Genomic DNA, 126416 nt, shown 5'->3' with positions numbered 1-126416 from the left:
ACTTCCAAATTTTAGCAATATGTTAACTTGCAAAGCAGCTATTAAAACACAACAAAGGATGCAACTTCAAATGCAAAATTCCTCAATGGCTTCCAACATGGCTTTCTTGTTAGCACCTGCCTGATTGGGTTTTATTTGGGGGAAGGGCCAAGGAGGCTGCCTAAAATTAAGCCCCCTTCCATGTTTACACCACCAATGAATCACAGAGCAGCACATTTTCTCAGCCCAAATCAAATTGCTTCTCCAGGCTGAGTGGGGCATGGAAAGACTTCACATGCACAATCTTGTCGGTGCAGCTTTGGAATTGTGAGAAACCGTGTTGGTTTTAAACAGAACTGAGTTTCTAGTTCTCATTGTGGCCAAGAAAAGCCAGGGAGCAGACGGTTTATTTTGGTTATACGTTGAAACTTGAGGAGGCAATGCTCAGCATGCAACTTGTTCTTTCAAGTCTCTTCCAACCTGGGCTGTTTCCACACTACTCACCTTCATCTGGAACGCTGTGGAACATCACAAAAAAACCACAGAAGATAGCGTCTTCTCATGTGAGTTTTGTGTGACATGACGCTACCTTCCACGGTTTTTTTGCGGCGTTCCACAGCATTCCGGATGAAGGTGAGTAGTGTGGAAACAGCCCTGGTTTGTTTGTTTGTTTAAATGAAATTAGTAACAGATGACAAGCTTCTTTCTTAAAGCAACATCTTTAGCCGGAGTGCTGAGCCCGTTAAAACACACTTAGGCTGGGCAGAGCAGCCAGTAAGCTTAACAGGACTTGACTTGTACCAAAGAACGTGCCCCAGAATGATCTTTCACTGCTTTCACTCACACTGAATTAATGCACTTTTGATGCACTTTGCAACTGTATTTTACAGTGTGAAATGGGAAAATCCACTTGCAAACGATCACTAAAGCGGATTGAAAGTGTGTTATTCAGTGTATGTAAACTAAACCATGCATGCCTCAGGACTTAAACTGATGCAGCAAGCGTTCCCTGGGAAATAAAATAGATTTTAATATTGTTGCTTGGGGCATTTTTTCATGAAAGGGTGGGCCGTCCACCTTGTGTCCTGAGATGCTCAGGGGAAAGGCAGGCATGTAGATATTTTAAATCAACATTTTGCAAACAAAAGCTATGTCCCGCAGCCCAAAGGTATATTTTATAACTTTCCCCAGAGCGACCTCTTGGCGTCCCCCAGTGCTCCCAATGTAGATGCTGGAGGAGGCAGTAATAGGAAAACAGGAGGGCTGTTATCAGTCACCAAAAAGAAAGAAGACACAGTAAAATGGTGATGGCGCAGTGGGAAACAGAAAACACTGTATACTGAAAAAAGCCCCTATGAATGATGCACATAGTTTCATCAGGGGGTTTCTAAATATATTTTGAGATCCCCTAATAAAGATATGTGCGAAATGTGTAGGGGGCTTTTTTAGTATATAAATTAATATATCTTCATTCTCAACCCGGCCAAATCTGAGGATACTTAGATCCGGAGACGAGCCATGAATGCACAAGACAGATTGTGCTACAAAACCTGAAAAACACCCAGGTTTGTAGGAAAATCTGAAATCTTTCTATATACACACCCAGACTCATATATCACACACACAGAGGGGTTAAAAATCTCCACAATGAGAAAAGGAGTGCCTCTAGCTTTAAGAAACGGATGCCCTCAGTGGCCATAGTTAAGCAACTGTAACAGTATTGCCAGCCTTGAAGCCTTGGTTTCTTGTCAGTAAAGGCAGGGGGAGTGGCCCTTTCCAGGGCTGTTTTGTCCTTTGGGTGAAGACTCATTGGGGCCAGACCCGGCAGCAACTACTGGGCGACTTTTACCACCCAACTTGCGCGACTCACCCAGACCAAGCTGCTTGTTACTGTTTTAACAGCAGCCACCCCATGAAAGGTAGTATTGTATAGTGGTTAGAATTTCAGCCCGTGGCCTCAAATCCCCATTCCTGAGTGCCAGGACATCTCCAGTGGACCACTGGCCTCTCTATTTGGGCTGGGCCAGCCGGTGACAGGTCTGAGCCCAGCCCCCCTCCCCAAGCCCCATGCAAGGCAGGGGAGGTGGCTCCCGGCCCATCTGAGGTGAGGAGGGGGGAGAAGATGCCTGGCCCACTTGAACCCTGTGTAAGAAAAGGGAGTGGCAAATGTGCCCAGCTTGGCCTGAGCCCCACAAAAGGAGAGGGAGGCAACACCTGGTTCATCCAAGCCCCCACCTCGGTGAGGTAAGAGGCACCTGGCCAATTGGTTAGGCAAACTGCTTCTCCCTCCCTCCTTTAGGGGACGGCGGCTGGGGGGTGGCTTTTCCAGGCTTTTTCACTCCCCATCTGCCCCTTTTCACAGGGTGGTTCTGAGGATAAAATGGAGGGAAGGGGAATTATGTGAATTGCTAATTATGGAGAGAGGTGGGTATAAATGAAGTAAATAATAAATGTTGTTGTAGATGGTGGGGGGAGATAAAAGGTGGGTGAGTGTTAATGGAGAAAGGAAGCAGAGAAGGGTGGTATGGGTTGCCAGGAGGAGGGGAAAAGGAAATAGTTTGGGGAAGGTGATAGAGGGGGAAACGATGTGCCCCTCACAAGTCCCCGCATGTCCCCCTCCGGTGCAACTGTGCCCAGATTGGTGACTGGCACCATGCAACTGGGTCATCGTTTTCCCGGGTAGAAGCTGCCAGTGGTAGGGAAGGAGGGGAAACTGAAAATGGGGAAGGGGACAGGAAAGCAAAATTATATACCCAATTAATTGTTTATTGAAATTGACTGTACTGATTCACACCGGGTAATCCGCCTCGAGTCTCAGCGAGAAAGGTGGCCTATAAATAATGTAAATTTTAAAAAATAAGAGAGGCTGTGGGGGTTTTCAGGGAAGGGAAAGAAGAAATAGTGCGAGAAGGAAAAATGATATTTCTTCCCCCCCTCCCCCAAAGTCCTTGCAGGTTCCCACTTGCAATTTTCGGCTTCCGGCCATCAGCATTTTGCCTGACTTTCTTTCTCTTGCTGGGGAAGCAGGGCCTCCCCTCCTGGCTGCAGGATCTAGGAAAGTTGAATGTGGCATGTCATGACCCACCAAGTGGGCTGATCTGAGGCACTGGTGCCCCGGCACTTACACATGGTATTTGTTCAGAATCGGGCCACGCTGGAAGATCTTGGGAGCTGATTATTGCCTGCCTGACACGGGGAATCAAACCCGGCTCTCCAGATTACAGTCCTGCCGCTCTTAACCACTACACCGAGCTCCCCATGAATCTCAACCAGATTTACCAGACTGGAAGTGATAAGTCAGGGCTGGATCTCCTGCCGAGCCACCTAAGTGACTGCTTTGGGCGCGCCGGGAGGCGCCCCGCTGGCTCCCAGCCATCAGCAGTGCGGGAGGTCACTGGTATCCCTTTGGAACTGGCTGACGGCTGCGTGGGGCCAGGAGGCGGTGGCGCTCGCCTATGCTGAGGGAAACAAAAAAGCGCCTTTGATGTCCTGGTTTCCTCATCAAGGAACCCCTGTGAGGTTTCTGAGGGGAGGGGCCCTGGCTGTAGAGCATTCACTGGCGTTCAGAAGGCGCCAGGTTCGATTCCTGGCATCTCCAGTTAAAAGGAGACCCCGGAAAGTGGCTGCCTGTCAGAGTAGACAATACCTTTCTTGATAAACTCCGGGTCTGCCTCATGTGTGAACTCCTGAACCCAGTCAGGAAGCCACAGTGTGGGCAGAAGGGTTTGAGTCCAGTGGCACCTTAGAGGTCTACTGTTCTACTACAGACCAACATGACTTCTCACCTAAAACTATCCTCACGACAGGCGGATGCTTCCCTGGTTGAAACCAAATGTCCTGGTAACACAGCGTAGGCCTCCTCGGGGTATCGAGGCCCACAACGCTGCCGCCGTTGGCCCTTCTCCCTTGCCAACACCTCAGATCAGCTGCTGGGGCCACCCTCCCTCCCAGTTCTCGGGGGAAACCACTTCCTCCCCGTGAGAACGAAATCTGCTGCTTGTTTAAGAAAAACAACAGAGAAAGAATCCTTAGAATGTTATTTACTAGGTACAGGAATCTCAAGAGATGCTGAAGGCCGGTCACGACTGGTTTGGAGGGTGGGGGCTCACGTGCTTTTCGCTTTAGTTTCCTGTGGAAGTTGAAAAAAGAAAGAAAGGGAAATTAAACGTCAAAATGCTCTGCTCAGGTGAAAACACAGCCTGCGCAGGCGTTTTCATTATTTAGCCCGGCACCAGAGAACAGGTTTGAGAAGAGATGTGCCCAGGGAAAGACTTTGGGGGGGGGGGTTGTGCTCTCTTTAACCCCCTGCCCCCATGGGACTGTGGGTCAAACAGGTTTTGCGGTAGCTTAAAGCAATACCGAAACCTGAACACCTTGTTTGAGCAGAAGGGAGGAGGGAAAGAGTGGACGCACGGAGACCAACCATCCTTGTGCCAGGAAATCTTTAAATCAATTATTTCCAGTCTTGCTTTAAGAAGGAAAAAAAACCCTAACTCGTACTCTGTCCATTTTTATTTTTATTCCAGCATTAAGATTTCATCAGATATGACTAAGCAGGCTCCGATCCATAGAAGTTTATGCTAAAAGTGCTGCAGGATTCCTGTTGAGCATGTACCAGGTTCGACCCAAAGAACTAATCTTTCAAGCTGTCCACAGCCTGGGACTCCACCCTCAAATGTTTGCCTCTCTCCTTACAAGCATCCCAGCGCACCGCCTGCTATTGAGAGCTAATCAGCAATTACTCCTCTCACCATGGTTGTAACAAATGTTTGGGGGAGTGGAACAAACTTTCTGGGCCGAACTCACAAAAGCAAGATAGCTTTTGTGCAACCAATGGAGGCAAATTTTAGCCCTGTCCACTGCAACTCTTCAGCCACCTCTCCAATTGGGGAGGGGGGGACAGCAGCCCACCAGGCTGCGGCTTTGACTAGAGGGCTAATGTTTATCAAATACTGTTAAAGAACGGAAAGACTCCATGCTCTGGACCACTGCAGTTTAGTACTTGCAGTGTCAGACCAGGATCTGAGAGCACCAGGTTCAAATCCCCACTCTGCCAAAAAGCTTGCTGCGTGACTGTCAGCCAGTCACAGATTCTTTGACTGACCTACCTCACAGGGTTGTTGTAAAGATAACAATGAAGTACTATATATATGTATGCAGCTGTACAAATGAAATATATATAATGTATAATTTTCTCACTCTCGCTACCTTTTAAAGCTTGGCGTGTTTGTAGAGTTCATGTCCTTCTGATCAAGCTATCCTGGTTTCTCCACGAGTTTTCACGTTGACCTTGCAGCGTGCTTTTAAGCATTTAACTACTGCCTGGATCTGCTTTGATCAGACGTAGCACTCGAGAATAAGATCAGGGAGGGCACAAACTCCTTCCTCGATAAACCAAACCAGCAGGCTGCTTAAAGCCTCTTTCCCAGCGTGTAATGGGCTGCTTCCAGCCACACCCAGATTGCAGTGACGTGCATTCGATGCAGAACGCAAATACATACGATAAAACCGCTGGTGATAAATTAGCAGAGCGCGCGGAACAGCCGCCTCAACAGGACGATTGTTTTCCGCGGTGAGAAAGCCACCCGCCGTCATGATTCAATCCATAGTTCTGCAGTATTAAATTAAATTTGCTAATGACGTTCAGAGAAACGGCTCTGCCGAGATGCATCGAGCGCCCTCCGGGCCTGCAAAGGGTTACAGTCTGTCCTGACTAACCAGCTTCAGCCACCCTTTCCCAGCCAAGCCTACCTACAAGGTTGTTGTGCGCATCAAATGGAGAAAGGCAAACGGCGTATGCTGCTCTGATATCCTCGGGTATTTTAATATTTGGGGGTGGAGGGGGGGCACTGTTTTCCATCACATGCATACCAATCTGACTGCAGGATGATGCATTCAGAGGAAATCTGCAGGGCAGGAGAAGGGGTTCTTGGAAACACCAACTGGTGCTCATTCTCCCAGCCAAAAGGATTCCTCTCGTCTGCACGGAGTGAGGTTTATAATAACATTATAAAGCAATTTCTCTGAGGTTGAGTCCTGATTTCTCGTGGGCTGAGGAGAGTGGACAAATTTATGGAGGATGGGGCTATCGATGGCTACTGGTCCAGATGGCTATATACTCCCTCCAGTACCAGAGACCTCTTTGTATCAGTTGCTGGCGGGCATGGATGGGAGAATGCGGTCGCAGTCCCCCTGCCTGTGGGCTTTCTAGCGGCAGCTGGCCAGCCGCTGGGTGTGCGGCATGCTGGACTGGAAGGGCTTTTGCTCCCACGCAGCACGGCTCTTCTTATATTTTCCAGGCTTTAAGCTCCAGCCCCCGTTTCTCTGTCTGCTGAATGCAAGATTCAAACAGGCAAACAGATGAAGGAAGGCATGGCTTTTTGCCTCCCTCATGACGTAAAATGCATTCGGGACAGAAGTCAGTGAGCCTTTGGCTCTCGGAATCCGTTTAGAGGAGTTTTACCCGACCCGTCCTTATTTTAGCCTCACAACACTCCTGTAAGGTAGGCTGAGAGAGGGTCAGCAAAGATCATGTTAGGGGCAGGATAGGAACCTGGATCCCCCAGTCTGACACTTTAACCCTGGAGATTCGGGGGTGGCGCCTGGGGAGAGGCCTCGGTTGGCAAAATGCCATCAATCCCACTCTCTGGAGCTGCCATTTCCTCCGAGGAACTGATCTCAGTTGTAACTCTGGGAGACTTCCAGGCCCCAGCAGGAGGTTGGCATCCCCCCTGACCACCCCTCCGGCCCTCAGTCCCCTCCCACTGGCCTCGCCTCCCCACCTTGCGCCTCCGAGGAAACGCCTCCTTGAGGCTCAGCCACAGGTTCTTGAGCTTGGCGTGCAGCCGGGCCCAGAAGTCCTTCCTCTTCTGGTGCTGGTCGTGCTCGATGTCGCGCAGGGCGCAGATGTGCTCTTCCTCCTCACAGGTCACTTGCAGCTGGTCGCACTGGTGCTCCTTGCAGTGGCAGGTCTTGTAGCTGCACACCACCCGCTGGAACCGCAGGACGTCGTATTGGGCTGGGTCTAGGACGACGCCCGGCACAGAATAGCTGATGTCCCTCACCCGTGACATGCTCCCCTGCGCGCAGTTGCAGTGCCACAGGCTCCACTCCTGCCACTGGTAGTGGGTGTCGCCCACAATCAGGATGCTCGGCTTGCCGGAGACCAGCGTGCTGCTCTCTTCCGTGGCAGCCTGGACCGTGGCCGCCAGGGACACCCCTTCAGGGGTCACCACCGCAACAGTGCTTTGAACCGCTGCAGTGCCACCAGCGGTGTAGCCTGCGTCCACCGTGGCAGTGGCGGCCGCCGGGACCAGGGCGAGGAGGTGTGGCGGGGCCGCAAACATGGTCTCCTCCTCCTCCGCCTCCAGGCTGAGGTCCTGAGACAGGAAGGCGGGCCTCAGCAGGAGCACCAGAGTGAGGAAGCTGCCCCCTGGCGCCATGTAGAGGGAACCGCGCCTCCAAGGAGAAAGGCTTAGAGGCAGACGCAGGGGGGCAGCGGCGAAACTCCCGACCCTACCGGATGGGGGTGGGTGGAGAGAGGGCGGGGCGACCGGCAGGAGTTTGGAGGCGGGGCTTCGCTAGGCAACCGGCTCGGAACGTCGGGAGAACAAAGCCTTGGAACGCGGGCCAGGCGGAGGCGCTTTTGCGCGACCCGGGGCTCTGCAGGAGCGCAGCTGGGCGTTCACACGTGCGTTTGGAGTCGTGGGAACCTGCGCGCACGATGCTGCCGCGGCGGTTCCGGCCTCAAAGCTTGCAAGCGGGAACGGGGAGGCGTCCAGGCTGTGCCAGGAGGGCTCCCTCTTCTCCGCACACGCGGCTCCCCAGCCCTTTTGCAGGCTGTAGAGGGTTCGGAGCGACGCGCGTTCATCAGGGAGCTCCGACACGCGTCTCCGGACGTGAGTTCTGCTGGCTTTTGCAAAGAAAAGCCTTCGTCTTATTTAAAAAGGAAGCCGCCGGCACTTTTGCACCAGGCTCGGGGACGGGACGGAGGCTGACGGCGCAACTCGAAGTCTCTATATGATGCCCGCGCCGGAGGGGGTCTCTCTGTGCTTCCCACTGACAGTTAAGCGATCTGGGCCGGCGGGCCTTTTGTGCGTGCACGAGAGCTGCGGCTGCTGAGAGAAGAGAAAGAAGTATTTCTCATTCCGCAATTCGGGTTCCCCGTCTCCAGGTGGTGGCTGGAGATCTCCCGGAATTACAACTGAGGGTGGTTAGGAGGGTGGATTCTGCGGCATTATACCCTGCCGTGGCCCCTCCCCTCCCCAAACCCCGCCCTCTCCAGCCTCCACCCCCCACATCTCCAGGAAATTCTCGATGTGAACGTGGTACCACTAGGTTGCCAAGAGATCCCGCCCGCCCCCCTCCGCAGAGTTACTGTGCCCTCGGTAGCTGATTGACAGCCAGGCAGAAATGACACCGGCCGAGCCTTTCTCGGTTCCATGTTGCCCTTTTTTCTGACCTGCAGAGAAAAGTAAGGCAGCTGCAGTTTTGCAAGAAGCTGGTCTCTGCAGCTTAGGTTTTGCAAAGCTGAACTCTAGGACTGAGCCTGTAGAGGGGCCAAGTGGATTTTGCCTGGCCTCTAACTTTTTTGCTACATTCTTCGAGGAGAAAGAACTGCAGTTGGGGCCAACCAAACTCTCCTCACAGCCTCCACCCAATTTTGCAGATCTTGGTTTTCATTTTTACTTCCAAAAATCATGTAAAACAAAAGAGCCAACCCAATAATTCCTCACCCATTTCGTTTGCTGTAAGAGCTGCCAGTTACTGTACCATGAGAAATAAATATTAATAATAACAACAACAACATTCGATTTATATACCGCCCTTCAGGACAACTTAATGCTCACTCAGAGCAGTTTACAAAGTATGTCATTATTATCCCCACAACAACAATCATCCTGTGAGGTGGGTGGGGCTGAGAGGGCTCTGAGAGAGCTGTGACTGGCCCAAGGTCACCCAGCTGGCTTCAAGTGGAGGAGTGGGGAATCAAACCCTGCTCTCCAGATTAGAGTCCCGCGCTCTTAACCACTACACCAAACTGGCTGAAGGCAACTGTTATGCTGTAGAGAGCTGTGAATGTGGTGATATTCACTTATCGTATTGGATAGTTATTTTAACCCGGTCCCTTTAAGGAGAGACCTTTGTTTGAGTTTCACTTTTGGTGTTCCATGGAGATACTTTCAGGTGAATAGCCACGCGGTTCTGCAGTAGAACAGCAAGATTTGAGTGCAGCGGCACCTTAAAAACCAACACAATTTCCAAGATAGGAGCTTTCGAGAATCGAAGCTCCCTTTTTCTGTTAGCTCCTTTTGTCAGAAGGGAACTTATATTCTGGAAATCTTGCCGGTCTTTAAGGTGTTCCTGGACTCACATCTTGCACTTTTGGCTTTGTGTGTATTGTTGTTATTGGCTGTGTCTGGTTATAACCAACCGGGGCTCAGGCCAAGCCCTGTTTTTGTTGCAATAAAGTTTTGAACTGTTTTGATTCCGGGTGCTGTGGAACTGTGACAAAAAACGTGAGCCCAAAGCGTTTCCTCACAGAGGAGGCTGCCTGTGCCTCTCTGAATGATGTGCTGTTCTGGGCTTCTAGCCTTCCAATCAGTGGGCAACTGTGTAACTTCTCTGCATCAGAGGCGTTATATTCAATCACTCCCAGACTCTAGACACATTTATTCACTATCAGAGGAGGCTTGCCTGTTGTCTCTCTTCATGAGTTACAGCTCTGGGCTGGCTTCTTTCAGGAAGGAGGCGCAGTAGTGAGTGAACATACTAAAAAAAGGTATAAGGTTGCAGTACGAACTGCAAGTTCAAATTTCCCCGGCTGCATTCGGTCTCTTATCCTAAAAGGGATGCATAGAATTGGGCTGAGAGTGGCAAAGGCCTCTTATGAACTGGAACCCATAGTTGTGAGTTCAAATCCCACCATGGCTTGAATGCTTATTCCCTAGGAAAGCTCTCTTAGGACAGAGGGTAGCCTCGCAGGAAAGTTTTCTCAGCCCTAAAGATCGCTCAGCCCAGTTCGAATCCTTTATGGCACAGGTTGGATTCTGCAGATCCGTTCTGCTAATTGCCAGTCAGGAGGAGGTGGTTGCTGATGAAGAAATGGTTCTGTGGGATCTAATCCATGGAAAAACTGCTTTGGTGTCTCTAGAACAGCCCTTCGGGAGAGTTTCAAAGCAGCAAGACTAATCAGGTGAGGAAGATACATTGGCTGCCTGGTTTCAGGTCACCATGCATCAGAATAGAGCAGCAACTCACATAGGGATGCAACAGGCATCCTCCTCAGATACCAGATCATTCTTCTGAATCAGGCAGGATTTAAATGACCACAGATTTACTTATTCCTCTGGAGGGAGAGTCTGAGCCATCCAGCCAAGGAAAGATTCTCATTAAAAAAGAAACTTAGCGCTTGTTCAGGAACACTGTGTCCTTGTCTCTTTTTAAAAGAAACTTTATTGGAGGGAGAAGGTACTTTGCACATGTTCAGAGACACTGTGTCCAAAGTTCCAGGATTTTTGCAAAAGCCAGAAAAGTAGCATCCCTTCATTGTTCAGTGTCTGCAGCCACAAAAACAGCTCTCAGAAGCCAGAAGTCTCACAAGGTGGACATCTAAGAAGTCAAAGTTGTGGAGACGATGATTTCCAAGCAAAAGAAGTTGATTTGCATAGATGGTGGGTGGAAGGCAAGAACAGTAAGGCAAGAACAATCACTTTTCATCATTTATTTTAATTTCATGCAATGACAAAACATGTTTGGTAACACTTTAAAGTTTATACAACAATAAATAAACCCGAAGGAAGTGCCTGTTGCACCCCTGTTTTCCTGTACTCCCTGGAAGACATTTCACAGGCTGACCTCTATAGACTCCGTTTCCTTGTGAAAAGGGAGCATTGGAGAGTTATGGCTTTTAAAAAATATATCTGTTCCTATTTCAGCTTCTACCCATCACAGCTCATGCAAGGAGGCACCTGTTAATTTGGGAAATGCCCACAGGTTGCCCATGTCTTCGTGCTGCACAACAAAACAGCATTCCCACGAGACACAACCTTGCAAGAATTTGTGAAAGGAATTCTGGCTGTCCTGGGAGCAGGTGAAGAGCGAGAGAATTCTTGGAAGCCACTTGTAATCCGTCCGCGCCCTGCCCAGCTTCTCTTTCCCAGAGGCAGCTGCAGCTGTTCAGAAGAAGGGGACAGGTCATTTGGCAAAAGACAGTAAAGGCAGGATTGCCAAATGGTCTGAGAAAAAACTCCCAGTCCCTTTAAAAGAGGCTTAATAGTATGTTATTTACCCCTGTGCCATAAAAAGCTTCAATTGCACACGCCCTGCCTCGATGAAAAGGGCAGGGCATTTTTCTCCAGGCCTGTTGGCAACCGTAAACAAAGGAGGCGTTTTCTAATTTATTACATTTTCATCAAGCTCCTCCAAGGATTCAGGGCTGCATATCTTCTCTCTCCCAGTTTACCCTCACAACAGCCCTGTGAGGTCGTTTTAGGTGGGTAGCCGTGTTGGTCTACCGTAGGACAGCAGGATTTGAGCCCAGAAGCACCTTAGAGGCCCACAAGATTTTCAAGGTGTAAGCTTTCGAGAGTCGCAGCTCTCTTCTTCAGACACATGTAGGAATAGAGATCCTTGAGCCTTTTGGCTGGGATAAAAAGCCTCAGGGATCTCCCTTCTCCGGTCCAGTAGCATCTTAAAGACCAACTAGATGTCCAGGGCATGAGCTTTCGAGAGTCTGACTTTCAAAAGCTTCAGCCCTGAAAACCTTGTGGGTCTCTAAGGTGCCGCTGGACTCAAACCCTCCTGTGGGGTAGGTTAGTCACCCAAGTCACCCAGAGAGTTTTTGGCAAGGGGGGATATGACATTGGGTCTTTCCGGGCCTAGCCTAACACTTTAACCAATACACCACGCTGCCTCTCGATATGAATGTCAACAGAACCTCCATGCAATTTTTTTAAAAACCCTACAGGAAAGAAGTTATTTTTTAAAAGACGAAGACATATTGAACCTAATAGATCTTGGAGAAGGAGCTGAGAAACCTTGCCTGGGCCCACAGGACTTTTGTTCTGTGGCATCTTACAGACCAACAAGATTTGAGAGTCAGAGCTAGAGCTGTGTAAGCTGAAAACTTACACTCTGAAAATCTTGTTGGTTTGTTAAGGCGTCACAAAAATCCTGCTGTTCTGCTGTGACCGGCCGCCCGAGGCTGAGAACTGCTATGCCCTACCCTTTTCCAATCAGCCAAACTCACACTGCAAGTTCTGCAGTTCTGAGGTCATGGATCCGTTTTGTGCCAGAACCTTCCCGGATGATACCCATCTAGCCCAGGGACATCTCCAACAGGAGTCAGACGGATGCCTCTAGCAATCGCCGTTGCTCATCCTCTGATCACCCTCCCCGGTGGCATTCACAGGTAGACTGCTCTTAAACAAGGAGGTTCAGTTTAACTACTGAAGGTGAGAGGTCATTCCTATACTTCACAGCTGGTGTCACCCAATGCTGACTTTGTATCCTACCATCCTTTTTCTGTGGGACTCACAGATTTCAAGAAGAGAGTTTTCCAGACGCTTCTCCAGTCTTGATTTGCATGCAAGGCAACCCCAAATTCTGGTGCCAAAGATGAGGAATCTGAGTAGCGCCTCCCCTCCCGCTGATTAAAAAAGTGTTCCTGTGCGGGTTCCCTTTGCAGTAAGCCACCAAGTCTCTTAAATCAAGAGTTTTCGGCTAAACATTAGGAAGAACTTCCTGACAGAGCGGCCCCTCAGTGGAACAGGCTTCCTCGGGAGGTGGTGGGCTTTCCTTCTTTGGAGGTTTGTAAGCAGAGGCTAGACGGCCCTTTGACAGCAATGCTGATTCTGTGAACCTGGGCAGAGCATGAGGGGGAGGTCAAGAAGGGTTACATCAGTGCTTAATTCTTGAGGCCCCTTCTTACATGCTCAGGGTAATGCCGATCGACACTTTGGGGGCAGGAAGCAATTTTCCCCAGGCCAGTTTGGCTAGATACCCTGACAGTGTTTTGCCATCTTCTGGGCATGGAGCAGGGGTCACGGGCTGGGGGAGGGAGGTGGTTGTGAATTTCCTGCGTTGTGCAGGGGGTTGGACTAGATGACCCTGGAGGGCCCTTCCAACCCTAGGATTCTGTGATTCTAAGTCCTTGCTTTACTCCAGTTCATTGCAGTGGAGCTGGTATGGGGAGGAGATCTCTGTGGATTGTGCCGTCCAGACAGCTCTGTCTGTCTTGCAGTCTGGACCCACAGTTTGCCGGCCCTCCCAGCTGAATGGTAAGGGCAGAAATGAGTAATCCCAGCCAGTGTAAAGTTCAAGAGGAAAAGTTGCCACCCTTTTCATCCTCAGATTCTTGGGGAGGGATCAAAGCCAGCTCTCCCCAGGGCTGAGTCCCTGCGTTTGCTGCCTTCGCTTTCTCTGCCTTCACTTGCCTTCTCTTTCCCTTCCTCACTTACCTCCTGTTTGCCTTTGACTGCAGGTCTCGGAGCCTAAACTGTGTCTGCCTCATTCTTCTGGAGGTAAATGTTTAATATCATTCTTTCATTGGCATATTATAACATTTATTTCCCAACCAGTCAGCCCAGAACTGCTTCCTTGGCAGTTAAGAATGCCATAAACTACTCCTCTACACACACACTTTAAGTTAAAGTTACAAAAAATTCAACAACATCAAACCAGCTCAATAAAACAACATCAGCAGCTTTCTGGCCTACCCCAAACCCTCCTCAATAGTAGTACTTTACAGTGTCTCCCTGAAAGTTCTGAGGCTGGCTTCCTTGACTAGAGAATTCGGCAGAAATGGAGCCACCACGGAGAAGGCCGTGATCTTCATTGCCAACCGCTTCCTCCCAGTTGGCTGCACTTAGCAGAGCTGCCTCCAAAGAAAGCATAAAGATGCATGCCTCTGAACGCGTGCAGAGGGCTCCCCTGTCAGTCTCCAGGTTACCTCTCCCTCTCCCAAACACCTCTCCTTTTCAAAGCTGGATGCTGCGTACAGTCTTTCAGCCTGAGTCGCTTTCATTTTTTAAAAAAGCAAGTCTTTAAGCAGGCAGCTCTCCGCCTTTTCCAAGAAGATCTTTATCCGAAAGGATAGGTAGCGTGCATGAGCCTTTTAAAATCCATTTTAAAAAAACAAACAAGAGATTGACATCACATAAAACATTCATTGATTTACGAGAAAATGCAGCCGGCATCATCCGTTATTAGCTCCAGAAGTGTTCCTGGATCGATCCAGTCTGCCAGAGAGAGAGAGGGGAAGGGAGAAATGGAAAGATGCTGCATTAAAGACTGCAGTTAGGAAAATAGGGGAGGGGGACACAATCTCCCACCCACCCACCCACCCACCCCACGTTTCTTGCCCAGCACGGGGAGCTGCGTCACCCTTGGAGGGGTTTCCCAATTTGCTGCCCCACTCCCAGGCAGATGTTTCTGCTACTTAAGAGGTCAGACCGGCCCTGCCTTCTCGGGGCCTGGAGGGAGCAGAAGCCGGTGGAACTCACTGGCGGATGCACTCGGGGATATGCGCCTGTTCCAAGGGGATGAGCTGGGCCAGTTCTCCCAGGCTGTTCACGAATTGCACCTTCCGGCTGAACTTGGAACTGGAAAAGCAGAAGGTGGCAGAGAGAGAAGAGCACAGTCACTCCTTAATCACAGGGCACTGCTGCAGACGGGATATAATTGCACCCCTTTCCTCCTGCCCCCCCTGGAGGTAGTTGGGGTGGAAATGAAGTAAATAATAAATAAATACCTGATGAAGGGCCTGAACAACGCCATCAATGCTTTGACATACCAGGTGGAATGCACGAGAATCAAAGACTTCAAGTTCTTCCGGAGCCTGCAACAGAGGCCAAAGGGATATACACGGCGCTGTTAATCTGCGGAACTCCCAGCCACAAGATTTTTGCGAGTGAGGAAAGAGGGATTCAGATGGAGACCTCCAGGTTATTTGCACACACAATTGTAGCAACTGTGTGGCAGCATGCATGTTTAAGAAGCAGTAATGAAATGAATTTGTAAAAGATTGGATTTTTTTTTAACATTAAAGTTTTTGGAATGATAGGTTGTTTTAATATAAAACTTTAATGAATTTCCTCTTCCTTACGTAATTTATTCCAATAACAACATGTGTTAGATTCCCCCCTGCCCCATCTCCTATGGCAGAAAAAGACCATATAATCCAACCCAAACTGGAGTCCTTTTCTTATTTATTTATTTACTTAAATTTATAGTCCGCCCTCCCCAACCAAGTGGGCTCAGGGTGGATCACAACAATTTAAAACACACTACACCGTTCATCGGCAGTAGCCATTAAAAATATAAATAATACATACCATTCATTTAAAACATATATTACCACTGTATAAATACAGCCATAACAATAGAAACATAGAAGCACGTTATACATTCACCTGTCACCGTCTGTAGAGCAGATTACAGCAATCATATAAAAATGTGAGATGTCTTTGGGCGGGGGGGCACAAAATCTCACCCCCCACTAGGGGGGAGGGGCACCACCCAGCATCACCCATATGCCCGGCGGAACAGCTCCGTCTTGTTTCTTGGGGTCCAGAGCCCTCCCCCTGAAAAATCATGGGTAATGGCCCCCAAAGGACAGCTTCAGAGAAACACTGCCTCCTGCTGGCCACTTCTGACCATACAAAGGTTCAGCAGGTGACATGATACACATTTGGAATGGCTTCTTTTTGGCAGGGGGAGAATCATAGAATCATAGGATTGGAAGGGTCCTCCGGGGTCATCTAGTCCAACCCCCTGCACAATGCAGGAAATTCACAACTACCTCCCCTCTTTGCACACCCCCAGTGACCCCTGCTCCATGCCCAGAAGATGGCAAAATACCGCCAGGATCCCTAGCCAAACAGGCCTGGGGGAAATTATTTCTTGACCCCAAAGGGGCAATTGACATTGGCATTACCCAGGGCGGGTAAGAAGGGGCCACGAGAACTAAGCACTGATGTAGCCCTTCCTGGCCTCCCTCTCTGGATCTGCCTGGGTTCACGGAGTGTGTGTGTACGTGGCTATTTTGGTTCTGGAGCAATGCTTTCAGAGGAAAGAAAATACAAGAGGGGCAGAACCAGTAGCTTTTCTCAGACACCTCCCACTTGCTCCAGTAGCTGGGAAAGGCATTTTAGATGGAGTTTTGGGTTCAGCGCCAAGCAGTCTAAAATGCCTGTTACATGAACAAGGTGGTCAGTTAAGTGGAAAATACTTTAATGAGCCTCCAGCCCGACTTTCAAATTCCATATCGTGCCTTGCCATTAGACAGCTCTCTGCTCCCCACAATATTTCACGACTCAACTCATCATGGGACAAAAATCTTTGCCGTCCTTTTCAAAATAGCGTTAACTGATAATAAGAGCAATCTGATTTGCACCCAAGGGACGAAGAGAGTGGAAGAAAGGGCAGAATTCCAGCGGAGAAGCCCTCAATTGGGTTGAGTGCCTTTTTTGTGTTTTTATTATTATTATTATTATTATTATTATTATTATTATTATTATTATTAATGTATTATGTTTATAGTCTGCCCTCCCCACAAACGGGCTCAGGGCGGATTACAACAAATGTTAAAAACACAATAATACCCTGTGTCTTTTACAATAAAATCACAGATCATGATAAAATACAATAAAATCACAAATCGTAAAATCAATTCATCGGCATAAAACTCTGCTCATAATTCCTATTATCCCAGGATGGGATTTCCTTCACCCTTCCCTACAATCCATCAGGAGAAGGGGTGGGGTGGGCACGCGAGTTGGCATACGATTTGTTACTATTCCTACAAGGGGGCAGCAACTCATGTTGCCCCCCCGCTGATAGGAGACGGGGTGGGAGGCCAGATGGATCTAGGGAACTGGCCCCAACCCGTTTAACTCCCCACTCCCCCACCCCTCTTACCGCCTGTCAATCGTCTGGTAACACTGTCGGATCCAGGTGAAGGAAGGGACCCGGTTGCGAGGGGTGGCACCGTTGAGACACACCAATGTGTAGTTTTCCGCCACCATCAGTTCCAGGGTACTGCTGATGTAGCTGCCAATTGGGGAAAAAGAAACACGGCTGGTGGAAAAAGGGGATTCAAATACCTTAGCCCCTTCTCTGCCGGCTGCACCAGTATCCGTATGGTACAAGTAAACATGGAAATAAAACAAGATGGGTAGCCGTGTTAGTCGGTCTGTAGCAGTGGAAAAGAGCAAGAGTCCGGTAGCACGCATAAGACTAACGAAATTAGTGGTAGGGTATTTTATTTTGGTTTTAATTGTAAATGTTATTCATCTACTATTGCCAGCGGCCATGAACCACAAGGAAAGGCGAGATACAAATGTTTTAATCAATAAAATAAATTAATAAGGTCCTCTAATTCCCAAAAACAATCTATCTCTTAAAAATTGGCTCTACCTGGTGAAAAAATGGTACTGCTGGAAGAGAACCAGTCCAACTTCCCCTCCACCTCCAAGATCTTATCACCGAATGAGTCATGCGCACAACACGATGCTCACCTGAAGAGGTTCTCCATCACATAGGGGTAATCCGGGATGGTGTTTTCCGGTAAGTAGCAGGAGGCAAACATAATGATGGCGTTGAGGCCTTCCCCATAGTACCCTGGAGGAGAAAGATTGGGGACGCGTGATCACACATGGAGCTGCCGGAGTCTAAATCGGACCATTGGTCTGTCGAGGGCAGTATCGTCTACTTGGACTGCCGGCGGCTCTTCGGGATCTTTCATATCACCCTAACGCCTGGTCCTTCCCCAGGGTCAGATTGGCTCTTTGTCTTCCCAGGAACCACTGCCCTAAAGGTCCATCTGTGACCAGGATCAAGCCAAGCCCAAGCAGCTCTCTTCAGCTTTGGACATGCATGGTGACCTCCAAGGGCCAGGCCCGTGCCAAAGGGTCCGCTCAGCCGGGGATCTTTCGGACCCAGTAGCAATTGCAGCTAGCAAAAAATTCTCTCTTCTGCAAAACTACGCAAGATACTCTCTCCCCAATCGCCTTTGCATCCGCTTGTTTTGTTTTATTAAAAAGTTCATGTGGCGGAAATGTAAATATATTGAACTATTCTGGAAAAAAGTTCTACAACAGATCACTCTCGTAACAAGTTACACCATTCCTTTGAAACCAGAAATAATTTTCTTAGACTACTGGCAAAGCCAAACACTTCCACAGATAAGACAAGACTTGATATTACTAACCAAGTACAATTACTAACCAAGGATGACCCTTTTAGTAGCTGCCCTGACCTGGATAGCCCAGGTGAGCCTGATCTCATCAGATCTCAGAAGCTAAGCAGGGTCAGCCTTGGTTAGTAATTGGATGGGAGACCTCCAACAAAGACCAGGGTTGCAGAGGCAGGTGACGGCAAGCCACCTCTGATAGTCTGTTGCCATAAAAACTCCACTAGGGGTCACCAAAAGTCCAACTCTGACTTGAGGGCACTCTCCATCTCCCCAAAACTTTCATAGCTTTGAGATGGAAATGTCAAAAACCACCCAATCTAAACACATGATTTACGAAGATAATAATAATAACATTCAATTTATATACCACCCTTCAGGACAACTTAACACCTACTCAGAGCAATTTACAAAGTATGTTATTATTATCCCCACAACAATCACCATGTGATGTGGGTGGGGCTGAGAGAGATCTGAGAGAGCTGTGACTTGCCAGCTGGCTTCAAGCGGAGGAATGGGGAATCAAACCCGGTTCTCCAGATTAGAGTCCCAACACTCTTAACCACTACACCAAGTTACAGATAGATCACAACAATCAATAAACTATCCCAAAACAACACATTTTCTAGAGAAATGATACTCGTTTTTAGAACACTTTTCCAGTAACGACTCACAATTAACAAAATCACTATATCAGACAATTATCAATATTGATATTAAATTTAGAATATAGAAACATACAGATACAAATAAAAGAGTCTCTTAAAAATCTTAATTCACAATGCCGATATGAGTTCTAATTTTGGTAATAATATAGTTTAACATAATATTCAATTCTATTAAAACAGACCTGCTGATTATAGTTTATCATGTACAATTGTTGTAGTGATACGGTTATAAGATTATTGTTGTATATTTAAATGTTTGGAAAATAAAGAATTCAATAGGAAAAAAAGTTCCTATGGGGCCTTTCCTGCTGAACAAGGTCACCCCCCCCCCACCTCCATGACTTCCCCAAGCAAGTAGAAATTCAACATTCTTGCATGTTCATGGTGAGTGAAGCTTTCTTTCTTGAATATCTGCCAGTTAACAGCACAGAGACTTCACTTCTGTTTTTTTTAAAGGTAGCACCCTTATCCAGGAGCAGATATTGGCTGTTTCCACATGTCTTACCTACCTGCGGAACATCGTGCGAAAGACCCGGAAGATAGCGTCTTCCTGTGCGAAATCGCGCCAGGAAGACGGTGTTATCCGGGAGTTTTGCACGATTCGCTCAAAACTCCCGGATAACAGCGTCTTCCGGGCAGGTAAGACGTATGGAAACAGCCATTGTCTTCCCTCCCAAACATTGTAAGCATAAGCCGAAAGTCCGTGCCAGTACCTCCGTGGGAGATGACCCGCTTGTAGGGGCCGATGGCACCCAAGTCCACTTTCTGCTCTGTCTCGTCCAACCGGAAGATCCGCCATATCCGCCCATCCTGACTTTTGAAGTCCACCACACGTTCGGAGCAAAACTTCTCGGGCAGGCTGCTGTCCAACCGCTGGGCCCTGGGGAGGTCGTCTGAGGAGTGAGAGGTCACAACACTTTCGGATCAGGACCCCATTTCACCAAGGAAGGGTCGGGTCCCCTCTGTGGGGTGGGTGGGCAAGTAATGACCTGTTTCGAATAACGTTTCCAAATTTGCAATAGAGTCTGGGCACAGGCAGTTTATTTCTATGGATCAAACGGGCATGCCTCTTTCTTGCAGCAGCAGGCTATCTATAGGAATATTGCCTCTTGCTTCAGGGCTCAATAGAAGGACAGGCGGCTCAGGCAACGTGGGCTTCTTCTGGGCCACCCCAGACCTGTCAAGGAACCTTGGCACATGCTCACACCTTCCCTTTGGAGCACGGTGCTGCCCGCATCTGTCAGGTAGGGTGTAAGTGGGAAAACATTTACTTGTGGAGGCAGCTGCCTGTCAGAGTCGTGGCCCCTGCCATAAGCCAAGCTTCATGGTCAGCCCTGCCGTGCTTCAGGGGTTTGATATTCATTGACATGCTGTGTAAAATCTTGTGTGTAAAAGTTCCTGTTAGCTGACACTGGCCGTTTCCACAATACTCACTTTTATTCGGAATGCTGCGGAATGTCGTGAAAAAAACGCAGAAGATAGCGTCTTCTCGCGCGAGTTTTGCGCGATGTCACGCAAAACTCTCGCGAGAAGACGCTATCTTCTGCATTTTTTCCCGACGTTCCGCAGCATTCCAGATGAAGGTGAGTAGTGTGGAAACAGCCACTATTTCTTCTCTTGCAAGTAGGCAAAGGAACTATGTCGAACTTTTACTAAGAAAAGAACCATTGCCATAGATACATAACCTTGCATTCCGGTATATCTCTAGTGTAGCTAAATTCCTTCCCGCATTCGCTGTAGATAGAAGAGGGGAATGGGAGAGGGGAACGGGACTGTGCTTAAATGTCTATATATGTTGGGTACTGAGAACCAGTTTTTATTCCTAACAAAGAACGTTTTGAGATGCTGAACTGGGGATCTTCAATAAATCTTTAACTCTTGAAGTCTTGGACTCTTGCAGTGAAGTGATTGAGATTCAACTGGCAGGTCTTTACACCGCCCTTGTGAACAAATTTCTTATCACCAGCATACCTCACTCAACAGACGCCCGTCCCCAGTCAGTACCCTTCCACAGAGTTTAGCCTCCAGCCCTTACCCTCCCATTCGTACTCGTGCCCGTTCTCAGAGCCCTCCGGCAATTCGCTGTCAGATGGCGTTTCGAGATCATCCACGTTAATGTCCAGGCTGCCATCTGATATGTGTTGTGGGAATTCACCAGATTTCACAGAGCCCTCGCCAAGATCCGGCGCAGGGAGGCGTTTCTTCATCCGCCGCCGACCACAGAGCTCCAAAGTGTTGGGGGCGACTGCTGTGAGAAAGACAGAGGAGGGGAAAGTACAAAATGGGACCTGGTTGTCTGCCACTGACTCTCCGGCATATCCTTGGCCAAGTTTCCTCCTGTTCACCATGCGACAAAATAGCCTCCAATCTGTTATTCAGAAGAGCCCCGCTAAGTCAGGCCAAATCCTGTTTTTTTTTTAAAGGACCAGTAAGATGCTCACGGGAGATTGACAGCCCTAATTTTTGGCATTCAGAAGTACATTTACTACATGAGCAAGATTCTGGACTTGGATCTTGCTTTTCTACAGCAGGCCAACATGGCTAAAGTAAAACTAACTCCTCCTAAAACTAACTGTATTGCACAGAGGCTCAGTTCAATAATTTTACCTCTTTGTCTTCAAGCAATTTGATGTGAACGAACACTCTGCCAGTTCACTTCACATTCTATTTGCTAGTCACAAGCAGGGAGCCAATTTTTCCTTGCTCAGTTTGACTGCTTGCAAACAGTTTGAGCCGCTTCATTGGGTGCTTTTCATGCACTTAACACTGGGCAGCGCATTCCTCAATGTTTCATGCATGAATATTCTTGCACGGCCCGATTCTAGTTTCCTCCCCCAGAGCTGGTCAACACCCAATCATTGAAATATGCAGTGATCGAATCAGTCATCCCGAGATTATAAATAAGCACTCTGTCTTATAATTTGGTGCTGCTTCAGTCTGTGTTGATGAGGTTATTTCACACGTGCACATTTCCCTACAGCCTTATGGGACGTGTAGAGCCAAGCAACCCTGAAAAGACTTCACTGTAGGCGGTAAGAGAACTTTATTGGAAAGCTGCTAGTATCATGAGCTTACTCCATCTTTGCCAGGAATAACGTTCACATGAAAGCATCAAGCATATATAGGCTTTCAAAGAGCAGGCAAATCCTAGGATCCAACCCCCTCCCAGACTGTTAGCTAGGCTCAGTGGGAAAACATTTAAGAGGGAAAACAGCTGAACTGATGTATGAGATTTTCACATAGTTTCACATTGCGGGTCTGAAAGGCAAGGTAATTAACAGTTGCAGTCCCGTCAAAGAGTAGCCTCAACATTTAACCATAACTGTAACATCAAGCATTAAACTATAATCCTAACAGCAGGGAACCACAGGGTGCTACTGGGTATGGCAGCTGACACCCCCCCCACACACCGAATAATTGAATCACTTGACCAAACCATTCACGGCCCTGAGTACACTCCGTTTCACCTCCCGCACAGACGCCAAAGCCCAGAAAGGCAAGGAAAGAAAACGCCACCGCCACAGCTTCGGCGCAGCTGCACGGCTGGTGCAAAGGCTAATGTTCGCCTCTCAAACATGTTTGCTATAAAGTTCCTGGCATCGTTCATCTGGACTAGCGAGCCATCCCATATCCTGGGTCAGGAACTCCGTATCTTAATTATGCCCTGTGCCGGCATTTGGTGTGGTATGCGCACACTGGCAGTTGGCTATGCGCCTGGAACTCCAGGAATTGTCTTCCTCAGCTGGCCCAAAGGTGCTGTTCCCGCATCCTGCCTCCCACAGGCAGCCAGATGCCTCTAGGAAGTGTATAAACAGGAAACAAAGGTGATGGCATTCTGGTATGTAGTGGTAACCTGCCTCTGAACATGGAGGCTCTGGTGAGCTCTCATGCAAGGTGGTTAGGATTCTCTGCTTCCAGGAATTGGTGCAATCTGCTGGTTGTGAAACACTCTTGACCCCAAAATGGACTGTGACTTTCTCACTGGCTGGTTGTGAGTCTGGAGCTCGTGAGCGGAGAGAGGGAGATTTCGGCCCCCGTCCTCCCCTGATAGGGCAGATCAGCTCATTCCCACAGGCATGGCTCGTGCCCAGCCACGGGCAGTGAAGGTAGCAGTGAGCATGAAGGGACACCCGTGGCCTCCCTGTATCCACAGCACCAGTAGCTGTATCCGAGCCCAGCTTGGTCCGCAGGGCTGCCAAGGGCCTGGCTGGCGGCGGCTTCCCCAAAAGAAAAAATAACTTTAGAATCAAGCTCAAGAACGATCAGAGTGTCTTTTTTTAAAAGTTAACAGCCATCGCTGTATTCAGTGGTGGTGGTGAGTTCCACATGCTAATCAGGAGATGCACTTCCTTTAGCCCAATGACAGCCGACTTCTCATATGTTTCTCCATGCTGCACCTTTCTCCAAACACATCCGTGCTGAGTTCCCTTCCCTCCCCAAGCTCTGCCTCCTCCCCCCCCAAATCTCCAGGAATTTCCCAACCTGGAGCTGGCAACCTTCAGCTCCTTACCTGGGCTAAGGTCTAAACTGCAGTCTTCAAAGTCCTCTTCGGAGATCTCTTCTGGAAGGGGCCTGCAAGAAGGGAAAGAGGGCTGAGCCGGTGATAGCACTGGACTCCTCAAGAAAACACTTGGGGCTAAAGAGGCAGTGTGGCCTAGCAGCTACAGAACTCTGGGCCAGCCACTGGATTTTACGTATCGCAAAATGGTTAAACCACTTTTAATTGGAATGTGGACAGCAATGAACGTGGTGGCGGTGGGGAGATTCCCACAGGATTAAATTTCCCCCAAATTAAAAGCATCCAAATGGTGAAATCATCGTACCACACCACAACTCACAAAAAAAGAGGCAAGAAGACCACCGAGAAGCCAAAGGGGAACTGAATTAAGGGTTTGGACCTCAAGAGTCTGAACTGCTAACGTATCGATGGTGCTTTCTTGGAGCTCCTTTCTCCATGGAGCACCCATACCAATTTTGTATTGGATGGAATGGAGTGGATGTGCAGGATCCAACCCACCCTCCCCCCCCCCCAATATGGATCAACAAAAAGCCACATGAAATAAATGCATCTGCCCAAACCAACAGAAAGTCAGCAAGGATTGTGCCAATTTCATGAGGCAGGGAGTTCCGAAGTTCTGGATCAGCTACAGAGAAATCCCTGCTCCCCTTAGGGGCCAATTTGGCCTCTCCAGGGGAGATCTCCCAGAATTACATCTGATCTCTAGATGACAGATCAGTTCCCCTGGAGAAAATGGTACTTTAGAGGGTGGACCCTGTGGCATTATACCCCGCTGAGGTTTCTCCTCTACATAAATTATGCTTGTTCGCAGGGCTTTTTTTCTAGGAAAAGAGGTGGTGGAACTCAGTGGTGGAACTCAGGACTACACAATGATGTCACTTTGGGTCAGCTGGAACAAGGGGGGAGTTTTTAAAAGTTTAAATCGCCTCGGCGAAAATAGTCACATGGCTAGTGGCCCCGCCCCCTGATCTCCAGACAGAGGAGAGTTTAGATTGCCCTCTGTGCAGCGGCATGAAGGGCAATAAACTCCCCTCTGTCTGGAGATCAGGGGGCGGGGCCACTAGCCATGTGACTATTTTCAAGAGGTGCCAGAATGCCGTTCCCCCGCGTTCCCGCTGAAAAAAAGCCCTGATCGTTCAGCTTGTTATTTATATTGTAAGCTGCCATGTGTTCCTGCAAGGTAGAAAGGAAGTTGTAAAGCAACGAATCAATCCTGGCTTCTCCAGACTCCACCCAAAGCTCCAGGAATTTCCCAGTCTGGAGTTGGCAACCCTATAACAAATGGATGGGGCCAGAGTTCTTCAGTCCAGACTTCTGCCCTGGGTCAGCCTTTAAGATGCCAATCAGCCCGCATTCCACTGGGCCAGCCAGTAAAAGCTCTGTTTCGTTCAGTGACTGGTACTATGGTCTGGCATGCTATGACAATACAGTTACAGCCAAGGTCAAGATGGGTAGCTGTGTTAGTCTGTCTGTAGCAGCAGAAAAGAGCAAGAATCCAGAAGCACCTATAAGACTAACAAAATTTGTAGCAGGGTGTGAGCTTTCGTGAGCCACAGCTCACTTCTTCAGATACCTGTGACGCACAAAAGCTCATAACCTACCACAAATTTTGTTAATCTTATAGGTGCTACTGGACTATACGGCCAGGCATTGCCCAAACACCTACCAGATTCTACAAGGTTTCGCTCATATTTCATCAGGTTCCACCCGGGTTCTGCCCCCTTACTTGACAAGGGAAGGGAAAATGTCGGCTATATTAAAACCCAAAATTAAGAAAGCAATTGTTTTCTACATTTGCTTCGGTCTCAGCGAGAAGGGCAGACTATAAACTTGGATTTAATGCTAATATGACTGTTTTTACTTATATGTATTGTATTTTAAATTGTTTTATTGTTATTATTTTGTCGTAACCAGCCCTGAGCCCGGCCGTGGGGAGGGTGAGTAAAAATCAAATAAATTAAATTAAATTAGACAAACAAATAAACCCCAATCTGAAATCTAGGGCATGAGTGCAAGTTCAGCACTGACTTCCACAATTTTCTGACAGCTTTCGATGCCCAGAGCACCGTAGGCAGAAAAGCTGCCTTTGTGTGCTAGGAGAACGTTGGATCCCAAGCAAATCTCAGCCCTCAAATCTACATCGGTTTTATTTCTGGCTGGGGAAAGAGTGCAATTTAGCATTTGAGGATAAGAAAGAGAGAGAAAGGCAGGTACCCATGGGATAAACATGGAGCTGTGGCTATTAGCCACAAGGTATAGATGGAACTCTCTGTCTAGGGCAGTGATGTTCTGTATGCTTGGTGTTTGTGGGGGCAATCAGTGGGAGGGCTTCTAGCGTCCCTTCCCCACTGGCAGACCTCCTGAGGACACCTGGGTTTTTTGGCCACTGTGTTGGACTGGATGGGCCATTGTCCAGATCCAACATGGCTTCTCTCATGTTCTTATGTTCTTAAGGCAGAATGCACCCCCCCCCTCTTAATTTCCATCTTGGGTCATTTGCTTCGGGCACGAAGGATAGATCCCTCAGTGGCTATGATGGCATAATAGAACCTCCATGGCCAGAGGTAGTATATCTCTGAATCGCCGGCCCACAACAGACAGCCGCGTTTGTGGAATCTGCTCAGGTTCGCTCTGATCGGGTGGGGTTCTCTGATTTTCTCCTGTGAACATCTTCCTGCTTTTGCTCACCGGGGGAATTCGTCGTCCTGCCATTCCTCCTTCAGCTCCATGTCTTTGATGCTCACTGCCTCTCCGCTCTGCTCCAGGGCCGCCGGCTTCTCCGGGCTCTTCTTACACCTGCAAGGCCAAAGGTTAGCAAAGCTTGTCAAGACCACCCCTCTAGCAAGCTGTCTCCAGCGGGTTCACGTCACACCAACTCCTCCTTCTGTCTGCAACTTTCAGCTGGAGCCCTTCAAAGACGAAGTCCATGGAAGGTCCTTGCCCAAGAGTTGTCAGGCCCAGGTAGTGGCTGGAGATCTCCAGGAACGACACCTGATCAGTTCCCCTTGAGAAAATAGTAGTCTAGTAGCACTTTTAAGACTAACCAACTTTATTGTAGCGTAAGCTTTTGAGAGCCACAGCTCTCTTCATCAGATTCATGCATTTGACGAAGAGAGCTGTGGTTCTCAAAAGCTTACGCTACAGTAAAGTTGGTTAGTTTTAAAGGTTCTACTGGACTCTTAACTATTTTGCAACTACAGACTAACACAGCTAACCCCTCTGGATCTATGACCTTGAGAAAATGGCTGCTTTTAAGGGTGGACTCTATGGCATTATATCCTGCTGAGGACCCTTCCCTCTTCCATCGCTGCCTTCTTCGGGCTCCACCCCCCAAATCTCCAGGAATTTCCCAACCTGCAGCTGGCAACCCTACGTTCTTCTCAACCATCTGTCATGACTGTGCCCCAGTCATGCCATTAAGTTGCTAAGCCATAGCTATGAACTGATTGTCAAGTTATTTTGCTGTGCCTTGATGTTACATTGCAGTTGTTCTAACCTGAGTTCCTTTTACAGGCCTGTGAAACCTCTTATTTCTCTGGGAATGCCTCTCTCAGCGCGGGCGTCACAGCAGTGTGTGCCCGAATTGTTTTGGTTTGCCGTCTTCCTGATCATTAAACATACTTTCCCCAGATAATTCTGTCTGAGCTTTTCCCGCCACAGACATGCTAAGGAGACGGGAGGGGGGAAATGAAGAGCCCTATATCCATATGTAATTTTGTCTTTTGGTTACTCGTACCTACCAACTTCCTGGTCAACTTAGGATCTTTTCTATGGACAATGCTTATTTCTGGAATAAAACCTTTTCAACCAAGAACCTCTGTGTGCTTGATGTGCGGGTCCAGGGGTTTGCCTGCCATTGTGTAAGGACCTTAGAACTAACACCATCACCGCTGCTCTCCCTGCCGTGCCATTCAAGCCAGAAGTTCCCTGGGAGCAGGAGACGTCTCCCAAGACCCCTTCCTTAATGCAGATAAAATTTTGGCAATGCACCCCCACCCCAGACAATACAGCACAAACGGCTCCTCAGCGGTGGGATACAGAAGAGTCGCTCCTTCAGTGCAGCCCCAAGACAGCTGTACCTGTTGGACTTCTTCCTGGCACAGCTGCCTGCAGTGCAGGCAGGGGTTCGTGTCTGTTGATGTCCCTTTTAAAGGCTGGCGAATTCAGCCCTGCCTCACCCTTGAATGAACCTTCCTCTGAAGGGCAGGCGAGAAATTTAAACACCGCATTCAAACAAACCACCCAGCTCCGTCCCTGGCACTCGGGAAAGGGGCCTTTCTCTGGCAAGCAAGCCTCGATTACCTGCATGCCAACTTGGGCCAGGCTGGAAATCAGAGCCAAGGAGAGCCACAGAAACCAATGGCTGCTGTCAGGATGAGATTTCTGGAGCTCAGGCCGCCGGTCTGTCCCCAAACCAACAGCGTTCGTCCCAAGCTGGCAGGCCGCCGGGCCGGGTTTTGCAGCCAAGAGGCACGCCCAGAAGAGGAATACATCACTCCCTTGGCAACGCCGCCTAGGCAAGCAGGAGGATTGGGTCTGTTTGCCTAAATCAGCAGAGCGAAGGGAGGCGACGGGTGTACAGCTGGGCCTGGCTATGGCAAAAGGGGGCCTGGCAGCCCAGCCCCCTGTCTCGGGCAGAGGCTCACAGTCAGGATCGGACAGATACAGCTCCATCTCATTGCCTTTTATTAACTAGTTTATTTGCTGTCAAGTTGCAACTGACTTAAAGCAATTCCTCGTGGGGTTTTCAAGGCAGCTGAGGTAGTTTGCCCTCGCTAGTCTCTGCATAGCACCCCTGGACTTGCTTGCTGGTCTCCCATCCAATACTGACCAGGGCCGACCCTGCTTAGCTTCCAAGATCTGATGAGTCTGGGCTAGCCTGGCCGGTTGCCCTCCAGCAATTCAGATTCAGAGGCAGACTGCCTCTGCAGCTGGAGGTTCCATTGTGGCTCACACCCGCGAGCAGACCCTTCTCGGAATACAAGCACGGCCCCGCTGGATCAGCCCAGCATCCTGTCTCTGGCACAGGCCAGCCCCAAACCTTCAAAATCTCACAAGCAGGACATGGAAGAAGCAGCCCCCCCCCCCCGGTTCACCACCCCCTGGCATTCAGAGCTAGGCTGCCTCTCAACGGTCTTCGCTCTCCTGCCGCAAGGAGGCTGAGAGGCCTCCATAATTCTTGCTCGGCTTGTCTATGCATTTTTAATCCCCTGCTTTCATGAACAGAGAGAGAAAGCGAGCGAGAGAGAAAGAGACTTTCCAATCAATCCAGTCAATGTCTTTGTCTCCTCCTTTTTGCAAAGCTCCGTCTTGCCGTGTACAGCGCAATGATTTCGCAAGACGTGCCTCGGGCACATTATAGCAGTCATCTTCACAGCACCCCTGCCAGGTAGTCCAGTATTGGGAGTCTCTTACTATAGATGGGGGGGGGGGGAGATGAAAGATGGCAACTTGCCAAAGAGTGCTTAATTAAAGACTTCGTCGCTTGAGTTGCCCAAATCAGTGGTGGTCTCCCTTAGAGTAAGGATCCTTTCCCGAGGCCCAAGGTTGCCAGGGAAAAGTACCACCATGAGCAAAGCAGAGCTACAGGATCCAAATATACCCTGTATTCGACCCTATACCCCTTGCCTGATAGCTCATGGCTGTAGAAAATATCTTACACAATTGGCAAATAAGGCCTCTGGTCATGGGCAGAGTTCCTTCCCTATGCCACTTGCAAAGGCAGAGAGACCTCCTGCCCCTTTTAAGAGTAAAAAGGGTGATGTTTGTTATGCAGGGAGAGAGAAGCTGCACGGACAGAATTCCCACTTTCTGGTCCTTTTTCTCTTGTAATTCTGCTCATGCTGAGCCGTATTCTGCTTCTTCTCCATTTAGTGCATGAACGGCCTGGAGTAAGAGAAATGATCCTCCTCTCCTATTGTGAGAATTGAGCATTGCCCAGTTGGGCTGACAAAAGGAAGTACTCCTTCACACAGCAGGAAATTCACTTACGGAACTCCCTGCCACAAGGTGTGGTAGTGATGACCAATCGCTCAGATGTTTGGGTTGTTTTTTAAATGAACGTATTCATGAATGAAAGAATGAAGAAAGGTCGCTGCCCACCTATCAACAATTATAGCTAAACTCAAACTAGTAGAGTCCAGTAGCACCTTTAAGACTAATCAACTTTATTGTATCATAAGCTTTCGAGAACCACAGCTCTCTTTGTCAGATGCATTGTCAGTTCGCTTCCTCAGCTCTCTTCGTCAGATGCATCGTCAGCTTTTGAGAACCACAGCTCTCTTTGTCAGATGCATTGATGCAAAGAGAGCTGTGGTTCTTGAAAGCTTATACTACAATAAGGTTAGTCTTAAAGGTGCTACGGGACTCTACTATTTTGCAACTGCAGACTAACACAGCTAACTCCTCTGGAGCTAAACTCACGGCTGTCCATGTACAGGGGCAGACTCCTGTGAGTTGCCTCTGTTGTGAGCTAGGAATAAGAGAAGGCCTTTCTTGTGGCTTCCCTAAGGCACTTGCCAACCCGTTGGCTGGAAACGGAACGCTGGCCTTGAAGTTTCCAGCCAGGCATGCCCCGGCAATTTCCTCCTCTGCTTTGGAGGATGCCTCCCAGGGAGACAGAACATGCCGTCCCCCCCCCCTCCAATTGCTGCACCGCCACATTCCAGATTCCACTTCAAGCCCTCCCAGGCATGAATCACAAGTAGCTAAACAGGTCCCGACTCATCTGCCGTGACTCAGACAAGGTGGAGATCTTGTGCCCCATGTCTCGCTCCAAGAAGAAGGGTGGCCCCAGAGCCATGAGTTGCTTTGTTTATAAAATCGGCACAGGCCGGGCATGCTCGAGCCCTGCTGACTGGCAAAAGCATCCATGGGGGCAGACTATTCTCCAGCCAGGGCCCCTGAAATCAAACATGCCCTCCACCAGTGAGGGATTCCCAGTTACGGAGTGCACACTCAGGCCTAAAATGCATATGTGAACATGGAACATGCATGCTCCGTACAAGCTGCCTTGAGCCAAGGGGGAAGGTGCGAGTTTGCAAAAATTAATAAAACTACCTGCCCAGAACACAGACCTCACATTGAAATGGTGGGCTCTCTCCCTTTCTTAAATTATTTCAATCCGCAGGCAACATTTTTTGCTCCTTCTTTTTGTTAAAATTTCGGCCAAAGGAGGCCAGACTTGGCCCACACGGATCTCAACGGAAGAGCAGGCCCTGATCCATACGCTGGTAAAGGGGGGGGGAGTTGCATATGAAAAAAGGGCCTTTTATGTCATCCCCCTCCCCACCGTAAGCCCCTACCTGGTGCTGAGCCGATTGGCCTTTCACCGCCAAGCCCACCCACTGACTGTTCTATTTTGCTGGATTTTATGTCCAGTTTCTTTCCTCTGTCCTCAGTTTTTTCCTCCTCTGTCTCTCCCAGTTTGGGATCCTTTCTAGGTAAGTGCTATGAATGACCGCTGCTAGATTTCTGTCTTGGCTTCAGGCTGCTCTTTTATCAACGGGGAATGTATGTCTTTGCAGCTTTGGTGGATTTCAGTGAGCTTTTAGGAGCTCCCTTCCTGAAATCAGTTGAAAGTTTCTATGAAATAAACAACAGAAGAGACAGCCCAGAGGGAGGAAACTCCCGGTCCTGGGTGACAATTCTGCCCATCTTCCGCCAGGCCTCGAGGGCTGAGGATGCATCCTTTGCTCTGATGGGCACACGCCAGCCATAAAGCCGTATTCAAGGAGATAATGGAACATGGGTGTGGATTTGTGGGTTGCTTGGAGCCCTTTCAGAATTTAGCCGTTTTATTCCTTTCAGTTCTTCATTGCAGAAATTGCTGGGGAAGATCGGTCCTAAACAGCCGAGATTTCAATGCACCCTGACAGGGCACCAGCTCTGGGCCGGAGGACAGAGATGTCCCTCCATTCAAGCTTCCCATCTCCTCGACACACACGAGAATCCACACAACTCACAGATAATTCTAACCATGGCTTTGCTCTGGATGTATTCAAAAATTCATTTTGAAAATGGATATTCTGTCTCACCAGAGAATCTCTCTGAAGAATTCCCCCTTGGAATTCCAGGAACGTTCACAAAAACCTTCTCCTCCGATCTGAGCTGGAAACCAGTTTCTAATGGTTTGAAGCCAGCTGCGTTTACTCAGTATTGCACTCTACATAGGCTCAGAGGCACTCTCCATTTCAATTCCTATCAATTCAATTTCAATTAAATTCCCATCGTCTGCAGTTGACTGAATAGAAACAGACCTTGGGTCTAAAAGGCCAAACCAAACCAAAGAGACCCCATTGCCTTCACATAGACCCTTTCAGAGTGGCTAGGTCAAAACCTTGTTAAAAATGAGCCTGCACCCAGTATCTGTTGCAGTCGATTGCCAACATGTGCCAACTGTCAGCAATGTCTGCTGTATCTTTATCAAGATCCCGTCTTCCCCACCCCGCACTGCGACATACATAGTTCTTCTGCCCCCAGTTTCTAACAACAACCCTAGTAGGTAGAGGAGGGTGATTAGACGAAGGTTACCCTGTGAGCTTTATGGCGGAATGGAGATTTAATCCTAGATCTCTTTATTCCAAACATCTCTGAGATTGTTGATGTTCACACATGGACGTCAAAGTCCTCCCCAATTTTGAAGGTTCACTGGAACACACAAAATCTCTACGGCAGGGATTTTCAATCCCCCAGAGGTTGAGGCTGGCTGAGCTGCCAAGCAGTGCCCTCGCGAACACCTCCGAATTCCTATCAAGACTAAATGCTCCTTCCTCACTCCCCTAACAAGGTTTAAATAATCTTTACCTGCTACCCCCCAATGTACTCTAGAATGCACGCAGTTCTGAGAAAGATATGAAAACTTTCCAGACCCCCCCCCCCGGCCTGATTTGACCCTCAGGGGCCAAGCCCTGTGTGAAGGGGGCCTGTTCCGGCTTGACCCCCTGAGCCACAAACTCACCTTCCCGACGGAAAGACCGCTGCATCCTCTCCCACGTAGGAGCCCATGGGGCCTGACCCTCAGAAAAAGCCCGGCTGGATCCCGTTCGAAGCCCAGCGCAGAAATGGCAACACAGGGACGTCCGGAGATGCCGGCTGTGGCCCAGACTCGTCCCAAACAGGTTTTGCAGCATTAATAGTTAAGTAGGGTTGAGGCAGGAGGGCTGGGTCCTAGTGCCACACTGTGATGTACATCTGCCCAACACCGGGGGTGGGTGGGCAGGCCAGAGACACGGGCCAAGCAAGTCAGCCCTTTCTCCAACCCACGCCCCCTGCCCCCCTCCCTTTTCTCCCTCGCCATAGCCAGTATGTCAGGGATAGCACCTCGGGGCAGATATCGCTCATTTATGTTGAGAGTGCCGTTCAGGGCAAAAGCAAAAACAGGTTATAATGTTCGGTTTGTGTGCCAAAACTGACTGGCCTTCTACCACCATGGCCGCCCATTGGCTGTTCTATTTTGCTGAATTTTATGTCCAGTTTCTTTCCCCTGTCCTCACTTTTTCCCCTCCACGGTCTCTCCCAGTTTGGGATCGCTTTCTAGGTACTTGCCACGAATGACGGCTGTTGGATTTCGGTCTTCTTGGTTTCAGGCTGCTGTTTTTATCCACAGGGAATGTATATGTTTTTGCAGCTTTGATGGATTTTAGTGAGCTTTCGGGAGCCCCCCCCTCCTGGAAATCTGTCCAATGTTTCTATGAAATAACAGCAGAGATAGCCCAGCGGGAGGAGTGAGGGCCTATTCCCAAACTGATAGCCGCCGCCCCCCCCCGCCACCCCCCCCCCCCCGTCGGTGGCCTGCTCTGCTCCCGGGAAACCAAAAAACAAACACTGTGATTTATGGCCACGATATTGTATCATAAAATTAGAAGTGGTCCTACCAGATCACATGAATGACAGAAAAATATCACAACAAATAATGTGAGCCTGAATGGGACTTTTCTAAATTTATAATACAGGATCACATTATTTGTTGTGATATTTTTTGGTCTTTTATGTGATCTGGTAGGACCAATTGTAATTTTATGATGCAATATCGTAGCCGTAAATCACAGTGTTGTCTTTTGGTTTTTTTACACTGTGATCCAAGTTTGTTTTTCTGCTCCTGGGAAAGCCACTAAAAAGGATATGCAAAAATCTCTCACAGGCACATTCTTGTCCTCTCTTTCTCCCGGGAGCGCAGACTGGGATGTGTGGATCTCCCCTCCTCTGTTTGTACTTCACAACAACCCTGTGGGGTAGGCTAGGTTTCTGGTTGCAGGTCGCTCACTGAGATTCATGAGTTTGAACTCAGGTGCCAATACTCTGTTATTATTTCCATGGAAATAAGGGCTTGAGGCGGAAGGATACAGTGTAAAATGTCTGGGCTCTAGAAGACGGAGGAAGAAATTGATTTTTGATCTATAGCCCCATCAATTATCATTTGGTTGCCAGGATAAGAAGAATGGAGCCACCTTTTGCACAGGGACCCTTTTTCTGTACATTTCCATTTCAGTGAAATTGAACAGCAGTCAAGGGTGTTTCCCACTGCCATTTAGGCTCTTTTGCACCCTGCTCAGTGGTGTGGACTGATGAATCCAACACCGCCACCCCTCTGCCATAGAAAAGTGTTGGGATAGATTTATCCAAAATAATACACATGGTCATCCAGCATCCACGGTCCTGATGCAGCGGTTTGGAGTGCGAGAGCTTCCCACCCACAGAAGACATGTGCATGTCTTCTGAACCTCTGGCTTAACTTCCAGGTTTTCTCCCTACAGTATGAAAACTATTAAAAGCAGAATGGATTTCATAAATTGTGTCACTCTATGCAAATGTGTCCGATCGGAATAATTTATTACAATTGCAAAATTCGCATCTGTTACAAAATCCCACCCTTTCCCCTCTCTTTGGCATACTAATATCCCAGACTTGTCCACCGGAGGGCGCAATGCCACATAGATACTCCGCTGTGACCTTTTTTTGTGTTGCGTCTGCCCTCTTGTGACCAGTTATGGAAAAGCAACATGGATGGATTTTTTTTTCTTTTCTTTGAACAACTTGTTTTGTGGGTCTTTTGCGTTTGTTTTTCCTGTTTTGTCTCATTTCTTGATCTAGTTTGTTATTGTACTGTAGAAAAAATAACACAATAAATAAATAAAAAAGCATGCAGATCTTGCTCTAGCGTATTTTTAAAAATGCATTTGTGTCTGCAGTTGCACCCAAAAGTGATGTGCCATCTCCTTGAAAGTAACAGCGCAGCCCAGCGACATTCACAGGTGAGTGCCTATTCCACTGAGCAGCCAATTCACACCTGTGGTTCCTGATCCAGTGAGTGCTACACCTGTGCAAATCTCCTTCACTGGGTTGGGCAAAAATGCTTTGGGTCAACCGTTATGGAAGCAGCCACCCTCTGAGGAATTTTTGTTTTGGGTAGTCAAACAAAAATTGTTGGAGGGTTCGGGGCCCACCCCCTTCCATAGCAGAGATTTTCTTCTGCCAACCGACTCACGAAAGGCAGGATTTCAACAATGCCATCGCTGAATTTCAGGCTCTGAAAAACTGGGCCAAAGGGATTGAAGCAAAGAGGATCTCCAAGCATGTGATGAGCACCTTTTCCAAATGAGCAAGTAACCCCAACAGCCTGCGTCCAGAGAGGGTGCTTGGCTGTGCTCTCCCCCATTGTATAGCACATCTGAACGGCACAGCTGACTGGAAGCTGAGTTTCCAAGCGCCCCACCCACTGGGTCAGAGCAGTGGTCGAACATTTAATTTCCCACCTTTTCTCTCAGGGATGCTGCCATTTCCACCCAGTGAGCAAACTGGGAGGGAAAGAGGCCGGGAGCTCCTTGACGTATCACATTCCCAAGGAGCTGCGCTGAACATTTTTGCTCTTCAACCTGCTTCAGGAGCAGAACTGGTGTTCACACGTGTGTAACAGCTACTCTAGAGCCAGGCCAGATTTATCCAGACTGTAGAATCAGGTAGCCAAGAGCCCTTTTCTGCTTCAGACTGTAGGCAGGGAAGACTGTGTGGATTTTTTAAAAATCCCTACAAGTAAAAAAGTAGTACATCAAGGTGTTTCTAGTATCCCTCTCACCCTGTTGTGCTAGCTTTCTGCTTGCAGGAATCAGTGAAGGATGCAGATGGGTCCCTGTCCCCCAGGTTATATGTAGATCCACTTTCCAATTGTATGCCCATTGGGTTGTAAACAAGCCCCACTGAAGTCCATACGGTTTATTCTCTGGTATATGTGCATCCCACAGCCTTACTGGCTTGCATAGATGTACACCCCTTACATTTCAATGCAACAAACATTGGCCAGTATATGTACAGCCCTGCACTCTTGCCTCTTTTTTGGTTTCCAGGTAAGAAAAGGGCCTAGAAATGCAATGCCCTCTGGGTACCCCTTCTAGGCCTGGAGATCTCTAAGGCAGCCAAATCGGATTGAGGCAGCTTCACTTACAAATCCAGGAAGGGGCTTGCATGTCCTCTGAGCAAAAATCCTCCATGCACACACAAAAAAAGCCACTCAGGGAGATGGTCTCTAGTGCTGGTTTCTCCCTGCCATGCTATGTTTCTACATGCAGGGATGTGGGGATGGAACGCTCAGTCATGTGCCTGCCACCCATAGCCAGATACAGGGGGAGCATGTGGGGTGCTAGGATAGATTCCAAGAAGAAAGAGGACCACACATTCCACGCAGCTTGCACTCTCTCCAAAGTAAGAGTTGTGGGCAGCAGAGAACGGAGGCATCCCCCTGCCTTGTTGCTCTTCCTAAAGCAGGGAGCAAATCAACCTGGGAGTGGTTCTCAGACTTCCTTCAATTCCTTGCAGCTGACCACAGCTCAGTGTTTTAAGGGGTCGCTTTGCCTGGTCCCCTGCAGCAAAGATCCGAGTCACCTCTAGGCGAGTAGGTGCAGAAGAGAAGGCTCCTCCTTCCCATGGCCAATGAGGTCATACCGACAGAAGGAGGAGGCTAAGAAACAAAATCCCAGAGCCCACAAACTGTTGTGCGCTTTCTTGCCAAGGCTGACCTCATCGGGAAGCTACTCGATGGGGAGATTTTAAGGTAAAATATGCCTCTGGCCAGAAAACACCCAAAAAACACACACCTTTGGTATCCGGAGAAGGAAAGAAGAGGCACAAACCAGCATAGAAGAACGGAATATCTTAAGAATTCTTAATCAAATAGAAACCATATTTAAGCAACAGGGCTTTTCCCATTTAAAAAGTATATTAAATTAGTTTTGAGATGCTCTCTGTAATAACATTCTGGCTACATGCCACCAAACGACTATAGACGATCCAGGCGTTACAGGGCAGTTTCAGAAAGCCTTCCTCTCCAGGGTGGGGCTCCTCTTCAGAGCAGAGCACATCTTTCTAAATTATGCACATACACACAGACACTCCACTCTTAACCCCAAAATGTGCCCGGGTCACGGGTGGAGCCCCAAGACGGCTGTGTCGGGAGATCTCCATTTGCCCAGCCAACCCACTTGGACACAAAATGATGCACACTGCTCAAACCCTGGAAAATTTATTGCCGAAGTGGGAGGAAGCCCAAATAATTCCGTACACTTCAAAGACACACGTGCACCCAAGTGGGGGGTTAGATTTCACAACTCTAAAAATGTTCACGAACAGGGAATCAGTTCCATGTCCTTTCAGAATAGTTCACGAGTGGCACCCCATCACAAATCCTACCATTTCTGCAAGTGGCATGAAGGAGCGATGGCTAGTCACTCGTGTGGAAATTGGCCATTTTCCTAAATGTCTGTGTGTACACACATGCACACGTGTGAATGATTGAAATGGTGGTTTGCACTAAAGGTGTGCACTTCAGGTTTCCGATTCAGGTTTTTAACTCAAATCGGGCCCGATTAGGAATGATCTGGTATTTCCAAATCGGCCCCCGGCATTGCTGAGCCAATTCGGAAATACCGAAGCAAAGCTTTCCGAAAGCTTCGGAGCATTTTGGAAAGCTTCGGGGAGAGCGGCAGCAGACGCAGCAATTTTCTTGTTTCGGTAAACCCAAAGTGGGAAATCCGAATCGTTTTCAGGTGCACACCCCTAGTTTGAAAACACACAAGCTGTGCAGATTCTGTGTACAAGGAAGTGGGTTCCAGTGATTTTCTTTTAAAAACAATGTACACTGGGTGAGCAGTGAAGAGGCATGCACCTCTGGAACAACAACGCTGGTCCACTCTCCTTCCTCACTGACACAGCTTAGCACATCTACCACGCAATGGCACGTTTCTCCCAAACATTCTTCAGGATAATTTAATCTGATAGCGGGCTGGATTCTGCAGCGGCGCCTTCTCCTGACACAAGACTTCTTTACCAGGGTAAAGCAATCTATCAGGAAGGTGTCCTACACAAGACTTGCTGAAAAGAACACTGGCTTGTGCAGGACAATTTCCACAGGGTGGCGTCCTGTAAACTGGATCCACCTGTCTGGCGCGCTTTGCGCTGCATCATCTGGGATGAATTTTGGGAGAAGTGTAGAAGCTTTAAGGGTCATCTCTTGCCGGCACCTTCTACATAACTCCCCCCACTCCCAATTTATATATGTCAATATTCCCCCTTCTCACTGTGTCATTCTCTATAGGCAGAGCTATCAAAGGGGTCACAAGAACAGAGGGTCAATAATTACACCCCTGTAGGGTTACACTCACATTCTGCGTACCCCAGAATTGTGACTGCTTATAGGCTTTTATTACCACGTTAAGTCATGCACAACGGAGCGCCCTCCCCAGTTATATACCCCCCCCCCCCGCAAATCCAGGATGCTCTGAGCTAACCCAAGCACCAAACATTCCTTCATTTCTTCCACAGTTGGATGCAAAGAGTTTCTCCACGTGAGGCAGAGAACCGTGTCCAGAAACGTACCACCTGTTTACTCTCCCGAGCAAGTGGTTTCTACCCGTCCATACATGCGCGTGCATGCGTACACACGCACACACTCACACACACACACACACAATCACACTCCTGGCTGGAAAGTTCCTTGAAATTGGAGCAAGGAAACCACGTCGGGCCTCATTTCTTCTCGGGGGTGTCCTCCGAAGAACGGGCCATGGCGATGCGGTTGAATTTCTCGAAGACGGCCTCGGCTGATAGCTTGGGCAGCCCCCGGTCAAGGGGGCACTCATCCACCAGGCTGTTCATCGGCGTCGGAGGTAAGTGGGTATCTTCGTCCCCGAAGAGGTCATCCCCCAAGTGCTGGGATTTTGGGGGATCCTTCCTGCCCGCTGCGCCCCTCTCCGGAGGGCAGCTATCGGAGCTGCCAGGGGAAGACTCCACGGGCTCGGCTCTCGTCTTGCGGCCGGGCTGCATGGTACCGCGTGGGTCCCACCCCCTCAGGAAGTCTTTGACGATGGGGAGGATTTTCTTCCGAGAGGCGGTGGTGTTGCCCTGGTTGTAGGCGTGGATGGCGGGGTGAGGGCTCTCCAGTGGAGACAATCCGAGAGAGGGGTTGCTAGAATTCTCCAAGCTTTGGCACACCTACGAGAAAACGAAAAGGGAAAAGACAGTCTAGTCTCTCTGTTAGAACCACTGGTGAGTTTCAGGACCACAAGGCATATGTTCTTTTCCCCCCGTTTGCTACGAGAGTTGAAATTCTGCTCCCTTGGCAGCTCTACAAGGCTCTGATTCGAAGGAACATGTGAAAAAGGCCCACCTAGACCGGCATCCTGCCTCCGACAGCAAACAGCCTCTGAGAAGCTCATAAGCAGGGCGTGAAGGCAGCAGTCCTGGGTTGTTAGTACTTGGGCAGCTGGTATTCAGGATTATACTGCCTCTGCAGCTGGAGGTTTTGTCCATCAATGCAGATCACATGACCGCAAAAGAAACATAACATGAACTTAATGTGGACATTTAAAGTGGACATTACATGGTCAGCCCAGTGCAGGAAATAGCAAACTGGACTTGAATGTAAGTGTCTCTGGACACGAGACCTCTTACATGAGGATGCTCAAGTGTAGGGAGACGCAATGTTAGCCAGGAAGCCTAGTTTAAAAAGACAGAGCCGAAGGCTCTATCAATTTCTCTACAGGAGGGTAGTTTAAAAAGACAGAGCCGATCTTCCACAGAGGGTTTGTTAATTTCATCTTCGCCTCCTGGAAAGTTCTGTCAATTTCAGCTCCCCTTCAGGGAGGCAAAGATAAAATTAACAAACACTCCAGGAGCGATCTTCACCACTCTGTCTTTTTAAACTACCCTTCCGTAGAGAGGTGAAATTGACAGACCCTTCGGTTCAGTCTTTTTAAACTACACTTCCTGGCTAACATTGAGTCTCCCTACACTTGAGCATCCTCGTGTAAGAAGTCTCAGAAAGACTCCGAGAGAGCCGAGTCCGAATCTCAGTTCAGGTACTAACAGCCTTGGAAATCCTGATCCCTGTCAGCCTCTGTTTTCCTAGCCGTAAATGGCTGGAGTAACGGGTAGCAACCTTCCAGAGCTACCGTGAAGGCCAAAGAGAGCTTGCAAGCTCTTTGTAAATTAAAACTTGTCCACGGATGGTAAATAGGAGGAGGAAAAGGGAAAATATTAATCACTCACAGCCCAAAATAGCTCAAGCTGTCGATACCCCGTGCCCACACTGTACAGCTGGGCACAAAACTCACCATCCTCAGGAGAAAAAACAACAACTAAAAACAAGCAAGCCACACAAGTTTCTAAACTGCACGGCCACAAAGGCAGGTTTGTGAATGCGAAGGCACAGAGGGGAGGACGGAACACGAACACCAAAGCAACCCTGCTGGACTGGACCAAACGCCTGCCTAGTCCAGCATCCTGATACCAACCCGAATCCCGTCAGGAGATACCTCCGGCAAGCCCCCGAGTGCGGCACCGAGGCGACCCAAGAGTCCTTGCTGTTTCTCCTTCACCTTCAGAGGTAGACTGCCTCTGAACATGGAGGTTCAATTAAGACACTGTGGCTAACATAAGAACGTAAGAGAAGCCATGTTGGATCAGGCCAACGGCCCATCCAGTCCAACAATCTGTGTCACACAGTGGCCAAAAAACCAGGTGTCCCCAGGACGTCTGCCAGTGGGGGACACTAGAAGCCCTCCCACTGATTTCCCCCCCAAACACTAAGAATACAGAGCATCACTGCCCTAGACAGAGAGTTCCATCTATACCTTGGCCGATTCCAGACAGCCCTCCCCATGCCGAAACGTCGCGCATCGTCGTGCGGAAAACGCGAAATATCGCGTTTTCTCGCGCGAGTTTTGCCCAATGTTGCGCAACGTCACACAAAACTCGCGCGAGAAAACACGATATTTCGCGTTTTCCGCGTGACGACGCGCGACGTTTCGGCATGGGGAGGGCCGTCTGGAATCGGCCCCAGTGGCTAATAGCCACTGATGGACCTCTGCTCCATATGTTGATCCAATCCCCTCTTGAAGCTGTCTATGCTTGAAGCTGCCACCACCTCCTGAGGCAGTGAGTTCCATGTGTTAATCACCCTTTGGGTGAAGTACTTCCTTTTATCCGTTCTAACCCGACTGCTCAGCCATTTCATTGAGTGCCCACGAGTTCTTGTATTGTGAGAAAGGGAGAAAAATACTTCTTTCTCTGCCTTCGCTATCCCATGCATAATCTTGTAAACCTCTATCATGTCACCCCAAGTCGTCGTTTCTCCAAGCTAAAGAGCCCCAAGTGCTTTAATCTTTCTTCATAGGGGAAGTGTCCCATCCCTTTAATCATTCTAGTTGCCCTTTTCTGCATTTTTCCCAGTGCTATAACATCTTTTTTGAGATGTGATGACCAGAATTGCACACAGTATTCCAAATGAGGCCGTACCACTGATTTATACAGGAGCATTAGGATACCAGGGCCGATTCCAGACGGCCCTCCCCACCCTGAAACGTTGCGCGTCGTCACGCGGAAAACGCGAAATATCGCGTTTTCTCGAGCGAGTTTTGTGCGACGTCGCGCAAAACTCGCACGAGAAATCACGATATTTTGCGTTTTCCGCGTGACGACGCGCGACGTTTCAGGGTGGGGACGGCTGTCTGGAATCGGCCTAGCTCATTTGTTTTCAATTCCCTGGCCGGCTAACAAGCAGGATTCCCCACGAAGTGGGGTATGAACACCAAGCACAGCCCCACCTCATAGCCAGAAGACTGCGAACAAATTACACATATCAAGTCCCTGTGACCCAGTCTGCATACTTTATTTGGGACACGCAAGTCAGCCTTAGAGGGGCACAACATTCCCCCTCTGTTTTAAAAATGTTGGATATTCGTTATCTAACTAGGATGCATCCAGCAAACCGCACAAGACGTTCTCCATCCAGGATCGCTCGCGCCAGGGGAAAGCCCTGCCATTTCAGACGCACAAGATCCAACCCGAAGTCTTCCCCCATCACTCCTGCCGAAACCCCACCCCATGCCAAGAACACACCCCGCCAAGCCCTGCAGCGGGCAGGGGGCGCTCCTCTCCCACTCACCCCAGGCCACCCACCTGGTCAGGAGAGGTCCTGCACCCAGCTCAGGGGTCCAGGGAAAGGGGGCAGGAAGCAGTTAGATTCCCCTTCCCCGCTTCTCTTTAGCACCAGAGGTTCGGGCAGCTTCTCGTATCTTTTTTTAGCCCTCCGAGAGACGGAAGTCAGCTGAGGACAGAGGCAGCACGCGGCAGGCCCAGCCCGCCCTGAGCCATGACTCACTGCCCCTCTCAGGGGCTCTGCGTGTCTGCCACAACTGTTGGAGCTCTGGGAAGGAACCAAACTGGCAGCAGGCAGGACACGCTGGTGGACAATCAGAGCCATGAAACTCGGCCGGCCGATCCAGATAAATGGGAGGAAAGAGGAAGTGCAGCGGAATGTCTGCAGGCCGGCTTCTGAGAGGGACGGGAGAGCGGTCAGTTTGGCTGGGATCAAAACATCACTGAGGAGGGATGGCCGAGGATTGGGAGGAGAAACTAGGATGGGGCGAAGCTCAGGGCAGGCATCCAAGTGCAGAAGAGAAGTTGCTATGGAGCAAGAGTTAGTGTGACATAGAAGTTAGAGTGTTGGATGAGAAACTGGCAAACCCAGGTTCAATTCCCCACTCAGCCACTGGGTGACCTTGAGCCACTCACTCTCTTTCCACCTTGCCTACCTCACAGGGCTGCTGTGAAAACAGAAAGGGGAGAGATGACCCATGTAGGCATTATGGGATCCTCGTAGGAAAGTTCTAAGCACAATGGCCTCTCAGTTCACATGAATTTCCCCAGGAGGTAACATTGCTCAGCCTTCCCCCACAACCGCCATAGTCCAGTGAGACAAAGTGGTCAAGTGGTTAGTGTCAACCCACAAGACACAAGTTCAAATCCCCTCTCAGATGAGAAGTTTACTCTGTAACCTTTGGCCAGCCTAACTTAACTTGTAGGACATGTGTGCATTTGTGTGTGAATGGAGCGTAATAATAACAACAACATTCGATTTATATACTGACCTTCAGGACATCTTAACGGCCACTCAGAGCAGTTTAAAAAGTATGTTATTATTATCCCCACAACTATCACCCTGCGAGGTGGGTGGGGCTGAGAGAGCTCCGAGAGAGCTGTGACTGACCCAAGATCACCCAGCTGGCTTCAAGCAGAGGAGTGGAGAATCAAACCCGGCTCTCCAGATTAGAGTCCTGCCGTTCTTAACCACTTCACCAAACTGGCTCTCCTGCAAACCGCAGGTAATATCCATGCCACAATGAGTTCCTTGAAAGAAGGGTAGAATAAAAGCATGCCAGTTGGGAGGTACTCCCTTCTGTGGGCTTCCCAGAATTTGTGGGCTGGCCACTGCTGGAAACAGGATTCTGGGGCAGATGCACCCCTCTTTGGTTGCATCCTGTAGGGCACTTCTTGTGTTTTCCGAGGAGCTACCGGCCCTGAGAACCCAATGGATACTGCATGCTTGGAGGCAAGAGGCCCGGAAGAAAAATCCAGCTGCCCACAACTGGAAATGGGATGCTGGACCCCAATGAACCCACTTGGGTCAGATTTAGTAGGACTCTTATTAGATTAGAATCTGAGAGACCCGGCTTCAGACGCCCACACTACCATGAATTTGGGAGAATCGTGCTCTTGGCTCGCCTACCTCTCAGGGTTGTTGTGAGCATAGGGGCAGAGGGGAGAACTGCAGATGTTACCTTCAGCACCTTGGATGGACATGGAAGAGACAGAAAGCTTGCAAGGTCCAGGAATGGAGTTCTGCCAACCGGCACCGGAGACACATACTATGACAACCGGAAAGCAGAAAAGTATCCAAAAACCACTTGGGGGAGGGGGTATATAGCAGGAGGGGAGACACCTTTTTAGCAGATGGAGATTATGTTAAAGGTTGGGCAAACGGGAGAATTCAGGCACAGAGGGGTGACTCTTCCAACCACCGAAGATTCCACAGGGCTCCCGGAAAACCGCTTCCTACCCACTAAGAAAGCCCCCTGAGATTTGACAATATGCCACAAGATTGGAAGCTGGGCTTCCCTAGCCGATTTAGAGGGAAAGCTTGGCTTCTTCTGTGGCTGACAGGCAGGAGAGCGGAAGCCGCGCTTCAGCGGCGGAAGGAGGCCCCGTGCCATCCCTGGAGCACGAAAGCAGCAGCCCAGACCTTGCAGATGGCAAAGGATGAGTCAGGAGGCAAGAGGGCTCCCTTTGCCCAGGCCAGAAGAAAGACCCTCGTTGGTATTCACTGCGAGGTGGCGGAGACAGGCCATCTTTGTGGCTGCCCCAAGAAAGCCGGGCACTCAGAGGCCAGGAAGGAAGAGGCGGGGAGACCCCGAGAGATGAGCTGGCGGCCAAGACAGGGGGTTTTGTGTGTGTGTGTGTGTGTGTGTGTGTGTGTGTGAGTGTCTTTTCCAGCATTATCCCTCTTTTGCAGGAAAGCTCAAAAGGCGGGTATCGGGTGACAGGGCCAAAACAAAACGGCGCCCTCTTCATCATTTGTCAGCGGCCTGCCGCCACCATGAATGAGAATATACTTCACAGTTCCAAAGCACATCCTAGGTCTTTTCTCGGGGCCTGAGGCCTCGGTCCGAAAACACGCAGTTGCTCCCGCATCTTCCAACAAACGGTGGCGCGTTTTTCAGTCCGAGGGCCTCGCCCGGAAATGAACCTGCTTGGGAAGGCGCACCAGCGGACGGCGTCTCTCCCCGTTGCCAGTATCAGAACCAGGCTGGGTGCCAAATGGGACGGCAGATCTTAATGGATTTAACCATTTGCCCAGGAACAGCAGCCTGCTAGCTGATGCCAACCTCCAGGGGACTGGCGCCGCTGAGAAGCTATTCAGCAGCAAGAGGCTAAATGAAAATCTCCCGAGGGCCAGATGTAATTTCCCCACTTCTGGCCACGTAATGTGAGCGTGGATGGTGTGGTGTTTTCAAACCAAACTGCAAATGGAAGAAGGGGACCGAACTCTCCCTGCACCCGCCGTTTATCTCCCAAATAACCCCACTCCCCGAGTGCTTTCTGTGAGGGGAAATTCTCCCTAAAATTTCCCCTCACATTTTCCCTTCTCTGACCTGGTATCAGAACTCAAAACTGCGATTCGTGAGTCTCAAGAAGGGGAAGAATTCTGCCCCTCTCGCCCTGTCCTTTTGCCATTAAAATACTGTCCTGTCAGCCTCGTAGGCAATTCCACCGAATCTTTTACGTGAAGGGTGGGAAGGAACCAGTCTTAACTTGGGTCGCCCTCAACAAAACCGTGACGGGGAGGCAAAATTCGAACTGGAGGCCACCGCTGGCCGCTGCCACTAAACCCAATTGGCCCACACGCAGTTATACTCTGAGCAAAGGATAAACGATTTATTGCTCATAATCTGAAAGCAAAGGCCATGGTGAAAAATCTGAAGCAGAAAGGTGGACTATAAACAAACAACAACAACAACAACAATAATAATACCCATCAGGGTGCAGACGTCCCCCGTTTTGTAAGCCTGCTATGCTGAGAGGTCAACTCCAGCCCTCTTCAAGAAATAATGAAGGATTCAGGGGGAACACTTTTAGGAAGCATGAAATCATACATTCCTTTGTGATTTATAAATTTATCTTTAACATTAAATAATAGACTTAAGAATACTTGTTGCGTGGTCTTTCCACAGAGGCGAAATAACAAAACGGTATTCTTAGGTCCATATTTTTTTTTAAGCAGTTCACAGCTAAATATCTGCTCTGTTTACATTTCTTGCTCTAGTTCACAGAGGGCCAGTTCTAAATGGAGTTTCTGTTTTGCTTTTATGTTGGAAGAGAACACAACGGTGTTTCTGGGCAACATAAAATCAACCCACTAGTCTCACCTTTCCAGTCTTCAGCCCTCCAAAACACCCTTCTTGGTGTGCTGGGGGGGGGGGAATCTTTTCCGAAATAGGGTTTTTGTTCATTTTTCCATTTTTTGGCGCCCTGGTTTCAGAAACACGTCCCTGGAAGAATCACAGATTATCAACATGGTTAAGTTTCACTCCGATAAAAATGGAGTCCCGGGATTCTTGGCGTGATTCCGAAGAGGAAGACGTTGTAAGAAGCCGCATCCCTCAGACACGACCCAGCCTCCAAATTGGTCCCCCCCTTCTCACATATGGGACCCCACCCTCAGCAAAAGGTCACCCTGACCCTCCATAAAAGCTACTTTGGCTGAGTCCTTCGACTGCCGACATAATTTGACCTTAAAACCCTCTGAAAATATCGAAGATTTTAGTCCAGAGGCAATGGAGAGACAAATAAGGTTTTAAGGGGTAAACTTTTGAGAGTCAAAGCTCCCTTCTTCAGGTACTACGAGGAGTGGAAATCCCTGAATCTTTACAGTGCTGTAAGGGTTCAGGGATGCCCACACCTCCCTGTGTGGGAAGAAGGGAGCTCTGACTCTTGAAAGCTTACCCCCTGAAAATCTTGTTAGACTCTAAGTTGCCAACGGACTCAAATCCTCCGGTTCTACTGCAGATCGACCCAGCTACCTACCTGAAACTGAAAATACTGAGGACTCGAAACTTGATTTTTTTTTAACGGAAGAAATCTTTCTAGATGCTTGTAATGTTCTCAGAAAGCACAAGTTCAAGTATAGGTCTGAGATTTCTAGACACGCCCCATGTAAAAAGAGCATAAATTGAGCATGCCGGAGAGAAAGAGAGAAAGCGTCCATCAACGAACAGGCACATTTGGAAAAAGAATCAGCTGGGAGCTGGAAACAAGAGAAAAAGGAAGGGGAGCTGAGAAAGCGCTCTGCGAATTTCTCTGCTGGTTCTATGCTCAGCCCCTGGGGGAAGAAACCCGAGAAATGACGTTAACAGAGGTGAGAAAAAGACCTTCTCTGAGCTGGGGAGGGGGGGAGAAATGACCCAAAGATGTCACTCACCTCCCATCCCCGGGGCCGTCTGGAGACCCTCTCCCATCATCTGCGGAGAGCCTCCTGCGTTCTCAACCGCCCTCCCCCCTCTTCCGCTCCTCCTCCTCGCTGGCTGGCGATCGCAGAAACCTTTGACCGTGGTTAATGAATGACGAGCGAGCGAGCGAGCTTCTTGGGGGAGAAGGGGGTGGGGGGGCCTGTCGAGCTTTGGGAAAGAGTGAGATGAGTACATGGATGGGGGCGTGTGTGCAATGCTCCCTCCCAGACCCCAGTGGTGACCCCCCCCTCCAGGGGGGTGAGCAGGTGGGAGGAAAGGGGGTGCAGTACAGAATCTACCAGAAGGGATAAACTGTCAAGATGCCGACAACAATGCCAGCCAAAGGGCAGGGAAGGAGGGACGAAGCAAAGAACAATCAAAGCAGCAGCCGAGCTGGAGTCCCCGAATTTTCGGTGCCGGGTTTAGTTCTTGGCATCTCCAGTTCAAAGGATCGGTAAGAGGTGATGTTAAAAACCTCTTGAGAGTGTAAAAAGCTGCTGCCAGCCCGAATAGACCAGATTGAACTTGATCAGCCAAGGGTCTGATCCAGTATAAAGGAAGCTTTGTGTGGTGTGCAGGCGAAAACCCTGCTGCACGGGCCTACCTTACAGGGTTGCTACAAGGATTCCTGTCTGAAGTACCCAATAGGGACTGGTATTGTAAGTGGCAAGAAACAGCAGCTTGCCACAGACAGCCAGGACAACAGGAGAGAAAATGCTACCACAGAGACGCTGTTACTGGTAGCACTAGAAAGAAAATGTTTCTCTCTTGCCTTCCCATTCAACAGAACGTAGGAGCTTAGGTGAAAACCAACCAGCATTCAAAGGCTGCACCTTGGCAACTCAACACACTTTCAATGGTGTACAAAAAGGGGCGGGGGTCTTCAGGGTCACCTTGCGTCCTGCCTAGAGACACGTTTGCAAATTTCAGATTAACGGAGCTGTCCCAAACAGAGATACACCTTTCGAAGCCCTTTGACTTCAGCGGTCTTCGTACAGCGTCACTCTGCTTAGGCGGCACTCTAAACCACCTCAAGGACCTTCGGGTGGAAAAATGGCGTAAAAAGAATATTAAAATAAAAAGTAGATGGAAGGGAAGCTCCAAAGCAATCCGGATAAAAAAAAAATGTTGGCCACAAGCAAATTACGAAATGGAGGCTATCGTACTTTGGGCACATCGTGAAAAGATGAGACTTACGGGAAAAGACAATAATGCTAGGAAAAGTGGAAGGCGGTAGGAAAAGAGGAAGACCCCAATGAGATGGCTGGACTCAGTAAAGGAAGCCCTCCAGTCTGCTAGATCTAAGCAAGTCTGTTAATGACAGAAGAGCCAGTTTGGTGTAGTGGTTAAGAGCGCGGGACTCTAATCTGGAAAGCCGGGTTTGATTCCCCACTCCTCCACTTGAAGCCAGCTGGGTGACCTTGGGTCAGTCACAGCTCTCTCGGAGCTCTCTCAGCCCCACCTACCTCACAGGGTGTTTTGTTGTGGGGATAATAATAACATACATTGTAAACCGCTCTGAGTGAGCATTAAGTTGTCCTGAAGGGCGGTATATAAATTGAACGTTGTTATTATTATAACATTTTGAAGGTTGTTAATTCATTCATTGTTAATTCATTCACTGAAAGCAACTTGACATCATACATACACACTCTTCCTGCTACACAAGGCAAGACAGCTCCTCAAATCTTCAACATTTACTTGCTTTTCAAACCTGATCTCAGCCACCAACTGGCTAGGAGATAAACCCGCCTCCCTCCGTCTGCCGCTTTGAAGGGATAACGCTGCCGTACCTTACAGGGCTGTTGTGTACAGCATATGGATCACTTCAAACACTCAAAACCAGCTATGCACATGCTAGGTTTTATTATCTGTATTGCTGAGCACAGGCTTGAACCAAAGTTTCTGCATCCTGCACGTACCCACTATATCCGTCAGGCTATTTCCCATGTTCCCTGCCCCATCTGAATGTCAGCTACATGGACAATAAACCTCTAAGCGTTAAGTTAGGCCTGACAGAACAGTTTTGTTAATAATTGAAATAAAAATAATTTAAATTTTTTTTTTAAAAGTTAGGCCTGACAGTGGAGGAAATTTATTTCTTATCATGTGGTGCACCCGACAAGGAAAACTTTCTAGCCCAGGATCCAGAGGAGTTAGCCATGTTAGTCTGTAGTTGCAAAATAGTACAGTTCAGTAGCACCTTTAAGATGCAATTTTACTGTAGCATAAGCTTTCGAGAACCACAGCTCTCTTTGTCAGATGCAATTTTATTGTAGCATAAGCTTTCGAGAACAACAGCTCTCTTCGTCAGATGCAATTTTATTGTAGCATAAGCTTTCGAGAACCACAGCTCTCTTCGTCAGATGCAATTTTATTGTAGCATAAGCTTTCGAGAACCACAGCTCTCTTTGTCAGATGCATCATTTGTAGCATAAGCTTTCGAGAACCACAGCTCTCTTTGTCAGATGCATCTCAAAAGTTTATGCTACAATAAAGTTTGTGAGTCTTAAAGTTGCTAGTGGACTCTTTGCTATTTTTCTAGCCCAAGGGACACATCCGGGTCTCCAACCGCTTCGGAGGGCTCCAGTGTGGATGCTGGCTCTTTGATTCCAGGGGAACTGGGAGCTTCCAAAGTGGTCCAAAATCCAACTACAACCCTCTCCGCTACTCCAACGTCCTTCTGATGGTTCCTGAGCTGTTTAACAGTTTGAGGGAGCATTAGCCCATGAGCCAATGCTGGCATCAGGCGAGATAGTGCGCCCAATAAACCATTAAACAACCAAAGGGATGGATGAAAAACTGCCCCTGGCTGGATTTTGCCCACCTTTGCTTCACAGAGATAAAGTTTCTTGTGATGCTATCTGAGAGTCTCTCTATACAAGACATCTGACACGTGAAGAACATATGTTGAGAGATGCAATGTTAGCTGGGAAGGGTAGTTTAAAAAGACAGAGCCAGCGGCAGGACAAAGGCTTAGCTATGCCCTGGAGCTGTGTGCAGGGGCTGTGAAATGCCAGAAGGGAAACGTCAGCCCATTTTAACCTCTCCAGGTCCAAGCCCAGCTCTGGAAGGCAGCTCCAGCCCATTTCCATTCCTCGCTGCCCTCTGGTTGCCATCCCACACAGTTTTAGACAGGAGAGGTGAAATTGACGGAACCTTCCAGGAGGCGAAGATGAAATTAACAAACCCTCTCAGGGGCGATCTCCACCAGCTCTGTCTTTTTAAACTACCCTTCCGGCCAACATTGCATCTCCTTACACTTGATGAATACACGCCAAGGTGTCTCATGTAGAGAGACTCTGAGAATCGAGTACACTAGTGACAAAAAACATACTGGTCTACCATTTGTGAAGCCAGTGGCATGCATTCTGTGTCTCTGGAGGTGTATCTGTCCGGGTTCCCCAAAGAGAAGGTTAACAATGGTTGGCAATCATCCCAGGAATAGACGCGGGTTGTCACTGCCTGTTGTAATTCTGCCATGGGCAAGGATTCAGAGTACTGTCAGGTCCCCTCGGTTTGAAGTGTGGCGACAGCCATGCTCGACAAGCGCAACACATGAACTCAATCGGATATGTCCCAGAACCTTTTGCAACATGCGCAAGGTTTCATGACAGACTGTCAGATATTCCTCAACAGAAGTGTCAAATCAGGAAGGTGGAATCGTGTTTCAGTAGCCACAGGTCTAAGAACCCAATTCAGAACTGAGCCGGGAACAAAATCGGAGCTCGGCCAGGGGCTCTCGGGTGGAACCGTACAACTGCCCGGAAATCTCACCATTTCCAGGGAAATCCTTGCCGGTCCTTCACCGCAAGACTCGGAAACGAGCTTACCGCTGCCTGGAGCGTCCCGTGGTGGCTGTACACGGCAAGCTGCCGGAAGGGCTCGTTCCGCTTGTTGAAGGAGATCGTCATCACAACCAGCGCATCGTAGCCTCTCCGTTGGCAGAAGGTGCTCAAGTCGTGCTCCGCTCCGGGACGGTGCAGGAAGGTCTGAATAGAGAAAAGAACATCAAGTGCAGACAACACACAAAAGGAAATGCTACGGCCATGTTCAGAGGCTCGGCTTTGGGTGCCCCCACCGGCAGCTATCCAAGGAAGGGCCTTCTCAGCTGTGGCACCAAAACTTTGGAACTCTCTCCGCAGGAAGACCTGCCTGTCTCCCACTATTGTGGTGCTTTTTACATGGTTTGGCTTCCCCTAAATAACTGTCATTGGCCCTCCTTCCCAGTTTTGGTGTTATCCGTTAATTTTTTTTATTGAACTGTTTAAATATTTCACATAGACTATTTTCAATGCTGGTTTAATGGCTTAAAACCTTTTACCGTCGAAATGTTTTAATGTTTGCTGTCTCAGGGACCTTATTTGGGTGGAAAGGGGGCACAGGAACGTTTTAAATAAGATAAATAAAACACAAACGCTTCCTCGGCCACGCGCTGTCGCTCGACAAGATTGCCGAAGTTTCAAAAGCATAAGCCGCAAGAACGGGAAGCCACGTTTCGCACCCACCTCTAGAGTCACGTACACAGAGCTGAGGGCGATGACCACTTCCTTCCCGGAGACAGCTTTCAGATCTTTTCTCAGCATCTGGTCCGTCGTGAGTCCTGGGAGGACAAGAAGCCAAGCATGAGAGGGACAAAAGATCGGAGGCGGCCGGTTCCAAAGATCTTCGTTGGGTGAGATGAGGAGGACAAACAACGAAAGTGGAGCAAGTGCAAGCGTTTGGTGGTGGAGCAGAGGCCTTACTGTGGAGGTCCCAGGTTCGGTCCCCAGTTACGGGGGTTCAGGTGGCGGGAAAGGCCTTCCTTCCTTGCCCTACCTGAGAACCCAGAGTAGAAAAAACTGAGCCAGACCAGAGGCAATTTCAACTGGAGAGAGCAGCGGAGCGGGAAAGAGCGTAAGAGAGTCACATTTGGGATTTTTGGATCAGCGCTGGAAATGGAAAGAGACAGAGACCAACCAAGAGCCCGCCAAAGCAAGTGGCTCCAGATGTGGTGCTGGCTCCCATCAACTGCTCCAAATGGCCCTCAAGTTGTTTAACAATTTGGGAGGAGCACTGCGCTATCAGCCAACGCTCAGTCCAGTGGGTCGGTGCTCCTGACAGATTGTTAAGTGGCTCACAGGGCAGGTAAAAAGGATGTCGTTTGTCCCGCTCCAGTACAGTGACTGGTTCTCATTCAACAGTGGGCCACACCCATTCTCCAGGTGGCGTATCACAGAATAGGCCTTCGCTCTGCCTTCCACAGACGACGTCCTTCACCAGACAGGGACGTACCTGAAACGTCAAACTTGGCGCTCTGCAGAGCTTCGAAGATGACGCTTCTCGGGGGCAGATCTGGGAACTTGGATTCCAGGAGGGAAGCGAAGTGAACGTCCTTGGGGGTCACTTTGCCAGCCTCGGGGGCCATGTTGACGCAGTCGAGCACGATGGTGCCTGCAGAACCAGCAAAGGCGCCAATGAGCAAATCCTGACACCTTGAACCAACAAAGCTATCAAGCTTGCAGGCTCAGCGTCCCAGGTTTGCACATCAAACACAGGAACAAAGAATGAGAGAGAAGAGCTACGGTGATTCGGATGCTGCATCAAGCTGGGCTGGCTCACTGGCAAGCTTCCGAGTTGCAAAAGATTGCACCCAGAAGAAACGTTCTGTGCAATTCCAAAACTTGCTGTCATCACTGTTGCAACTGGAGGAGATTCCAGAGACATCCAGCCTCCTTGCTAGGAATAACTCTTTCCCTAAGGACCTGAGAACAAGCGGAATCAATTATTGTCGGTTATTATCGATTTTTGAGACTACCAGAGATAATTTTGCCTAGACTTCGACTGGCCCACCGCTCACGCAGAGATGCAGACAGGCCCCCTGAAGTGAATGGCTGCCAAGTCTTCCTCAAGACCCGAGCCAGGAACGAACATCACATTTGGCCAGTGACCAGACGGACAGAAGGCCCACAAGCCAGCCGCTCTGCCAGTTCCTAGGCCAGGCAGTTCTTCAGGAGAGCGCTTTAATAAAGGGAACTCGGAACTATGCTCCTAAGTATCATATATATCACCCGCCAGCTGTAGGCATCGCCCTGCTCTCGCTGCATTATTTTCTACTTCCATAATACAGTTTTCTGCAGTTTTACCAGTCATGTCTAATACTTTATGCTTTGTTTCAGATGGCTGTAATCCTGGACCTATTACATCGTTCATTAGTTTTCGGTGGGTAGCCATGTTGGCCTGCAGTAGAACAGCAGGATTTGAGTCCCGTGGCACCTTAGGGGGCAACGAGATTTTCAGGGTGCAAGCTTTAGAGTCAGAGCCCCCGAAATCTTGTCGGTCTTTCAGGTGCCACTGGACTCAAATCCTATCGTTTATTAGTCGTCTCACCCTATGGCCTGCGTTGGTCTACATTGTGTAATCTGCCTTGAGTCTCAGGGCGAAAGACGGACTACAAATACTGTAAAGAAAAAATAAATCGTTCTCCGGGAATGGGAAGATCGGTGAATTTTCAGATGGTGGTGAACAGAGGCAAGGCACCCTCCCTGCGCTACGGGGATATCCGAGGATCCAGGCCAGCATGGGCAGCCGTGGGTCACAGCCCCGATTCCAAAAAAGCGCAAAGCATTTCTCTTTCCCTTGTGTCGCTGCTACCCTCACCGTGCAGGAGGGCTGCGGTCGGTCGGTCCAGGACCTGCACCGAACTCTGCAGGATCTTCTCCGTCACCAGCGTGGCACACGACCCCACCAATTCCGACGTGACGCTGCACCGAGGGCCTCTCTCTCGCTCCAGGGGCCGATGGTCTATCACCTCGACAACTGCCTCCTCCAGAGCGGTATCCTTGCTGTGAAAGAGCAACGGACACGTGCAAAGGAGTCCAGTCGAATCCGGGCCGTGGCTGCTTCCACACAACTCACCTTCAATCGGAACGCCGCGGAACGTTGCGAACAAAACCCGGAAGATAGCGTTTTCTCGCGCGAGTTTTGCGCGACGTCGTGCAAAACTCACGCGAGAAAACGCTATCTTCCGGGTTTTGTTCGCAACATTCCGCGGCGTTCCGATTGAAGGTGAGTCGTGTGGAAACGGCCCTTGAGTTCCACTGGCTGCCTAGCACGGAAGGCCCTGCCCTCGTTACGGGGCTCCCGACCGTATCCCGTTTGCTTCCGTTCAGATTTCCCACATCCATGGCCTACCTGGGCAGGACATGGTGGTCGACCAGAGTTAGGGAGAGGAGACCGGCTTGGTGCAGGGCGAGGAGGTCGATCTCATCTCGGAAGACAAGGGAGCTCTCTGGGATCCGGTGCTCCTTGAGGAGGAAGGTGCTCTCCGTCCGGAGGGGGAACTCAGAGCGAGGGATGTTGAGGACTGGGACAAAGGCCACTCTGAGCTCCGGAGACAACTGTGGGAAGAGCAAAATCCTTTCTGACCAAGAGCAAATATCTAAAGTTGCCAAATCCACTGACAACCAACCAACGAAGATGCTTCCCCCGTACAAAGCACAGAACCAAGGAGTGGGCAACCCACAACCAGAGGAATAAGGATACCAGGGACCCCAGTAAATAACAATAAGAATTATTCAAGTATGGATTTATAAACGCAAATGTTCAATTGTTCCAAGAGACTACAGGCTTTATCACTTTGTAGTCACTTCGAACGTTTGAACATATAAATTCATACTTGAATAATTTTTATTGTTATTTACTGGGGTCCCTGGTACCCTTATTCCTCTGGTTGTGGGTTGCCCACTCCTTGGGTCTGTAAATCCACAGACAAGACAGAGCTGTGATCACAGCTGTACATAATGCGGGACAGCCCTCAGCAAGCACAGAATTCAGCATTCTGAGAATCACTCGTTTTTAAAAAACAGGTTTCTAGTCCCGTGTCTGCATACACACCTAAGAAACATGGAACTTCTGAACACGCCGGACCCAGGGTCATCCCCCGAGGGAAAACGTAATGTCTAGTTAGGCCCTCGGTGTGATGTAAGACCAGAGAATCCCTGATTTAAATCACTCCTCGGCCAGGAAGCTCACTGCAACTTGGGCGAGACATTCTCTTTCTCTCTTATCCTAGTCTATCTCACAGGGTTGTTGTGAGAAGAAGGATAAAAACCACCCTGAACTGCTTGAAGGAAGGGCCGAGTTTTTAAAGAAAAGGTAGGGATGGAAACAAGGAAGACTTCGTCGCTACAAGCCCGAGGCCCGGCTGGGGTCAAGCCCAACCTGTAACCAGAAACAGCCAGCAAAGGAAAAGGAAGAGGGACTGAGTCTCCCCGCACGCACGGAAGGCAGATGGCAAACAGAAACAGAGGCGGAGGGACGAGCCGACCTTTGCAAAGAAGTAAGCGAGGGCCAGGGCAGACACCATGGAATCCAGATCACAAGCTTCGTTCCCCAGCACCACATGGACTTCCCGGTGACTCCGGATGCACGCCTGTCAAGAGAGACAAAAGAAACACAGAACTTGAGATCCCCGCTCCGTAGCCCATTGAGCCCCGGACGGATCTCGGCGGGCTGCAAATCCTATCGGGCCACCCTCCAAGAGGGGGTCGGATCTACAAGCTGCCTCTTTGCCACCGCACACACTGACGGAATCCCAGTTATCTAGAGTTCGTCTCCCCCCCCTCTTGCAAGAAGCACAAGGTTTCTTGGTTCCAAAAGGTTTATTGAAAGTCTATGCTCATGATACAGGTGGCCATACTCCAAAGGCTGATGAGGCCTTGGCTGAACGAAAGCTTTGTTGAGAATGGCATGTAAAGCGAAAGTTACAATACTTCAAACACCCATTCCCAGCCTCCCCCCTAGTCCTGTCTGCGAAGGCATGAGAAGTCGAGAACATCAAGGTCGTTGGCTGGACTGGACAGATAAGGCTCTTCGCTCCCATGGATATGAGCGGCCTGGCCGACACCTGGGTCTGGAGGGAGGAAAACTAGACAACTACTGATTATAACACAAGCTAATATGGCGTTACTCTGGCTACAGAATTGACATCCTGACAGCGGTGTGAAATCTTTCAGGCCTGCCCTGCTAACGGCAGCATTTCCTCTCTGCTCGAGGAGCCACGTTCTCTCCGGCATCAGGGGAAAGCTCCTTGCACGGGGTAGAGGGAAATGCTGCCATTAGCAGAACACATCTGCTACATCCAATCTTTGGCGTCAGAAGTGAACTGCTAGAGCAATGGCAGCCCCTGGGGAACGCAGGCAAGTGCAGGGAGAAACGGAGGCGGAAATTCAGAGGTTGGAAAGCAGGTTGGGTGGGCCTCGCGGGCAATTTCAGCCGTCTCGCATGCCAAGGGGACAGTCAACAGCATCCCCTCCTCCTCAACCAGAGCTGTTTTCAAAAAAAAAATATAGAGAGAAAAATGGGCCCCAGCAAGGTCAGCCCTGTTCACAGACTTTGAAGGAAGAAAGAAGCGTGGCCCCTTAGAGAAGTCCCTGGTTCGAATCTTGCTTCTGCACAATCTCAAGAGGCGGTTTAACGAAAGTTGGTTCTATGCAGGAACTCAGTGGGTTGCCCTCGGAGAAAATGGTCACATGGCTGGTGGTCCCGCCCCTGATCTCCAGACAGAGGGGAGTTTAGATTGCGATCGGGGGCGGGGCCACCAGCCATGTGACCATTTTTAAGAGGTGCCGGAACTCTGTTCCACCGCGTTCCCGCTGAAAAAAAGCCCTGGTTCTATGCAGCCTCAGACATTCAATGGCAATACGGGAAACAATAATCTCCAAATGACAGACTCTGGCATTCAGTCCTACTACCCAGAGGCCAGCTATCAGCCGACTCAATGGTGGAAAGTGGGTTCCCGAGTCTTAAGGAGATGTTCCGAAGAAAGAATTTCAATCAATGCAACTTTTCCTCTTATGGAGGTTGAAGAAGCTTCAGCCCCCAGAGACCCATCACATGTAGCAAAGTATGAACTGGGAGGTCTGGCCAGAGGAGATTGCAAACTGGCTGTAGGCGGTGGAGGGTCAAGAGTTCGGATGCTACTTTGCTCCCACTGCTCTTAAAAGTTTGTGGGGCCTTCCTGGCCTCTTCAAGGGGCCGTGCCATCACGCAGGCCTGTACCATGTGCCTCCTGGAATGCTAGAATTGGCACTAGAGGGCTTTCAACAACTGCAAATGCACACGGATCTTGGAGAAAGGAACACGGGACACGGGACACTGCCTTACACTGAATTAGTATTGTTTACTCGGGCGGGCAGCTGCTCTCCAGGGACTCAGGCAGAGGCCTTTCCCTTCACTACCTGATACTTTCAGCTGGCGATGCCGTGAATTGAACTCAAGGTCTTGTGCATGGCAAACAGATGCCCTTCCACTCAGCCGTTGGACCAGCGTGGCTTTCCTCTTTCGGATCCATTCTGCGTGCCCCTTGAGAACCCTCCGAAAAGGCCCCCTCGCCCTCACCCTCTCCGGGCCTCTCCCCCCACCCACCCCCAACCATGCAGGCGCTCAGAGATAGCAGCGCCCGTTTCCCAGTTACGGTAAAATGTCTGCCTCCATTTGCCAAAGTGCCCACACAGATAAGCCAGCCCCGGATAATTGATTTTTATGGAAACTGACTGACCCGGGCAGCATTACGGCCGTAGAAAACAGCGGCATGTGACTGCAAGGGAAGATGGAAATTAAAATTAGGGGAGGAGGGGGAAAAAATCAAACAGAGAAAGAGAGCGAGAAGTGCAAGCCATTTGCGCTAAAAGGCACTCCGGGGCCTGCAAGAAAGAGATGTTCTTTGAGGCAGTTCACAGTCGAGGTAGTGGGAGGGAGGGGGAGGCGCGTGGAGCTCTCTCCTTTCCTCAAACACATTAACCTAACAGCATGGGCCATTTTTCTCTCCCTTGTGCACCTTCCACACACTCAGCCTCAGTTTCCCTGGTTGTCAAAACCAGCGTTATCGAGGCCTACCTCGCAGAGCTGTTGTGAGGGTTAAATATTCATGTTTGGTGTCAACGTTTATCTATTTTAATTGTTCTGCGATGCCTGAGGGCTGTATGGAGAAAAAAGGGAGAGAAACGACCTAAATCAATGAATAAAATCTAGCAAGCTTGGACAGCCGTAGCGGCAGTATTATTGTAATACGTTAAGTATGCACCATATAAGGGGAAGGGGGTTACCTGAGATTTTTAAGATCACCCCTTCAATAAGAAGACGAGTATGGGTGAAGGGATATCAAACTCCCTCCCTACACAATTCTGTCCATCTCCCTGGGAATTCACAAGGATTTCTCCAACATTCCCCCCCTCCCGACTGTTTCAGGATGAGAAAATGACACAGGGGGACGACAGAAGTCCGTCTTCCACGTCCAACAGACAAAGGGGTAGGAGCCTCAGGAATAACAGAAAAGCGAAAGGGTACTGAAGGACCAGAGGTTTGTAATAAATACATATAAGGAAATCACAAATACGAAAAATATATCTTGTAATACAAAACTGCAAAAAAAATATTAAGAACGTCATACTAAGATCATTATACTATGATGTTCCTATGATATTTTTTGCATTTTTGGATTACCAGATATATTTTTCCTATTTGTGATTTTCTTATATATATTTATTACGGACCTCTGGTCCTTCAGTACCCTTTCCTTTTTCTCCACGTCTACCACAGCCCTGATCCTAACTGGCCATTGCACGCGCAGGAATCGAGGAGAACCCACAACCCACATGTCATAGTGTTACATCGGACACAGGGTGGGGAATCAAGATTTGGGTCCTGCCGCCTCTTAAAGACGAACTAGATTTCCAGGGTATGAGCTTTCGAGAGTCAGATCTCCCTTCATCAGATACAAGAAGTGGGAAAAGGAAGGAGTCTTTATAATCCAGGCAGAGGGTAGGAGGGGTATTGTAAATTAGAGTGTCAAGAAGCTAGCTATAATATATGTTGTCGTTAACTTGATATAGTCTGGGTGCAAAGAAGATCAAGAAAATTCAAGACCCAGTCTCCGGAGTCTGTAAGATCCAGGGACAGTTTACGGAGGATCACTGTCGCCCCCCTGCATGGCCTTGGGCTAAGAAAAGACGCCCCCCTAACCATGTCAGCCCGAGCAGTCACTTGGGTGGGGAGGCTTGACTAGAGAAACAGCTCTGAACCTAAGACGGGACCTACTTTCTCAACGGCTTCCACCCTTTGCAACCTGAGGGCTCAGGGCTCCGCTAAATGGCAAGGCTGGTTTCGCTCAGCGAAAATGGCGCAACGATTTTGAAAAGAAAGAAAAACTGCAAACAGGCGGATGCCGCTGGGTTTTGACAGTCTGCCCAGCGCAGATGGATGTTTTTCAGCAGGGAGACCTTTGCAATTATTTATTTTCTTGGGGACGGCAAACAAAACGATGATTGTGAAGAGGCAAACAGAGCCCTTCTCGCCTCTTGCTTTCACCCCCAGCTGCTCTGATGTTTTTCCCCACAACTGGCGCCACTGACACCTGCAGGGTTTTGCAGAGGAACAAAAGCCCAGAGCTTACAATTTATTCAAATATGTCTAGCCCTCCTTCCCCTCCGTCCAGAGGGACTCACAGGGGCTGGCAAACAGTGTGCGCCAAATAGACGCTGCACAAAAAATTTAAAATAGAGTACACCAAAATTGTTTAAATTTCCAATTTAAAACAGTATAAACCAGGAACAGCTGTGCCCCTGGATGGCCCAGGTAGCCCTATCTGGTCACATCTCAGAAGCCAAGCAGGGTCAGCCGTGGAGGGGAGACCACCAAGTCACTACATGCAGGGTTGCCAACCTCCAGGTGGTCAATTTCCATATACAAACCGGGGAGGAAAAGATTTCATGAGATAGTCAATCAATTTTTAGAATTTTTAAATTGTGCAAAGTGCAAGAACAATAGTTGTCAAACAATTAATACAGTATCATGAAATTCAAATAGTATTCAACTGGTAAAGACAAAGTCCATATGAAAAGTCCAACTGGTGAAGATCACACCATTAATAATATTTCATTTTTCATTAACAGATTCAGTGGCATAGATCATCAGATTGTCTAGAAGAACTAGAGCCAAACGTTCCTTCAAACATGCAGCCAACGGGTTTTTGCTAGCAGATTTCCAATAATCTTCAAAGATGGTCACCAACCCCAATTCACACACATCACTCAGTTGGCAAACAATGGAATCATACTGTTGATCAGACGGGAGATCAGACCAGAACAGACTTACAAGATTATGCCTGTGAGGAAGTAAGAGTACGAAACGGGAGTTGGAAATCTGCTAGCAAAAACCCGTTGGCTGCATGTTTGAAGGAACATTCAGCTCTAGTTCTTCTAGACAAGTCCTTGGAAGATGGATTCCACGGTATTATACCCAGATGGCGACCCTTTCTTGCCTAAACCCCACCCTTCCTGAAGCTCTACCTCCAAAATCTCCAGAAATTTCCCAACCTGGAGCTGGCAACCCTACGTACACAGAGGCAGGCAATGGCAAACCACCTCTGTTGGTCTCTTGCCTAACAGGTCACCATAAGTCAGCTGCGACTTGACAGCAAAAAGAAATCACAACCTAAACGAATTGAGAGCCAAACGACAAGTGACGCCTGACACAGGTTGGACACTTGTCAGCTTCCCTCAAGTTTTGATGGGAAATGTAGGCTGCTTGGTGGAACGTTGGACAAGTGACAGTTGAAAAGTCTGTTGGACAGCAGTGGGAGAGCCAAGCTGCAAGACCAGGACGCCTGCATTTCCCATCAAAACTTGAGGGAAGCTGACAAGTGCCCAACCTGTGTCAGGCATCACTTGTAGCTTGGCTCTCAGCTGTAGGCCGGGACCCTAAATTGGGTTGCTGCTCGCTCACAGATGGGTCCCCAAGAGGCTAGAAGGAAGGAGGAAAAGGGCGAAGGTGCGCTACCACCCACTAGTAGCATTTCCGTCTTGTCGGGGTTGCTTCAGTGTGTTAGCTCTCCTCCATTCCCAAAACTTCCTTCAGTCGCCTGTCCACAGTTCCCACAACCTTCCTGGGATTTGCAGGCAGCACAAGATAGAACTGAGTGTCATCCGTATACTGGTGGAAACTCGGCCTGAATCGTGGAATGGCCTCTTCCATCGAAAGATACCATCCAGCAGCTTTACATCGATACTGAAATGCATCATCCAATGGTGGAGAGGGCCCTCAAGTCACAGCTGACTTAGGGCGACCCCTGCTGGGGTTTTCAAGGCAAGAGACTCACAGAGGTGGCTTGCCATTGCCTGCCTCTGCAACCCTGGTCTTCGTCGGAGGTCTCCCATCCAATTATTAACCAAGGCTGACCCTGCTTAGCTTCTGAGATCTGACAAGATCAGGCTCACCTGGGCTATCCAGGCCAGGGCACATTATTCAATAGAGTCTCCCCAAATCTTGGAAGGTCCCTGGGAAGGTCGCCACTTCCCTTTTTCATTTCCTTATGGTGTCTTCTGTCAGGAAGGGCAGGATGGACTGCGGCTCCCCCTCCCCATAGCAATGGTGGGGGGGACCACAATAACCAAGCCAAGCAGCCACCTGCTAGAACTGCTCCCTTCTCCAACCCCTGTCACTTAACCGTATTTTGCAATCATTCACTGTTGCTCTATAGAGACACTTTTTATCCCCAAATAGCACGTTTGATCAGTATCTCCGGGCACAGTTCCTGCCAAATTTTGCATTTCTCAGTTGCAGCGTCTGTGAGTAAAAATGCCCCCTCCCATCAGTCACATTTTCGGCTTCACAAAATGAGTATGTTGCTAGACAATCTTCCCATTTCTAGTCGGGTGCTAGCAGAATTCTGGAAAATATTTCCAACGTTTATTTGTTTATTTCGTTTATACCCCACTTTTCTCCCTAATGGGGGACCCGAAGTGGCTTACGACCCTCTCCCGTTCTCCATTTTATCTTCAGGACAATCCTGTGACGTAGAGTGTGTGACTGACCCAAGTTCACCCAGTGGGCTTCCATGGCAGAGTGAGGATTCGAACCCGGGATCCTAATCCCACACTCTAACCACTACACAACACTGCCTCTCAAAAACTCTGCAGATGTTATCAACTTGAGCATCAAATCATAGTAGAAAGCAGAAGGCCAGGGAAGATACCATCCCTGATGACACAACCAGATAAACTCTCTCCACAACTGTGGAAAGTCACTGGGCCTTGGGAAGAGCAACAGAGAAGGCACAAAATTCATGCTGAGCTAGCTAGATCGGATACCTTTTTGGCTGTCCACAGGACATCATGATATTTTTGCACAGACACACACACACTGGCTAGGATAAAGAGTGCCTGGCCAAATTAAACTGCACATAGCCATGTCCAAAGGATGAAACCTTGAACCGAGATGCTCTGGGTTCCAGTTCTAGCTAGCCACAATTTCTTTGGGCAAACCACCATCTTACCTTCCCCTACCACCCCATAAAATGGACAGTAAGATCGCACATGGCAAGAAACTCAAAAGGCAATGCCATTCCTGGATTTTGGAATTGTGGAAGCCGTTACACAGGGGACCCCGAGCTCTCTCCTTCAGGCCTTCAGGGCGCGGCTGGCTGCAATCCAACCACAAGGTTGTTTTTTACAGCTGGAGGAATACTTGAAAACGGAGATGGTGTTTGGACTGCAAACCTGTCACATGGGGAGGGGGGGTGCTGCCAAGAATTGCTGTGAAATGCAACCCAGCAGGGAAACTCTCCACCTGGTTTCAGAGACCCTGCCCTGGGTTTATGCCATGCCTGCATGGCACCAACTCCTTTGCCATTGGCATCAAGTTCATGCTACCCCTGCCAGCCTTCAGAAGATAATCTCATTTTGGCTGGGGGTGTTTGCATTGATCCTCTCTCATACTACCCAAATTTGGATTTTCGTAAGAATATTTAAGGAGGCTTGACTGTTTTTGCAGCGAAACAATTAATAAAATAAAGACTCGTTGGATATAAGAGTTCAGGTGGAAGCTGTATTATTGGGTACCCTGAGAACAGCTTCTCTTTACAGGCAACTTGCATTATCCCCTTTATCCCTTCCATCTTATTTTACAAAATAGTAAAGAGTCCAGTAGCACCGTTAAAACGAACCAACTTTATTGTAGCATAAGCTTTCGAGAACCACAGCCCTTTTCGCCAGATGCATCTAGACTAACACAGCTAACTCCTCTGGATCTTATTTTACTGATCTATTAAATTTTGAGCATAGGAAAGCATTCACCAAAGCACATTTGGATATTTTACAACTGGCAAAGTTAAGAGGTCGTTATAACACCAGGAGACCTCCCATTCTCCTCGCTTTCCGCAAAGGATGCAAAACCAAATTAGTCAAAAAGGCTTTGTATTGTAGGGAGGGACTCTGAGATGCTTGGCTAATGGCCATAGACTTCAACGCTACATTGCCGTACGTACTATCTGTTGTTTTAAATATGTGCTCCTGTGAGCTTCATGTTGTCTAATGTCAGCCCTAGAATTGCTTATGTTCTGGACTCTTGCTAATGCTCTGTCTTTGTAAACTTGCATTTATTTATCCTATGGCATTGTTTATGGAAATGTCCTGACTGTACTGATCTCACACTGTGTAGTCCGCCTTGAGTCTCATGGAGAAAGGCGGACTATAAATGACATAAATCATACATAAATAAATAAATAATGGGATCCCATATAATGAACGTGTCTGCTCTTGTAACCAGAGATCTACTGAGGACCTACTTCATGTGGTTTTTGGGTACTCTAGATTTGTAATAGAACATGTACGATATCTTGGGAATATTTTAACATGATATCCAGGGAGATCAGACCAGAACAGACTTATAATATTGCTTGCTGATAAAAATAAATGGGTAACATCACCAACAGCAAAGTTTATCTCTTGGGCGACAAAGACTCTATCAAAACCATCTATTGCTGATTTGGTTGCTGGATAAACTGTAAGGACTACACCAGGTTCAAAGTAATAATATAGGAACAGGAAGTTGCCACTAATTTTCTATTTTATTGCTATGCTCTTTATTATTATGTATTTTAATTTTAAACGGGACCTTTTGGCGTTGATACTGTTTGTTGTGGTTTTCTCTTGGTGTTGTTTGCTAACACTATGAGCTAAAGCAATAAAGATGATGAAGATAACAATCATGTTGTTTCGCGCTGGTGGTATTTTAATCGCTGCTTTGAATTGTAATTTGGATTTTGTAGTGTGTTGTGTGTCGCAGCCCAGTTCAGCACTCGCAGCGGGGTCCAGCCTAAATTCCTTAGAATGGACCTTGCTGGACAAAAAGGGGGCAGAAATAAGAATTCGGATGTTGCAAGCTGCCTCGGAGGGCACGTTGCGGAAGGGCCTCAAAATAAAGAAATTCTGCATTGAACTAGCCAGTCAAAAGTTCTGACCATCAGCGGACCTCAAGTGGCCAATGTAAACCTGTGTGGCTAGGAAGGCCAGTAAGCATTCTTGGGGGCCGAGAAACAGGACTGCTCGTCAACCATTTTAAAATCCCCTGGTTCCTTTAATAGACTTTTTGCAAATTCACGTCAGCTGTTTTAAGAGCTGCCAAAGACTACATCATACTATTTTAAACAGTTTTATTGCATGCGTTCACTGTTTTATCACCCCGTTTTTATCTCCCATCTAGCTGTTTTACTGTTCATGGAATTCTTATTGTCAGAAGCTGTCTCGCCAACGTTTATACGGAGAAGCAGGGGACACACATATTTCGAGTAAATGTTCGTTATCATTAATTTTTGATGTGTGAAGCTGCTCCCGAAGAAGAGGCTGCAGAGAAGACCCAACAGGACAGGAAATCTGGATTAAGTCGGAAAAGCTGAATGAATAGAAAACTGAATTCATACTGAAGGAAAGCCAAAATGAGGACACAGCTGGAGGGACTTCTCTGTGAAGAAAGGCGAGGAGTCGTGGGCTTTAGAAAAGAAGTGACTGACGGCTGACATGGTAGAGAGCGACATAATTATGCAGGAAGGGAGAAAGCAGTTAGCGGGAAACTTTTCTCTCCCCGTCACAGAACAAAATTTGTGGTAGGGTATGAGCTTCCCTGAATCACAGCTCACTTCTTCAGAAAGCTCCCGCCCTACCACAAATTTGGTTAGTCTTACAGGTGCTACTGGACTCTTGCTTTTTTCTGCTGCTACAGACAGACTAACACGGCTACCCACCTTGATCCATCACCCTAGGGAAATGGTTGGCTGTAGATTCACGACGCACAAAAGAAAGTACCGGCTGGTTGATTGGTGAGCGCAGATGTATTTGAAAGGTGGTTCAACCACTGTTGGAAGGATAAGCTATGAGCCATGCAAGCAAGGCCTCCAAATGCAGAGGCAGGAGGCCTCCGATGGACAGACTGTGGCCAACAGGCCCTGGTTGAGTAGCCACCACAGTTGGAAACAAGGCTAGTTTCAGACCCAGCGTGGCTACTCTTATGCTCTGGCGTAAGGTAAAGGAGCCAAACGGCCATTTGGTGGCACCCATCCCTCTCCTAAATCAACCCCCCTCTTCCTTATCATGGAATATTGTTCTGGGGAAGCAGGACCCGCTGTGTATTAAAATTTGATTTCCAAATGTCAGGCCTTGACCAGTCCTTCGCCAAAAAGGAAGAACTGACACGGCCTCATCAAGATTGGAGCAGGGACAAAAGGGGTTCACTGAGAAGCAACTTTGGCGACATCTAAGGGTGTGTGTCTGGGGGGGGGGCAATACAACCTGGGACTTGGGAGAGGGTAATCCCCCCCCCCACAACAATGCTGTGTGTCAAAGGGGAGGGAGGCAGCTCCCCTTTAATTGCACGTTAATATTTCACAAACGCGGCACTGATGAAACCGGCAGGGCAGAAATCTGCCTACATACAGTGGGATGGAAATTTCCTTTGCATTCAGGCACAAATGGGTTGGATTGATTGGGGGGGGGCGTTAAACAGGGGCTTGAGGTGCAAGTGGGGAGCAGGCATATGGGGGGACATGGGGCTGGCTGCTAAAACACGCACTGGTGAATGCAGAGGGAGGCTGGGGGGGGGTCTTCAGGAGATATGGGGATGACGGGGACTGGGACGAGGGGCAGGCTACTGAAGAAGCCATTGTGAATGGGGGGGGGGGTCAGTTATGGAAGCCCTTTCTGAGGGGAGGAAAATGGGACCGGTTATTAAGGGAGCTGAAACTGGGAGGGGGCTCTATGATGGGACTGGGGGGGTGGTCTATGGAACAGGCAAACTATTAAGGAAAGAAGCAAGGAGAGGAAACTGGGGGGGGGGTCACGTATGCGGTGAAAGCAAAAGGGGGGGCACAAGATGTCCTTACAGACTATAATGTTAATTGACTTACGTATTTATTTATTTATTTAAAAATGTGTATGCTAAATTTGGGGGAAGGGGAGAAATGTGGGGTTGCCGTCCTCCAGGCAGGGCCTGGAGATCTCCCGGAATTACAACTGACCTCCAGGCTACAGAGCTCAGTTCCCCGGGAGGAAATGGCACCCCACTGAATTCCCTCCCGTCGATTCCTAGGCCGCACATCCAAAATCTCCAGGAATTTCCCAACCTGGAGCTGGCAACCACGTGGAAGTGCAGGGTCAGAAAAGGGGGGGGGACGTGCATGCAGGCTAAGCAGGCGTCCGCGTGTCTGCGCGTGCACACGTGCTCCCCTCCCCAACACGCGTGTTCCGCCCTCGCGCTCGAAGGTACCTGAAGGGCGGCTCTGCAGCCACGCAAGAAGCTCTCCATGGCGCCGGCGCGGGAGGCGGAGGCGGAGGCGGGCCCGGCCGGCAGCAAGCGCCCTCCCTCCGTCCCTCCCCGGCACCTCCTCCTTCCTTGCTCGCAGCCGCGCAGGCGAGTGCCCGTGACGGCGTTCACACGAGCGGCAGGCTGGGAGGGAGGAGACGCGCGTCCGGTGGAGAGGCGAGCAAGGCTGCGCGCCAGGAAGAAGGAGCGCGCAAGGCTCTGCCCCTTTTGCAAAAGAGAAATAAGTTTCCAAAAATATTTTTAAAAATATTTATGGATTTGGTTGCCAACTCCAGGTGGAGCCTGGAGATCTCCCGGAATTACATTCTATTTCTAAAAGGCAGAATTTAAAGATTAAAAAAAATATATTTCTAGACTGTTCCTCCTGCTCTCGGAATAGTTAACAATACTATAAAGCAATTCAGAATATATATATATATATATATATATATATATATATATATATATATATATATATATATATTGCTATATATATATAGTCGAAGGCTTTCACAGCCGGAGAACGATGGTTGTTGTGGGTTTTCCGGGCTGTATCGCCGTGGTCTTAGCGTTGTAGTTCCTGACGTTTCACCAGCAGCTGTGGCTGGCATCTTCAGAGGTGCAGCACCAAAAGACAGGGATCTCTCAGTGTCAGAATATAAATCAGAATATAAATCTGTAAATTCAGAATATAAATCTGTAAATTCCCAAGGAGCAGCTGTGTCCATCTCTGTTTACTGCAACCCAAAAGAGCAAGGAGGGCGCTTTAAAGAATTTATTTCTGGCTTATAAGAGTGTCTTTGTTATGCCCTCTGTAGACAGTAACAATCCAGAAAATCTGGCTTGCTCAGCCAACAGGATCAACAAAATACACGAGGAATTGCAACATGCGCACTCCGAGGAATTTTCCAGCTTCTAAAACTAACAGTGCTATCCTAAGCCAGCCTATTCAGAGTCCTACACAAATCTATGCTGTGTAGTTCACTCAGTCAAACCCCAGCTCCACCATGATCTCTCCTCGGTGTCCCTTTAAGACAACCGCCCCCTGCTTTCCTAAAGGGCTGGCGTTTTCAGTTCTAGAACACAAAGTGCTTTCAGATGTCTACAAACTGTAGCCTCAGCTTTTCAGGGAGCAGAGATTCTTCCTAGCCTAAGTCCCTAGGTATTGCATTTTAAATATTTCTGGCACAGAGCTGTTGTTTGCTTCTTTCCAAAGTGGGTGTTTTTTTTACTCCTCGAAATATTTAGGTTTCATATTGGATAGCAGTCAAAATAAGCAAGCGTATTTTGCGCAATCCTGTCGCGAAGCAAATTCCCTGACTTGGGGCTTTAAGAACCTCTGGCTCCCCTCCCACTAGTGAGGCAGTTTGTAGGTCTATGAAAGACTTATCATCCTTGGATAAGATCTGTTTACCAATTTCTGCCTGCAGCTAAATTGGAGCCAAGAGGGAACTGAATGGAAAAGTTGCATCTTCAAAAATTCTTACCCACCTAAAAAGTCAAGATCCAGAGGAGTTAGCCATGTTAGTCTGTAGTAGCAAAATAGTAAAGAGTCCAGTAGCACCTTTAAGACTAACCAACTTTACTGGAGCATAAGCTTTCGAGAACCACAGTTCTCTTCATCAGCTGACGAAGAGAGCTGTGGTTCTCAAAAGTTTATGCTTCGTCAGCTGTGGTTCTCAAAAGCTTATGCAACAGTAAAGTTGGTTAGTCTTAAAGGTGCTACTGGACTCTTTACTAAAAAATCAAGATATACTTGACTTGCCACTTCTATTTTTATTTTTTTTCTCCTTCTGTCAGGGCTCTTATGCCTCTAATGACACAGCAGTGGGCAGATGTCCAACAGATAATGCTTTCTCTGTCTCTGAGAACACATAACCTGCTGAATTTTATGCCAGTGTTAAAGGAAGGAAGGGCGGGGGGGGGGGTAGAGGCAGTCCTACCTTCACCAATTCTAGAACTAGGAAATGAAACAATTAGAGGTTCCTGAGAGATGGAAGATTGTTGTTGTTGTTGTTGTTGTTGTTGTTGTTATAAATGTTATTTATAGTCTGCCTTTCTCACTGAGAACCAAGGCAAATTATGCAGTGTGAGACAAATATGATCAACAGCTGGAAATATCCAGTGAACAAGAGAGTTTGGATATCAGAAATTTGAAAACAGGCATGTAATGCTTTCCTCTTTCCAGTCAACCTCTGCTGCATGTTTGTAATTCTGCATATCTCTGTCTCCTGTCTTGTGACTAGTAGATCAATTGCTCTTAATTTACCCACGCTCAGAGGAGTCTGACTGCCGTGTCTCTGAATGAGCTGTTTCTCTGGCCTTCCATTCTTCCTTTGGCCTAGGCTGGAGGTGAGTAATTTGCATCTCTGCCCTCCGCTAGAACAATTGCTCCGACTCTGAAAACACAACAGAATTTAGACGCCTTGAAATGAGCTTGCTTTCTCTCTTTATGAGTCATTGCTTGGTGGTTACCCGGAACAAGAACTCATGCAGGAGTGCAAGGGATGGGCTCCTCTGAGGACAGGGGAATTTGGGGTGTAAGACGAAAGAATGCCTGCTTGCATTCTGCACCATCTTGGCAGCCCTGCCCTGTTGTAATCCTCTCCTGCTAAGTTTTGAGCAGTAAGTCTCTCTCCTTCCAAGACGGAAGCTTTCCGGCTCAGCAGGATTCCTGCGTGCCGTGAATCCTCCACCCCAATAGATGTCCCTGTGGAAACGCAGAGGAAATCAAAACCCAACCAAGCTATTGAAAAGTGTTTTTCCTTTCTCCGCCAGCTGGAGAGCTTCTCGTCTGTTCATTCGCTCAGAGAGGAAAAGAAGGAAGGAAGGAAGGGAAGAAAGAAAGAAAGAAAAAAGAAAAACGGAAGAAGAGAAACTTACCAACACGACTCCAAAGAAAGCTGCCGCCCAAAGGGACCAAGACAGGAGCGGGACGGAGGACGAGGGGCTGAGAAAGAGGTGCGTGGCGATTCTCGGGTGTGAAGTTGTCATCCCACTCCAGGGGCAGGCATCTCGGGCAGCTCAGTGGTGTTTACACTGGCAGCAGGATAGAGAGGAAGCCAAATTCCTCCCCCACCCCCATACCCCAGTCTGTGTCCCACTCTTGCTGCAAAGCAAAGCTCTCCATCGCTCCAGCTTGACATTCACCGTTCTTTCTGCTACCCATGCTTCGCCAGCCCCCCCAGTCCAACTTTTGTACTTTCCCTTTCTCCAGATTTGCCCCAACTGGATTGCTGAACGGGTTGGCACTTCACGGCTGAATTGCTCCATTGGGTAGACGTGTCTCTGGCACAAATTGGGGGGTGGGGGTGGGAATAGCCTTACTCCCTTGCAGAACGAGTATGTCTGGACTGGCACGTTTGACAAGAGTTGTTCATGCCCCTCTGCTGAGTCCTCTGAAGAGGCAAGTCTGGGATGCATTACACCTGCCTGCCAGTTTCGCTGTGTCCCTTTGCACGTTGCAGGCGCCGTGCCTGCATTTTGCTAGCAATGAAATAAAATCGGGGGAAACCTATACGCTGCTGAGCCTCAGATGTTAGGCTGGGCCCTTGATTTTTTTAAGATTAAGAAAAGAGCAAGAGTCCAGTAGCATCTGTAAGACTAACAAAATTTGTGGTATGAGCTTTCATGAGTCACAACTCACTTCTTCAGGTAAGAGTAGCCGCTGATTAGAGTATCAGAGCCGGGAATCTGGGGTTCAGTTGTGCCCTGGAGATCTCTGGGAGATCTCGGCCTAGGCACTGTCTCTTTGCCAAGCCTACCTCACAGGGCTGCTTGGAGGATAAAATGGGGAGGCACACCCAAAATATTATCCTGAGACCATTGGAGGAAGGGTGGGGGAAAATATTTATCGATTTTCATACTTGCTTACTTTGTTTATACATCCAGAGGAGTTAGCCGTGTTAATCTGTAATTGCAAAATAGTAAAGAGTCCAGTAGCACCTTTAAGACTGATCAACTTTATTGTAGCAGAAGTGTTTGAGAACCACAGCGCTCTTCATCAGATGCATCGTCAGCTTTCAAGGACCACAGCTCTCTTTATCAGATGCATCTAACGAAGAGAGCTGTGGTTCTCGAAAGCTGTCGATGCATCTAAGAAAGAGAGCTGTGGCTCTCGAAAGCTTACACTACAATAAATTTGGTTAGTCTTAAAGGTGCTACTGGACTCTTTACTATTTTGTTTATACACCATCTTTCTCCTCATCTGGGACCCAGAATGGCTTACTTCATTCTCACCTTCTCCATTTTATTCACACAACAACCCAGTGAGGTAGGTTAGGCAGTGTGTGTGTGACTGGCCCAAGGTCTTCCAGTGAGGTTCCATAGCAGAGCAGGGATTCGAACCTGGGTCTCTGTGTGTGAGAGAGAATGGTGAAACAGAGATTCCATTAGAAGCATTTGAGAGGGGCGGGTGGGGGGGTTGTTTTAAACCAGATTTTGGGGTTCTAGTGGAGTTCCACTTCAAGGCAAAATAACCGTTTTGGAGGTACAGGCAGGAAGTAGCTATTATTTGCCAAAGAGGGGTTTCCAGACCCTGGTGGGGGGTCCTTTGTGGTCCCTGAAAGGGCATCTCCTATTCCAGTCTTATTTGCCCCCCTCTCTTCCCTGTCTCCTTCTGAAAGCATAGATGCAGATTCTAGCCACTGCCTCAGGCTGGGCCAAGCTGCGGAGCAAAGGTCTTATTCAAAGGACTTGCTCTGCAGCTGTGGGAGGAGTCCTTGTTTATGCCAAAGGTTCCAGGTTCAATCCTCAGTATCTCCAGGTAAAACAAATCAGGTAGCAAGTGACGTGAAAGACCTCTGCCTGAGACCCCGGGTAGCAGCTGCCAGTCTGAGTAGACAATGCTGACCTTGGTGGACCGAGGGCCTGACTCAGTATACAGCTTCACGTGTGCCCCAAGCCGGGTGGTCAGTTCACCAGCAGGTGTGGCACGGCAGCCAGAGCAGCTGATGGTTTAGACGCTTGTTTTTGCGCAGTCAGAGGAGGAGGGCGGCATCAGTCCACTCATCCCCAAGCCCCTCCCCACATTGTGCCACCTTGGGTCTTTCGGCCTCGATGTGTGAAGTGGAGCTCAGCCAAGGAATTCCGTGTGTCCTCTAACAACAGTCTGGGACAAGTCTGAGAACTGGAGCTGGGGGCTAAGAGGCAGGAGCAAAGGCAGAAGTCCAGTCCAGGGCAGCGGGGCTTTTTAAAAGGGGGATTTGGAACAGCGCAGTGGCCATTCAAGCATTGAGTGCATGCCGTTGCGACACGTGTGAATTTTCTTTGAGTGCGCCTGCTTTGTTGCTTAGGGCCACATTCTAAGACATTTAGAAGCCTACATTGAGTGAAAGCAAATCCTCAGAGATGGACGTTTGTCAGCCTTTGTGCCGCATTTCTGAACTGCACAAATGTCCTTTTAGAACGACACGTTTGCTCCTGGAAGTTCCATGTTTTGTATCTGGCTGCACAGAAAGATAGAGCTGGAAGGCTCCCAAGGGGTCATCTAGTCCAACCCCCTGCACAATGCAGGAAGTTCACAGCTGCCTCACCCCTCCCCGCTGAACTTTTCTCTATGCCCAGAGGAAGGCAAAAAATCTCCAGGATTCCCAGCCAATCCGGCCTGGAGGAAAATTCCTTCCTAACCCCAAAGTGGTGATTGGCACTATCCTTGGCATACAAGAAAGGGCCGCAAGAGCCAACCACCAGCTCACCCCTTCCTGCCCTCCTTCTCATGATCTGCCTAAGTTCATGCTAAGAAGAGCAAGCAAAAAATCCACCGTGACTACCTAACTACTAAAAAGTTAGATCCAAAATGCAATATACGTGGTGGATTTTTGCTTGCTATTCTTGCATACTTCCGTGATTCTCCTTCTTGTTGTAAGTTCATACTCAGTTATTGAATCAGCATTGCTGACAGATGGCCATCTAGCCTCTGCTTTTAAAAAAAATGCAGTGCAGCGGAGAACTGTTTTAAAAACAACGCCATATTCCAAATGAGAGTTTTGGACTGAAATGGAAGGAGAGACGTGCAGATCTTGGAAGCTAAGCGGAGTCGGCCTTGGTTAGTAATTGGATGGGAGACCTCCAAAGAAAACTGGGGTAGCTATACAGAGGCAGGCAATGGCAAATCACCTCTGTTAGTCTCTTGCCTTGAAAACTCCAGCAGGGATCACCATAAGTCATATATGACTTGACAGCAGCTTCAACCACTAGATAGATATAGAGCACTCCAGCCAATCAAAAATTTGGGCTGATGTGAGCCAATCAGGGCCTGAAATGCCCAAGGTGGGTGGAATTAAGCGTTTGCTAGGCTTTGAATCCCTAGACACCAGGAAAAGAAACTTTGTCCCATCTGATAGCATGAGATAAACTAGGCAAAAGAACACCAAAGTCCCTGGGAAATGCAGTGGTATTTTGTCGGTCAAAGCCAGGGTGCTTGTGTAAGCAGGATAGGTAGGAAAACACAAGTTTGTCTCATTGTGGTTTTGCCTCTGGTATCTTTTGCCAGGTTCTGTCCTCCGTCTGGCTTAAAGTCCCAGCTGGACCAGTGTTCAGCAAGCAGTTGCCGTCCTGTCAGAACCCAGTTCTGAGTGCAAAAGCTGGGACATTGGAAAGCATAATAGGGGCAAAAAATCCCCAGAGCAGATGAAAAAGACAGGAACGGCCTCTGTTCTGTTTGCATAACCCACAAGTACAAGAAAAGACAGGCAGACGGTCAACCAGGCAAATTCGAACCAACGGGATCAGAACAGATTTCCCCCAAACGACGTTTGCCAGTTTTCTTTGTTTTGCTTAAGAGCTTTAACAAAAATCTTTGCACAGCAAATTCTTTGCATTTTTAATCTTTTAAAAATCACGTCATGAAAATAATCTTTCCCCCCTTTTCTTTCAAATGTAGGCTTTTTAAAAAATCTCTCTTTTCTATTAGTTTTTCTACAAAAAGAAATTTCTTTTTTGCATTCAAAAAAAGAGGTGATCTTGAACTATAATTATCCAACACACACACACACACACAAGCAGGCAAGAAGAGATTGTATTTCCTGGATGTTAAATAATTGAACTTAAAGACAAAAAAGAAGAGGAGACAGCAGAATTGATTGGTACGTGAGACTCGCAAGAGCCAGCGGGGAGAAGGAAAGGGACATTTTAGAATAATAAACACTTTTTACATAGAAACGTCAGCGTCGCCTAAGCAAGAAAACAGCCCCCAAACCAGCAAACCAAGTTTTAATAAAATGTTATATTATGTACTCATTATAGTTATTAAAATAGGAAGGGGACATCTGGAAACCTGCAGATAAATTAATAGGAATCTAATTTTGTTTAATAAACAGGCTTTTTTCTAGTCTGGTAGAAGGAAATTCTGCAGAACAACCGTTGTTTATAACCGAGGTGACCGGAGGCATTCGTTTGCAGAGGACTTGCGCTTTATCAACCCCGGGAACAGTTGTTTGCTGGACTGGAAGACCGGAGTCCATTTTCCTCCAAAAGAGAATCAGAAGCAAGATCTAAATTCCAACTACAGCAACAACAACGAAACACCCCGGAAAAGCATAAGGTTTTGACCAGTTCTTCTTGCCACTGAAGAGAGTTAGCCCCAGAGGCTCTCGTGGTGAATGACTGCGGGGCTGTAAGGGACTCTGTAGGACGGTGTGCCCCAAATGGAACCCACAGAGCCGATAGAAACCAAAGGGGACAGGGAGAATGAAAGCACCATGCCTGAAAAGAAGCCCCTCCAGGGGCAAGGAAAAGAGGGTGCCGTTCTCGGGCCAGAAGAAGAGATGACCACGAGAGAGGATCCCGCGTTGAATGGGCAGGAGCAAGGGGGGACTTCGGGACTGAGCTGTGCGGAGACCCCCCCTGCCGATGTTGAAGAGGAGACAGAAGATGGGGGTGAGGTGCAACACCCGGCATCTGCAGCCTCAGAAGAGACAAACCCCCCAAACCGGGAAGAGATACCGGGAGAAGATATCCCACCGGAGAGTGCTGTGGCTCTTCCAGAGATCCCCAGTTCCAGCCCAGCGGCCACCAGCCCCAGCTGCAGCCCCGTCAAGCAGGCTGCGGAGGCCCCCAAGGCGCAGCCTTCTCCGAGCAATCAGCCCGAACCCCCCGACTTCTACTGCGTGAGGTGGATCAATTGGAAAGGAGAACGGACACCGGTCATCACCCAGAGCGAGAACGGGCCTTGCCCACTCCTGGCCATCATGAATATCCTTTTTTTGCAGTGGAAGGTAAGGGGGGTTCTGTTATGTGTAAGGGAATTTATTTTCTTTCATTGAAATCCTACCTTTCTCCCCAACGGAGACCCAAAGCGACCCTCTCTTCTGTTTTTTCCTCACAACATCCCTGTGAGGTAGGTTAGGTTAAGAGTTTGTGACTGGCCCATGGTCACTGGGTGAGCTTTCATGACAGGGGAATTAAATCTAGTTTAGATTCCAGTCCAACACTCTTAGCCACTACGCTACACCAGGGGCAGATGGCTGGAAGAGAGGCCCCAGATGCCTGTAGCTGTTTTGGGAATCAGCGGCAGCCACAGTCACCAAGAGGCTTCTTTCCATGCCTTGCTACAAGAGCAAAAAAAAAGGGGGGGGGATGAATCTGGTCTTTGGAGAAGCAGGCAGTGCACTTTTTACACACCCACCCCTCTGTGGTCCTACATATTTTCTTGCCCCCCTACACAGTCGTTCCTGTTCCGGTTGGCATGTGCCATTAAGGGCTGCCAGAAGTTCATCTGCAATGTGGCTGGCAGTTCAGTGAAGCTTTGCTAGAGCTGAGGTTGCTGGTATTGCTAGGCCTGCCTCTGAATCAAGGCAGGCCTTGCAGAACCTGAGCTGCTGGATCAAAGCAGAGAGTCCCTTGCAAGGCCTCGTCTCCTGGGCCAAACCAGTCTTTGCAAGATGTGAGACTCTCAAGGCAATTTTAAAATCATTTCAGCATAGAGCTTGCTCCCAAGTAACCGCACGTAATGCTTGTCCAGTGCAGTTCTGCTGTCCAAACTAGGCTGGGTTTAGGGAGGAGGCCAGATTAAGGTTGCCACCTTCCAGGTGAGGACTGGAGTTCCCCCAGAATTACAGTTGATCTCCAAACTACAGGGATCAGTTGCCTTGGATGAAACGGCAGCTTTGGAGGGTGGACTCACAGTGTCACATCTCTGCCAAGTTCCCACCCTTCCCCAGAATCCAAACTCCTCTAGCACGGTCCCCAATTTTCCAGGAATTTCCCAAGGTGGAGTTGGCAACCCTGTTATCAAGATGAGAAACTGGTCAGAATTGTGTGCTTCAGACTTTGGCGCAGGGATCTGATTTTTCCAAAAGCCGTGACATTTTTATTTATTTATTTTATTCGTTTTATACCCCACCCTTCCCCGCGAGTGGGCTCAGGGCGGCTTCCCACAAAAATATATTGTTAAAATGCAATAAAACATTATTGCAAATAGCATAAAATCCAATATTAATACACATTGATACAAAGAGCGTAAAAATCCAGGCACCACCAAACAAATCAGGCCACTACAGAGTCACCATAAACCACGGGCACTGCCGTGATGTAACTCCAGGGCGACTGCAAAAAGAGGGTGTGGTGGTCAGAAGAGGGGACAAAATGCTGGCCCCGAGTCAAAGGCCAGTGGAACAGCTCCGTCTTGCAGGCCCTGCAGAACTGTAAAAGGTCCCGCAGGGCTCGGATCTCCATTGGGAGAGCGTTCCACCAGGCCGGGGCCAGGGCAGAAAAGGCCCCGGCCCTAGCTGAAGCCAGTTGAATGTCCCTCAGGCTGCGGAACCACCAGACATGATACTCAAAGCTAAACTGTTTCTGTCAATAAGATTTCACTCTCAGTTCTTGGGGTGAAGACATACTTGTTGATCAGGGGCAATTTTGAGGTACCCATATTGTGTACAGTCCCAAATATTTTTGTCTCTTCAGGGAGTAGATAGGTTAAAGAGTATTCACAATAGCACACAAAAAACTCCAAACTGTTCTGCAGGGTTGGGACTGAATTTAATGGGGGAAAGCCAGCTCTGTGGACCCTATTGGCTAACGCCTGTGTCGTCACCGACTCGCTTTCTGTAGCAGTTTGGCAACTTTAAATTGGGGGAAATTGAAACAATATTTAGAAAAAAAATGGGATGTGAAAGGAGGATTGTGGCAGTTTGAGAACTATTAATTTGTGATTTTATAAATAGAAGAGAGAAGTAATTTTACCACTAATGGGAAAATTAGGTTATTAATCAATCTAAGCTAGTATTATTATTAATCTGACTTTATTAAAATACTTAGTCTAATTAGTGACGTAGAGAATGGACATATTAGAGGAGACGATACAGTATATATAATAGAATTTGAATATGCTTAGATTAAAAGATACAATATATATATGTTTTGGAAGAATATAGCTGAAAATAAGTTAAGTAATAAGATAGGTTAAGGGTTGGAAAGCTGTTGGAAGTCTGCAAGAAGCGGGGAGGGAAAGGGTGGGGGTTGATAAAATTTAGGTAGGATGGGGAATGTGTGTATTAATTATGTACTCACCAATAAAATTTTATAAAAATATATATATATATTTGGGATGCAGGAATGACCTTTCAGTTTGATATATGAATACAAAGCCATTTGAAAAGCCAGGATCGTACCATCTGTGGCCTTTGTTTAAATGTTGTGTCAGTCTTCGCCCTGCGAAGCACTTCTGGGACTATGTGGGAATGATCTCTGTTGAGAACTGGGCCCGGGCGAGAAATCCAGAGTGGGTTTTTCATCAGCAGGGCGGTGCAGCAGATACATTACCCAGGGCTGGTGCGAGACAAGCTGCATCCGACCTCTTGATGAGTCTCTGAATTCTCCCCGATTCCTCTTTGCTCGCAGGTCAAGCTTCCTCTGCAGAAAGAAGTGATCACATCCGATGAGCTGATGGCCTATCTCGGTGAGTTGCAGAATCACACGAGGGGAGGGGGGAGTTGCCACTTCTCCTGGGAAGGACTTTATTTTTTAAATTCTTTAAGTGTCTTGACTTTGAATGGGCAGCCTCTAAGCTGCCCATCCAGGTGAAAGTTTGAAAATCTGCCCACGGGGAAGCCAATGGACAGCTCTAGAGGCAGGACAGCTCTCGAGGCCCTGGGGCAAGGCCTTTCCCAGCCTTGATCTCAGAGATCCTTTGAATGCCAAGAACAGAAACATTAGTGCGCACAGCATGCGCTCTGCTCCTGAGCCACACCTTTCCTGTTGATTGTGAAGTTGCCTTCTATTGAGTCGAAGCAGGACGGTTTATTGTGAGTAGCAGAAATTCTCTGAGGTTGCTGGCAAGGATTTCTTTCAGCCCGGCTGCTTAGGTTTGAACTCGGGACTCTAGGGCCCCCACAGCCCATGATCCACCACAGATGTGGCTCGGGCTGCCCATGTGCCTCAGTGGGCACTGCCATCCAGGCAGCGTCACGGCACGGGGGCTGAGGATACCGTTGATGCTCTCTGCTCTACCGTGCTCCGTGAACAAACAGAGGAGCTGCGGAGCTGCGGAGCTGCGGAGCTGCGTTGCAGGATCCCTCAGCTGGGCAGAGAAGAGAGAGGAGGTTTAGCCCTTCAACTGCCACCCCGTTTCATTTTTTTGAACTGAAGCCCCAGCTGGATTGACAGCGTTTCACGTGGGCACATCTTTTCTCCTTCAAAAGGCTAACAACAGAGCAAGGGATCCAGTTTCAAACAGTGAAACTGAGTGGCAGGTGGAGGTTTAGCAGTCCCTCTCCCTTCTTTGCATGATCACAACGTGAGCAGAAGTTTCACAAGCCCGAAATTTGAATGAGTGAGTCCTCAATTCCCAGCCTCTCTGCTCAGCCCACCGGCAAGGCCTGGGACATATTCAGTGAAAGGCAGAAACGGAGGTGTGGATCACGGACTCTCACAGGGGGATCAGTGATCCAGAGGAGTTAGCCGTGTTAGTCTGTAGTTGCAAAATATTAAAGAGTCCAGTAGCGGCTTTAGGACTAACCAACTTTATTGTAGTATCAGCTTTCAAGAACCACAGCTCTTTTCATCAGTTGCATCGTCAGCTTTCGAGAACCACAGCATTGATGCATCTGATGAAGAGAGCTGTGGTTCTCGAAAGCTGACAATGCATCTGACAAAGAGAGCTGTGGTTCTCGAAAGCTGATGATGCATCTGACTAAGAGAGCTGTAGTTCTCAAAAGCTGACGATACATCTGACGAACGGAGCTGTGGTTCTTGAAAGCTGACGATGCATCTGACTAAGAGAGCTGTAGTTCTCAAAAGCTGACGATACATCTGACGAACGGAGCTGTGGTTCTTGAAAGCTGACGATGCATCTGATGAAGAGAGCTGTAGTTCACAAAAGCTGACGATGCATCTGACGAAGGGAGCTGTAGTTCTTGAAAGCTGACGCATCTGACGAAGAGAGCTGTGGTTCTCGAAAGTTGATGGTACGATAAAATTGGTTAGTCTTATAGGGGATCAGACAGATTCATGGAGGAGAGCTCTGTCAGTGGTTGCCTAGCCATGGGGACTAAAGGGAACCTCTACGTTCAGAGGCAGTCAACCTCGGAATCCCAGTGCCAGGGGGCAGAATCAGGGGAAGCCCTCCCCTCTATGCACTGTTGTTGGCCGTCCAGAGGGCTCTTTTGGAAGCTTTGGGGAGGGTGAAAACGCTCGGCTGAACAGAGGCCATGTGGGTAGTACTGGCTGGACGTTAGAAAAAAACTTCTTCATGTGAAGAGCAATCCAGCAGTGGAATCGACTGCCTGTGGCTGTGGTGGGTTCCTCCTCATTGGCAGTCTTCAAGGAGCAGCTGGACGAATGCTTATTGGGGATGCTTTAGGCTGTTCCTGCATTGGGCAGGGGGTCGGACTAGACAGTCTGTAAGGCCCCTTCCAACTCTATGATTCTATGAGTCTGTGATTTGTTTTTTTGTCTCAAAAGGGGATTGCATCTTATCCATCAAGCCCGAAAAGGAGTCAGAAGTTCTCCAGCTCAATTTCCAACAGGTGGGTCGGTCGGAGACTGTTCATTTGATTGATTGATTGATTGAGTGAGTGAGTGAGTGAGTGAGTGAGTGAGTGAGTGAGCGAGTGAGCGAGCGAGCGAGCGAGCGAGCGAGCGAACCCATTTCTATCCCACCTCTCAAGCTGCTGTCGCAGAGTGGTGAAGTGGTTGGGTTGCAAGTCAGCATGCTGCTGGTTCGAATCCCACTGCTGCCACAAGCTCTGCAGGTGGCCTTGGGTCAGCCTCTCAGCCCAGCTCCCCAGCTGTATTATGGGGAAAATAATAACATTGACTGTTCACTGCTCTGAGTGTTTACTGCTAACCTGTCTAGAAGAGCAGTAGATAAGTGCAGTTATTATTGTATAAGTCCAGTTATTATAGATACCTGCTTGGGGCTGCTAACAGAAGGGAAATGAACAAAACCATAAATAATACAACTTTTAAAAAATGAACCCATAAAATGATTCAGTAAAACTAGTCACCTTGCATTAAAATAATGTTGGTGTTAAGTCCAGCAGCCTGAAACCAAGTCTTGAACAAAGAAGCAGTGCCTATTACTATAAGCATGTGTATAACTAAACAGGCCCCAGAGTCGGCCATCCCGTCATTTTCCCCTTCTCTGTCTCAGCCCCACAACAACACTCTTGTGAGGTAGGTTAGGCTAAAAGGTTGCAACAAGTCCAAGGGTCCCAGTCAGCTTCCACGGCAGAGCAGGGGTTAGAACCCAGCTGACCCTATCCCAGTCCCAAACGCTAACCACTACACAACACCACCTCTCACTCTCTCCTGTGGCTAGAGAACAGATGCTGGACAGCTTCCATTCTTCTATTAATGAGTAGAGCCAGATTTTTCTGCTCCTGGTACTTGGAGGGGGGCTCTCCACAGACCTGAGGCCAAGGAGGTCCCAGCAGGTTTTTTTTTTTTTACTGTGTTGGAATTTTCCTATCCATCTATTTTGGATTTATCTCCTCTGGCTGGCTGCTGCTCTCCAAGAGCTCCGACAGAACTGAGTCTTTCCCCAAGACTTGCTGTCCCTGATTCCTTTAACCAGCTACACCAGGGAGGGGCCTTCCTCACTCCCAGTGGGTGCTTGACCATTGAGCAGTGGATCCCTTGGAGGCTGATTGCCGATCCAGCGACTGTCCCGGACATGCTTTGCTTCAAAGCTGAAGCTTTCAGACTGTTCTCTGGGACCACTGGATTTTCAAGCTGATCATCAAGGGATTAAAGGCCTTGGTTGTAGGGCCGATCTGAATACTGGCAAAATGAATTCCTTAGGACAATATGGCAGGGCAGTAGACCCCAAAATGCAGAGTCCCCCTCCTCATCCGAAGTCCCATTTTAGGAGCTCTTTCTTCTCCTTTTTAAAAACTCCCAAATCTCATCCTCTCCTCTCATCTGCTATCAACAGAACGTCAATGACGCCATGACTGTCCTACCTAAACTCTCCACGGGCCTGGATGTGAACGTGAGGTTTACCGGAGTCTCTGATTTCGAGTACACCCCGGAGTGTATCGTATTCGACCTCCTCAATGTGCCCCTTTATCACGGGTGGCTGGTGGACCCACAAGTAAGTTCTTCCATCTTTCCCCCAGGTTCTGCAGGAGGTAGGCTTGAGTCTCCAAAAGGATTATAAGGCTTGGCTGAGCTCTGGATGCACAGCTGGTAATCCGCACAGCTGAGACTGAGCCACTAGCTCCCTGCCTCCTAAGACAGCCCCAAACCATGCACAAATTGAATTGCAACCAGCTGGTGGAGAAAGTCCCAGCTTTCGTAGATGCAGAGGAAAGCTTGAGTGGACTGTTTCTGCTGTCTCAGAAGTCAATGGTGGGAAGCTGAAGATTGTATAACAACAGGATTTGAGTCCAGTGGCACCTTAGAGACCAACAAGATTTTTAGGGTATAAGCTTTCCAGAGTCAAGCTCCCTTTGTATCTGAAGAAGGGAGCTCTGATTCTCGAAAGCTTACACTCTGAAAATCTTGTCAGTCATCTCAAACCCTGCTGTTCTACTGCAGACCAATATGGCTACCCACCTAGCTATCCCTGAAGATTGTATAGTTGCCCAGAAGCCAGAAGTGGTCTGTCTTTAAACGCTACGCGGAGATGACAATTCCGTGGCAGAGATCAGCGGTGAAGTAGAAGGATCCAGATCTCTACAGAGCTGATTCCCCCCACCCACCCACCCCAGCAATCTAAACCCAAGGAGATGAGTTTGTATGCTGAAGTATGAAGCAATGTAAAATCTCAGCATTGTCGCAGTTACCCCCACCGGTTGAAAGAAGTTCATGTTTCTTGGCCCCACGCTGTAGACCTTCACATTTACTGTGATACAGACATTGACGAAGAACGTGTTTCTCTTCCTAGTTAGCAGAGGCGGTCCAGGCTGTTGGCAAACTGAGCTACAACCAGCTGGTGGAGAAGATCATTACCTGCAAGCATGCCAGTGACCCCGATTTGGTGACCGAAGGTAAGAGCCACCGGACTGGGCCGGTTTTCCTGGAATCAGTGCTTGTAATCTCAGAGGGTGGCTTGTCAGGGCCAGTTCTCCAGCCAAGGGGCCGAGGCGAGCGTCACAAAGCTGGGAGCAGTCACGAAGACAGTAAAACTGAAAAGAATCCAGTAGCACCTTTAAGACTAACCAACTTTACTGGAGCATAAGCTTTTGAGAACCACAGCTCTCTTCGTCAGCTGATGAAGAGAGCTGTGGTTCTCAAAAGCTTATGCTCCAGTAAAGTTGGTTAGTCTTAAAGGAGCTACTGGACTCTTTTCTATTTTGCTACTACAGACTAACACGGATAACTCCTCTGAGCAGGGCTTTTTTTCTGGGAACAAAGGTGGTAGAACTCTGTGGTGGAACTCAGGACTGCACAATGACGTCACTTTGGGTCAGCTGGAACGGGGGGGGGGCTTTTTAAAGTTTAAATCGCCCTCGGCGAAAATGGTCACATGGCCGGTGGCCCCGCCCCCTGATCTCCAGACAGAGGGGAGTTTAGATTGCCCTCTGCGCCGCTCCAGCAGTACAGAGGGCAATCTCAACTCCCCTCTGTCTGGAGATCAGGGGGCGGGGCCACCAGCCATGTGACCATTTTCAAGAGGTGCCGGAACTCTGTTCCACCGTGTTCCCACTGAAAAAAAGCTCTGCCTCTGAGTAAATTTAATTTAATTTAATTTAATTTATTAGATTTATATTCCGCCCTCCCCGCACCAGCAGGCTCAGGGCGGATTACAATTTACAAACATTTAAAATACATCTAACAATTACACAGTTTAAAATTATAAATATATAAACATCCTAACATTTAAAATACATATATATATACATACACGTATACTCAGCGGCATAATAAAATGCACTATATGCGTACACAAGGCACCTCCCTTTCAAACCGAAGGCATCTTATCAGAACAAGCTAACAGCCTATGTAGCCCTGGGTTTGGTCTCCAGCAGTAGCAGGTCTTGTGAGTAGGCAAAAGACGGGTATGAAGGCAGCAGCCTTCTTTCGTCCCCGGCCTCTGGCATTCCAAGGTAGACTGCCCCTGGATGGGAGAGTTCTGTTCCGAGTTCTGCCAGCTAAACTGACGGGTGGTGCAGCCCAGATCGACATCTTCCAACTTTTTGTCAACGGATGATTCTCAGGCTTTCTACGGGAAAGCCTGTGTTTTGACGGGATGCAAATCGACAGGAACATTCTTTCCGAGGTTTAGACCTGCGACGGCCCGTTCCCTCAGGCCTGTCTGCGCTCACCCCGTGGGAGAGAGCCATCCTCCCTGAATTTGTATGAGGATATATGCATATCTGTTTTGAAAGCGTTGGTGGCCGTTGCCACATTGCGTGGGAGGAGTGCTGTGAGCATGTCGTTCCCTGGCTGTGCCTTTGCATTTTGCAGACCCACCCAGCTACTGGCAGCAGTCAGAATCTACTTGCGTATTAAATTCTTGTGATATCTTTACCAGATTTCTTGGGACAGAAACCTCTGTGGGCCCCGGACCCACTTTGGAGATGTGTCCTCAAGTGATTATAGCTGCCATTTTGGAGGGCGAAGGGCTGTGAAATGTAAGAATGCCGGCTGGCAGTCTTTCTGTGTAAAACGCAACTTATCTGTCCGGGTGCATTGTTAGTCTCCCCATCCTCAGGATTATTATTATTGTTGCTGTTGCTTTTTCAGGTGTTGTTGTTTATTTATAGCCCACCTTTCTCGCTGAGCTCCAAGGCAGATTACATTCCGCAATACAATATAACCAATAGCTAGGGCAGAGCAAAAATACAAAATGATCCACAGGGCATTCAGTGAAAATGGGTGCAGTGGGGAATGGTAGGGGCAAATTTGAAAAGCTAGCAGAAAGCCAAACACATAAATGAAACCGTTCTGAATTAAAGCATAAGTAACATCAAACTACCCAGTAGGAATGTTATCTACATTAGCAGAGAGTACCCAGTAGCATAGTCTACAGTCCCTGTCCCTATTTCACCTATTTCTTATGATACAGCCCTAAAATAGGAGTTGAAAGCTCTCCTGAATAATAGCATAGATGGGTTTTCTTTCCCCATCCTTATCCTTCCAACAACCCTGTGAGGTAGGCTGGACTGCAAAAGAATGGCTGGCCAAGGTCACCCAAGTAACCATTATTGGGATTTGAATCTGGGTCTCATAGAGGCTAGTCCAGTACTAATCCCTGCATCATACTGGCCCAAGGTAAGCCCAGAGGTCCTTTACAGCAGTGGAAATTGCTGATAACAGCCTTGCTTACCCGGCGAATTTATTTTATGGGTGAGAAACGCCTCGTCTTTATTCAGTTCAGACATGATAGGCAAGTCCCATTTGGGGGTTAGATGTGTGGTGGCCATTCACACATGCACATTCCAGCTTGCTCACCGAGACTCCCAAATTTAATTTTTTTGTAGTCCTAGTGCGTCGCTGATGTCTCGTGCTGTTTACTCACATTGTTTTACACAGTGTAATCCGCCTTCACCCTGACCTGGATAGCCCAGGGGAACCTGATCTCATTAGATCTCAGAAGCTAAGCAGGGTTGGCCTCGGTCAGTAATTGGATGGGAGACCTCCGATGAAGACCAGGGTTGCTATGCAGAGGCAAGCAATGGCAAACCACTTCTGTTAGCCTCTTGCCATGAAAACCCCACCAGGGGTCACCGTAAGTCAGCTATGACTTGACAGCACTCTCTACTACCAATCTGCCTTCAGACTCGGTGAAAAAAATGGACAACAAATAAAGTAAATAAATAAAAATTTAAAAAATACTCCAAGAAGGGGAATTATCCACCCCCTGGTTGAACCTATGCTATCCGAGCCAGGTGTGGGGGCACCCTGGCTGGGACAAGGTACCCCCAGAGAGAAGGGAGTTTCTCCATTCTCCACACTAAACTTTCATACCTTCCCTTCATCTGGGGCTTGAGAGTGGTTATTTTCAATTGAGCCTGCCTTCTTGGTTTCTATGTCCCATGTTGGCCCTCCAACATAACTGTGTGAAGCAGGTTGCTGGACTGAATGGGCTGTTGGTCTGACCCCGCACAACTCTGCTTCATTTCTTCTGTTCTTCTCCCTCCAGGGGTGATTGCAGAGCTCTTCCTGGAGTCCACAGCCTCCCAGTTGACCTACCACGGCTTGTGCGAGCTCACCACCACAGTTAAAGAGGGGGAGCTCAGCGTCTTCTTCCGGAACAACCACTTCAGCACCATGATAAAGCACAAGGCAGGTGTCGCCCCGAAAGTCTAGGGCAGGGGTCCGTAACGTTTGTGAAGCTGCAGGCACCTTTGGAATTTTGAAGAGAGGGTGGTGAGCAACACCCCAAAATGGCTGCCATAGGAGGCGGAGCCAACCCCAAAATGGCTGCCACAGGAGGCGGAGCCAAACCCAAAATGGCTGCCACAGGAGGCGGAGCCAAATGGAATACCTCCCTCCTTGCACCTCTTGGGAAAAAGGGAAGAGGAAATGGACGCACACACTGACTAAGGGAAGCTCAGTTGCTTATCAGTTCTCCTTTCATTTGAATGAGGCCAGCCAGTAACAAGTCCTGCCTTACAATGTCCCCACCTGCTTTCTGAAAAGCCCAGCGGGCACCAAGAGAAGTCCTAGCAGGAACCGTGGCGCCCACGGGCACCACGTTGGGGAACCCTGTTCTAAGGGGCAGGGGTGGGAGAGCTGCTCTCTTTCTTCTTAACTTTCCAATTCTTCATGTCCCCGGAGAGCAAGATTGGGTGTGGTTCTGTATAATGTGGTGGTGGAACAGATTCCTGGCTTTTAAAAATACAGGGTTCTAGCCCCTTTGATGGAAGTGCCTGCGTAATGGTGGTATAGGACTGTGGCTGAGAGGACAAGCCCTGATTTGGGAACATCCAAGTGATATCTTTAAGGCTGCTTATCAGAATTCACAACAGACTGCTCAGCTTCAGAGAAAGGCCTGGAGCAACGGTGTTGGGGGGGGGGGCAAGCACTGAAGCCCCCTACAGTCACAGCTAATAATATAGCTACGTCTATAAGTGTCAGCTAAAACCAGTTCTCGGCGACTTATAAGGGAAAGGCATTAAAATTCACCCACAACCATTAATGCAGAATGCACCACTATTAGGTTGATGTTAATTAACATAAGCTCACTGTTCTTTGGCTGCTTCTGGTGGGAACAGCTGTTTGTTAAACAGTCAGGGAGCCCTGCTTAGCAAGAAAGCGCTAGCCCTCAAGGAACCCCTCGCAAGCTCTTCAGTAAGTGGACAGTGTCTGGGGGAGGGCCATAAACCAGCTGGGGGCAGGGAGGAACGGGCTTTGCCACTCTTTTTTATGGCAGTGTACTGCAAGCACCCCCCCCCCAATACACATTCTGCTGGGCTTTTTTCTGGCCAGTCAGCAACCCTAGTCCTTATTCCAGCCAATCTCCCTCCTAAATCAGCAAGATATTCTCTTGCAGTTGTGTGTTTTTTGAGTCCTTTTAAAAAACAAAAACAAAAAAGCACCCGATTATGTGATACCACGTTCATCGGCAAACCTGATCAGCATTTTGCATGGGCTAGAGGGCTTTTTTGTAGACAGTAGGGCTGGAGAGCTGAGGCTCCCCCCCCCTCGCCCCACCTCCATCCAGTGGCCATGAATACCATTGCTGCCTCCCCCTTTCTCTTCTGGGCTGATCGTTGTGGGTGCAGCAAGCACCCGCAAGTGAGCCAGATTTGGCCCAACGTCCGCCAGTGGCTGACCCCCAACTGACAGAGTCTCTGCCGCCTTCTCCCCTTCAGAGCCACTTATACCTCCTGGTGACTGACCAAGGCTTCTTGCACGAGGAGCAAGTGGTCTGGGAGAGCCTGCACAACGTGGATGGGGACAGCTGCTTCTGCGACGCCGAGTTCCACCTCAGCCACGCCCCGGGAAAGGAGGCTGCCGGAGGGTCCCCGCAGGAGCAGCGAGCGAACCAGAGACAGGTGGACCAGGTAGGCTGGCCAATTTCTAGGTGGGGCCAGGCGGTTTCCTGGAATTACAACGATCTCCAGACCTCATAGATCAATTCCCCTGGAGAAAATAGTAAAGAGTCCAGTAGCACCTTTAAGACTAACCAACTTGATTGTAGCCTAAGCTTTCGAGAACCACAGCTCTCTTCGTTAGATGCATCTGACAAAGAGAGCTGTTGTTCTCGAAAGCTTATACTGCAATATAGTTGGTTAGTCTTAAAGGTGCTACTGAACTCTTTACTGTTTTGCAACTACAGACTAACACGGCTAACTCCTCTGGCTCTATGACCCTGGAGAAAATGGAAGCTGCAGAGGGTGGATTCTGCGGCATTATACCCCACTGAAGTTCCTCCCCCTCCCCAAAGCCCACCCTTCCCAGGCTCTGCCCCTAGACCTCCAGCAATTTCCAAGGGACTCCGGGTTTTCTGGATTTGCAGAGGGGTGTGGGAGGCAAGAAAGATGCATGAGGAATGGTTGGCAACACATGCAAAGAGAAATGTGCGCTGGTCTGAACGGATGCCAAACGGCAGCGGAGCTCCCATCTTAGCGAGGACATGGAGTGGAGCAAAGGAAGGCTCGTTCCTGGCCGCCACCAGAGATCCCTTGCCACCCCTCACTGCCGAACAGATCTCCTACAGCCCCCTCTCTCGTGCTGATCTTCCTTTGGGGATAACCACCAACCTTCATCGCACATCATCCCAGCCCTGCAGTTACCCCAGAGGACCCTAAGCGAGGCTGTAAACTGGGGTGGTGAGTTCCCCATGCACGGGCTCCAGAAGGGAACCCCAGGAAAGGAGGACATTGGTTGTGCCTGAGCTTGGCCGAGCGCTTAACTAGCCAGTTGGGCCTTGCAAGCAGGAATCTAAAGGGTTCGTTGCTGAGCACGGCCTTGACCAATCGGGACCTGCTTTCCAGCTCTTTTGGAAACCTCTGTGCTCCCACAGACTGTTTGTTCTTTGTTGCTGGCTGCTACTGTTGCTCACACACACACACACACACACACACACACACACACACACACACACACACACCCATTTGTTCTCTCTCCCCTCCAGGACTATATGATTGCTTTGTCCCTGCAGCAGCAGCAAGGGGGATCCGCGCTGAGCGACCTGGAATTGGCCCAACAGCTTCAGCAGGAGGAGTATCAGCAGCAGCAGCCCCCGCCAGCCACCCCCCCAGCGCAGGTAGCGTGGGTTCCCCACGGGGCTCTTCTGAACCGGATTTCACAACTGCCCCTCCACCCGGCATCTCCCTTGGTGCATTCGGGGAAGGGGGATGGGGCTCCATCCGCTGCCCCGCAAGGGTGGCGGAAGAGGGAATGGAAGTTCCCATCTCCCTTCCGCAGCCAAGGCCCTTCCGTTTCTTGTAAGTGATAAGAGGCCAGCAGAGCAGTGACTGGAAACCAGTACCCTGACATTTGGGGGTGGTGTGAAGCTGTGGGGAAAGAGTCACTGCAAGGGGAACCATGGCTTAGTTTGGAGTCTCGCAAGCCCTTAGCCAGAGTTTGCTGACATTTTCCCTTAGGTAGAACAAACAAAGGGGACCACCCAGATAAGTTACCAACACCAAGCATAAGCCGGGCAGAAAACAATTAACAGTCACAAAACTTTTAGCAATTTTTCAAAAAAAATTTAAATTGTGCAAAGTGCAAAGTGTTAAGTGCAATAAATATAATAAATACAATAAATACGCTAATAAGTTCATAAAGATCTAGTTTGTTTGATAAAAACTCCAACTGGTGAAGAATAGAGTACTAGTCGATTTCATAGACTTTTGCTTTCGTCCACGGGTTGAAGACCATCATAGAGAAAAATAAAGCTGAACAATATTTCTGTTATGCAGCTGACGGGTTTTACGTTATTTCAGCCCGATATTACAGTTCTATACTCACTGGCCCCGAACGGTCTGAATAATGAAATTGGCTATGCATGCTTCTTGGGTTAGAATGTTTCCAGTGGCAGCAATGTGGGTTTTTCAAATGTATTGAAACAATAGATACACACCGCTTATAAATTTGGTGATGTGGAATGTGAATTTATGTGTAATCTGCAATGTGTATCTCTTTAAGTGGACGCGAGGTAATGACTTGTGTAACCAATTAGTCTCGTCAAGTGAGGGTTCTTAGGAGCGTAGATCACAACTTGTATTACGGTAGAACTCCGTCATTAGCCAACTGTGTGATGGGAGAAACTGAGTGTGGGTGACCAGTGAGTATAAAATTGTAATATTGTGCTGAAATAACCTAAGACTATATATAACAAAATGCTTACATGAAATGTATTGTCGAAGGCTTTCACGGCCGGAGAACGATGGTTGTTGTGGGGTTTCCGGGCTGTATTGCCGTGGTCTTGGCATTGTAGTTCCTGACGTTTCGCCAGCACCTGTGGCTGGCATCTTCAGAGGTGTAGCACCAAAAGACAGAGATCTCTCAGTGTCACAGTGTGGAGAAGATGTTGGCAGGTCATTTGTATCTACTCAGGAGGGGTGGGGTTGAGCTGAGTCATCCTGTAAGAGTTTCCCAGGGTGTGGAATGCTAATGGCGGGAGGCTTCACTGTATCCTGAGGAGGTTCTTTTGCATATGGATTGGTGCTTGATGTGCTAATCTTCTCTGCAGGGCTATTGTCGAGTATAGAGTGTTTTGTTAGCCACCCGAAAAATACAACAGATGCTACGATCAGCAAAAGACAGTAGAGACCCCCTCACCTCTGCAGGAGTATACCGTATACCCTGCAGCTGTGGACAAGTTTACATCGGGACCACAAAGCGTAGCATCCAGACAAGAATAAAAGAACATGAAAGACACTGCAGACTTGGACAACCTGAAAAATCAGCAGTGGCTGAACATAGCCTAACGCAAACAGGGCACAGTATCTTATTCCAGGACACCAAAATACTGGATAACACTTCCAACTACTTTGTCAGACTGCACAGGGAAGCCATTGAAACTCACAAGCATAAGCAAAACTTCAACAGGAAAGAAGAAACCTTAAGAATGAACAAAGCATGGTTTCCAGTTCTGAAAAACACCAGGCTAACAAAACACTCTATACCCGACAATAGCCCTGCAGAGAAGATTAGCACATCAAGCGCCAATCCATATGCAAAAGAACTTCCTCAGGATACAGTGAAGCCTCCCGCCATTAGCATTCCACACCCTGGGAAATTCTTACAGGATGACTCAGCCCAACCCCACCCCTCCTGAGTAGATACAAATGACCTGCCAACATCTTTTCCACACTGTGACACTGAGAGATCTCTGTCTTTTGGTGCTACACCTCTGAAGATGCCAGCCACAGCTGCTGGCGAAACGTCAGGAACTACAATGCCAAGACCACGGCAATACAGCCCGGAAAACCCACAACAACCATCTTATATGAAATATTTTGTTATAGTCTTTGAGGAACTTGCCTGTGAAGAAGTGATAATCTACGAAACGGGAATTGGAAATTTGCGAGCTAAAACCCGTCGGGATTTTGAAAAATTGCTAAAAGTTTTGTGACTGTTTGTTAATTGTTTTCCGCCCGGCTTATGCTTGGTGTTGACATTTTCCCTTAAGCTGTGTTTTCTCTCTCGTTCACAATGCTTGTGGAGGTGTATGGAGCTGATTTTCAGTGGTGTTGTACTCCTGGGCATGTAACTTGAAAGGTTAACTCTCATTTGCACACCTGCATATTTGGGGTGGAGGGAGAAGGTGGCTCAGTTAGTAAATCCCCTTTTTGGCACATGCTAGTGAGGAAAACTGCCGGTACGTACTGCACGTGAATGAACACCAATTCTTACCTACACATGTCCCCCCTGTTCACACAGTCACAAAGCCTCGCGTGCTCAGAGGAGCAGCTAGAGTGTTGTCCTAGGACCGAGTTCAAATATTCACTTTGCTGTGAAGCTCAGTGGGTGACTTTGGGAAGGGTTTGCTAGGAACCCCAGATAAGCAGAATAACGTTACGTTGTAAATTAGCCAAAGGGCAGGGGCAGATACCCGTTATACATATGCCTAGTGGCCAAGGATGCTGGGAATCAGTAAAAGGAACAATGGAGAGGGGAAATTCACCTGCTTCTGAGACCTTCTAGAATCCCAGATTTTGAGAGCGGAGGTGCGATTTCCAAATTGCCCCCCTCCTGCAACAATTTCATACAATCTTCTCGGACCACCCAAAGTAACTCCCGTCCCATAATCCAAAGGCATTAGAATTTGGTGTACTTCCTTTGATGGCTGGGACTTCCATTGCACGGGACTTACTTCCAAGTAAACATATCAGAGGGATCGTTGCGGCGGGGTTTTCATGAGCAATGGAATACTGTTTTGTGCAGATCCTCTGGTGAGGTTCTGCATTTAGCCAACTGTGGAAGAATATGGCACTGTGGCTGCGTGGAGCTCTTCTCTGACCCAGGAGTCAGGAGTGGGATACACGGATGGCTCTGCAGTGCCTTGCGCTACATGGACCGTTGAACTGATGCCATCTAGGAAGTCCCGTTAATTCCCGACAGGCCAAGCTTGCATTTTCCTTCCTTTGAACAGGGGCAGACTAGCCCTTCACTTCCCTAGAATTCTGGGGGGCAGGGGGTACTGCTGGGAGGGTCTCAGGCAGCCAGGAGCAAATTGGGCAGTGTCCCACCCTTGCTGCCAGCGCTACAGGAGGGTGTGTGCAGGTACAACTTGTCCCCAGCCAGTGATCACAACTTAACCGCTTGCCCTTTGCCTCCTCCCGTGCAGCCACTGCTCCTACACCTGTTATCACCACCGGCTGGGCTGGGCCCTCCTATCCCAAGCTGTCTCTGTCTTTGAAGAAAAAACGTTCAAGCTCTTTGCTTACACCCTGCTGCTTCTTTTCATTTTAGGGGAGAGGGCAGACTTCGGCCCGGCCCTCCGGGGAGCGCAGGCAGCGGCAGAAGCAAGACTCGGACTGCGTCATCCTGTAACACTGACGGCCGGGCATCCGGAGTGTCCCTTTACAGACTGCCAGCGCCTGCCATGGGAAACAAAGTTCCCTTCTGTACCCATTAAAAGACTTCTATTTAAAGTCTCCCCTTCCCTGAGGGCCAGAAACCAAAATTTTAAAAAGCAAAACCCTGGAAAAGAAACTTGTATTCCTATCACATCTTGATAACAATAACAACAATAATAACAACATTCGATCCATATACCGCCCTTCAGGATAACTTAACACCCACAAAGAGTGGTTTACAAATTATGTTGTTATTATACCCACAACAATCAGCCTGTGAGGTGGGTGGGGCTGAGAGAGCTCTGAGAGAGCTGTGACTGACCCAAGATTGCCCAGTTGGCTTCAAGTGGAGGAGGGGGGAATCAAACCTGGCTTTCCAAACTAGATTCCTGCCGCTCTTAACCACTACACCAAACTGGCTATGCAGTTGATTCTCTTTCCCCCACTGGCCAATTCCAGACGGCCCTCTGCATCCTGAAACGTCGCGCGTCGTCGCGCGGAAAACGCGCGAGGTCGCGCAAAACTCGCACGAGAAAACGCGATATTTCGCGTTTTCCGTGCGACGACGCATGACGTTTTGGGATGCGGAGAGCCGTCTGGAATCGGCCACTGTCTTGTGGCCCAGTCAGTGGTTTCTGGCAGGGTGTTTGTGTCTTGTTTCTAGGACTAAGAGAGATGCTGGCTGGGGGTGGGGGCGGGGGGGAGAATGGGACCAGCGTAAGATCAGCTGCTTCTCTGGCCATCTTTAAATTGTAGACTTTGTGGCCTCTTTTTGCCTTAGTGTCTGTGAAGGGAAGGAGGAACTTTAGCCCTTCAATCTCCACTTGGCTTATGCTAATTGGATTCAAAACTCCTGGCTTGCTTATTAGCATGCAAAAGGGAAAGGATGTGGTTTTTTCCCCAGGGAGATTCCCTTCTCCTTTAAAACACTAACAGTGGCGTCAGCTTTGATTGCTCCGGTTTCATACACGTTCGATAATGCACTTTCAATGCATGTTAGCCATCGTTTGCAAATGGACTTTCCTGTTTCACATGAGAAAATCTAGGCCGTTTCCACTCGCCCTTAAAGGGACGGCCCGCCCACCGAAGGCTTCCGGCTTTCCCCCTTCACTCCACACGTCTCAGATTTCAAAACGGTAGCAGGCTGTTTGGCTTCTGTTTTTTCAGCGCCTTTTCTGAGAATACACTTTCCTGCAGTCCCCAAAAAGCCGCTGAGAAAACGGAAGCCAAACAGCCTGCCGCCATTTTGAAATGGGAGATGTGTGGAGTGAAGGGAGAAAGCCGGCAGCCTTCAGTGAGTGGGCCGTCCCTTTAAGACTGAGCAGAACAAGAGGGTTAAGCCGCCTCTCCTCCACATGGCTCTGAGGCAAACTGAGGCGAACTGAGGGCCAAACTAGACTTCTAGGTTTTAAATGCGTTGGGTCTGAATTCCCCAAACCCAGCTCAGGTTCCCCACCCCACACAGCAGATACAGGGAATGGCTTTTTTTAAAAAAAACAAAAGTGAGCCCCAACGAGCTTACAATGTGTCCCTGGGAGAGGGAGGGCTGCTGCCTCCCCCTACCAAAACAGTGCAGGGGGAGAGTTATTTGGGCTCTCCTTTATTTTTAAAAATCCATTCTCCGCAGGGGCTGTGCAGCTGCAGAGAACCGGGTTGGGTCTGGGAAACCCAGACTAACCTCATTAAAAACTCACACCTCTTGGTTGGCCCTGAGGCCACACCAGTTGGCAGTGTGCCTTTTATCGAAGGAAGGTGTCCTCTTTCTCTTTGTTGTTTCTGTTTGGGCTCTGGGGCACCTGGGGGGGGGGAACAAGGGTGCAGCCTGTTGGAAACCTCGGAAGCCGTTCGTCAGCACGAAAGGGCACTGCTTTGGAGTTTGCGGGTCATGCCTGCCTCTCCAGACATGAGCGAGAGTTTTGAATTGTCCAAGTCTGTTCCAAGCTATTTTGTCACTCCCAGCCAAGTCTAGTTTTGCCTCTCCCCTATCTTGGTGTACATGCTGTTAAATGGCAGGCGTGGGAGGTTTCTCCCTAACCTCTTCCAAGCAGCAGCCCCATTTTCTGGCTATCCTGATCAGGCGTCATAGATCCAGAGGAGTTTGCTGTGTTAGTCTGTAGTAGCAAAATAGTAGAGTCCAGTAGCACTTTTAAGACTAACCAGCTTTATTGTAGCATAAGCTTTCGAGAACCACAGCTCTCTTCGTCAGATGCATCTCACAAAGAGAGCTGTGGTTCTCGAAAGCTGATGATGCATCTGACAAAGGGAGCTTTGGTTCTTGAAAGCTGACGATGCATCTGACAAAGAGAGCTGTAGTTCTCGAAAGCTGACGATGCATCAGATGAAGAGAGCTGTAGTTCTTGAAAGCTTATGCTACAATAAAGTTAATTAGTCTTAAAAGTGCTACTGGACTCTAATGATCAAGGGTGAGGCCAGGCAGGCACAGCAACACTGGCAGCTGACTGGCAGCCCTTCCCACTCAGCACACTGCATAAAATACCTTTGCCCAGTGGCACCATCTCCTGAGTGCACTCTAGTTGTTTACTTGCCAGTTTAAAGGTTGGCAAGCAGACAGACGAGTCTCGTCAACCATCTGGCAGCAGCCTCCTCATGCAGCCACGGCCTTGGGCACTTTTTTAGGGTTGCCAAGTCCAGGTTGAGAAATTCCTGGAGATTTGGGGGTGGGGTTTGGAGAGGGGAGGGACCTCATTAGGGCATAATACCATAGTGTCCCCCCTCCAAAGCAGCCATTTTCTCCAGGGGAACTGATCTGTATGGCCTGGAGATCAGTTGTAGTTCTGGGAGATCTCTAGCCACCACCAGGAGTTGGGCAACCCTGACTTTCCTCCGCCTTCAGTGTGTCTGTGAAAGCAGCTGCCTTGCTGGCTTGGTGGGACAAAGAGCCCCAATGACTTCCACCGAGTGCTCAGAGCATAATAAACATGAGAAAGTAAAGAATTGCCTGACCTTGAAAATGAGTTTTTGAAAACCGAAGCGGCTTAGCAAAGCGTAACACGGAGGATAGGATTTTAATTTTATCTAGGGTAGCAAAGCGGAGGGCCAGTCCTGCGGCCTTCTGTAAAATCTTGGAGCAAGGCGGAGTGGAAGAGAAAGTCCGCCACACTCGGAACCTGAGCAGAGGTGGAAAGATGCCAGGAAAGGGACTTGATTGTCAGTCGTCACATACATTAGCTAGCCCCTGCAGCAATTTAAGCTCTCCCATCAAGTAACACTTTCAGCAGAATCGGGCAGAGGAAATGCAGGGTTTATGCCATGGGGAGCGTGGGCATGATTCAGTCTGTGGCAGAGCACTGATTCGGCCGCTTACCAGATGCCCAGAAGCACGACCTTCCTCTATCGGCTTAGGGGATTTTTTTTTTTTTAGTAAATTAAAATTTTAAAATCCAAATTTTATTCTTGGACTGCTGATCAGAGAGGCAGAGCTTAATCCCCCACGCCCCCACTCCAAGGTTATGGGACTCAGGTGGGTAGGGGATCAACTCATAGTACAAAGCCCTGCACCGCAGCTCCAACTAGGGCCGATTCCAGACGGCCCTCCCCACCCCAAAACGGCGCGCGACGTTTCGGGATGGGGGGGGCCGTCTGGAATCGGCCCAGGTGGGGATAGACGGCAGTTATTTGGCAGGCACTCAGATATTTGCTGGCACTCAGATATTTTTCTTTATTATATATATTGTCGTATCTAATATATATGTATCTTTGTTATATATATTGCCATATCTAAAGAAGGGAAGGAGGCAAGTTAAATGGATGTGGCCAGGGGTACAAGAGCAGTCGTGCTTGCAAGACATTTTCCCCCCCTAATCATATCATAGAGGATATTCCAGTAGTTCTGCAGAATGTCCGTATAATCCCGGCGTTCTCCAGGGAGCTCAGAAAGACATCTGTTCTTCTCCCCTCCATCATTTGTCCACACAACCATCCTGTGAGGTGGGCCAGGATGAGAGGGGAAGTGACCGGTTCACAGTCACCTACATGCCGAGTGACTGCTGGCTATACCCAGGGGTCATTTTGTAGAAAAAAAGCTGCAGGAACTCATTAGCATAACTCATTAGCATATGCCACGCCCCCTGACATCACCGGAAGTGTGTCATTGGCATAACTGATTTGCATATGCCACACCCCCTGACATCACCTATCCTGGCTGTTTTGGACCCAATCCTGGCCATTCAGGGCCGAAATTGGGCCCAAAATGGCAAAAAGGGGCTGAAAATGGCCGAAAAGGGGCCCAAAATGGTCAGAATTGGGCCGCTGCTGAGCGGGAGAGTGATCCACTACCTGTAAGAGGCCCGATTCTGGCTGTTTTAGGCCCAATCCTAGCCATTTTGGGCCCAATCCAGGCCAAAACAGGCCCAAAATAGCCAAAAATCAGGTGGGCAGAGCCCCCGGACATGTGACCTCTATGGAGAACTACTGGAACTGTGTTCCTGCACGTTCCCCCTCAAAATGAGCCCTGGCTATACCTCAGGAATGATTTAAATATTAGGGCTGAACCCAAAGTGTGTGTGTTGGGGGTGGGTTTCCGAACAATGGCAATACCAGAAAGCGTCACCGCTTGTGGTAGGGAAAGGCCCTCTTGAGTGGTTCTGTTTGCCCTAAATGACGTGGCCACAGGTTGGCTGTGTGGGCCTGTGACACTGTCCTGCTGAGATCCCTGATTGGCTGGGATCACTCAAGGACAGCAAGAAGGGATAAAGGGGGCAGAAAAGGGGAAACAGTGCAAGCAAACAGCCACGAGAAAAAGCGTGGTTCAGGAGGGAGGGATTCAGAATTTTTTTCCCCAACACTTTCATGAAAATCCTACATCCCCCACCCCGATAAAAATGGGCAAACTGTCAGCCCAGCCCTATTAAATACCCCCTTGTGCATCGACCCAGTCCAGGAGTTGCAAGAGACCTCCAAGAAGCTTAATTCAGCTTGTCCTCAATTCATTATTTTTTAGGCCTGTGAAAAGCTTCTGACCCTCCACCGTAGGGTTGCCAGGTCCAGGCCCAGAATTCCTGGAGATTTGTGGGGTGGAGCCTGGAGAGGAAAGGGTTTGGGGAAGGGAGGGTCTAATGCCATAGTGTTCACCCTCCAAAGCGGTCCCTTTCTCCAGGGGAACTGATCTCTACGGCCTGGAGATCAGTTGTAATTCCGGGAGATTCCAGCCGGCAACTGGAATCAGCATAAGGGGAGCAAGGGTGGCATAACTGCAGACGACGGTAAAGAAGAGAGGGCAGTTTCCATCATATTCAGTGAAGATCTTCACCAGGGCACGTCTTACAGATCTTCCGCCTTACACAAACCGAGCAAGATCGCCCGGTAATTGCCTTTTGTTTCAGCCTGCAATAAAATAAAGAGAAGGTCGAGAGGCTACGGCACCAGAAGTGCTCTCAATGGCCGGCATCCTATATCAGCACGAGAAGGCAGGCCTACCCATATGGTTTTTTGTGTTCTCGTATTTTTATTTTAAATACAGGACAATTCAAGCTGCATGCCAGGGGTGGGCCTGGAATTTGCTTGACAGGATGGAAGAGTCAAACCGAGAAGGACAGTCCGTTCCTGGCTTGCTCATGAGCTCCCAACATGTCATTTGTCTGTTCCTTGTTGGAGACCCCCAAATCGGCACACCTTGCCAGTTCTGCCATCCACCCCCTCGGTAAAGCCTCGAACAAAGTTGGGGTCTTACCCGGATGAACGAATAAAGAGAAATCCCGTATTGCTTTCTGAACTCCGCTCGGATGCTGAGAAGGTCCGTCTCGCTACGGGAAATCAGGATGCGAATCAGAGTCCTGTGGTTGGCTCCTGGGCCCTTTGGAAAGAAGGAGAAATTCGGAGCGGGGCAGAAGGGAGCAAGAGAAGAGCAAGAGGCAGCTGTTCACACCTGTATTCAAAGGGCCCACGTCTCCCGTGAAGCCTTTGGTACAATCTCCCCACTCCTTCCAAACTTAAGCCAAAGGACATGTGGCTGAACCAAACTCTGATTCTACCCTCATCTCCCTCTCCTGAGGTTGAATTTTATATTCAAAGTTCTGTGGGGCAGACACCCATCTTGTCCTTTGTAAAGCACTTGGGCAGTGCAAGAAGAAGGCATCGGGAGTTGCCCCAGTTTGCTTTCAAGGGGCATCCTTCATTCCGCAAGACCTCTCTTGAGTGGAGCAGGGGGCCCAGTTTATAGAATCATGGAAGGTACCTCCAGGGTCATCTAGTCCATCCCCCTGCACAGTGCAGGGAATTCACAACCACCTCCCCACTCACACCCCCAATGACCCTTGCTCCATGCCTAGAAGATTGCAAAACACCGTCAGGATCCCTCGCCAAACTTGCCTGGGGAAAATTGCTTCCTGACCCCAAAGTGACGATTGGCTTTACCCTAGGCATGTAAGAAGGGGCACAAAAGTTGAAGCTTTTGTAGCAGAGTAGGGTTCCCAGGTGCCCGTCGGTGGCAGGCAAACTCCCAGGGGTTTGCCACCTTGCCTACAGATCTGCCAGTGGTCGGCAGGAGGTGGAAAGCTCGAGGTTGTCCGTCACCGGCAGGCACCCTGGGAACATGCGCCATGTGCACGCTCCCAACAGGCACGGCAACATCACTTCCAGATGTGATGTCGCACCAGCTGCAGGAGCGTTCCCACGCTTTGTTTGGGTCCAATTTGGGCCCAAACAGGCAGAATCACCCCTGTGCAGAGCATGGAAGTGCTCGTGCAGCTGGCGCAATGACGTCACTACCAGAAGTGATGTCATCACGTTGGCTCCAACATGCGAAGAGGACCCTTGTGAACAGCATGAGGTAAATGCCAGCGGTCCCTACCTCCCAGTAGGAGATAAGAGGGACCCGGCAACCCTACGGAGGCTGCAGCTTAATATGAAGTTGATATGTGCTACTTTTTAGAAATGCTGCCCTGCTCCCCAAATCAGTTCATACCAATAGTTAGAAAATGAGATTTTTTAATTTTAAAAAACATGGGATCACCTCTGACAGCCTGCGTGAATGCTTTAGGGAATGGTGTGATAGGGCAGTTGGGCAGACTTGGGTGGCACGAGACTCACCTTAACGGCTTGGCGGAGCCTGATGGCAAAATAGAGGGGGGCGTTCCTCAGCACCGAGACTGCCAAAGAGAGAGGAATATGAGAGGAGCCCTGCTGTATCAGGCCAAGGTGGGGGCCAACTAACCCAGAATCCTGTCCCTGACAACACCCAGAGGAGTTAGCTGTGCTAGTCTGTAGTTGCAAAATAGTAAAGCGTCCAGTAGCATCTTTAAGACTAACCAACTTTATTGTAGCATAAGCTTTCAAGAACAACAGCTCTCTTTGTCAGATGCACGTCAGCTTTCGAGAACAACAGCTCTCTTCGTCAGATGCACATCAGCTTTCGAGAACAACAGCTCTCTTTGTCAGATGCACATCAGCTTTTGAGAACAACAGCTCTCTTTGTCAGATGCACGTCAGCTTTCGAGAACCACAGCTCTCTTCAACAGATGCATGTGGTTCTCGAAAGCTGACGATGCATCTGATGAAGAGAGCTGTGGTTCTTGAAAGCTTACGCTACAATAAAGTTGGTTGGGCTTAAAGGTGCTACCAGACTCTACTATTTTGATAACATCCAGAGATACTTCCAGGGAAAGTGCTGTTAAGGCATCAAGGGCCTTTTCTGTTTGCTTTCTCTTCCCACCCCCAATAAGCCAAGCAACTGATAGTTATGGGAAGTGAATCTCGTAAGTTAATTATGCACCATGCAATATTATGGGAAAGGAGGGGAAAGGTCCACTGACTGACGCTGGATAATCCGCCTGGAGTCTCAGTGAGAAAGGCGGACTGTAAATTATGTAAATAAATAAATAAAAATAAATATTTGCCTTTTTAGAAACCGACGCTAAACTCCTTTAATTCTCTTTTTTCTAAACTGAAAACCTCTCAACTCTTCAGGCTTGCCTTCCAGTAAAAGATGATAGATCATTCTCACTTATTTAAAACCATGTCTGTTTTTAACCTGCCTCTTCATATAAAAATCCATAAGGTGAATTAACAACACTTTTAAAAACAATTCTAATACTAAACAAAAACAGCAGTTATGACCAAATTTAAATTATGCAACTAGAACCATCCGAGTAAAAATCGGAGTCCAGCCATCTCCTTTTAGGTCTTCCTCTTTCTCTACTGCCTTCCACTTTTCCTAGCATTATTGACTTTTCCAGAGAATCTTGTCTTCTCATGATGTGACCAAAGTACGACAGCCTCAGTTTTGTCATTTTAGATTCTAAGGAGAATTCGTCCAGTGCTCTAAGCTCTACACCACACTTCCTTTCCAAGGTGCTGCACATTTTATTTTGAATTACCCCAGACCTTGCAGCTGCATACCGAAGCATTCAAAAGCCCCTTTGAGTCCTTTGCAACTCCTCTGACGGAGTCTGTCTCAAGCAACTTGGAAAGAGATCCATCTGTAAGGTATGGTGGCCGAGGACAACAACCTTCAGCTCCCGGATTTAACACCCACCCCCAAAGACAATCATCTTTATCCTTATTATAGTATATTAAGCATCCCAAACAGGATAGTTTTGACAGTTCACACCTGTTCACCCCAGGCAGGGCTCCTGTCCCTTTAAACACAGGTAGAAGTTCACCAGGTGAGCTCCCAAATTACACCTCCATGCTAGGAAAGACATGACCTGTTGGATTCTTCCTCCAGGGAGCTCTGGGTGGCATGCACAAAGGGGAAGGGTTTATCACCCACCACCAATACCCCCCATTTTTAAAAAAAAACATTTTAATACAGAGGTGCTGAAGTTGTTTTAAATTTTTGATCAGTTGAATTCTGTGCCGCTATGCTGATATTTATAATTGTATTTTAACTGTGTAAATGAGATGTTTTTAGAATCGTTAATTATAATAATTGTTTTATATATTTTAACCTTTACATATCTTGTAATCCTCCCTGAGCCTGCTGGAAATGTGGGGAGGGCGGAATAAAAATTGAAAATAAATAAATAAATAAATAAATAAATAAATAAATAAATATGTTATCCACACAACAGTCCTATGAGGTAGGCCAGACCAATATGCTGTGGCTGCTCAATCTAATTAATGTCATGGCCAAATTCAAATCTAAAGTCAGATCTCCCTTGCTCCAAACACCTTGTCTGTTAAAACATGCAACCGCTTGGTTAATTTCCGCGAGTTTAATTAATGCCGTCTCTCAGCCACAGAACGTGGGAAGTGACCGAAGATGAGGACACCCCCAAACACGTACAGAGTGCATTTCCAGTGCCAATCTCTGCAAACATCCTGGATTCAGAGAAAGAGTCTTCTAGAGAGAGAAACAGAGCTACGGTGCAGAACTGAGCCCTGCAACTCCTCATTTGGGGAAAGCCCTCTGCCCCACGCTTGTACGTACCCAGTGTCAAACCAGCCACTTGGGCGTCGCCCTGGAAGAACTTTGCCACGGCTTCCTCCAGCTGGAGCCCAGTCATCTTGTGGTACAAGCTGAACACTGTAAGAGAAAGGAAGCGTTTGATTTGCATTCCCCAGACTTGGGGGAGTCGGGGATTTAAACGGGAGCTGTACTTGACACGTGCCCCTGAAAAGACTGGCTGAACTTTAAAAGGAGGCCAATTTCCATGCCGAATGCAACCAAAAGAAAGCCCTCTCTGCCACCTGGTTCACAGCTTGTGCCAAATCTAGCCAGACTCCTACGGCCAGATAAGGAAAGCATCCACTCCACCTTGTTAGTACAAAGTTTCAGCGTATTCTCCCTCAGCCGCTTCATGACAGTTTCTAGATAATCTCCTGGCACAGAGATGGCTAATTAGGGTTGCCAACTCCAGGTTGGGGAATTCCTGGATTTTTGCAGGGGGTTGGGGTTGGAGCCAGGACAGGGTTTGGAGAGGAGAGAGAACTCAGAGCCAAACTACAAGTGACGTCTTACACAGGTTGGACACTAGTCGGCTTCCCTCAAGTTTTGATGGGAAATGTAGGCGCCCTGGTTTTACAGCTTGGCTCTCCATTACAGCTGCAAGACCAGGATGCCTACATTTCCCATCAAAACTTGAGGGAAGCCGACTAGTGTCCAACCTGTGTCAGGCGTCACTTGTAGTTTGGCTCTTAGTTGGGTATAATGCCATAGAGTCCACCCTCCAAAGCAGCCATTTTCTCCAGTCAGACCTGCTCTCTATGGCTTGGAGATCAGTTGTCATTCTGGGTGATCTCCAGCTATCACCTGGAGGATGGCAACTCCACAACTGCTCTCAGAGACTTAGTTCAAATGATATATAGCTGGTTGTCACCAGAAAACGGATACAACCCCTGCCACAGCTTTGGACAATCTCAGCCAGCGGTCTTGCAGAGATGCTGAATAACAAAGGTGATAGCATTGGCCAGGGCTTTTTTTCAGCTGGAACGCGGTGGAACGGAGTTCCGGCACCTCTTGAAAATGGTCACATGGCCAGTAGCCCTGCCCCCTGATCTCCAGACAGAGGGGAGTTTAGATTGCCCTCCGCACTGCTGCAGCGGCACGGAGGGCAATCTAAACTCCCCTCTGTCTGGAGATCAGGGGGCAGGGCCACTGGCCATGTGACCATTTTTGCCGAGGGCGATTTAAACTTTAAAAAACTCCCCCCTTGTTCCAGCTGACCCAAAGTGACATCATGGTGCGGTCCTGAGTTCCACCACCTCTTTTCCCAGAAAAAAAAGCCCGGGCACTGGCCCTCGTGGGACTCGCTGTGAGAGCTCCCCGGGCAGGGGCAGAGGGATAGGACTGATCAGGAACCAAGATGAAGTAAAGCAAGATAAGGGCCAAGAGGGCTGCACATTCGAGGAGGAGCGTAAGAACTGGACTGTTACAAGAAAACCTCCTGAATAATTGAGGGCAGGGGGGCTGATGATTCAGGGGCTCCAGGTAATTCGTGATGGTGCCACTTGTATATATTTTGTTAGGTGCCAGATGTTGCGTACCAGAGTAGCTACGTACAATCTGCCCCTCCCCGCCACACAGCTACTGCAATCACTCACAGTGCAAATCCCACGCAGAATGACTCTAGTCTAAGCCCATTGATACCGGTGGTCGTAAACTGGAGTCACTCTACACTGGATTGCAGGGTAAATTCCCTGCTGCCAAAAATGAGAGTTGAGCCATGGCCTTGCCTCTGTTTAGATGTTCGGGGCTGCGCTGGGTCAGGATCCCGATCCATTTCCTCTCGTCCAGCCTGCCTGTCTCACCGCCACTTGCATGCACAAGATCCTGGAAGAAGACACGGCAAACAGCCAGCGAACGTCATGAAATGTTTTGTCAAGCTGTTTTAGACTCAAGCAATGAGGGCACCTTTCCTTTTGTCCGCTTGTCCTACAGCTACAGTTAAAGGTTCAGTCCAAGGGCCTATTTTGGAGGCCAAGGATCCATAACACGGGGAATATAAATGAAGGCTGTCCTCAAGGCATGTACAGAGCGTTTCCCCCTTACCAGTAAGTGTTTCCGATTAGTTTAAAAAGGTAACCTAGCACCGAGTCATTACTGACCCATGGGGGGAACGTTGCATCATGATATTTTCTTGGCAGACTTTTTACGGGGTGCCTTCCCCAGTCATCTACACTTTACCCCCAGGAAACTGGGTGCTCATTTTACCGACCTCGGAAGGATGGAAGGCTGAGTCAACCGTGAGCCAGCTACCTGAACCCGGCTTCCGCCAGGATCGAACTCAGGTCGGGAGCAGAGCTCGGGCTGCAGTACTGCCGCTTACCACTCTGCGCCACGGGGCTCATGTTTCCAATTAGACAGGAAATCATATCCCTGGAGTAGCCAAATTTAGCCCCCACATTTAGGGGGCTTCCCTGCATAAGCCCCAGCACCATTCCTTTCTAGAGAATAACACTAGTCTCAGTTACCTTGCAAGGCATTCAAAGCAAACCCCAGAAAGTGAAACATGCAAAAAACCCCATCCTTATTAAGTAACTCTGATCACGCACCAAGTGCCTTTCCAATGCTCAGCCCTCATGAACTAGTCCAAATATAGAAAGGTATCCCAAGTCAAGAGGAGTCAAGGTGGCTACAGCAGCAGAAATTACTTTTTCTTATTCACACGAGTGCATATATAAACACATCTGCATCTCTTAATACGATTTCATCAGCATTACGTTTTAACAAATTCACGTCACTTGATAGTCTTGTGCCAAGAGTAATAAACCCATGCCCAATTTCATTTAAATTATTACACTAATTACATTCTAGAGATAGATCAAGACGGGTAGCTGTGTCAGTCTGTCTGTAGCAGTAGAAAAGAAGTATCTGAAGAAGTGAGCTGTGACTCATGAAAGCTCTCACCCTACCACAAAGGTTGTTAGTATTATAGGCACTACTGGACTCTTGCTCTTTTCTGCTACATTATAGAGACCCAGTGTTGTGTAGTGGTTAGAGTGTTGGGTTAGGATCCAGAACCGGGTTCAGATCTCCACTCTGTCATGGAAGCTCGCTGGGTGACCTTAGGACAGTCACACATTTGGGGTAGTTGTGAGGATAAACTGGAGGAGAGGAAAATGATATAAGCCACTTTATGTTCCCATTGCAGAGAAGGGCAGGGAATAAATCAATGGCAATGGCTGGAGACTGGGCGCTCATTGCAATAAATGACAACTGGGTTTTCCAGGTGACGGATGCCTGCTAATATCCAGTATCTATGGAAGCAAGTCAGGACTTGCATAGCCAGGACATGAGAAGGCCTCACATGTCACTTCCTGCTTCCGGCACCTGCTGTCCCCGCCCCGAACCTGCCTCACCTTGGCATCTTGCTCAATCAAGATGTAGTCAATGACCCCAGAGTATCTTTCTCGGCTGGTCTGTGGGAAACAGGAAGACAGAAAACAAGGAGTGACATTTTGATGGGGCAGCCTTCGCGTCCGATCGGATCGTCCCGCTAGGAAAGACTGCGGGGACAGGGGATTCGCTCCCCTGGGGAAAGTCCATGCAAATTAAAAGGAAAAAGGTTCTAGCCCAGCCCGTCACATGAGGAAAGGCTGCGAGGAAAGGCTGAGGGCCTTGGGAATGTTTAGTTTGGAGAAGAGGAGGTTGAGGGGGGACATGATTGCTCTCTTTAAATATTTGAAAGGCTGTCATTTGGAGGAGGGCAAGGAGCTGTTCCAGTTGGCAGCAGAGGGCAGGACGCGAAGCAATGGGCTAAAACTACATGCACAAAGGTACCGGCTGGATATTAGGAAAAACTTTTTCATGGTCAGAGTAGTTCAAAAGTGGAATCAGCTGCCTAGGGAGGTGGTGAGCTCCCCTTCACTGGCAGTTTTCAAGAAGAGGCTGGATGAATACTTGACAGAGATGCTTTAGGCTGATCCTGCACTGGGCAGGGGGTTGGACTAGATGGTCTGTATGGCCCCTTCCAACTCTGTGATTCTATGATTCTATGAAATGCTAGTTTTCTATTTGCAGGGAATTGTTCAAGTTTTGCAGGGGGTTGGACTAGATGACCCTGGAGGACCCTTCCAATCTTATGATTCTATGATTCTAAGTTGGGGAACTTGTGCAAAAATCCAGTTCCACACCCACAGTCTGAAGTGGTGCATCCCACCCCTTACTGAGGGTTGCCAACCTCAATGTAGGACCTGGAGATTACCCAGAATTACAAGGGATCTCCAGACTTCAGTTCCCCTGGAGAAAATGGCTTCTTTGGAAGGTGGAGTCTATAGCATCCCCCCCCCGCTGAAGCTCCTCCCCTTCCCAAACCACACCCTCCCGAGGTTCCACTGCTAAATCTCCAGGAATTTCCCAATCCAGAGTGGGCAACCTTACCCCCATTCTGTCACCTCCGGACCACCTCCTTCTGCTGCACGTGGCCTAAGTGCAGAGCACAGGTGTCGCCTGGGGCAATTTTCCAGGAAGGGTTTTGTTACCTTGATCAGGGCGAGCAGGAGGTCTTTGAAGAAGCTGTCGGTTCCAGACACCGCAATGTCTGCCTCGAGGTCCAATTTAAAATCTAGATGCGGTGGAAGAAGCAGGGCGGGTTATGTGTGTGCTGGGGAACAAACGCAGCAGGCAGTTGGACTGTCACGTGGGATGTGGAATCAACCTGGAGAACACAGCTGTCTAGCACTGAACAGCAGAAAAGCTCAAGAGTCCAGTATAAGACTCATGAAAGCTCATACTCTACTACAAATTTTCTTAGTCTTATAGGTGCTACTGGACTCTTGCTCTTTTCTACTGCTACAGACCATCTTAATCTATTTATTTATTTTATTTATTTATTATTTCATATTTATATCCCGCCCTCCCCGCAAGCAGGCTCAGGGCGGCTAACAACATTTAAAAACAATTTAAAACATTACATCTGTATAAATATTAAATGTTAAAACACCATTTAAACAGCAACATTTTGTATTGTGCGGCGGCAGCATCGGGAAGACATATAATATTTTGCATGCATGTTGTGGTGGACAGTTTTTCACTGGTGTGCGTGTGTGTTAAATCTAGCATTGAACAGCAGTTGTTAACCAAGAAATATAGCCCAGATGGAACCGGCACCTGGAAACTAGAGCAGTGCATATGGTTGCCAACTCTGGGGTGGGAAATTTCTGGATATTTGGGGGTAGAGTCTCAGGGGGTGCAGCTCGGGGAGGGAGGAGTGGAGTATAATGCCGATAAGGTATGCAAAGTACTATGAACTTCTAAAGGGTTATATAAGTGCTAAGTAAGCATTACCAAGGATCTATTTCTTCGATTCCATGCTCGAAAAAAGATTTTTTGTCATTTTCAAATGCAATCACTTTACTGCACCCAGCTTTGATGCATTCAATAAATAATAAATATGCAGCGGAAACATTGCATCCAAGACTGGAATACTTTGGACAATAAAGAAACAAAAAGTTGGGCCCCCGAAGACCCTCTTCGGGTTGCTCCGATGTTTACCGTGCTTATAAAAATCCAACATTTCCTGAAGCTGCTGGTTCGTTCGCGTGCAGAGGATTTCGGCCAGCGTGGCTCCCCCCTCTGGACTCTGAAGAGATGAAGAGGGGTGCTCTATCACACTGGGAAGACAACACTTCAAGAGGTTTGTAAGGAAAATGCTAAAGGTACCAGTTTGATACTTTGGTTCAGGTTGTTGTCTGTGTAGGCCTGTTTTCAGACAAGATCTCTTGGCCTGCTAATTGCAGGGCTTTTTTCCAGCTGGAACGTGATGGAACGGAGTTCCGGCACCTCTTGAAAATGGTCACATGGCCGGTGGCCCCGCCCCCTGATCTCCAGACAGAGGGGAGTTGAGATTGCCCTCTGTGCCGCTTGGCACAGAGGGCAGTCTAAACTCCCTTCTGTCTGGAGATCAGGGGGCGGGGCCACCGGCCATGTGACCATTTTCGCCGAGGGCGATTTAAACTTTAAAAAACTCCCCCCCTTGTTCCAGCAGACCCCAAGTGATGTCATTGTGCGGTCCTGGGAGGGTGTGCGCACTTTGCGCACATGCATGTGGTACCAGGGGAACCACCTCCCACCAGGAGTTGCCCCCTGTGCAGGCAACCCACTGAGTTTTCCCAGAAAAAAATCCCTGATTGGATACATCTTTGGGCTGTTGAGAAACGTCCTTGAGAAGGTTGGAGCCTGGTAGCTGCAGCCATCGACAATCTGCACTCCCTATGGTTTCTCACGCTGTAATGCCAACTCTGGTTGGTTCCTTTGTTTGGTGGGCTGATCTCCTCAGTCCTCAAGAACTCTCAATGTCTCTAGGCAAACTACCAACCTTTACCTTTCCAGCCATTATTACCTACCAAAATGTGTGTGAGAGAGCGATCTTCTCAGCTCCATGCCACTCCATCAGCCTGCCTAGAGTTGGCTGTCATGGGTGGACTCTTTGCTAACGCTTTGCAAAGAACAACCAGCCTTGGAACCAAGTCAGAGAATTGCCAGATAGCCAGCTTGCAGTATTTTAGTTAGATAGAATATATTTAGAATAGCAATGCCTTATTTGTTTCGGTGCCTTGCCTGAATGTCTTTGAAGAGCGATTCCTGCTTTGCGTACGCTCCTTTGTTCTTTCTTGAAGAAACTACAATAATATATATTACCTGCCTGTGTCCAGAGTTACCTGCCTAAACTATACACGCACTCAGCGTGGACTCAAGGCTGAAAAGCTGGAACTTACTTTTTTAGTTGTCTTTGCTCCTGAGCTGCGTGATGACATCACTTCCGGGAAGTGATGTCATCACGTAGTCCTCATGCCGCCTTGAGAGTGCTCCCGCAGGCCCCAAACAGACCCGATTCAGCCCATTGTCAGGGTGCCATTCCTCCGCCCAGGGTGGGGGATCCCCTGCTCTCACTCTTCCCCCCGCACCCACTTACTTGGCCGGAGGGGGGGCATGTTCCATGGGGTGCCCCTCCTCAGGCAGTGCAGTGCACCCTCAGGTTTTCACGGCTCGCTCCCATGCTCACAGCAGCCCAATTTGGGCTGAAACACACCCCGCAGTGGGCCCGTTTCAGGTCGAACTGTACCTCACAGCAGGCCGATCCAGCCGCCCTTTGACCCCATGCAATGACATCACTTCCCAGATTCACTTTCCCATAGTGGCAATTTGCCCCCAGAGTGACAGCTCAGGAGGGCTACTGGGGAAGGATCCCCCAGTCTCCAGCGACGGATGTGGTAAGCCTGTCTTCGTTGGGTTTTGCCTTGCTATGGAACCACCACCTTGCCTGTGTGTGTGTGTGACGTGGCATCCAGTTGCTTCTGACTTATGGTAACTTTATGAGTTAACATCCCCCCCCTGTCATAAAATTGAGGAAGGGAAAGCTTGAACACTGCATTGAGGGGAAGGAAAGCAAAAGAGGAGCATTTAGACAGATGGTTTCTTGTGGCACGCAACATCAGCAGGACGGTGGAAGAGCTAGGGTTCCCGACAAGCCTGGCCCTTTGAATGCAGGCTTAATGTGTGGCAATGGGCATCCCATAAAGCCTCTGTTAAGGAGTATTTTTCTCCAGGCCTGTTGGCAAACCCGAGGGGTCTTTAGCCTGTGTCTGGCTGTACCTTCATGGCTGCTTTGATCTCGTGAGCGTCGTATTGTGCCGCTGGCCTCAGGAGCCCCAACACGGCCGTCTCCAAGTTTCCCGACACAGCGGCCCGCAGAGTCTTTAGGAGGTCCTGGAGAGGAGAAGGCAAAGGAAAGTTTTAGAGCAAGGCTGTGACAGGTGTGGGGGGCCAAACTGGACAGAAGGGACTTACTGGATCTCCCATAAGCAGGGGGCCCAGGCAGTAGATACTTCCAGTTAGTTCTGGTTGGATTTGGAGCTGCCAGACTTCAAACAGGGCTCGGAGATCTCCCAGAATTACAATAGATCTCCAGGCTACAGAGATAAGTTCCTCTGGTGAAAAGGCTCAGGGATCTCCTTTCCTACTCGTGTTTGAAGAAAGGAGCTCTGGTCACGAAAATTTACACTTTGAGAGCCAGTTTGGTGTAGTGGTTAAGAGCGGCAGGACTCTAAGCTGGAGAGCCAGGTTTGATTTCCCCCTCCTCCACTTGAAACCAGCTGGGGTCACCTTGGGTCAATCACAGCTCTCTCAGAGCTCTCTCAGCCCCACCCACCTCACAGGGTGATTGTTGCGAGGATAATAATAACACACTTTGTAAACCACTCGGAGTGGGCGTTAAGTTGTCCTGAAGGGCGGTATATAAATCGACTTGAAAAGATCTGTCCACCACCCTATCTATATCTATATCTATATCTATATCTATATCTATATCTATATCTATAGATATAGATATAGATATAGATATAGATATAGATATAGATATAGATATAGATATAGATATAGATATATGGGTCATGTCTGAAATGAAGTAACTCTTCCATCGCCATCTGAGGAGAAGCTTTTATTGTATGTAGTGTTTTAAATTTTATTGTAATGTTTTATCTGCTTTTATGTGTTTTTATGTAAATTAAAATGTTGTGCTCCGCCCTGAGCCTGCTCAGCAGGGAGGGCGGACTAAAAATCTAATATAATAAAGTATTATTATTATTGTATTGTCGAAGGCTTTCACGGCCGGAGAACGATGGTTGTTGTGGGTTTTCCGGGCTGTATTGCCGTGGTATTATTATTATTATTATTATTATTATTATTATTATTATTATTATTATTATTATTATTATTATTATTAAAATATTGTTGGTCTCTAAGATGCCACTGGGCTCAAATCCTGGCAAAAAGGGCACCTTCAGAGGGCAAACTTGATGGTATACCATAGATTCCAGATGAAATACCTCCGTAAATTCCCCCCTCTAAAGGCACCACCCCCAAATCTGGAGGAATTTCTAAGATTAAAATTGGCAACCTTAGCTGAAGTTCAGCAGAGACTGAACTGGTTTGGGTGTGACTTGCATTTCAAGGCAACCTGGAATCTGGTCTGTTAGTGCGGAAACTTTAAATACGTATCATGCTGCTGTGCAGATTTGCAAGCAGGGTGGAGCGAGATCTGACTTGGTGCAGCCGAAGGCCTAAATAGACATGACAAGAAGGGTATTATTACAGATCCGCCTCCCTGTTCATCTCTCACAGGGGCGGCGGAGGAGTCTGTTTCTCCCAAAAACAGAAAGCAGGTGAAATGGAAAAAAACAGACACACACACACTTGCACACACACAAATATCCAAGACCTGACTTCAATGTCCCCTGCGGCTTTCAATTTTTCCCCCCCTTCGATACCCAAACAGAACCACGGTGGAAGAAAACTATTTCAAACAAGAGTGCGCAGAAAGGCAAGAGGCCGGGCCACATTGGCCTGCCCCATTGGCTCCATTTTTTTAACAAAACAAACCCGTCTGCACTCCATGCTTTCGATTTTCCAACAGCTTGGACAAAAACATCCTCCTGATCTTTTAATAGAGACTTAATGTGTGGAAATTTTATTTATAGATTCAGTGGAGTTAGCTGTGTTAGTCTGCAGTAGCAAAATAGCAGAGCCCGGTAGCACCTTTAAGACTAACCAACTTTACTGTAGCATAAGCTTTCGAGAGCCACAGCTCTCTTCGTCAGATGCATCTGACGAAGAGAGCTGTGGTTCTCAAAAGCTGACAATGCATCTGATGAAGAGAGCTGTGGTTCTCAAAAGCTTATGCTACAAAAAAGTTGGTTAGTCTTAAAGGTGCTATTGGATTCTTAGCTATTTATGTCATTTATAGTCCGCCTTTCTCACCAAGACTCAAGGTGGATTACACAGTGTGAGATTAGTACAGTCAATATCGAGGGCATTTCCATAAACAATGCCATAGGCTAAATAAAGACAAGTTTGCAAAGACATAGCATTAGCAAGAATCCAATATAGAGCTGAAGAAATGCTGAAACAGAACATAAACAATTCTAGGGCTGACATTAGACCACATGAAACACAAGTAGCTCATAGGAGCACATCTTAAAAGTAAACGGGAAGTATGTAAAGCAATATTGGGGTGAAGTCTATGGTCCCTAACTCAATAGCAAAACACATTCCTACAATACAGCCCACCTATCTGAGCCTCTATTTTTCTCCAGTCCTGTTGGCAAGCAGACAACCAAGAGGGAACGCCTCTTCCAATACCACCTGAGAAGGCTTATTCCCCTGCCTTTGCCCCAGGGGGGAATACTTATACAATTAAGTTTTCCATGACACATATGTGTGCCCCCTTTAAAAAAAAAAGACTATGCTCTTTAGCATCATTTCCCCTCGTGGACAAATATCAATTAATTATTTGCCTGATATCCTGCCCAAAACCTCTCCTGCTTCTTAGTTTGAGAGGCTCTTTCTTCATTGATCTTGGCTCCTTTGGCATCTGTTCCCTGTGGGGTTGCCAACAACCTGGAGGAAAAAAAATATTCTGTCCCCTTAATAGAGGCTCAATGGAACGTAAGTTAACAGGTGATGTTATTGCCCTACATGCCTTGAAAAGATTCTACTACCTATTTCCCCACATTTAGCCACTATTAAAGGGAAAGGACATTGACAGGTTACTGGCAATCGTAGAACGCCCCCCCACCTCCCACCCCGAATTCCTGCACGTACCTATTTTCCTTTCCACACTGCAGCGAAGTTGGTTTTCAGCAAGCTTTGACTACCAAAACTTTTCTGGACCCTGCTGGTAGGGTTACCAACCACCAGGTGGAGCCTGGAGACCTCTCAGAATTACAACTGATTTCCAGGCCACAGAGATCTTTCCCAACCCATAGTTGGCAACCGTAGATGAGGGAGCAAGCTAAGGGACTGCCCGCCTGGACGAATCCGTTAGGGCAGCAAGGATGGGCAAGCGAGCCGCTGGCCAAACATGATCTTCGTGGCCCCCCTGGCCAGCCGTGGCCTACCAGGAGCTTGCCTAGTTTGTTAAAGGAACAGGCCGCCCCGCAAGCCTGTGTCCTTCTCCCCTTCCCAACCTTACCTGTTGAGTGAAGTCCTGGAAGCCTTCCGCAACCTGCTGCCTTTGTCCGTTGGTCCTGTTGGTGAGCAGGTTGATTATGGTTCCATATTCGACGACTGTTGGGGAGAGAACAGAGAACAAGTGCCATAAAAGGACTGTACGGTACACATTAAGCACATGAATCCATTGTGCAGAATTGCTCTCGCCTTGTATACTTTATTCCACCTTTCTACAAGAATACATATTTTGTTCTGGCATTTTTAGTGACGAAGAGAAGGAAAACGAGAACTGGGGCACTAAAACCACATAAAATCCAGGAACTTCTTAGTTCCTGGGCAATTGGTTTGCCCCGACTTCCCTTCCAGGACCAGAGGGTGGCAGACATGTTATCTTCACAACAACCTTGTAAGGTGGAATAAGCTGAGAGCATGACTCTCATCCACTAAACTTCACGGATTGGAGATTCAAACTTGACTTCCCTTGTCCTAGTCTGACTCTTTTACCAGTGGCGCCTGAGATTTCAGTAGATGTCGCTCTCAGGCTTTCAAGCGTATCTTCTCAGCTCTGAGGGCCACAAACCTGAACTTTGAAATCGGGCCGTTATCATTTGCTTTGGCCCCGACCCACGGGGTTGTGGTATAGTCCCTTCCCTTGACCCATTTCAATCCAGCGTAGATTTGGAACCCAAAGGGCCTTCATTTTCACTGGTGGAAAAATCTCCGTTGAACGTTGGCCAGGGGAACAGAAGTCCCTGTTGGTCCTGTAACATCCAGCGGGGCCTTTGACACTGTTGGGTACTTTCTTGGTGGCAGAGAGTGCCCTCAAGTCAAACTTGACTCATGGAGACCCCTGCTGGGGTTTTCATGGCAAGAGACGAACAGAGGTGGTTTGCCATGGCCTGCCTCTGCAGCTCTGGTCTTCGTTGGAGGTCTCCCATCCAATTGCTAACCAAGGCCGACCCTGCTTAGCTTCAGAGATCGGTGGGCACTCTCTTATCCATCAGTTAAAATATGGAGTTGCCATTCAGGATCTCTAGGAGGTTGATTCTGGGGGACTTCAGTGTTCACACACCACCTTGTCTAGCCAGCTTAAGAATTCGAGGCCCCCAGTCACAGAAATGGCCCAGATTATATCAGGCCCAATGCATAAGAAAGCACATGGGGCAGGATTTATTTTCTGCTGAAGGTACAGGTGGTAGGGTTGCCAGCCTCCAGGTGGTGGCTGGAGATCTCCAGGCCATAGAGATCAGTTTCCCTGGAGAAAATGCAGAGCAGTTAGCCGTGTTAGTCTGTGTATCAGGCATCTGACGAAGAGAACTTGATTCTCAAAAGCTTATGCTAAAATAAAATTGGTTAGTCTTAAAGGTGCTACTGGACTCTTTTTGATTTTGCCTGGAGAAAATGGCTGCTTTAGAATGTGGATTATATGGCATTATACCCTGCTGAGGTCCCTTCTGTCCTCAAAATCCACTCTCTCCGGGCTGCACCCCCAAAATCTCCAAGAATTTCCCAACCTGGAGGCAGCAAACCTCGCTAGCGGTCTCTTACTATCTGATCAGTAGGAGCAAGCTCTCCCAATAGGTCAGTGGGAATTCTCTAGTTTTTTTCTGAACAAGGGTCTAACCGGATGTCACGGGGAGGCCACAAGCCCCTGTTCGGGTTGCCGGGTCTGGGTTGGGAAATCCCTGGAGATTTGGAGGCAGTGACTGGGGATGGCAGAGATTAAGGAGCGGTGGGGGGTCTAGGTGGGTGTTGCAATTTCATAGTGTTCACTCTCCAAAGTGGCTGTTTTCTCCAGGGGACCTGATCTCTGTAGAATGGAGCTCAGTTGTAATTCTAGAACTCCAGGCAACACCTGGAGGTTGGTAACCCTACCTCCTGTCCGGTTCATTTAAGAGATTTCTATACCGCTTCTCCCCCAAAAGCTTGTCCCAAGTGGTTTACATCAGAAAATATAACAGCACCCCAGAAACACCCCGTGTGTTCAGCCCCAAAGACAGTAGCCAGGATAACATATCCCGGGCCCCAAGTTATGCTCTTTCCCTTCGGCATCCTTGATTTATCTTGGACCTCACCCATCAATCCAGGATTTGAGTCCAGTGGCACCTTAGCAACTAACAAGATTCTCAGGGTAGTTTCGGGTGGGTAGCCATGTTGGTCTGCATTCGAAGAGAAAAATCCAGGGCCGATAGCACCTTGAAGACGAACTAGATTTTCAAGGTATGAGCTTTTGCAACTCAAAGCTCCCTTCATTTGCAGCAGTTCTCATGCAGAGAAACTTCAAAGAGAAATTACAATACGAGATTGCTGAAATTGAGTTTCTTTGCAAATGGATCCCCCAGGGTTGAATTGGGACATAGGACTGTCATGCACTACAGATGTTAATTTTTTACATTTTGTACCCATGCTCGATCAAGCTAATTACTACATGTATTATGGCTAGCTTCCCGACGTGCTTAAGATTTTCAGGGTGGAAGCTATTGAGAGTCAAAGCTCTAAATCAAAAAGAGTCCAGTAGCACCTTTAAGACTAACCAATTTTATTGTAGCATAAGCTTTCGAGAATCAAGTTCTCTTCGTCAGATGCATGGTACAGAAACTGGTCAAATATAGAAGAGGAGGGGATGAGAGAGAAGAGAGAAGATGCAGTTGGGGGGGGAGAGAGGGAGGGTGCAACCAAAACATTCCTTTGCTAGTAAATGTAAACATCTCCTTTTGGCATGTGGATCAGTTGGCTTCAAAGGAGTTTGCCTTGTTAGTTTGTAGCAGCCAAACAGCTAGACCATCCAATTCCAATGCAGTATGAGCCTTCGATAGCCACAGCTCTCCTTGCCAGATGCATCTGACGAAGAGATCTGTGGTCCCCGAAAGCCCACGCCAGGTGCCACTGAGCTACAATAAAATTGGTTAGTCTTAAAGGTGCTACTGGACTCTTCTTGATTTTGCTACCACAGACTAACACGGCTAACTCCTCTGCATCTATGACCATGGAAAGCTCTAAAGGGTGTCATGTCTCAGCCCCATCCATGCCAATGCTAATACTGAACTATTGCTAATGCTGTACCTTAATGTCATTTTGCAAATGCCTTAACCGTCGCTTTCGTGTCACAAGCATCCTGAGAACGCAGCTGGCTTGTCTTTTTCCTTTGAAGCTCCCAGAAGCAACCTTGCACTGTCTGAAATGTCACAATTTAATCCTATGCCTTTTGTCCTGTCTAGGCTGATGTATAAACCCTGGAAGAAATTCACAGAACGTTTCCTGCGCACACCTGTGGTTTAGTTGGGAGGGGGGAGAATGATTGGGTATTTAGAGATGTGCTTTCTTCAAGTTTCTATTCCTGTCAAGGAACGTGTGCTGCTTAGATGCTTTCTTGCTTCTGAGTAATCCTATGGGGTGATTTACCGCTCACCCTGACCAACCTCCAAGGGCTGTTGTGCAGATTTTAAAAGTGGGAAGAAACACAGAGGCGGCATCTTTGACATTCTGCTGTAATGAATATCAAGGAAGGAAGCGTTACCTTTGTCAGTGACGGCATCCAGGAGAGACTGGACGTCTCTCGCCACTTCAAAGCTCAGGAGAGGCCGGATGGTTCCCAAAGTCCCCCAGACGGCAGTCTAGGGAAATGCAGGGCAGAAAAAGCCACCATCAGAACCCTGATCATATGTAAAATGTATCATTATATATGTATCTCGTAACTTATCAATAAAGTGCTTTGGGGGGGAAAAAAAAGAACCCTGATCATTCTTACTAAACTGGAGGCCTCAAAAGAACAAGGCCAGGAACGCGAGGCTGCATGGCCTAGCGGTTAGAATGTCCGACTGCTTCCTGGGACTACCAGGTTCCAATCCCTGCTCTTCCATGAAAGCTCATTGGGTGGCCTTGGGCCTGTCCCAATCTACCTACCTACCTCACAAGAGCGTCGTTGTGAGGATAAAGTGGCAGAGGGAAGAATAATGTGCTAAGCTGCATTGGTTCCCAATTAGGGCACCTGACAACAAGAAGAATAATATTGCAAAAGTGTTCTGTCCAGAAAAGAACAGAAGCCCTCCCCAACTATCGTGCGCCAGGGGTCAGCGACTGGCAGAGCCCACACAAATTCTAGCCATTTGAGGAATGCCGTGGTGTTCTCAATTGTCTGCCGGGTTTCCAGCTGGGGTCTGGAATAATACCGGGCCCCGGGGAGCGGGGGTGGCAATCATCTTTTAAAAAAAACATTCATGTGCGCGTTCCAGCCCGGGGCAATAGTGACTCTCTCAGAAGTGACACCATCGGGCCGACCCGACTTCTGGGCTCCTCCCATGCTAGCTGGCCACTCGTGCTGGTGCCACGCAGCCTCAGCAGGCCAGCCGGGAGAACAGGCCAGGCTGTGTGATGGAGCTGCCACTGCGGAGCCAGGTGCCCGATATTTGGAGGATGTTTCCCCCAGACAGTACCCCCAAATACCGGACTGTCTGAGTGAGAACCGGACACCTGGCAGTCCTAATGGCCCAGCCAGTGGCAAAACTAGAGGTGGTGGTAGCTGCCCACAGGCCTCTTTGCATCTATAATTGGATAGTGAGTACATTTTTGATTGTGCTTTCATTGTATTATGAAATGTATATGTATATTTGTAATTGAATTATTCTACTCCTACAGTGCTTCCGGTCTGATTATCTTTATGCCCAGGATGAAGTGAGTTTTTTCCACTCACGAAACGGGTTAATAACAATTTGCCTGCAAACTCCCGTCGGCGTCTATTAAATAATTATTCCTACTCTGGACCGTGAAAGAACAAACAACTTGCACAAGTCTCCCCTCCCACCGGCTTTTTTCATTGTACCCAGCATTTGCACTTTAAAGTTTCAAACGTATTCCGGACGGTGAAGATTCAGCTTATAAATGGATGGACTTTGAGATTTTGAAATTGTGACGATTTTGATGTTCTATCGGATGGACCTTGTATTTTGTAAATGTATTTATGATGCATGTTAAACTCATTTAGCACTTTTGGAACCTCCAGATAGGGCCTGGAGATTTCCAGCCTCCAGAAGCCTCCAGAATAGGGATGCCAGACCCCCGGTGGGGGCAGGGGATCCCCCACCCCCACTTACCTGGCCAGCAGGGTGTGCGCACCTTCCATGCGCACTCCCTTGAGGTGCTGCGTGCTCCTGCGCACAGTAGCTACCAGGATCAGGCCCGTTTTGGCCCGGATCAGGGCCACTGCAGAGCACAGGAGCACTCCTGCACTCTGCAGTGCCTCAAAATGGGCCCGATCTGCAGGCGCATTTTGGGCTGCTATGGAGGGCGGGAGCGTTCCTGTGCTCCGCAGCAGCCCCCAACCCAAGCCCCTGCGGAGCGTGGTCGTGCTCCAGGGCTGCGTGATGACATCACTTCCCGGAAGCATTTTACAGGGGAGCGTGCCCCCCCCCGCTCAAAGGTAAGAACCAGGCCCCAATCCCCTGCTGGGAGATTGAGGGGGCCTGGCAACCCTACTCCAGAAATCTGTTCGCTCGGAGAAAATGGCAACTTTGGAGGATGGACTCTGCGGCATTTTACCCTCCCCTCCCAGCAGCCTCCATCTGCAAATCTCCAGGAATTTCCCAACCCAGAGTTGGCAACCAGAGCGCAGGAACTGGCGGCCTGCTCAGATTCTGTGGCTGAACCCTGGAAGAAAGGAAGCCCGCGGGCATGACCCCACTCACCTTGTCAGCCAGCGGCAGCTGCTTGAGGATTTTATTTGCCAAGGAGCTCTTCTTCTCCGGCCTGTTTGCGGGGGGCATCCTGGAGCCACGGGAGCCAACGCTGAGCTCTCAAAGATGGCGAAAGGGTGGCAGGAAGGAACCTCCAGCGGTGCAGCAAACAGGAACTCGTCTGTGAACGAGTGGATTTCCGCGCATCTAATATTTGTGAGGACAGGCCCTGCGAGGTCAGGCGGGAGGCACCTAATGCACTCTGCTGTGTCCAGCAGTGGCTAATACGTGACTCTTCCCCCTAGCTCTCATCTGGCAAGGAGGCAGGAGCCCTTCCCTGTAGTTTATTACCCTGCATGTGGTATTCAGGGGTAGACTGCACCTGACTGTGGAGGTTTCATTTTCATCTCATGGCTAATAGCTGCTGACAGGTCCATTTAAGAATTACGAGATTTGCCTTTCTGGCTCAGACCCCGAGTCTATCTAGCCCAGCACCTTATTTCCAACAGCGGCCAGCTATATTCCCACTTAACTATCTCTGCCGGTTAAGCTCATTGCTATTGTGACATTCCACTTAAAGTCATAGGGTCCTCGTAGCAATTATGACAACAGCCCCCTCCCCCCGTTGCTTATGCTCTGCTTCTGGTATTCCAAGATACACTGCACTCCTTCATGGACGCTCCATTGATTTTACCAAGGTTAATATGTCCTTTGGCTCTCCCATCTTTCCCCAGTATTTAACTGCTTGATTATAATTGCATTAAACAGTTGACACCCTGTTTCTCCACCCTGGAAGAACTTCAAGGCAGGTTACAATACAGAGACATTTTTAAAAGGTGAATTGACACACATTGCAATAAACAACGGTTGGTCCCAAACCGCCCTTCGCCAGAAAACAAATTCACAGGGCTGACCTTAAAACCACACCAGAGGCTGTGATGTCTCTTGCCAAAAGTGTGAGAAAAGGAAAGCTAGAAAAGGACCTGCCAGGCAAACACTCCCAGGGAAGATGCTGTGTCGTCATGGCGCCTGGTGCCACCAGCAAAAAGCCCCTGCCCCTGATCACCCACTCCCAAATTGCTTTCAGCACAAGGCCTGAGACGATATGTTTTGTCCAGACCACAGCTAGTTTAAGATATTTTCTTGCCCTAAGCAAAGTATACCCATCTCCTCCCAGGCAACGCCATGTAAGCTTGACCTTTTGTCCAGGCCAGCAGTGGTTTAGGCCTAGGAGAGGATGCCGGATACCTGGCCCAGTACTAATGGTTGACAGCCTGGAGCATCAGGTTGCCAACTCCAGGTTGGGAAATTCCTGGAGGTTTTAGGGTGGAGTCTGGGGAGGGTGGGGTTGGGGGAGGGGACTCAGCAGGGCATAATGCCATAGAGTCCACCCTCCAAATTAGCCATTTCCTCCAGGGAAACCGATCTCTGTTGTCTGGAGCAGTAATGAAGTGTAATTCCAGGAGATCTCCAGGCCTCACCTGGAGGTCGGCAAGTCTAATCAGCACCAACAGGGCTGTGCATGGCTTGTCTGGAGAACAGACCCTGAAGTGGGGATGGCACGTCCTTCAGAGAGGGGCTGCTCCTTGCTCAGGGCACACCCTCTGCTCTTCCCAGGTGCCATGTGTCCAAGCCCACCTCTCTGCTGCTGAGACCACCCTGAAGATGCTGCAGGGGGCATAAGGAGGAGCCCGGGCCCACACCCCTCTGCCAAGCATGCTTTGTGATTTCCAGGTTTCCCCAGCTTTCCCGACCTCCTTTGCCCCTGACAATCAGGCAGAAACTCACAGGTGTAGATTTCAACCATTGCTGGTTTCCGTTCTGAGGAAAGCAAGAAGGGCCCAGCGGCCATGCCGAAGTAGGAGAGGCGGCAAGGCAACCCTGCAGGGACGTTTTAAATGCGAGCCTTCCCCTCGAAGAAGAGCGTCCCAGGGAGGCTTACAATGCAAACCGCGCAGCGTTGCTCATTTGTTTATTTACTGGCCCCAGGGGCCTGGAGAAGGTTGGCTGCTCTGTCCCTCTTTCCCAAACAAACAGCCGCAGCCCCCGGAGCATACCTGCCTGGCGTTTCGTCCTAGTCTCCTTTCTGGATGCCGGCAGGGCTGCTGTTGGCAGTGACAGGCACCCCTGCCCCGCCCCACGGGGAAGTTTGATTCCCAAGCTCCTGTCCGATAAGAGCAAGGGGAAAACTCGCTCAACACGTCGCTCACCAGCCAAGGAGTTTCTGGCTTTCGCAAGACACCTTGCCAGCCATCTGAATTCCTCTCTCCCCGGCAGGGCGGCTGCACCTTCCAGCTTTTGACAGGCTGGAGCATTGGTGCGCAGGTGCATAAGGAGGGAAGGCCATGCGCCAGAATCTTATCAGGTCTGACGGGTGAGGTGACGGGTGATTGGCAGGAGGCATATGCAGGGCTGGAGCCGGCCTGGGCTAAGGGCAAGTCTACCTAATGTGGAAGGAATCTCTTTACTGGAGCTCCTTAGACTGAAACATAGGCCAGGATTCTTATCCCGGAGAAGGCAGAGGCCAGAAGCCCAGACAGGATGCCAACTCTAAGCATGCTCAGGGAGCTGAGGAGCAGGTGGAGGAGGCAGGAAGGGGGGCCCAGTCTGGGGAAATACCTGCTTGACTAGCCCTGCTCCAAATTATGCCTGACGTCAGAGTGGTGTACTAGTTAAAGCCAAAATAGTAAAGAGTCCAGTAGCACCTTTAAGACTAACCAACTTTATTGCAGCATAAGCTTTCGAGAACCACAACTCTCTTTGTCAGATGTATCATTAGATGCATCTGACAAAGACAGCTGTGGCTGACAATGCATCTGACGAAGAGAGCTGTGGTTCTTGAAAGCTGACGATGCATCTGACGAAGAGAGCTGTGGTTCTCGATGCATCCGACAAAGAGAACTGTGGTTCTCAAAAGCTTATTTATTTATTATATTTATTTTATTTGACTTATATCCCACCCTCCACGCGAATGGGCTCAGTGTCAGGCTATGGATGACAGGATACGGCAGACAGAGCCCTGGACCATTGCAGCAAGACACAGGTTCTTGGTTAAGCGGCTTTTATTCAGAAATCAAATCATTTCCATATATATGTCCATAGAACTACTCAGAAGCAAGGGAAGCATCTAAGCAGCAAGAATAAAAGTTGATAGGAATGACATCATGTGAGAGAGACTTCTCTTTTAACATTCAAGTCTGCTCTTTTCCTCCCTCTCAATCATAAACAAGATTTTGGCGCTTTTCTTGTGTGAGAACGTTTCACATATTTGTAGTATCAAGTTGAGTCACTAGGAAGCAAGACGTAGCAAAGTCTGAGAGGGAGTACAAGGTCAGAAACACTGGAAACTGTTACAGCCCATCAGATAAACACCTGTGGAAGCCTGTGAAAGAAATAGTTATGACGTTGGTAAAATGACATCAGGTTACAGCAGGACACATTGGTTCAGAACAAAAGGATCCTAAAAACTGGCATGGATGAGGCTCAGACATGACGCTCAGGGTGGCTCACATCATCATTAAAACACAATAAATTAATAGTCAACTTTAAAAAGAGATTTAAACACTTATATTAAAATACTCTGGCGCCATTATACATAGGCTACTTTGGATTAGAGATGGGCACAACCCAAAAATTTTTAACGATCCAGTGGATTGTGGATCGGCGCCACCGCCGATCCCGAATTAACGATCCGAGCTGATCATCTCCCGTTCCCGAGCCGTGGATCGTGGAGGCAAAAGCGGAGGGGTGCCCCGCTGTTCCCAGCGATACAGGAATGGTGGGTGATGCCAGCGGCATCTGTGTTTGTGTTTGGCCGTCAGAGCTGCCTATCAGGGTTTGCAGGGATGAGATTGGAGTGCCCATGGCTACAGAACACCCCTCCCCCCTCCCTCCCTTGGGTGTCTTCTCCCAACTTGTAACTGCTTTGCTGCTCCGTGGTTGGAAGGAAGCCCTGCTGATCAAGGAAAGCTGGGCTTCCATTGGGGTTTCCAGGGCAACAAAAGGAGGGCAAACAGAGCTCAGGCTTTCCCCTGGCTCCGTTGCCAGGGGAATAGATTGCTGGCACCTGAGTGTCTGGAATGGATCCCCGATCCGAGCCCGAATGCAACGATCCAGGCCTCTTCCGATCGCTGGATCATTGGCTGTGGCCGATCACGATCCGCCGGGTCACAATCGCGCGATCGCCATTATCATGGGGTTTTTTCTATTGTAATGCGGATCGTGCCCATCTCTACTTTGGATACTAATAAAAGACCTGCATAGGTCATAGCTGTGGGTAAAACGCATAGCCGAGGGCAGTCATAGAAGAGGTAGCGATCTTAGATAGGATAAGGGGGGAACACCCTCTGGTCCTCAACCAAAGGCCTGGCGGAACATCTCCGTTTTACAGGCCCATGCTACAATAAAGATAGTTAGTCTTAAAGGTGCTCCTGGACTCTGTACTATTTTGCAACTACAGACTAATGCAGCTAGCTCCTCTGGCTCTAGTTAAAGACAGGAACCAAAAGGTTGAGCAGCAAGGAAAAAAAAGGACAACTATTTATCGCGCAGCACACAGATTCATGAAATTAAAAACACCATATATGAAATACCTTTAAAACTTAGAACATGCTGTACACAAATCACAAAAAAAAAACCACAATAGTGTTTACACATGTATCGTGACCAAAAGACCAAATGTGTTTCAGCCCTAGGGGCATTCTTTAGTGGTCAAAATTAATTTCACACTGTAATTTTATCGGTATAAACATATTTCTTTTTCAGGTCTGGCAGGTTGTATATGTGACATAAGAAAAGCGCAGCTCCAAACAGCCCCGGTGCCAGGTTTTCTGACGCCTGAGGCCGGGGGCAGCTTCAGTGCTGTTGCTGCCCCCATTGCGCATGCGCACCTGAACTGCATGATGACGTCACACGGTAGGCAGCTGGGACGGCGCACGCGTGTCCTCCCAGCCGTCTGGCTCAGTTGCTCTGAACACCGCCCTGGCCACCTGCTGCGCCTGGCCTGCAGCTGCTGCGCCCGGCTGGGAGCCTGTGCTGGCGGCAGCGGCAGCACGGGGCAGCTGACCGGGAGAGCTGGGAGGCTGCCACAGCTGTGGGCCAGGCGCGGCATACAGCCGGGGTGGCATACAGGTGGCTTCCCAGCCCTCCAGCACTGCCGCAGCCCCAGCGCCCCCTCTGGCTCCTCAGCACTCGAGGCAGCTGCTGGACCTGCCTCCATAGAGCCAGGGCCGGAACGTCCATAAATACTAGTAACAAATCGTTTATGCATAGACTGAGGCGCCTCATTGATCAAAGATGGAAACAAAAAGGTGGCATTCTGTCCTGGGCCATCGAGGAATTGCCAGGGTGTTCTATAATGTGCAAACCAGAGATCAAAGGTGTTCCAGTACTGGTTAAAGAGTCAAACGGGGATCTCGGAAAGCCCCGTTCTGATTTCCACACTTCCAAGAAGCTCGCAGCCTTTTGGCCAGTTGCACACTCTCAGCAATGTGCCTTATGTATATATTTGCATATATTTGATCCAAAGAAAGCTGTATGCGAACATTTTGTCCTGGATTCAACTCTTCTATATTTCTTCCTGACATATACCCATTAAAATACACTAGAGCGCCACCAAAAAAAAAAAATCGGTAACTCTTAAGAGCATCCAGAACGTGGAAACCTAAAAGCAGATCGGACTAGAAGCAAATCGATTCCTCGCTCCTGGCTCCCACCTAGGGGCGTAACCAGCCCTCCTCGCTGGGTTTCCAGGTAGGACAAGAATTTTCCCAATTAGCCCCACATGTAGGGAGAGCAATGAACAGTTGTGTAATTGTAAATCTGGAAAACTTGGTACTATTTGGCCTTTTAAAAACCAATTGTTAACAAGTGCGGTCCTGCTCGAGATAAGTGGATTTTGGCCTACATTCAAAAATGGGCCCTGGCTTCAGAACAGGAGATTGTCTCTAAGTTGTTAGTTGACGTTGACCCTCGTGTGACTCTAGCAATGGTAAACCATGTTATCCTAATAAGAGTTACTCCATTGATTTCATTGGGCTTAGACTGGAGTAACTCTTCGTAGGATTGCACTGAAAATATTGGTCTATGGCATTTGAAGAATGATAGTTTATAATGTAAATATTGTACTTATCACTATATATTTTGTATTTAAATGTTTTTGTATGCTTATGACTCTTTAGCCTATGATAATAATAGTAATAACGACATTTGATTTATATAATATTCAATTTATATACCACCCTTCAGGATGCCGCTCTCAAAGCGGTTTACCAAGTGTGTTATTATTATCCTCATGACAATCACTCTGTGAGGTGTATGGGGCTGAGAGAGCTCCGAGAGAGCTGTGACTGACCCAAGGTCACCCAGCAGGCTTCAAGTGGAGGAGTGGGGAATCAAACCTGGCTCTCCAGATTAGAGTCCCGTGCTCTTAACCACTACACCAAACTATGAGCATTAATAATGGAATGGAATAGAATGGATCTGCCTCACCAATAGACTGAAGAAACTGGCTATTCCCAAGGTTGACTTGAGGTATTTTGTCACCCCAAACAAGAGCCATCCATCCCCTTCTGTACCGCCATTGCCACCAGCCTGTGCCAAGAAAGAGCCACGTGATGTAATATAGGTTTGATGAAACTTTTATGTACTATTGGTATATTTAAAGTGTGAGAGGCTTTCAACTGAATTGTAGGGGAGATGTTACGGCATAGCATATTAGATTTTGTAAAAATTTACCCTAAGGCCAGAAATTTGATTGAATTTTGACAGTTCTTCCTTTAAAGGTTGTATAGCTTCAGCCAAATTTATAACAGGTAGGAACATATTGTCCACATACATTTTTAACAGATGTTCTTTCCCTCCACGATTAACTCCGCCAATATCTTGATTAGACCTCAGTTTCTTAGCAAATGGCTCCAAAGCTAAGATAAAAAGCAACGCGGAGAGCGGGCGTCCTTGCTTAGTTGTGCAATTAATATTAATTGAACCAGAAACAGTTATTTATTGTTATACTAGCGGTATATAGATCACTGAAATGGCATTAAATTTATTTCTAAATTCATACAAATTTAATACCTTTTTAAAGTAATTGCAATTGACTGAATCAAAGGTTGGATGAAAGATTCTCAGATCCGGGGACAGAGACCCGTATTTTCCAGAGTCTTTTGAGGGAAGCCACAAAAATTCAGCTGGGATGATATGAGTGATAGAAGTATAGCTATTCATCAGAACTGAGAGGAAAAGCATACCATATGCTCCCTGAGGGGTCTCACAACAATCCTGTGAGGTAGGCAAGGGTTAATGACTGAGCCAAAGCTACCCAGTGAGTTTCCAGGATTAAAACCCAGGTATCTGGGGTAGAACTTTACCTGCTAGTCTACCACAACAGTGGTCGGTTGGTTCTTAATTTCCCAGGGAGCCAGTTCACACATCACAAAAGGCCACCGGGTGAGCATGTGCTGTGGCTGCCGCAATGAACTATTTTCCCCACAGGCAAATAGTGGCTCCACGGCACCATTTCAGGTCAGGAAAATGGCACAGGGGGGGAAGTCTGCATATGAATTAAAGTCATAGACTCACAGTTCATACTCAAAAGTTTTTCTTGGACCTAGAGTGTCCAGCCCTGCCAAATGGAGCAGATAAAGCTTTTCTCGGCACGGTGGGGAAATTTTCCTCTTGCTCGAATTTATTGATGTTATTTACACTCTTCCTTTCTCACTGTGAGTCAAACTATATAATACGAATTACACGAGACCGGGCGAGTGTCAGGAGTCCTGTCTTACCCCAAATGCCCATGTCCAGCATTCTATTGATGAGCACGTGCCTTGGTCCAGGCACGCATTCAAAATTTTCTGCTCCAGTGTAGCCGCAATGGCGCGTGTACGCGGTCACGATCAGTAAGTCGGCAATGCAGAGCGTCCTTATTTCCTATATCTTCCGCTTCCTATCTGTGCAAAGTGGAGATGCATGATGGGATATCTTGGAGGTATGCGGAGAAAACCTGTGCCACTGCAAACACAGGTTCAATGGAGGTCCTGCAGTCCTGGCACATGTAGTTGAAAACAACGTTGGAACATGTATAAGTAAGTTTTCGTGTCATTTGCGTGTAATTCATATAGTGTGGTCCAGCTCTAAAACTCAAGGAGGATCACCCAGGATAAATCAATGCAATGCATTTCCGGAATGCACATCCTCAAGAGGAGGCTTCCAGAAGGAATTAGACATGTCCCATGGTGAGAGCTATCAAGGACTGGTAAGGAGGTAGCGGCTTCATTCCAAAAGTAATTAACTTGTGGAACTCACTGCCACAGGACATAGTGATGCTCTTGGTTTTAAAAGGGAATTAGTTCAAATTCAGGGAGGATAAGTCCATCAGTGACCGATAACCATGAAGGCTAAATGGAACCTCCATGTTCAGAGGCAGTAAATGTCCAAATGCAGCACTGTTTATTTATTTATTATTTATTATTTTCGATTTCTATTCCACCCTCCCTGCACAAGCACGCTCGAGGAGGATTACATCCAATAAAACACATATAAATTATTTATTTATTTATTTATTTATTTAATTCAGTTTATACCTTGCCCTCCCCACGGATGGGCTCCATGCGGCATTTAAAATTACATTTTAAAACAGTTAAAAAATGAAGCAACACAACAAAACAGCAGTAAAAATACTTAAAAGTTCACAAAAGGCAGCAATCAACTGAGCTAACAGGAGGCAATCAATCC

At 48.5% G+C, this 126416-nt stretch overlaps 4 protein-coding genes across 5 annotated transcripts; 1 reads left to right on the top strand and 3 right to left on the bottom strand.

Annotated features, from left to right (window-relative positions):
• Positions 1–10687: 10687 nt before the first annotated feature.
• On the bottom strand, positions 10688–32452 carry BNIPL (BCL2 interacting protein like). The gene is made up of 10 exons (XM_054998323.1): positions 32319–32452; positions 26048–26155; positions 23351–23412; positions 20876–21088; positions 19554–19733; positions 17499–17601; positions 16900–17031; positions 14732–14818; positions 14484–14582; positions 10688–14219 (listed from the first exon to the last, which is right to left on the bottom strand). Exons 1-10 carry the CDS (start codon positions 32363–32365, stop codon positions 14177–14179), a joined length of 1074 nt encoding a protein of 357 aa, XP_054854298.1. The 5' UTR covers positions 32366–32452; the 3' UTR covers positions 10688–14176.
• Positions 32453–36500: 4048 nt separating this feature from the next.
• Positions 36501–69266, bottom strand: PRUNE1 (prune exopolyphosphatase 1). Of its 2 annotated transcripts, none has more exons than XM_054998310.1 (8): positions 69187–69266; positions 55001–55105; positions 53866–54071; positions 53332–53516; positions 51967–52125; positions 51201–51295; positions 50526–50684; positions 36501–38839 (listed from the first exon to the last, which is right to left on the bottom strand). In XM_054998310.1, the coding sequence occupies exons 2-8, from the start codon at positions 55037–55039 to the stop codon at positions 38375–38377; spliced, it is 1308 nt and encodes a 435-aa protein (XP_054854285.1). In that variant the 5' UTR covers positions 55040–55105; positions 69187–69266; the 3' UTR covers positions 36501–38374. The 2 variants fall into 2 exon arrangements, with proteins under 2 accessions (XP_054854285.1, XP_054854276.1); XM_054998301.1 differs by lacking the exon at positions 69187–69266 and adding an exon at positions 66268–66313.
• MINDY1 (MINDY lysine 48 deubiquitinase 1) lies at positions 69088–92121 on the top strand. Its single transcript, XM_054998288.1, has 10 exons — positions 69088–69264; positions 73623–74519; positions 77146–77203; positions 79207–79271; positions 80681–80839; positions 81635–81737; positions 84836–84978; positions 86511–86702; positions 87776–87907; positions 91564–92121. The coding sequence occupies exons 2-10, from the start codon at positions 73950–73952 to the stop codon at positions 91642–91644; spliced, it is 1503 nt and encodes a 500-aa protein (XP_054854263.1). The 5' UTR covers positions 69088–69264; positions 73623–73949; the 3' UTR covers positions 91645–92121.
• A 4102-nt stretch (positions 92122–96223) lies between these two features.
• On the bottom strand, positions 96224–117845 carry ANXA9 (annexin A9). Its single transcript, XM_054989168.1, has 12 exons — positions 117699–117845; positions 115535–115631; positions 112040–112134; positions 108664–108777; positions 106564–106651; positions 105552–105634; positions 104430–104489; positions 102804–102900; positions 101059–101154; positions 98718–98776; positions 97360–97482; positions 96224–97013 (listed from the first exon to the last, which is right to left on the bottom strand). Exons 1-12 carry the CDS (start codon positions 117774–117776, stop codon positions 96951–96953), a joined length of 1053 nt encoding a protein of 350 aa, XP_054845143.1. The 5' UTR covers positions 117777–117845; the 3' UTR covers positions 96224–96950.
• Positions 117846–126416: the final 8571 nt, after the last annotated feature.

Source organism: Eublepharis macularius, chromosome 1 (assembly GCF_028583425.1).
Source record: "Eublepharis macularius isolate TG4126 chromosome 1, MPM_Emac_v1.0, whole genome shotgun sequence".
NCBI lineage: Eukaryota > Metazoa > Chordata > Lepidosauria > Squamata > Eublepharidae > Eublepharis > Eublepharis macularius.
Note: the sequence above shows the minus strand (reverse complement) of the source record. Positions and strands in the feature narration are given on the sequence as shown.

Excerpts from the sequence above, each read along its gene's own strand:
- PRUNE1 (XM_054998301.1), bottom strand. The coding sequence starts at position 66,306 with ATGGAGAGCTTCTTGCGTGGCTGCAGAGCCGCCCTTCAG. Across the intron at positions 55,106-66,267 it reads GCTGCAGAGCCGCCCTTCAG|GCGTGCATCCGGAGTCACCG; the intron begins GTACCTTCGAGC and ends CTCTCTTGACAG. Across the intron at positions 53,517-53,865 it reads GACCACCATGTCCTGCCCAG|CAAGGATACCGCTCTGGAGG; the intron begins GTAGGCCATGGA and ends GCTCTTTCACAG.
- MINDY1 (XM_054998288.1), top strand. The coding sequence starts at position 73,950 with ATGGAACCCACAGAGCCGATAGAAACCAAAGGGGACAGGGAGAATGAA. Across the intron at positions 79,272-80,680 it reads TCCAGCTCAATTTCCAACAG|AACGTCAATGACGCCATGAC; the intron begins GTGGGTCGGTCG and ends TGCTATCAACAG. Across the intron at positions 84,979-86,510 it reads GCACCATGATAAAGCACAAG|AGCCACTTATACCTCCTGGT; the intron begins GCAGGTGTCGCC and ends TCTCCCCTTCAG.
- BNIPL (XM_054998323.1), bottom strand. The coding sequence starts at position 32,365 with ATGGGCTCCTACGTGGGAGAGGATGCAGCGGTCTTTCCGTCGGGAAG. Across the intron at positions 26,156-32,318 it reads GCGGTCTTTCCGTCGGGAAG|GTGTAAGAAGAGCCCGGAGA; the intron begins GTGAGTTTGTGG and ends TTGGCCTTGCAG. Across the intron at positions 14,583-14,731 it reads TTGTTCAGGCCCTTCATCAG|TTCCAAGTTCAGCCGGAAGG; the intron begins GTATTTATTTAT and ends CTGCTTTTCCAG.
- ANXA9 (XM_054989168.1), bottom strand. The coding sequence starts at position 117,776 with ATGCCCCCCGCAAACAGGCCGGAGAAGAAGAGCTCCTTGGCAAATAAA. Across the intron at positions 108,778-112,039 it reads TCCAGGACTTCACTCAACAG|GACCTCCTAAAGACTCTGCG; the intron begins GTAAGGTTGGGA and ends TCTCCTCTCCAG. Across the intron at positions 106,652-108,663 it reads AGATCAAAGCAGCCATGAAG|AGTCCAGAGGGGGGAGCCAC; the intron begins GTACAGCCAGAC and ends TCATCTCTTCAG.